This window comes from Branchiostoma belcheri, unplaced genomic scaffold, assembly GCF_001625305.1.
Source record: "Branchiostoma belcheri isolate BF01 breed outbred unplaced genomic scaffold, Haploidv18h27 scaffold7, whole genome shotgun sequence".
In the NCBI taxonomy this organism is placed as follows: Eukaryota; Metazoa; Chordata; class Leptocardii; order Amphioxiformes; family Branchiostomatidae; genus Branchiostoma; species Branchiostoma belcheri.
This window is the reverse complement of record NW_017804353.1, coordinates 4,447,772-4,575,959: the sequence shown is the minus strand read 5'-3', so window position 1 is coordinate 4,575,959 and position 128,188 is coordinate 4,447,772. Positions and strand designations below refer to the sequence as shown.

Below are 128,188 nucleotides of genomic sequence, written 5' to 3'. Positions count from 1 at the left end.
CGCTTTGTTTGAAAAGGCACGTATTGAATTTCTAGGACTGCCGATAAAACATTACATGAAAGTTTTACTTTACTAGAATTAATTGGTCTCCGCGATCAAAGATTGTGTGCTTTCATAATTATCCATAAACCCTGTGACCCAACCGTGCTATTGTCGGAATGTACCATTGATTGCGGGAGAGATATATCGTTACAGAAAGATTCCCTAGCCACGATTGTTGAACCAGCAACTCCGTAAAAACGAGATCAAGCGCCCTCCTTTTGCCCCCTAGCGATTTGGAGAACGCTTATCAATGAGATATCTTCATCGAGATGGGGAGATTACAAGCTCGGTTGGGAAGCAGCCAAAGGAACGGTGCAGAGACGTTTACAAGTTGGATGTTCCACGAAGGAATGACAAGGCCCTTGGCATATCAAGACCCAACAAGATCTGGCACACTTCAAAGACTTGTTATCTCACCCAAGATAACCTTACTTCCAATGCCAAGGTTTCTTTACATCATCAGTACATATCTCAAGGATCCAGTCGGTCAACAGCGATTTTTGTTGAAACAGCCCAGCCCAAGGACGGAGTCCCTATACACAGACGTCGGCAGAGCTAGAACAGACCAAAAGGACAGTTGACTATCTTGAGAGGGGTTACTAGCTTTCTATAGCTTCCTATTAAAAGCAAAGTATTACAAAAGAGTTGGTCAGCTTGAAATTGAATCAACTGGTCTCATTGACATGAAGCTGTAGGATATTGGTGCTTCAACCATCAAGCAAAATGCATGACGCAAACTGAAGGGCGACTCAGACATCAGACATGTCGTTGCCCTAGTCTGAGGTGCTAACATCAAATTGACCGTAATCCAAAGCAGAAATTATAATTAGGTGGTACATTTGACCTTGTAGCCCGCCCATACTTAATGACAGGGTTATAATCACTCCAGCAGCGATAATGCCTTTCCTTCCAGGGAAGTTTACATCTGTTGTGACTCAAGATTCCGCCCGTCTTTGGGCGCGACATATCCATTATGTTCCACGGCAAGGTCCCTTACAGGGTGGTGGACTACAAAACTGACTAGGGTGTCCTCATAAAATCAGCAATCACGAATCTACACTACAGAGTATGGGCCACCGAGGGCCAGGTTCTAACAAGACAACGGAGTCTGACATTCACCAAACGCCGTCTCTCTGGTGAACGGCTGGACATTCCTACGATTCCAGCCAGTCTGTTTTAGAGCAGACTACAAGTCATTACGGTCTTGTTGTGCTGAGATTCTAGCCTTGCGTGACCCAGAAGTGACAGCATACATTACTCTCTGAACACGAGAGAGCCTGTCCATGTTTACTACAGTTGGACCGCTTTCTATCGTGTAAAATGATAAACAATTCCTTTCAACGTTTCATTACAACGTTGCTTATATAAACTACCAAAAGATCTGGCCAACATTATCTATCTAATTAGAAACGCCTACCTATAATATCGATGATGCATTTCATTTCAATGTAATGCAGTATCCACACACTGATACAGGAATTGTATTGGGACATAACTTTATACGCCCTTTCCTTAATTATTTCGAATCCATAGCCCAGCTTCTTCCCATAGGTTTCATGCAATGCTTAATCATTGCCAAGAGCAGATGCCTTGCATTCATGCATTACTAGTATTCCACGGCGCCTGCGACGCCTGAAATATTGACTTTACCCGGTAACCACAACTTTCTCCTGAACTTAGATTGCTTATCACGGATACAAAGCTCCGTAAAATCACTCCGTGGTGCACTAAGAGGTTTTCCTTGCAATCCAAGACGGTGAAAGCATCACGACCTGAGCTCCCCCTGGTTGGATCGGCGGGACTTTACTTTGCCACATTGTGCTCGATCATGACCCTGAACGCGGAAGGTGCCAGTCAAAGGGAAACGCGGTTATGGTTGCGGTAATACCGACCTCGTCAGTCAAAGAGTCAAGTACTTTTGGAACAAAAATGAGTCAGGTTTGCCAGGCTTTGTATATTGTGTTGCTCTAATGCTTCACAAGCGGAAACAGGTTCTTGATTTTGAAACAACAGGACCTCTCAGTTCCACACGCCTCCGATTTTTCGTGTCAAGGTCTCAGTGAAAAAAATTATCATTCACTGTTCTCTAAAACCTTGGATGGTAAATGGCCATGAACTTTATCTGGACTCGTTTGATCAAGAAACGAAGCAGCTGGTCTTGTTTTACCGACGTAGCAATAATTACAACCATCGAAGGTACGCTGGAGACGATTTCATCGCTCATTATAAAGCACAGTCATCAGAGGTTGACATCGACAACTTCGTGCATGCTGGAATAAGCTTGGATACAACAACGGGACTTCTTGGCGGCTGGTAATGTAGCCACTGGCAGCAGGGTCAGGATGATTTAGGAACGTGTACACAACATTTACTGCTGTTCTAGATAAAACTAATGACGCGTACCGCCTGGAGAGGGCTTGAGTCGAGGGGCTTGAGTGTCTTTATCCTCGCTAAGGGGACTCGGGACATCTACTTACATGTACTATTTTTAGTTAGAGAAGTGTAAGGTAGGATTGTAGTTTGAATGAATAGAAAATCATCTGTCGTAACTGTCGTCTCTCTGGCATTATATGCCAAACCGATTCAGCAACTTGGTCATTAAAAAGCTTAAAGATACGGTACATAACTATTCGAGCACACTTCACTTTGTGGAGTGTAGTTCGCTATTGACAGTTACATAACTTTGAATGGCATAATGAATGTGTGATTGTACAGTCTATTTTAATGCGATGGCATGAAGCATAATTACTAGGAAACCTATAGAAAACAGTTGGCATTGAAAAGAAGCATGATATCCTATTGGTGTTGCTGTGAGGAGCAAGTGGTTTTGGGAACTTTACAATCGGGAATAAGTCATGGAAACCTTCCGAGCGAACTCAACGGAGTAAGTCAGTAAAATACGAGAAAGGGGACAAAGGAACATACTGTCTAACTATCCAAACAGACATCGGAAATAAAAGTTTACTGCATCTAAGGTTCAGATCTGTTATTATAGTAGCCGTATCAGGCTAGATCGCGTTACTTCCAGCCAATAAAACTAGCAATGCATGTAACGTTAGTGAGGACATACCCCATCACACAGCAGTGGTTACAACTCTTTTCTACTTCCGTATTTCCCAGCGGCGGCAGGCCAATGTTAGATCGGCTTTCTGAGGAAATGCGAACAAGCTGGAGCTGGAGCCTCGGGTACAACAGGAATTACCGATGTCTTGGCGACGGAACCAGTTTTGGTCTGCTCCGCAAAAAACTGTCTGCTTCCCTTCGAACTTCAGCCCTGTACGCTTCGCCGGATGATCCGTACTTTATACACTTACCTCCTTAGGACAGCCAAGACGTAGCTTATTTACTTAAAGACATCTTTCCAAAGCCGGAAAATCTTAAGATGCCAGATATTCTCCTTGCCTTCACATTGCGGACCAAATTCACGGGGGCCAAATTTCCAAAACATGCCCTTTCCTTATCAACTGAGACATTCCGAAACTTTACTTCAGACCTATCGGCGAGAAAAGGCCTCCGGTACTATTCGCAAGGGAAGCTCCGAAAAACGTTACTACATGTAAGAATGCCAAACACTAACGTTCTTTTAGTAAAGCGTATACAGACTATACGTCTTACCGTGAATTTGGCGCAGGACTGTGGTCGATATGGAGCACATACATGTGGTTCCACGTTCAACAAGAATCCCCACTCTAAAACATCACTCCTCACCTCAACACACCTCGGTACGATAACGCTCCTCCGCACACACTCCCCGTCTGCTTAGAATTTAGCTCTTCGAAATTAGGGTCCCGTTCGCCAGGTTTTATCCTAGAGCCGCTCTTTTCGTCGTTTCCAACAGGTCTTACTCGGGAAAAGGTTTGCGTCCAGCGTGAAACACAGTCAGCGTGCGTCCAATGTTGACAGGGGGAGGGGGAACGCGCAGTTACGGGTGGCGTAATGTGTAGTGACATCTGACCTCCTCCTGCCGCATATAAATAATGCGGGGAAGGCTCTGATAGCGTAAAGTAGGGGGTAGGTAAGGCGGGATTACGGCTGCGGGGACCCGATTTCCTTTTATAGAGCAATAACTCTGGCGGAATCCGGCTTGGAGCTGAGATAAAGTACAGAGGTAATCTCTGTCTTGGGAATGGTTGTCTGGTCAGAAGACGTCGCTAACGTTGCCATCAGGTGATAATAAAGAGTTACCTTTGCTGAATTAGGTCGAGACTGTTACCCGACACTCTTAAAAGATTGAAGTCTGTGTCATCAAGATTGGCACTATTCACTAAGGTATCTTCACCAATCAAAATACTAGCTAATTACGATAAAAATAACTAGAAATTAAGCTTTGATGGCCCCTAGCATGAGGTTTCTGATCTAGTAATGCTACATGGAGAATGTAGCTGAGAGCTGAGAAATTGGCCTGGGCAGGCCCTGGAAACAGTCTGGCACCCAGGCTATTGTTGTAATAAACCTTCTGATTCAACTTATAAGAAAGATTCACACAAAGAAGCGACGTAAACATTCACTGATCAGAATGTCACTACATAGTGACATATCACTGATCTATGGCTGTTGTAGTCATTACAAAGATTTCTAGAAAGATGTCTGCCTTCGATTCACTTGCGTGCGTGTCGCGGAGTGATCTACAAGTTATCCTTTCAATCGACTCCGCCGACTCCGACTGTTAGCATCACTGCTGATAACAGTAAGCTGCGGCGAAAGACGGCAGTGACAATACGAGGCCTAAAGCTGTCGAAAGCTCTTTCCCATCTTCTGACTATCTAGGTCATCTCTTACTGATAATCTCTGAGGTCATCTCTCAACGATAGTCGAACCGAGAAGTGTCTAGATTCACAGCTTCTCATATTGTAATTCATTAGGAATGTACATGTATGAGCAAAAGTTAGTGTATTGACTGTACAGTAATGAAAATACAGCCTTGCAGTTAAGTTTACTGACGTTGATTTTACGACGACACACAGAGAAGAGACTGCTCCGCGGACGGTTGTCGCTAGAAGGCTGAAATTCCCCCACTTAAATGCCAATATTCCATATGGCACCGATTCAAAGTAAAGTAAAGCAGTCATCCTCAACTGAGCGCCTGAAGCTTCGGGGCCACCAGCTTTGCGTCACCATCCGAATACAACCCCTCACACCATGCCCGAGCGGGGCTCGAACCTAACCTCCGCCCTTTTGATCTACGGAATCACCATCAACTATGCAGCTCTACATGCATTCGTGACATCCAGCCTTAAGAAAAAGAATGAACATTCCCTATGTCTTAGAAGTACAATAACAACAGCCTGGTTCCATCAGAAGACGGCGAACGGTTGACACCTACCGTGGTTCTGACACTAGAAGCATGCAGGGGATGTACCGAACTGAAGACCTCGGCCTGACCCTTGCCTCTGTTACACAATCTCTCGCTGTCAGGGGCTATATGGGCCCCGGTCTCCGAGGACCAGTTAGTCGGACGGGCCGCTAGGAGCGCGATTTTAGTTGGGATTGATGTTGCCCTAGGTAGAACACACAGTGAGTAGAACGGGACAAACGACGATCGAAACGTTCTATGGTCAGATAGACTAAGAGTCGCCTTGGTCACATTGCAAGTTCATTGAGGGAACAGTCGTAATAACAACGGTTACTGTTATCTTTTTAATAATCTACAAGTGTAAACTGTCGATTACAGATATTAAGCTCAGCGGTTTTAGTTGTCTCAGCTGCTCAGAGGGTTAAAACTCTTTTTGCGGGACTTCGCTTCTTTTGTCGGTAGGCGGCGCACCTGTATAGGTCTGTGTACCGAATGCCACCTGTTACTATCTAATCATACCTCCTGCTTGCAGAGAATAATATGTCAGTAAGCTATCTGGAACAGGCCGAATTCCATTGAATGACAGGTGCTTCTATTACTTCATCACGGAGAGCTATAAACGTCAGAAAACGATTATTTAGGTCGGGCGAGCGGAAATTAACTAAAAATCATAACCTTCTAAGCCCCACCCACGGAATTTTTGGGATAGGCCGATATAGCGGTCTCCGGCCATAAGAAGAAACAAGAACATCTGTCTGACCTTGACCATGACGGAACACTTCCCGTAGGTTCAGGGGCTATATTTGTATGATTTGTTTGTCTAATTAATACAGGGTTCAGGAGGGTGCAAACGCGATCCCCGGAATGTAAAAACACCGTGAACCTCCGGGCTGCTGGTTTATATTGGGTGGACCGATTAGTTGGTACGAAGGCCAGAACATTATCCATATGGTAGCCTGGTTACCATACTCAATGGGTAGATAGTGATGCGAATTACGTACTGGTTTTTGCTTGTAGGTTCATGCTATTGTGATAGGGGAAAGAGTGCGAATTCAATCCTGGAGAATGTGGATAAAATAATTCGAACAGAAAGTCGGCATTCCGTAAATAACGTTAAGTCACTAATCGCTTAATTCCAAATTCAGTACCTGATGATGCCATCATTTTACATGGAATATTCATAAATCATCTGTATCTTGAGAGGTCAACGTGTCATTCTACTAAACGCGAAAGGCCAAAACAGTACAACTAACTAAAATAAGCAAAGGCAAACAAGATTTCACACAGATCAAAGAAAAGTTCAACAAACATTTTCACACCCCTCACTCGCCCTTGACACATCGCCACCCTGTAACGCAGTGTGACGCTCGGTAACCGGAGTCGGGACAAGGTCAATGTCAGTGTTCTTGAACATGACCTACAGCTTCTCAGAGTAAGACTGGGGCCTTCTTATCCCTCTTATCATATTATCTCATACGTCGACTCAATTATCTCCTTGTTATCCCCCTTATCGTCTAAGAAATCGTAATAACCGTTATCAACGTCGTCTTAATTATCTCCTTGTTATCCCCCTTATCGTCTAAGAAATCGTAATAACCGTTATCAACGTCGTCTTAATTATCTCCTTGTTATCCCCCTTATCGTCTAAGAAATCGTAATAACCGTTATCAACGTCGTCTTAATTAGGCTTTGATCATAAGGCTTTAAGCCAGCGGGGAAGACTAAATTTCAGTCTAAGTCGGAAGCAGGGAGATTATGATGTCGGGTTGCCACTCTGGATTTAGTAGCAAGGCTATTTATGGGTGCAGGAGTTAAGGATGGTGTTACGACATTGTTAGGTAATAACCTGTCAGTTTCTATTTCGATCCCTACGTATACCAAGTCAGTAAACACTACAATCACCACCAATACGTTTAATAATGTATTACACTGAGGTGGTTGACATGCATAACCAAAAATAACAATTAAACATGTATTTTGTAATATCCTTGTACCATCATGCTCACACTGAACATAACCTCTTACTAGTAAGAAATGATACTGTTACATAATCGGACATTGGACCATTGGCATAACGTAAAGACGTTCTCGGGGGGGGGGGCTGTATGGCACCATGAAGACACCTGTTCAATTAACGAACAATCCCCTTTTTTGGCAGACTTAGTCACCACCACCCCCTAGTTCGTGCTAAGAGTACCGGCGCGACAAAGGACCGATCTGAGACAAAAGTTATGTAAGAAATGTCGTCATTAGTATGCATCCATCTGCTGTGTCTTATCAAACTCACACCACAGAGAGCTGGAACCGTAACTGTAGACTGACCTTTCTTATAACAAGGTAAAATACTCGTACAAAACGCAAGCTAAGGCAATACTATCCTCCAAGCGAGTGTTAGTCCGATTCAGCAAATATTTCATCCTTATGTTGATTTGGTAAAACGACACTGAGGTATCTGATTTCAGTACCAGTACACAAAGCATCTCATTTCTTACCCTACATGTATCAAAGATCGTTTTTAAAATGTTCTGACAGCTTAGACTCACCAGTAGAGAGACATGTCAGCACCAGACAATGGTAGCCGTATCTTAATCCACAAGGAGAACAGAACATAAGAAGGAATATTCCTCTGTTTGGACGACCGGAGTTAGGCCCGCGAGCGACGTGCGGCGTTCTGTTCTCGACTCGCTGTCAGCAAGCTTCTCTCAGCGCGCGCGGCGAGGGCGGACTCGGTCAAATCAGTCAGTGCAGTTATGAGGACTGCTGGAGAGGAGCAGACTGTTGATAAATACATACAGGAGTTTGTATTCATTCATCATCAACACTGTTTGAGCAGACCAGACGACATAAGGCGCGTTACAGCTACTGATGTAGTTCAAGAGGTTGGAAAAAGAAAGTGATTATGTATGTAGTCATGTGAGCAGAGCCTAGAAATCGGCAAAATCAGTCGATGGTTCAAAGAAATGGATGGAATGTGGCGCAGCTTGAGACAGAAGAAATTTGACCATTCCAAGTCGTCAATACACGCACTACCCAAATCACAAATGTACTCTATATGCCCAGTAGGATTAACTAAAAGCATGCAATTTCTTAAAAATGTAAGGCGCTTTAAAAAGTGGAAAAACGAAACACGTCAACCTGTCTTATTAGGGTATATTAGTTGTTGAGTGTTTCTAATAGGCCGCACAGCTAACAATAACTTCAATTGATAAGACGGAAATACAACAATCAATCACTCAATGTAACACTTGTGGTTTTGAACAATTACCAAAAGAAGTGGATACTGTATCTAAAAAGCATTTGTGAAGGAAGCCACACTTTCATCAGAGCCGTGAAAAATGTCGGCACAAAGAAGACCCGACAGCCCAGAACACCCACAACTGCCGCAAACTGTCATAAAAAGCGTCGTGATTGATGGCGGTTTGTTGCCGCAAACCCAACAAGCCGTAAACCCCGCTCCCCCGCGTCTGGTGAGGGAATTGTGGGGTCAGGTGCACCCGGGGTTAGGGCAGGTCCCAGGCACGGGCGGACTGACAGCGGACATGGAGGACCGACATGAAGGCATACCGCAGGACTGTGCGGACCGGTTAGGCTTTTAGCCTTGGAAAAGGAGTGGGACTGACTGCGGTAGGGGAAATTAATTGCCCATTCTGTGGTCTGCTGAGGTAAACATCAGTTGACGCCACGCCAAGGAAGTACATAGAACGAGTCCACCCGAAAAAATGGCAAACGTGTTTATCTCAACATGCAACTGCGTCACACCACTCAATCCACTCTACGCCAAAGAAGTGTATGAGGCAGTCACGACTAGGACATTCCTGACACTTACAGCCCTTTACATTTAACAAAGCCATAAAACCCAAACTACACCTGCGGACTGATCGAAGTTTTTCACGACGTACTAGGTGTAACCTTGTCACAATGACAGGCCCGCCATTACAATTGGATGCATGCCTCCTGTAACACGATCTAACGTCTCTTGTCAGATGTCTGGCCCCGACTAAAAGCCATTGATACTGAAGTGACCTCCTAAGATTCCAAAAGCTCATCCTCATCTTCGATGCCTTGAAATAAAGCCACCTGCCGCGTTCCTGAGATATTTTCAGCGTGCTCAGGCAGCGTTCATCGGTCATTGACCTAGGTGACAACTGGCTATCGTCAGTGTCCAATAGCTCAACAACGCCGCTGCATCTGTCTAACCTGCACTCATCTCGGGTCAATGTCGGAATGATGGCAATTCATCAAGTACGATCATCTTTCCCAGTCTTCATTTTGTTTTTCTATTCCGTTGTTGAATCTGTCGTCTGCCCTTGTACTTCTCTTCTTGATGCAGCAATGATGGTCAGTTTCTAAACAGCCTGGCACGGAAGGTGTTGGCATCAGATCTGAGGGTGATCCAAACAGAATTCGTCTCAGCGATACAATGGTGCTTCCAAATCATCGAAAGATGCAGGCAAAATGTTTGAAGAAAAAACATCGGACTGTGATTGTAAGCTTGGTGAGATGTCATTTGCACCGGATTACATGCCAGGGATACGTACATGTTAAGGCAAACGCGAAATGTCTTTCTGCAGCACAAAGAGTATAAACTGTTGTGGAAGTTGAAGATCCTGAACTGATGTGAAACAGAGATCAACACGGGAAGACTGGGTCTGGACCTGCAGTCTGGCCTCCTTGTCACCTATTGTATTCCCTTCTATTGCTCACGCACATTCTCACGGTCAACGACTCGATGGCTAGATCCAAACAAAACGGCTTGTCCCTGAAACTTTAACAACACGTAGCCTCCTTCTTCGTATGGCTTAACTAAACGTAAAAAATGATAGGAAAACAAAAATGCGTCATTCTTATGTCTTATCTTGTGATTTGTCAACTTAGTCGTAACAGGAGCCATGTCAGAGAATCGCTGCAGTCTGCATGTTGACATGTGGCACGTGGCTATTGATAATTTATAATATTGTTCATCTTTCAGAACTGACAGTGGTTCGTCATGACTACGGTTACTAATGACGAAGGAAACCAGACGTCGATCTGTGAAAACAACAGAAATCAAGACAACGTTCATGTGTACATCTACATATCGACGACAGAAGTTGATCTCTAACGTAAACATTAATTGTTAAGACGAAGGATTACAGAAATAAACATAGCCGATGCTGAGTAGACACTTTTTGGCTCTCCAAAGATAGCACGGTGCTGGTGGGGCTGTCAGGGGAGACGTATTTACGGGATTAGGAAGATAGAGTGATGATGGAAGGTTGAACAATCATGGTGCCTGTAACTCACTAGCTGGATTTTGAGTCTGTCGCAGGATCGAGAGGGTGTCCATGGTCTATGATCTACCACCTCAAGCCATCTCAATGTCACATAATAAGCGGCGAGGTGGCTTATTAGCCAGGTGCATCGAGCTCCCTGATGCTGAAAGCTATCGGGCTATCGAGTTTGCACCGTGACTATAGTATTACGTCATCTTGCAGATTCTGTAACTCGACCCACGTGGTGTATCAGGCGCCAGTATAAGATATATTGCATGATGACTTACCTGTCTTGTATTAAGAGAACTCTCAGTTGAATAATTTCCCATTCTTACCCTTCTACTAAGACTTTAAGTTCCAGTAGCTTTAGGTTGTTGTCAGTCTGGGAAGAATCTGTCAAACTCCGGTTTAATTCAGCCATCTTCGGCATCCTAAACAAACCCTGACCCAGCCAAGAGCCACAAAAGAACCACTATACGGACCACCAGAGGAGACGTATAAAACGCGGTGAAGACTTTCTCCTCTCTGATGTCCTGGGAACAACCGGCTCTTTCATAGTCATGTTCATCACCAACCAGGGTTGACTGCGAAAGTTTGTCATTGATACGAACGCAAAGGAAAAACGTGCACTGAACACCCATTCCAATCCTCGTGGTACGGTTTGACAATGACTTAGCTCCCACAGACTTTGTCATGTTGATCTTTTAATGAAATGTAGCACACAAGACCTAAGTAGCACTGGAGTGCTTTGGAATGACGCAGAAGCAAGCTATGTTGTTATGACATCATGCCTGGAGGCGCGGACCAGTGTATATCCGAACTGGCACGGACCCTCGTCTGCTCATTACGCCATTAATAGCGGCAGACAAAACTTCCGACCTCAAAAGTTTATCTGGCTCACAACAAATGTCAAATGCCATGGACAACCGACTACAAGAATGTAGCTTGACAAACAATTTGGAAGGACTCGAACACATCATCATATCCACTCACCTTTCAAAGAGCGTTATTCCGGTAAGGTAACTCCCACAGCTCTTCATGTTGAAGAAGTAAAGACTTGAGAGCATCCAGGGACGTGTTTGTTCTGGGATATGTCATATCAGGAAAAGGAGACGTAGATCCTTGACCGGACAACAACAAGCAAGGCTGAGAGAAGGAACTGTCGCGTCTGCCTCTTCCGGCTGCCGCGCTTTTCAACCACCAACGTGTCCCAGGTATGACAGAACCACTGCTGCGGGGATGGATGTCTGACCCAGGTAGCTACCAGCACACAGGCAGCAGTTTACTCTTACAGATACTGCTGACATCAGTAAATAAGCACCGGTGATGAAAGTAAATCTAATGAGTCAGTAAAGACCGCGTGTTCCCTGAGTGAAGCTTAGGTGTTTGGGGACTGTGGAAAACTTTGCTCCAAGGTATAATCCTGAGTGATAGTAGGGTCCTAACATTGATACAGTCGTGAAAATGAAGGGATAACCCATTACAATACTTGGTGTATACATGGCAGGTATGAGTAAACGAAGACTAGTAGGCAGAATACATGGATCTGGAGCTCCAATGTTTTATACCAGCCTAACGAGAATCTAAAATGGGTCTAAAATGGAAACCTAGCGATCGCGATTGCCGGATGAGGATGGTGAGACGCCAGCTCCTCAGACACACCATGTCCTCAGCGCCAGCCCGGGTTAGGTGATGGATGGATGCCTCTTATCCTTATCTGGAACACTCCTGGTGACAGGAAGCCCTTACACAGGTCCTGTCCCCGGTCAAGGGTAGCGTTAATTGGGACCAAATGTACCGTGACAACTCACATAGCTACGTTATATAACAGGCTTGAACCTGAAGCGGTATCTTGCAATCCAGTTGTTACACAAGCAAGTGAAATGCCAATCTATGAACGGATTGCAGCGTTACATTACGACATGAGTCTTGGGCACGCTGGCTAACGTTAACTCTGGGCCTAGCGTGTTTATATGGTATGGGTCTGTGATCCAGGCTAATGCCCTACTAATAAAGGCGTAGACAAGTATGGGTACGAAATTTTAAGCATTTAATCAGCGTCGTGAAGTCGTGTCTTTGCCTTCGTATGACAATAACGCAAGGGAAGAGCCTAACATCACATATCAACATCAAACACGACTACAATCCCTCAGTCAGAGTTCTACCTGCCTCACGTACCTTCCAGTCATCCAGAATCTTTTCCTTAGCTCACGATTTTACGACCAGGGCAACTCCTGGAGTCGGTCTGAGCATCTTCAGCCAACACGATTATGGAGACATTAGGCCGGACAGTCGGCGTCGTATGAACAACCGCAAGGAAAGGAAACCGTGATAAGATGATAGGAACCTGGTGAGCTGCGATGTTCAAGGCGCCTTCTGCAGGACGTGCAGGTGGTATGGGCCGGTTTTGTGGCTGTCGGGGGACTCGTGAAAGGCCTGGCGATCTCCAGACCACAGACACGCTACATTTGGTAGGGCTGCTGATGCTAATCTATGAGGTCACCAAGTATAATGATCTGACCGCCAGAAGCTAATAAAACTTAGAGCACATCATCAGAAATAAACAACACACAACGCACCGACGACTCAGCAGATAGACGTCACGACATTGCTCTCTACATGTATAAACATGATGTAAAGAAACTTGGTACCTGAAAGACCCAATGTATTAAAAATCCCAGAGAAATCTTACTAGACTTCCACGTCAAAGTTTGTTTCATACCATTGCGAATCGAAGGCACTGAATTTCATCGTTCGCCGGCAATTTTGTTTGACGTGGTCCAGACGTGAGCTTGAAAATAAACTTCAACATGTTGACTTTGGATGGGTGGCGTGCTCTCGTGATGCCCATGATTGAGTAAGATAATGATGCGAAGGATCCCCGAGATGATAAGGATGATAATGAGGAAGAGAGACATCATGTTGACAAGTCAAGTGCCGTAAGCGAGTGTTTAGGACGAGCTTCCAGAATCACCGAAGAGTTCTGTTTGCCTGACCACCTGGAGAAGAGTGAAACTAGTGGTACAGTGGCCAAAATCTTTAAAGCCTGGATGCCAGACCCCGGCTCGACACAATACTCTCTTCGGCTGGGGGAAGTCGTAAGCCCCGATCCCAGAGTTAGCACCAGGGGTTCTTCTGTATCTCTCGAGCCAGCCTATACTATCTGAGGGGGTGTCTATGGTAAAATTTTCTGAGCCGAGGAGCTAGCCTGTATACTGCCCCTGGCAACAGTCTGGCACCCAGGCTAACGACTTTAGGAAGAGATGGATATCGCGTCGCGTACCGCTGCAAAAAATGTATGACAGATGAGAAGGTCTAACCCCCGGGTCAGGTGAGGCAGAGGCGGATGTTTCGCCCCCGGCGAGACATGACCATGTACGCGACGTGACGCCAATCTCTGAATTTACGAAGTTCGAGCCGTGACCGGGGGAGGGAATATTTGTAAGAGATGCCACTGACATCTCCCAATCAGAACCAGCCTGGACCGATCCCCCCTTCTGACGAGAGGACTAACCTGTAACCTCGATGTCTAAACTTTCCATGCATCACGCCGACGGAAAAAAACACGCGCGCCACGATCCTGACAGTTTTGACATATTCATATTGTAGTGAGCAGGTCGCCTGGTTTGCGGTGTGCTTTCTTGACCCTCATGTGTTTGCGGTTCATCTCACGAGCACCGCAGTTCGGCATGTCCTTGGATATAGGCATATAGGGCAGAGTTCTTGTCCTCACGCAAGGCGTGTGTGTCTCCACCCTAAAACAGTGTCCGATCCATTCGGCAGGGGTCGGGAGGACAACCGGAGTTACGCGAAGATCACCCCGCGGCCAGTCAGGTCCTGCCACCGATTCCCTACGGCATGCCACGCATTGGGATGACACTTTGCTGTTCTAATCGTTCTGTCAGGTACCGAAGCGGTATTACACTTGAATGATGGACGCGGAAGGACCTGGAGCAGAGGCCACCGTGCTAACCAGCTGCTGGCGGGTTCAGAAACAGACAGAGTTTATGACCACGACTAATCAGAGGGAAAGGAGTTGATAGTTCAATGTCAATGTCAGCGCAGCGGCCACCCGAGTTTCAGTCGATACTATTGCTTTTGTAATACCTAGATCTGTTGCTACCCAACATCCTTATCTATATGAAGAGTAATCTCCAAGCAGATTCGGTGGGGCAGGGGGACTTTATATTGGCCAGTCCTGTATCCATTGGCCGCCTGTATCCAACGTTCGCCCCACGTTGGATACAGGCGGCCAATGGATACAGGACTGGCCAATATAAAGTCCCCCTGCCCCACCGAATCTGCTTGGAGATTATATGAAGAGTACTTGTGTGGATAATTTTGAGCTCAGTGTGCTGTGGTCCTTGCACCAAGGCTACGTACATGATTCAGTGTACTGGTGAAACTCAGGTTTACAGGTTTATGACGCCTTCTCTCTCATTACTCGATGACCAATGGCCAATGTCATTGCAGAAGTATATATGTACGACTGACCGGGATGGTACCCAGGCTAATTATATACGGTATCATACTTTGTTTAATAAGATCGCAAATAATTATGTCCAGCAAAGTAACGTAATCAGCAATGTCCAGAGATGGTTGGTGGGTGGTTGAGCCAGAATAGCATCTCGTTCCAATGTCGTTCCCTTCGTAACGTTACTTTCACCGTCAAGTAACTGTGAGGTCTGTGCGCTACTAGTACTAGTTTAATAAAGATGTTTGTTTGAAATCTTCGTCCAAGTTCCCTGTGGTTTACAGGTGAGTGCTTGAACCGGAACCAATCAGTGCCACGATGTGACCCAAACGGAAGTTATCATGCAGTTGAAACTGTTCCATTCTGGTAACATGTAGCAGAAATTAATAGAAAACTGGCGACGATATAGGGTTTAGGACCGGTGTCGACCCCAGGGTGAGTCACTTGTCTCACGTTTTCCGACATTGTCTTTTCCGTGCCCTTTCGACGACCTCAGTCCCCCATCCGGGTGTCATCGCATGATCGTACCCCACCTCGGGTTTAGAACGAATTGATAAGATGTGGCAGGGATTAGATAGGACCGTCATACAAGGCTGGAGATGGCAGAGCATATGGCACACTAACAAGTCAATGGTAGGCTGGGAAAAGGTGGAAATGATGACGTCTTTCGAATTCCCTTCCTTCTTCCCGATATAAAAAGCACCAAGTTGGACTTATAAGTGCCGATTTGTAAAAGAAGATGATTTGACAATAGAGCACGGAAACGTCGATTGGTTGTGCACACAAAAGCGTCGTTAGACGGTTATTAGTTAGGCAAACTAGATCAAACTAACCAAGGAAAGTGCAGAATGGATGAAGAAAGCAAACATATCGTGTCAGGAGGATAAATACCTACATTATCACGGCGGGACTCCGGAAGACGGATAGGGAGAAAGTTGAACCATTTTTCATCCACGCACAAATGAACACCACATGGTGTTTTGGATGTGAACCCTCCAAATACAGCAATGATTTGTAGCCCCGATTGATGACAGATCGTCCCAAAAAAGCTTTTTAGAAAGCTTGCAAAACTTTGCACTTTCAGTAAGTGAATGTGTAACTTAGTAGATCCACAGTTCAACTTGTTCCGTTCGTTTCTCAATCTCAGTCAATGCTCAATTTCCAGTTGAGAAATTATATATATCTGCACATGCCATATCATACATTGCATCATATTTATGACAAGACCAGTTTGTATCGTCCTGTTACACATCAAACGTCCTTGAATATAGAAAGGTTATCCTGTGGAAAATCATGTTTTAATTTCCCATAGCCCAGTGGTGCACCGGGGTCCGTGTGAATCATCTTTCATGGGATTACCGGTGGGAAGTTTTCCATGAAGATGAGGGGAGATCCGTTACTGATACCTGATACATACACAGCAAACTTTTCTCCACGTCAGTCTACCGGTCGTGTGTGCAGTTGCAATGTATCACCGACTTGTATTATTCAGAACGGCCACGAGCTCATCCCAAGACGTTTAGCAAGAGTACACAATTGCAATACCGACATATATAAAGGCCTGCAAGGGGGGCAGTGATTACAAATTACGCAAAATTTTCACGCCTATTACGAATTACGTTAAAGTCTCACAGCTGATTACGACTTTACGATTTGCGGCTAATACGTTGATTTTTGTGGAGGCTGCCTACGAATTACGAAGTCTAAAACGGCCTGATTACGCCTTACGAAAAAGGGCTTGCAGGCCCTCATATATGGCATATATGACAATTATTCTGACGGTCTCGATCACAATGCCGACAGACCCACCGTACCGTCGCATCAAGTTAAATTTTCACACAGCGTTAAAACCAAATGATTCTTGCAACTTTGTTATCAGTGTACCTTCTGAATCTACATGTACCTCTGTCCCGTGACCCATTTTTTCTGGGGTCAAGGGGTCGACAAAAAGTACTAAACCCAACAACGAGCCAACACCACCAATGCAGGAGGTTACTTGTCAAATACTGGAGAGGTTTGCGATTTTTTATTAGTCCCCTAGCCATACATGCAGGTGATAACTATTAGTTGTAAACGTTAGAGTTCCACAAAGGGGGTAAGGTAGTAATAAACGACCGGGCCAGCTACATATGCAAGATCATGCAAGTCAGTGCCATGCAAACCTTGCTGACTCGGAAAGTGATTAAAAACCATGACATGTTTGCCTCTTACCTCACTGTCAGTCAGCCTGAAGGTATCTCACACCTCACCACAGCATCTCTACGTGTCTTTGTAGAAACAAAACGTCTGGCGCAAGTTCTAGATCCACTTCCAAGACTGTACACCTCAGGCCAGGGTACACCTAAAGGTTTACTTTTACAAGAGTTGCTGGGAATGGAGGCGGGACCACATCCTCTGGGGACTTGGGCTGAAATAACAGCGTAGTTGGTTCCCGTCAATCCAGTAGAAAGATGGAAGAACATCAAGACAGGGGATAGGGGGTGCGCTCATCATGTCAACAAATCACCTCCTCATCTTTTTTCGATCCTTCTTCTTCTTTCTTTTTCACGTCTCTTCGATCCCTCTTCATTTCTTTTCTTTCATTCCTTCATCATTTGTCTTTGTTGTTTTCTGTCAAGATATGCGAACACACTTTTCAGGCCCATACAAAACTTAAAGAGCGGCCCTTCAGAGTTACCGTTATATCTCAGGCCAAGTATGGCAACTGAATCGTTCAGCCGAGTCGGTTCCAGGGTGGCAATGGCCGCACAGGCGATTTACGGTGCATAACAAGGTTTGGTGCCTGGTTTGGTACAGCTTGTATGCAACTAAGAGATGCCCATCCCTCTTCCTAAGTTCCGTCGGGTAGATCGTCTTAGATCTACCTACCGAGGTCTTCCGGCAACATAGAACTCAGACACGCGCTGCGGCCGGATGTTTACCGTCCGTTTTTAGACGCCAGACAGACACAGTTCTTTTTCCTCCACCACCCCCTTCAACTTTTCCAAAAGGTCAGTGGTTGACTAAACCTCACCCTCGCCTCAAACCTGACCTCTCATGACCCCGGGTGGTCCCTTGTCGTCTAGTGAGCCCGTAGAAAAACATTCCCTCCAACAAGGAGGACATAAATTCTGACGCTGAGACGCTGAGGTGGAAAGATTTAAGAACAGCGACATAAATTCAGCTTTCCCCGGGAGCTTCATTTAGGATTAGAAATTCGCGCACGCACCCAGCGGGGCACTCGCACACAGCAACAACAACAAACTCCGAGATAAGCTAAGGTCCCAATTGGGAAAAGGGGCCCTGGCGGGTAGTTCCCGGGCTGTTTTTTACCACTTTCGGGCGGGACCCCGACGTGGCCCCGCGGGGCACCCTGCGGCTAACGGGCTATTTTTAGGCCCGTCGGGGCCCCGATAAGAATTTAATTCTGAGTTAAATTCTACCCGGGCCCCGCTGACAAAAAGACGCCGTGACCTCATCGTGAGAACACCGAGAGGTATCCCTCCGGTTGCCGGCATTCCACCGGGACACATTTCTTACGTCACAGACCAGATGAACAGAATAAAGGTGTGTACGTCGTAAACCCGGGTAAAATGTGTGACCTCACAGATCAAATGATCACAACAAATACGTGAATTCTGCATTACGTATAGGTCAATACAAGACGTCGTCAGAGAATCTGCTGGGTACCTGCCGGGTGCCTGCCGGAGACCGACCAAATTTTTAACAAAATGCTACTGAAGGAAACTTTTAATTGTGACCACGACAGCCGATGCCCGCTCGACTCCTGAACCCGACCGGGGCCAGCCGGGGCTACATCCCCGACGGGCACCGGCGTAATTGGGACCTTAGCTATATACGGGCGACTACGCTAGATATCACGGAGAATCCTCTCCTTGTCTTCTAAAACTGCCATAGGGTGGGTATGTTTTGTGCCCAACCCTCCATGCTGCTGGGAAAATGCAGGACAATTTTGCAGAAAAATTGTTACGATAGTTGGTAATCTGGTATAGACAAAATAAGACAGCCGACAGCGTGCTTCTCCACGCCTTTTTTGCGATTCTTTGATGACCCAGTATGATTGATTTTTACTTCGCTTAAAATACTTGTTTAATACTTGAAATACCCATCACAGCAGCCTGGTCTCGCCATATCTTAATATTTCCTTTTAGGGCGTCTTTACTTTCCTGCAGAATTCCCTGTGGTCGTCTCAAGTCAGAGACACCAGGTACTGATTATGAACTGGAGACTTGTGTCCTAGTTCCAGGACTCTTGCAGGAAACGTGCTGCTTCCCTAGTCTTCATGATATATTTGCCAGTTTTGGCCATACAATCAAGAGAGAGTAAAAGAACACAAGACAGACGTAGACAGGTAGGACCGGAGGAAAATACACCGCACGTCTGCTTGGAGGAACCGTCCGTCCTGTCTCCGGTCGGTCGGTCGTTGAGAAGGATGGATGAGATGACGTCACATTGTCCTGAGTTGTTTTCCTTTCGTAATTACCCAGAGCCCGCCCCTCTATCTAACCCCGGAGATAGCACAAACACATGTCCATCACACGCTAGAGAATACGTAATTTTCACCATAGGAGCGGCGTTTACGAAAGCGTTTATAATAACGGTTTGTACCTATATCACCCCGCCCCTCACCCGACATACGTGAGTTTAGTTCATAAAAGGACGCCGATAACCGAATTTACAGGATTGGATAGTTAAATCACATTATCGAGTAGTGCTTGACGTTGTATATAGATATGTCATGTAGAGACTCTCAAAATATTTGTCCCGGACGCTGTGCCTACTTAGTATGAATGTATTCCTTCCTCCCAAAGACGTCCACAGCAGGACACACCTACCCATATCGCCTCGGCCTCCACAGGGCACTTTGATCCAGTTCTCCAGACGGTAAAACAGCCATATATCTTTCTCAAGTTCAGCGTTAACAGAGATATATCTCACAGATAACGGACAATGTAGATCAATGGCTGGATTATACACATCAAGTCTCATTACTGTCAAACGTCTTCTGTGACATCTCTCTTTGTTCGTCTTTCTAATGTGAGGAGGGGGATACAGATTCTGGTCTGAATATATACAGCGTCTTGCCTAATGCGAAATTTCAAGGTGGTATGTCGGAGTGGTTTCTTTGTATTGTATTGTTGTGATTTTTCCTACCCTACCAAAACTGTGGTCGCGCTTTTCATACAGCCTCCTTGACGAAACAATTGACTTGTGAGCTATGCTACTCTGGGTGAAATACATCCAGTCCTCGTCTATGAAAACAAAGGCCATTCAAAAAACCACCCTTTCATCTTCGACATTTCCAATTGAGTTTTCATATGAAATATTTCCCGCAGACACCCCCTGCCTCTTCCATTAAGGACGGGATCTGTTGTATTTGGGGACATTTAGACCTTCTTTACCGCCACCTCCCTCGCCCCGTGCCCCCGATGTTAGGGTAGGTCGCCAAGGGTCACCCTTCCGCGGCCATCACACACATGCACCCGATAAAACCCGCTGACAGGACCGGGTCTGCCGCTCTGGCCTCGTACGTGGCACGAAAGTGGACTCGGGGGGATACTTTTACTTCTAGGACAGAGGTAATGTCTTGGCGATTTTTCTGCATGGATGTCCAAGAATGAATTAATTTGAAAATCTACGGTTGACCACGATTTTTGGGAAGAAATACTCCTGAAGTGGCTTCTCTCACGACCTGTGCGACCTATTGGTGACCTTTCTACGTCTTATAAACCACAAAAAGTCATATGATAATACTAATAGTAGCCAATATAAAGACAAGCAGCACAATGCACCTTATAAGCAACTTTCAATGAACGAACTGACGAACCAACATACGTACATCAAGTCATATTATACAATACCAACCCGTCGTTTTATGTATGTGACCTATCGGTTGCTCGGTGCATAACGGATAATGAGTTCAATCTGTGGTTGAAAACATTATCGGCAAGTGAAAGCTAACAATCACAGATCACAACTAAATCACACATAACATTGACTACCGTGAGCCGGTCTAGTACGTTACATGTTAACAGTGCTTTGAGTCCCTCCTCCACAATTCTATACAATCTATCCAATCTACTCTCCCCGCCCTCTTCCACTACACAGGACCGAGCGACGAAAGCGCCCTCGTTTCAATTTGTAAACATCAATTTTCCTCGGCCATTATGATGTCGGAGTTGACACAGTTTATTGGTGTGTCAATGAAAACCAGGGGTTGTACACACACGGACCCTGGGATGTACAAACTGTTCTGACGAGATGGGCAGTTGTCAGTGGATATAAATCACTTCACCATTTGATATGACGGTGACCTGCCGGCTGTCGGAGTACTGATGTGGTCAGCCGCATAGGGTCTAGATTATTTTAACCTCTCAAACACAAAGGCGAGATTCTCGAACCCACTACAGAAGCACCAGACTACATTTTCTCAGAGATCCATGGCCAATACTATCGTACATCGCCAGTTACACCACTGTACGATCCCACATCCCACATCATGCGTCCATGAATCCAAGCCTGAGAAGAAGTGTGAAGTTTATGCCTCTTCTCAATCGTTGCCCGTCTTTGAGGGTCTCTGTCATTCTAACAGTCATGAACTACGTATGTATACCTCAGTCGCAGATCAGATGAATAGTCGTAACCTTCAGACTGGTATAAACGTTGGAATGAGTTGTAACCGTACCTTTCATGCCCCGGACTCCCAGATAATCCACCACGTCCAGAGGAAGGTCCGAACTGACCAGTGGCACGGTGCCTTATGGCCTAGTTTGGCCCGGCAGGGTCTTTTGGACCTGTCGTGTCTAATTAGTGTTCCCTGTGTAATAGTGGCATTCTCGGTGTCCTGCCATGTGCCTGGTGTGCCGACAGCCACGGTAGTCCTGGAGGACATGTGTTCTCAGGGACGTAACGACTTTTAATACTGATTTGAAACAACTTCTCAACTTTGGCACCAGAGGCCACTTTATCATTGGTGCCCTACTTAGTAACAACGTCAAATATTCCCTGGAAGTTTTGTACTGTAACTATTAATTAATGTTCAGACTCAGAGGAATGTAGTCACCAGGCCGAAATGTCTTGGGTATGGTTTGCCTGAGAGAATACGCTACAGGATCAGAAAAAAAACGCCCTAGACGAACTTTTTATATATATTTATATTTATGGAATCATATTGCGTTAACGTTCAGACTAAACCGACGTACAAGATGTCATCTGGTAGTCTAACTACAAACTTCGACAATAATCTGGTAAAAGATGCAGAGGGCCCGGAGAAAAACTGATAGCCCGTACAGATGCCGTTATAGGCCTAGATCTGGTATAGTTTTAGGTCATTCATGCCTGCTGGGGAGGGCTGGTCCGTGTATGTGCATTCCACTCACAGTATCAACCTAAAACCGAGTCGGGGAGGAAATCTATTACAGGTCATTAAGGAAATAACAAATCAAGTCGGCACACAGGAAAGGTCTCCATGTCAGGCGACCAATCATCATGTGTCCAATTATACATCTGCCGGTCTGGTTTGGAGACGAAGTAACCAACAACAAACAAACAATTAACGACCGCGAGGCTCTGGGAAAGTGAAAAGATTTGCTTGCCCGACCAGGCGAGCAGACGGTTAAAACAACTTTTACTCTTTAAAACATCTAGGGAGAGATTATCAGATGAGATAGCAACATTTCACTCTTTGGCGTCAAACGAATACAAGAACTCCACAGATTCCTGGGTGTGGCTGCGTGTAGGATTAGAGAGGACTGGGTGACTGGCGAAGTCCTTAGGAAAACCTAACTCAGAAGAATGGTATCCACCCCTATTTTGACCACAGAATGGAGCTGAAATCGGGGTGGCTGCAAGGCCATGGACTTTCAGACTTTGTGCTGCAATTCCCAAATGTTCCTCTATGAGCGCTGTTATATCTCCATAATTTTACAACAGATCTGTATCCGGATCCAAAGGATTACATTCTACTTCTCGTCACTCTTTGTCAACAAAAGATGTGCCCCAGAATGTCAACAGTGTTGAGCTTGCATGGACACATTTGGACTGTGACGCGGTTCCTTCAACTGAAAAGTCCACTTGGAAAAAAATCTTCAAACATCTGAATCATGTCATGGTCGGCATTTGGCGGAGCTCCATGACGTTGGTAAAAGTTATAGAATCTTCTGAAGGGCGACGTACTCGTGCCCTTGTCACTATTTACAGTCTACACACGTCAACGGCATAGTTTACACTGATAAGAAACCAAGATTCAAACGTCAGTCGGTTGTAGCAACTAACTTAACGTCAGAACTTATCACGGATATCGGTTTGATACGGATAGACACTCCATAGTTACATTTTTTATGTACATTACATAGTATTTTTTTGTTTATCTATTTATTTCTTTCATGCACTCATTAACCCATAGTCAAACAGTACAGGAACATAACTTAAATACATACAAAACACACAAAAATCAAATCTTAAATATACAGACGTTTCCAGAGGTTTGTGAAGTGTCAGTTGCGATAGAACGGAGTACAGTCACCTAGCGAAGATCGGAAGAAGTACAACTCTGGAGACGTTGTGGGCTACAGCCCTTTTCTGTTCGTCTGAGCTCGATGTAACAGTATAGCCAAACTAATTTCACAGGTGGTTGCTCAATTATCCCATTCTCTTGCACGTAGATTTCCCCATTAGGGCCTTTAAAAATCCACATTGCAACGTTCCTTCCAAGATGACCCAGTTCACCGAAACACTCTTTGTGATCGTTTTCATTAGATTAAGGATATCACTTATAAATGATAAGGTTGTCAGTGAATAGGTCCTTTCCTACACAATATGCCTCTTGATTTACTCAATACTGTCCCGAGTGCGCCGTCATCCACGCGCATTGGGATGTCAGGACTGTTTATTACATACTTTTCTTTCAGTTTGTATTGACATAACCCCCACGTACACTAAAGACAAAAGGTGCAGACCTCCACCGATGGCTTAATTGACCGGCCGTCTATACGCTTCAATTGTCTTTGCCACAGAGAAGGCTAGAAAACATGTAACTTTTTTTGAGCGGAGAAAAATGAGCCATTCAGAACGCAGCACACCATATACTGACTCTGTCTGTGCGGGGATAATATGCCCCGGGGCAGGTATGGGGTTACCTGTACCCATATTACCTGTCGGCCAACTGCAATCCATCCCTTCGCCGTAACACGGCGTCCACGGCAACCGTTGCTATGCGATAATCAACCCCCCTTTCATGCCCCTGCCAATTTACAATGGTATGACCTGGGCCCGCCAGCTACGGTGAACAGTGCTCAGCGCTCGGGTACACTTCTAAGCCAGTCTCCAAAGTATTCCGCTAATTCTACTCCTTGTTCTACTTCTGGGACGAAACCAGGGGTGTCTGTTGTACGGTGTTTGTGTACAGATCGCCGGGACTTTGGCCTGGACTTGGCACGCTTGTGTGTACAGTTGCGGAAGTTGTGCCGAGAGAAACACTCGAACACCTACACCTGACTCGCCGCCTTCTCACATACAGGTGAGTTTTAATGGACACACACTAACTTCTCTTCTTATGTTTTACCACGATTTTGAGTGGTATATAATCATGTTATTACGGTATTACTTTGTAAAACTTGTGAGAGCCCAGAAGTATGGGCAAGGCTCAGTCATGTAGTTCGGGCGATGCTCACCTGTGCTGTACAATGGGCGCCTTGTTTTTAGTCGACTAGTCATGCCCAACAGGGTTACATGTATGAATGGATCGGACGTCCTAGCAACAACGTGGCACAAGTCAGCGTTGAACCAACTCTTAAGCTTCTTCCTTAAGTTTCACACTTCATTTCCAAAAAGTCGTAACGGTGTGTGAATGACGGTTTTGTCTTCTGATTAATGACGATAATGCTTTTGACACTTGAACAGGAATTCACGATTCATTATATTGGATAATTAGGGTGTAATTATCTCCGAAAATAATCCCACCCCGTGGCAGACAACAGGTTAGCAGATCCAGCACCATGTGTATTGAGTTGTCCTAGCCCCTGCCAGGCTTCGGGAGGCGACTGGAAAGAGTAGAAATCGGCCAGATAGAAAGATAACATGCCAGGGGAGTTGGTCGGGTGTGGCAAACAGTAGTTTTCTCTACCGGACCAACTCCCCTGGCATGTTATCTCTCTATTTGGCCGATTTCTACTGTTTCCAGTCGCCTCCCGAAGCCTGGTAGAGGCTAGAGTTGTCCCACAACATGACAGCGTAAACGTCTGTCCCCAGCCCCTAGCCGTAGTCAGACGTGCTGTCGACCTGTTTACTGTGTCTGGTTTGCCGTGTTTACGGTTCTTGTGTTGGAGTTTACCTCACAAACATGACACTTGTTCCATTGTGCGGACTCCCGGAGGAGGTAAACCTACTTTCTCATGATGAAAACACGTTATCTCTAGTCTAACAGTCCCACACTCTTTGCTATGGATTATTACCTTACGCTCTTTTCCCACTAACCCAGCAACGGGCACAAAAGCCACATGTCGGGTTTTGTGAACCAGGTATATGGGGGATTTGAGTCATAAGCAAGAGTATTCATTCATGTTAGTAATTTAAGTCCGTCGTTTAAAATTAGTTACATCTTGTTTATTCTGTGTGCCGGGGGTGATTTTTACCAACAGGGGAAACTGAAGTGAAGAGAGGAATGTTAACGTCGTGTAGTCACACAACAAAGTCCATCAATATGCCCGAGGAATCGAATTTACTAGGCCAAAGTGGCCGATCGATGCAAGAGACCAACACTGAGTACCATAGTCAGCAAAACTAGGTTTACTGAGATCACCAGTACACAGAACAGGATTAGCTTGACCAAAAGTAAGTCTAAAGTCTTGTTTGTCGATTAAGTTGTGCGCATTAGCGAATGTTTTCAGCAACAGATTCTGTGTTCTACTAGAGCCTGGCGACTCACAAGCGTTTGTTTGGTGTTATCAGCCGATCCCTCAAGTGGACGTTACACGCTTTGTAGTCGGCTGTGGAAACATAAACAGAGCAGTAGAAACCGCCACAATGTTTTCATCGGATATCGTTTTAATCCACTGCAATCCGCTCAGGGAAATCGTTTCAAACTTGCTCTCAGTTCACAATTTTTTTACACTTCTTTCTGTAGTTCAAAAGTCCACTTGATGTTTCTTTTTCGTACACCCACTTGTCCCACGCAATGTGTAAGGCATCAAAAACACTTCGAGCCTCTAAGAGATCCTTACGTGTCCGAGTAAGGGCAGGAGTGTGTTAAGTTCTCACCTGAGGCGTTCAAGAAGCTCACTTAAGTGCCTAACCACGCGTGAAGACGTCTGTGACGTCATGGCCCGATTTTTAAAGTTGACCATCGAGATTTCTAATCATCATTCTAATTACTCTGTCTTTGTCTTCCCATCGAAAAATTATCATGAAAAAGATGAGAAGGGATGGTTTTCTCGGAACACATGTGGGCTACGCATGGTTGCCAGGCTGTACGTACGCTTAGGGTTTTCTTTCCAAAACCGAACATACTTAAAATGTCCTAAAAATTGTACTGTATAAACATAGCATTTTACTTGGCCTATTTGCAACCCCGTAGCACAATATTGCCATAGCAATGATATCCGCTTCAGCGTTATAAGAGTGTGATATTGTTGCCTGCTGAGACAACACCGTTTGGCGTGGAGGGATGCCAGGTGGTTGTTTTGGTTCTTGTCATGTTTGTTTACTTGTCAACCCCTGTCTGTATCCGTACTGCACGTCTAGTTCGTGTCGCGTAACAGTGGGGACACTTTGGAAGGGCGGAAACCTTTGATATTCGAGTCTTCAGTATTTCCAACTCTTCATTAAACTGTGAATTTAGCAACAAAAAAAAAGAGTGTAGAAAGACGAAGGTTGATGGCATGAAAGGATACGGGAACATTGTTTACATGGGGAAAAGTGATATGTTTATGTAGATTATCCTCGAAAAACAAGACGATCTAGTTTAATTACTGAAATACCGAAAGACTGAGAATTTCTTCCACCGTATCAGGAGACATGTGACGTGTATGTCCCCTCTTTCATCTCGACTGGAATCCAACAGGTGTTTTCGCCGTGATGCCGTGTTGCCCCGTGAGCCGAGGCCCCTACACGCCTGGTTGCAGAAACACAAACACTAGTCTTGGGTAGCCAAACAACAAAGTCAAGGGCGAGGTCACAGGCTCGGCCTCAACCACACAAACAGTTCGTACACAACTCTGTTCTTAAAAAACCGGTACTTCAACTGGGAAAAAAAATACGAGGGTAACAACAACAAAACTTAGTTTTTCCTTCTCTGTTCTAAAACAACTTATCCTAAAGACGATGGTCAAAAGCATGCTTTGAGAAAGACAAACAAAACAGGAGACTCAACAACAGAATTATAACAATAGCAGGAGAAAGAACAAAATGCCATGCATGCCTAGAATGCAAGTCTACTGTGACGTTTGTTATAAGATCTCTTTTCGCTCAGCGAAGGCCTTTTGTTACCTTTGTGGGAGTAGATTATGATCTTTACAAATCCACCTAACAAAGTTGTAGGTAATTTACGGATTGCTCTTTTGCGTTTCAAAACAAGTCTTAAAAGCCATCATTAGCTTGTATGTAGTGAGATTCACTTTTGTTACTCAGGCCTACATAGTAACTAGCTAAACAGGGACGCATATACACAGACTTATATACACCAATATATCTATTACACCTGTGCACCTGTCCAATCACATCGTTGTCTGACATAGCGGTAACCTCAACAAGTGGGGTCAAACTAACAGCCATAAATCATTCAGAATCAACAATAAGATTTCCCCGTCAGTCCCAAGTACTAGTAACACATCCCTGTCTTTATTTAAAGACACCCATTGCAAAACTGGAAGTATTCTGAATAAGGCAATCTATGACACATACAGCACCACATTAGCACATTTCATTTGGATCAGTATTTCATACCTGGGACTTGCAGAAACAAGCCCAAGATGAGTCCTTATTCAACCAGGGATCCTTCCAGTAACCATTTTTATTGGTCAAAATTATGGGCCTTTTTGCTCCAAGAATGTCGATATACATTAGGGTAGTGTTGTCTGAGCTTGGATGTGGACAAGTGACAATATTGACTTTGAAAAATCTGGTTTGCAAGCCCTAAAAACTGCATTGGATGCCTTTAACGAACCCCCCGCAGCTACATGAACGTTCGTCTGTGAATTTGCTTGGAGATTATAGTGAGCGTTCCTGTGTGAGACAGAGTCCACCTGTACGCCGTGATTCCATGCCTGAGTCGACAGACACACCTGACCGACAAACACTCGACGTGGGAAAGGTTTTAGCTGCCGCCTTCTGTCAACAATAAACCGCAATTAACCCATATTTCAAAACCGTTCACGGGATTTAAACATACACGTTACGGCCTTCGCGTACCTAGACTGGCTGGTATTTCTTATGGCCGATCTATGGTTACGTCCGTAAGACCTTACTATGGCTCTGTTTGGTTTTAGAGAGAGCGAGGAGCAAGGTTGCCAAAATGCACTCTCGCTGACAGCATAAGTATGCCTTATGAAGGTTCGGGTGTTCGCTGACTTATAGTTTCCAATGCGTAAGCAATAGTGTGTGTCCATTCTAGAAGATTAACCTCCAGCTCTTTGGTCCACTTGACTTAATATTAGGTGTCAATTAAACAATGTCAGGATAAACTACCTTTCTCGACATGGCATAACTCTATCAACAGAAGAGTAGGGGGTCCTTTAAAATCCAGTCAGACGACCGCACACTGCGGTAATCATGCCGGGTATGAGGTAGAAGTCCTGTGCAAACGTTTGGTCTGTGTGTTTGCTGTCGTTTTACCTGGATACGGAACGTAGGCGACCTCGGGTCAGGACCATATGTCACCGCCAAGGAACCCTGTGTACGAGATCGATCCGTAACCATGGATACAATCTCCAGCGTCTGTAGCTGAGGCATTGGTTGGTTTCGAAGGGCCGTCACGTCCTGTGCGACGTTCTAATAGCCTCTACCAGGCTTCGGAAAGCGACTGAAATGAGTAGAAATATGACAAATAGACAGATAATAGACGGGAGTTCGTCCGCGCTAAAAGAACAGTTTACCGCTCCCAAACTGTTCTCTTTGGGCGGACAAACTCCCCTGGCATATCATCTGTCTTTGGCCTATTTCTATTCTTTCCAGCCGCTTCCCGAAGCCTGGTAGGGGCTAACGTTTTATGACGGTCGACGGACTTCGCCAAACAAACGTCCACAGTATTTTCTCCCTTCCAGGAGCTCCTGTTGAAGCCTATCGACCATGGACGACCTTGAGCGGCAGTTGAAGCGGTTCCAGCAGCGGTACAAGGTGTTCAGTCAGCAGCAGCAGACGTTCACACAGGCGTTAGACAGGGCCAGGTGAGGGAGACTATTTACACCTTATTATTTAGCACAATTATATAGTTAGTATCCGTAGTTATAAAAGATGCCAAAAGACGAAGTAAGACAAAAGGTTGTGCAGTAATTTTTCATACTATAAACTTAATTATTTATCATATACTTGTGTAAAAAATGAGTTATTATCCCTCTAACTCATTTTTCACCAGCAAGAGATTCAATAAATGAAATCTATGGTTTTAGGGCTGTTAGCGATTATGCCAATCCGGATAAAGGTAGATAAAGGATGAGATAAATAGCTAGAGTTGACAATTTTAACCTAGCCTGTTCAACATTACACTGCAATACATTCCCTTCTACGTCCAAAATCGATTTGTTTGTCATGATCAATACATAAAAAAAAACCGTCCCTCCAACAGAACCGACGCCTTCCAGAAGACGGCCGTTGTCCGCTCCATTAACCAGATCCTGGGCTGGCTGGATCACGCCGTCCACAGCGCCACGGACCGCAGGATCCTCATGCTGTTCGTGGATATGTGCCGGGATCTGGACAGATTCAGGCAACAGGTAAAGAAAGAGACTCTCTTCCGCGAAAAAGAACACTGCGCATGGTTTGGAAGATGCATTGTAACCTCCAGCGGCGCCTTGTTTCATAGCGAAACGGGGTAACTTAAGACGTTAAAACTATCACTGAAGGAACAGTCCAGGGAAGAAGAGGGTAAAGGAAAAGATGGGGGGTGGGGGTGGGTGGTAAGTTACACTGAGGTACACAACGTTAGATCTTCTGTGATGACCTAACGGCCAAATGGTTAAACTAAAGGATAGATGAGATTAGAATCCTTCAGATGGAAAAGATATAAAGCAACTGAGTCCTATGCCCTGTGTTTTGGTACGTGTTTCCGTGCCATTATAGAGAAAAGGGTGCACATGTATGTGGCAAATATGAAACTTGTAAGTTGAAAATTAAACAGACGACGTCCTTTCGTCATCTCTCCCACAGGTAGAGGGTCACAACATGGTCCGAGAGCAGCTGGACAGGAACCAGGGTCTGCGGAACTCCCTGGCCAAGTGGCGCACGCTCTGTAACATCCACAACGACTGCGCCAACGTCAGGGTCACCTTCCCGCACGGAGAGGTCAACCACCTCAGCTGTGACGAGGCCAGGAACTACTTCGGCGGTGTGGGTAGGTCATAGACTCGGTTAGGATTGGATGAACTGCTAGAAAAAGAACTTGCCCTGATGTTCAAAGTAGCCGTTTGAATGGGAAATGTTAAAATGGGAAAAGTAGTCAGCGCTGAACGTTCGATTATCGTCGACGATGCGAAATGTTTGTAATCAGTTTTTCAAAGTTAAATCATCGGCGTGTCAAATCAAACTAATTATAATTACATTAATTGAATTTTGAAATACTAACTTTATACCAGCTACAGTGTGTACTCTCCAAGCAGAGGCTTTGATTTTGGCGTATTTTAGGCTTTTTTTTATCGTGCTTTCCTTTTTTGCACTGGAATCTTTTAACGCGAAAACAGTGCAAAAAAGACATCCCGATAAAAATAGCCTAAGCACACGCCAAAAATAAGCCAGAATCCAAACCTGCTGCTTGGAGAGTACTACAAAGATCCCTTGCTGAGAAAAGGGTAATGAAGATGAGATGGATGAGTATGTCCCTGTTACATCTGTCTTCTACAGTTAGCCTCATTCCTGTGATACTGGACACAATCAACGAAGTCATGGAGCACCTGTCGTCCCCCCGCCTGTCCTCCACGCAGAAGTCCAACACGTCCCAGCGGCTCTCCTCCCGGCAACACTCGGGACGACCGGCCCCGCTCGGCCACCCCAACGGCACCGTGGAGGAGCGCCACACGCGGTTCGCGCCGGAAGTGCAGCAGATCCCGATACTTGAAGGGAAGGCGCCGCAGCAGAGCCAGTATCACGGCACTGAGGTGGAGGATTTATTGAAGGACATGCAGCAGATGAAATGGGCAGCATCTAGGAAACCATGGAAACCATAGGGCTTGGAAACGGGGCAACCGCACAACCACGAAACTCACCACTTGCATTGTAAGATATAACCTTTGAAAAATAGTGTCCGTGGATACCGAGACAACAAAAGACCCAACTCAGACAGTATATCTTATTATATGTTTACCAAATACCAATGTCAGGGAAGCTATTGTTTCCCCAGGCGTGTTAGGAGACCATTAATAAACAAGTTGTGTAGATTCTGGACGTGTGCCAGACGACTCTGTACCACCTGGCTGTTTATATAGCAAACGTTACTTTACGACGTAACTTATCTTATAAACACCTTGTACATGTAAGTACGTTCAAACAAATATTCGGCATGTTGCTTGTACGGTCAATTATTGAAAGTAGGACTGAAAAACAAACCCTTGACCAAGAAATGAGTCTAGATCTGTGCAAGTTCTGTCAGACAGAGAAACTAAAACTAAGTTACTAGGCGAACATACATGTATAATATGTTTACTCTCTGAGTTGGTATGTGTAGGAAACGGAGTTTGCTATGCTGTACATTAGCTTTTGCAAAGTAGATCATCATTTGCCAAAGTGAACTTTTTTTCTAACCAATCAATCAATCAATCAATCAATCATTCAATCAATCAATCAATTAACCAATCAATCAATCAGTCAATCAGTCAATCAATCAACCCACTGTTTAATTGCCTGTAAAATATTTGATGTGATAATGCACATAGATGCTGACATTTTGTAAGATCTTTATGTCAAATGGTATGACAACTTTGATATTATATTGATGGACGTGTGATTTTCTTGTCACACCCTACAACTCACCACACCATGTACCAGCACAATGTGACAACTTGTATATCACTGATTTGTAATATAGTTTGTAATGATTTAATATCTTTTTATCTTAGTGAATTTATAGGTCAGAATTGCTTTTTGTAAGTGATCACGAAAGCTGCACAATTTTGTAATCTTTATGATGTAGACATGTAGTAAGTAGATATGCAATAAAAAGAACGTACACTTTGTAGCCATTTTTCATTTGGATCAATTTAATTAGACAAATGATTACATTATTCAACACTACAGTACACAGAGGATTGTCGCCTATGGCTTCTTGTTGAATTTAAACGAGCGAGGGCATCATCGTCTGTCAGCCCCAGCTCTGTTCCTTCGGTACCGCACCGTGAGTACCGTAAGTTCTCCGGTCCTTTCCAGTCCTTCCTTGCTGATATACTTCTTCTTCCCCACGGTCCTTCCAGTCCAGTCCATCTAAATATCCTTCCATCGCCAGCATTGAGTTCAGGTAATGCCTGGCTCAGGGCTCTCAGGGCTCACTTTTTTCAAAGCGCGGGATGATCATAGTGCAATTTTTCCACCATAGCCTGTAGTCAAGTAACTTGTAAGATTCCTACATTTTCAAATTTTGACATTATAAACCTTGTTAACCAAGAAATGATGAACCTGTTTAATGCCAACTACATGTATTACAACATGTTACATCCATTTCTCACTAAAACAACTTTGAAAAATAAAGGTTTTCAATCATCTTACAAATCATTCAGTGAGCACATCACATATAGTATGATATACAGAGCCTCCATCACATATAAAAGGAATAAAATACATCACTGCTGCGCATGAAAGTAAAAAAAAAAAAAATCTGAGCCTTGTCTCCTCTGTTCATATCCATCTGCCATCCACGTTACGGCATAGCAACTACGAAGCAGGAACACTGTCAAAAATACAATATATATGTATTAAATAAATGTTTAAGAAGAGCCATATTTGCCCATTTCGGCATGTTGACTATCTCCAAGCAGAGGTTGGTGGCGAAGTGGACCCACTCTGGCCAATGGATCCCGCCTGGCCAATTTGATACTGTCTTTTTGACACCATATGATATCTGCTTGGAGATTAATGTTGACCACTATCAGAGGGCAATAAAATTTATTTTTTCCCCCCAAATTAGGCGAAAATTAGTGCGCGCGCTGATGTTATCCATCCGATTGGCAAAAATGTCACGTCAAAGGCTGTATTTCGCTGCCTTGTGGTTCCTTCTTTACTCTCCGAGCAGAGGTTTGGGTTATTTTCTCTTGTGTTTGCACAAAAGAAACCCCGGTAAAAGAAGCCTAAAAACACGCCAAAAATACCCCCAAACCCCAAACCTCTGCTTGGAGAGTACGGTCTTACGTCACTTCCGGTTCCGGGATAGGAAACACATGTACATGTACACGAGTACGCAAGAGCTAGAGTAACAACACTGAAAAGCTACCCTTCTGTGGGCAACTTGACGATCAGACAGATCTTACGCGTCAGTCAGCGGTGTGTCAGTGATGTCTGGATCCGGAATCCAGCGATCAGCCTTCGCTAGCGAGGCGGACTTCTGTCCGGACTGCGGCTCTATCCTGCCCCTCCCAGGCAGAGAGGATGTGGTCACCTGTCAGCTGTGTGCGTACCAGGTGGATGTGAGAGGTATATAAAAACTACACTAATATACACTGTATGGGCCTTTCCCCACGAGGATAGAGTTGTCCGGATCGAGCCGAATGGATTGGCTTTGATCCGGATCGAAGCATGAAGTACATGTCCATACCTGTGCTAAGACACGTGCACAGTGGGAGGGGGGCCTTAAAAATTACATGCATTAATAAGACAAATGTTCTTTTTCAAAAGTAGTTAGAAGTGAATGCAAAGTTGTGAATTTAAGTAGTTATGAATCATAAATTGTATTTTTTTAAATCATAATATGTACGATGTATAATATAGATTTTATATAAGAGGAAGATTTGTGATGATTTATTGTTTAACAAACAAAAATCCCGGCCGTAATCCTCATTAGTCTTATTATGGCTTCTTGTCTTACAAGCTGATCTTGTTTTCCTTTTAGAGTTTGATGGAGTTGAAATCAAGTCCCGCATTGTTTTCAACAAAAGAGAGACAGCCAAGAAGGAAGACAGACCAACAGAGGACACATCAGGACCACTGGTAATTCACAGACACATCTGCATTGTCAAGGTTTAAAATCAAAGATTTTAAACGTCCTTGCACTGTTCAATATTTTTTTGTAGCATAATGGAAACTACACAATTGCTTTCATATGGGGCTACAAATAAACATGACAAAAAAGCTTAGATTTGGAACTGCAGTGGTATTTCTAAGATTCAATACTGTCACATACATTTGTACTTCCCACTTATGACCCAGAGAAGTTATCATCCTGTTCTACCAATGCACTAACTCCCTGCTGGTGTAGTGCTTGCACAACTGTCTTGTCCCAAGAGCTGTAGTCAGTCTACACTGAAAGTTGTGGGAAGGATCTTAACTATTCTAACTCTCTTCTTATCATATAGGTGGACCGAAAGTGTCCCAAATGTGGCCATGAAGGGATGACCTACACCACCAGACAGACACGCTCGGCTGACGAGGGACAAACTGTCTTCTACGGCTGTCCTCGCTGCAGGTGGGTGGGGCACATGGTTGTCATTGATACAGCCATACCCTATACTAGTTTACACTCACTCACACTCACTATCCGTATGAGAGTACAACTGAATATAGGAGTACTAAAGCTAGCATCTGTTGTCCCTCGTCTTCGGAGGGTTAGACATGCTTGCACAACAATGCTGAAGCTGATGGCAGTCTGCCATAACCAAAACCAAAGCATTTCTTCATTTGAGCTTTGTCCTTTGTCATCTGTTTTCTTGATTCTAATCTGCCACTTGTTCACCATTTTACAGATTTAACGAGACAGAATACTCCTGATCACCTCAGCTGCAGGAAAGACTGATTTCATGTCATGTTGCATCAAGACTGGACACAACTCAGCAATGTTCACAAAGTCATGGATACAACATTTGAGATATTATTATGTGCATGTTGGGCCTGATGATCAGTCATAGTCTTTGTGTCATCCAGCTTCTTTCTGTATATTATGTTGTCAAGACACACCAATGTACAAACATTGTCCAACTCAGATGGCTTGCACTACTGTATGTGCTAGTAGGAGTACATAAATTAAAAATGATGCAGAGAGATAAAACAGGTTTATTATGAACTTATGCAATGGGCCTTGTACATAAAATCTCCTAAAGTGGGCCTTCTACATACCGGTAATCCACACACAGTCTTCCACCATAGTGTAATGGCCAAATGACATGTATAGTCTATTTTTGTTGGATATGATGAGGCTTAACAAGAAAATTTGACACAAAAAAGATACAAATACAGGAGATGCAACTTAATAAAACTATACTATTTTTATCATTCTTTGTCTTGTGTGTCAATGATGCATCAACACTTAGCATGTGACTGTCACTTAGATATATACGTTCTTTTCAACATTACATACAAGTTCATTTGAGCATCACAAAATCTTGCAATCCAATCAACTTCTATTCACAATGTGTACCTCATAATAAATACATGTACACTGTACCAAACTTTTACTGCTGGTTGAATCACAATCTTTAGTACAGAATATAGGAGTTTACTTGACTTCTGCACAATCTACATGTGTTTTAGCTTGGTTCCACACCGGAAGGCCCTGGTTCTGATCCTGTGGTTGAGAGATAAACATGAGAATATGATTATTGTGGTACCAGTTTGACAAGATAGGAGTGTTTGGTATTCACACAAGTAAAATTATATACATGTATATGATTTGGACAAAATAGACACAAAATGTTCCATAGTTTTTGTCCTACCATCTGCGGGATCCTTGTTCTCCTGATCGTGATGATGATGATGGTGTTTTCTCCTGCTGCGGTGGCCGTGGTGGTGGAACAGACAATCATCATCATCACCTTCACTTTCTGACGAACTCTCACCAAACTTGCGGGGTTTGTGGTAGATACAGCAACCTGATCAAGTAGGGGTAACGATCTAATCAATATTTTGATACAACATCACAATCCTTAGCTTGAGTCCCATCTGATTTGTAACATTTTTTCAGGTTTGCTGTTACAAATCAGATGGCACCCAGGCTACACAATCCTTACAACTGAATTCCAAACAATGGTGTAAATCTTTTACCTAAGTTGTTGAAACAACTCCATACACTGTAAAATAAACCTCCTTGGTCTAAGATACAAACTCACACTTGGATTTCTTCTTATCCATATGCTCGTTGTCCACTGTGCCTTCTTCCCACTTCACCTTCTTATCAGTGTGTGGTTTCTTCAGTCTTAGTCTGACCTGGTCTTCATGCTACAGGAGGAAAGACATATTTTTCAAATCAGTAAGCATATAACGTTAGATACTGTTTTAAACGTTGTACATGTAGGTAAGGTAGTTTGCCTGGCCCGGTAGTTTGCCTGGCCCGGTAGTTATGGCTCCCACCGTTGAGTCCTTCCGGGCCAGGCTGGAGGCCTGCCCGCCTTAGACCAAGGCCTCCCCCCTAAGGTGCCCCATCAGGGGCTATATGGGGGTGTAGCCGGGGCTCACATAACATCTTTGAGCCCCGGCAAAGATGAAGATGAAGGTAAGGTAAGTGTATATCTTGTACACTGTATATAACGTCACCTTGGCATGTACATGTATATGGTTATACATGTACATAAACACTAATTAAGTATACATTGGGTAGTGACTTTGGTTACAAATAAGCGATAGACCTTGAATATTTTACATTTTTCCGGAAAAAAATTATTACATGAAGCTGTATTAAACGTTTGTTGGATTCTAGATTCTCGACTTACTCTTTCTCCTTCCACCTCTACCTCGGTAGTTGTAGACGCTGCCGACGCTTCTGCCATGTCTGATAGATCTTGAAGTTGTCTTCTACTTGCTTCACTGCGTCTTGAGAACTCTGGTTTTAAGGAACAAAGATGTTACGTGTTACTTGTAACGTTTCATGTCGAAAATTTGTGTAGGAACGTCAAATCGGGGTCAGGGGGTTATCAGGCATGCGCAGATTGTTCCCACACGTCATAACCTTAGGTAACCTCATCACAAACTAACGTAACAAATAATATTTAGCAAACTAGAAATACGTCTTTAATGTCCTTGAATATCAAGTAAGATCATTGTTCCGAATCATTTAATTTTTACATGATAAAAATAACATATTTTCAATACATGATTATTCAATACATTTTAATATGTCTTTTGGATCTTCTAATAAGGTTGGTTGGATGCGGTTTTCGCACCCGGTTGAGCAAAATGGCGAATCTTCGAATCTTAGTGGGAGTGAAGAGAGTGATCGACTACGCGGTGAAAATCCGCGTCAAACCCGACAACTCCGGGGTCGTTACCGATGGCGTCAAACACTCGATGAACCCGTTCTGTGAAATTGCCATGGAGGAGGCCGTCAGGTGAGGACACGGCGCCTGGAAGGCTCACCTGGGCGGAGTGACCTTGCGGTGGCACTGGGTGAAAATCGTACGCGAGAGGGAGGGGGGCGGTTTCATGGCTTACAAAAATCATACACAAATTTAAGTGGTTAACAGATTATTTCAGTCAATGATTACGAAATTTATTTCTTGCTTACACCCATGATTTTCTTATCTTATTGGGTTCTCTGTAGCGACAGGCTGTCTCGTACAATGTAGTTGGCAGGATGATCCAAATTATAAACCAGTTCAAACCGGTATAACCCTGGACTTTTGCTCACCTGTGTTTTGTATCACGATGGCAGCTACTGTGTAGATGACTGTTTTTTGTACAATCCTCCCCCTCACAGGTTAAAGGAGAAGAAGTTGGCTAAGGAGATCATTGCCGTGAGCTGTGGCCCTACCCAGGCCCAGGAGACCATCAGGACAGCCCTGGCCATGGGTGCTGACAGGGGCATCCATGTAGAGGTGTCAGGAAAGGTAAGAACAAGCTATGAAGACTTAACGTCTATAATTTGACATCATACCTGCGATTGCTGTTTTTGTCAGCAGGCATAAGCAAGTTGAAATTATTGGATGGCAATGACAACCTGCTTTATGCCTACCCTTCACTGGCTGTGATGTCGGATGTTATGGTGATCAGTGATGACACATACAATTTGAATCCCCTGATGACCGTATTTGACTTTTTTGGTATCCTGTAGCTGTTAAGTAGCAAAACTTTGTAAAGAAAAAAAATTTCATCAAACAAAGTGTATCCATGCAGCTATCTTAACTTGCATGGAACAAGTTGTTCACATGACAAACTTATAACAATCGCGATCAGGTTGACGTTGTTACTGTTGTCATTTTTTCAGGACTATGAGAACATGACACCGCTTCATGTCTCCAAGATTCTTGCCAAGCTGGCTCAGGAGCAGGAAGCCAACCTCGTTATTCTTGGAAAACAGGTACAGTACAGTACATGTATTGCCAAAAATTCTGTTGATCTATCATAGAATATGGATGTGTGAATTGTGTGAAATCTTAATTAAGAGCTAAATCACACTGGCACAGCTATTGTGGAATGCTCTCTCAAGAAAAGTGCAACTTGAATTTACAGAACTTATGTAAGATTGAAAATTGCCCCATCTCCTGTTGTTGAACGATGATGGTTTTTCCTCACAGTCCATTGATGGAGACAACAACCAGACAGGACAGATGACAGCAGCTCTACTAGACTGGCCACAGGCAACCTTTGCTTCAGAGGTCACAAAGGAAAATGAACATCTGAAGGTATGACCTCTTTGTCATGTTCAATTAGAGTAGGCTGTACCTAAATCCTTTGTTATCTAAAATAACTTTACATTTACATTGTTACTCTGTGACAATGGCCAATTAGGTACTAGTATTTCACTGCATCATTCACAACCCTATCGTAGTCAAGTCGTGAATCTTAGATATGGTTTCTTTACTCATTTTTTTTATCAATCACAGGTTGTCAGGGAAATTGACGGTGGTCTGGAGACAGTTACGGTCACCCTTCCGGCAGTCATCACAGCAGACCTGCGACTGAACGAGCCCCGCTACGCCACCCTCCCCAACATCATGAAGGCCAAGAAGAAGAAGATCGCCAAGCACAAGGCGTCAGACTTCGGGGTGGACCTGGGTTCCAGCGTGGAGGTGGTGAGTGTGGAGGACCCTCCTGTCAGACAGGCAGGGCAGAAGGTGGAGTCCACAGAGGAGCTGGTGGCCAAGCTGAAGGAGTCTGGAGTTATTTAACATACAGTCCTCAACTCACACACCCACAATTTGCAGAAGATACTACTTGAAGACTTGATGCTCAAATAACAATGCTGTATAGGCTATATATCTTCACATATTGCATTTCAGTATGATTTCAAGATCCTTATGTGGTGATTTACAGCTGTGAATTTATGGTAGGAAATCGTGAAAATATTTGAGGCATGTTGCATACTTTCAGTTTAATAACAGTATTCTGCTACTTCCAAACCTCAATGAAACGTCAATGAGATGTGTGACACTACCAGTCAAACCATAGAAACTGATAATGTATTATGCTGCTTCCATCATTTCTGTAAATAAAAGAGTTGTGCCTCAAGCATTGTCAGTCTCTTTGTTGATATAGGAAGAAAAACACAGCTTGTGAAGCTATGTATGAAAAAGGTAACTAAACACTACAATTCTACGCCACACAATACAAAATGAAATTCTTTATTGAAGGAAATGCCAAAGGTACATGTATCCTAATATCATTTTCCTAATATCATCAGACAGGACTGAAGTGTCTACAATAGTGGACTAATGAAACCATATCATCATGCATCTAGACTAAAGCATGTCTGCAGCATAGGAAAGGTTGCATCTGATCTAATACATAAGTTTACTGTCCTCTCCATTTTGTAAATTTCACCCTTTACCTCAAATAAGTTATTGTGCCATTCTAAGAACATTCCTATGTCAACAGCTACATGTACCATAAACTAGAACAGCCAAAATGACTTTTCAGTAGGAAAAATAATTGTGATGTCCACAGCTCAACATGAATGCGTAAAATGTGTTATGATATGCCATTATTTACATGTAATATCATGTGTGATGTTTTTAATAAGCACTGGTCAGACTTGCCCTTCACACCAATAAAAGTAATCTAAGGCTGATAGGAAAGCATTGGGAGTTCCCTCCTAAATTTCTAATATTTTAGCTGTGGCTTCAACATGTATCTGCTGAGAAAACAGGTAATACAAAAGGCAGAGAACTGAACAGTACTGATATAAGTGGCCTGGTCTACTACACCCACCCTTCCCCACAAGCCCAGGTTACATGATCAATCTGCACTAGAAATGATGAGAAATGAAAAAGCGCCCTCTGTCTCTCCACTACTGGTAGTACAGCTCCAGGTTCATTCCATCATGGATCTCATCTGAGAAGAGGGTCAAGGAGGCAAACAACAAATACAAATATTGATGGAAGAAAAAAAGACATCAACATTTACAATAGACATAAGCTTAGCAGTGGTGGATGCTGTGGATTGAGTTGAGTTGGACTTCCAATTAGACCTAATTTGAACCCAAGTCATTTTCCTTAGTCATAATATCATCAGAGGACCATTTGATAGCTACACTATGACACTTGATGAAATACATGTAGCAGGAAAGGATACAATCTCCCAATGTGATGTGGTCCTTAAAGATTGTGTACCTGAAACACAAAGAAACAGGTCAGGTCTAGTATAGGGAAAAAGAATCAGAAAAAAATACAAAAGGTGACAGTAGCCAGCGATTTATGATATATTCTCACCATTTCTTGAGCACTATTTTCTCCCATCTTGTTCCTGTCTGAGCTGCTACCAATTTCTTCAAGTCACCCACAGTATCATCAGTGCTGAAGGCTGGTTAAGGAACTTCATGTGGACATGTGCAAGGCCATAAAATGCACTTGAAGGGGCATTCTATATTCATGAAAAATTTTACAACAAAGTGAAGAGAAAGTATTTGAGAAATATTTGAAGAGCAGAAATTTTAAAAAGATCTGTTTACTTCAGTACTGGACATAAGTAGGCAAGTTCTCATATCGTCTTAAGACTATTTTGATGTTCTTTCAGTTGCATGTACAATGTATTGGACATGTAATCAATCGCCCAGCAGCCCAACTGAAGAAAATATAATGAATGCAACATCAATTCCTTTACAGGCAAAAGGATACTTGCACTTGACCCTGACTTTCTTCCCCAGTCGATCATTACACGTCACTTCAATCATGGTGAAACTTCAGGTGAAGAGCTGTGGTGACAACAAAACATAACTTTGAATTCAAACATTGATTGAGATGTAATAAAATTCCTCACATATGCAATCAACGCAACCGCTACGCCGAAATAAATGCACTCAATGTCTTTTTCCCGCTCTCAGAAATAATAAATAGATAGATATGGGAAAATGCAGCTGGTCTAAAAATCATATAGGTGAAGTGTTTCTAAAACGTGCAAAAAATTGCCCCCCTCCCCATATTTGTAATGCGCGAAAACTCTACGAACAACTGTTGAAACTGTGAAATACAAAACGAGAAAACGTTTTTGGTTTCTTGCACTAACCCTTTACAGTTCCAGGTTAGTTCTGTTGATCACAGATGTAGAAGAAGCCCTACCTGGCACAGAAAAGACGAAAACGTCAACAAGTAGTATTTCTGGAACCTGAGGGAAAAGTAGGCTAAAGCATAACCGTGAATTCACCATCTACGATTCGAGCAGCCGATATTTTCTTACTGTCCATTATTATGTAACAAATGACATTACAAAAGAAATTAACAACCATAACAATTAAATATAAGATATATAATTCATACAGGCAAAAAGATGTCATGAGTATGATGAGTATGAACATTTATATCCAAACCTGCAATGATGTTTGCAAATAAGCTGCTATTTTTAGATTATACCATTATTTTTAAAGGGGATATCCTAATAATATTTAGAAAAGTAATCTGTACATGTATCCATAACCTACATCGACAGTTTGACTTTTTGATAAAATATAGATTAGATATGACTTGCATTTAGGTTGATTTTACGTCGGGTATTGTTACGATCCAGTATTTATTCTGCACCTCCTCCCCCATTACAGAATCGGATCACCCAAGCTATCAGCTGTGAATGAAAGTGTGGCATAGTGTCACACAGCCACCGGAAATGTGTCTTTTTATCTCGTAAATTGCCGTTATGATTTGAGTCCTGGTCTGCCGAAATATCTTTGTGTTAGAGGAACATCCTTACACCGACGCTAGGTCATTGGGTCGTAAGCAAGAGCTAGGTTGATCGATGTTCTTCTAGTATACAGGTATGCTGCATGCATGTGCACCACTGCAACTTTGTGTTGACTTCTGTCTCATAACATGTGATGACTTACTATTTCAGACTAAGAGTAGCTGTATCATCTCATTTTTCCTTAAAATTGCAGTACATATTTTGATTTAGCAATAATATCATTATCATTATATTTATCTTTCAAAATATAAACATCAGATGTCTATAATAATTTCAGCTGTCTTTTTGCATACAACTTACAAAACAAGTGTGAATTTGGTATGCCAATGTCATTTTTGGCAATTTTTTTTTCGTTGTATGTCCTGTTGTGTGTTGAAACAACACAAGTAGCTGCACCATGGTAGAGAGAGAGGGAGACATCCCAACGCCCAAGAAGAGGAAGTACCACCACAATGTGTCACTGTTCCCCGTTTCTGGGGAGGCCCTGCGACGGGAGCGGCTGTCCCTGCCCATCTACCCCGCACGCAGGAAGATCATCCAACAGGTACAGCGACTGGACACCGTCATTCTCATCGGTGAGGACCCCTTGTAGAATAGTTCTATCCATGATCGATATCAGTCACTCAATATCCAAGCTTAGATTATACTGCTGTTAGGGTCCCTGTAGTCATAAGTTGGCTAGACTTCACAAAGCACCTCCAGGTGGCTCTGTCAAGTGTTTCAATGCCTATCAGACACCTTCCTCAGAGCTTCTGATGAGTGCTGCTTTTTGCCACTATATGTAGCCCGATGTAGGTGGTGCTTTTGCGGCAAGAACAAAATCCTATTTACTACATACTGAGATTCTGACTTTCAGTAAATGTCAAGACTTTTTTTCATCACGTTAAGAAAATTGTTACATCCAGGCTAACATAGGGTTGTACATACTCTCAAATGTGAATAAAAGTCTCATGTTTATATAATGTTTGCTTCCTTTAGGTGAGACAGGAAGTGGAAAGACAACTCAGATTCCTCAGTACCTCATGGAAGCTGGTTTTGGCAAGGTAAGAAGAAATTTTGACAGTAACAAGGGACTCAAGTATCAACCTTATTTAACCAGGGGTTTAGCATACCAACTAAAGCTTTTGGTTGGCTTACTGTTTGGGGCACCTTCCAGTCAGCTACAACAGACAAAGATATGTGTATTGTTTTTCCTTAACAGACAAAGAGATCATATCTTATTCTTGTCCTGCTTTGTCAGTGAGCTTCTATGCCAGATGTGATGTCTAACTCTCCCCCTGCAGATAGGAACTGTTGCCTGTACCCAGCCCAGGAGGGTGGCGGCTGTAACCGTGGCAACCAGGGTGGCTAAGGAGAGAGGATGTGAGTTAGGAGCACAGGTGGGTCCAAGGACTTTATGTTCCTAGTCTTTCTTGTGAGTGACATGTTCCAATTTGATACTGAGCATAACACTGGTAGCCTCTACCAGGCTCTGGGAGGCGAGTGGAAAGAGTAGAAACTGGCCAAGTAGAGAGAGTTGGTCCACTAGAGAGTACAGTTTGCCACACCTGAACTGTACTCTGTACTAATTTCTACTCTTTCCAGCTACCTTCCGAAGCCTAGTAGAGGCTATAACACTGGATGCAGGTAGTATGTGTTGATGTCTCCTTGCTGTGCCCACAGGTTGGCTACTGTGTCCGTTTTGATGACATGACCAGTGAGAACACCAGGATTAAGTACATGACAGACGGCATGCTGCTGAGGGAAGCTATAGGTGATCCCTTGCTGAAGAGGTATTGATATTAGTACTTTTTTTTATCCCTAGCAAATAGAAAATTTCAGCTGTCTCACAAAGTGCACTTTACTCTGTAATCAAAGTGTTTGGTCACGTCTGTTTTTAGAATAATCATGATTTACATTGACAGGAAAATGGCACTGTGATGAAGATTACTGGCTCCACCACATACAATACATACTTATCATTCAATTTTTCTTGCTCTTTCAGTATGTCCAGTCATTTGTAGCAGTGCTACACTTACACAAAATGTAGGTAGTTTCTTATCAACACTGTTCACTCAGAGTCTGTTGTTCCTCCTCAGGTACAGTGTGATCATCCTGGACGAGGCCCATGAGAGAACCATCCAAACCGACATCCTGTTTGGTGTTGTTAAAGCAGCGCAGAAGAGACGGAAAGAGTCCAACCACCGACCTCTGAAGGTCATCGTCATGTCTGCCACTATGGACGTGGATCACTTCTCTCAGTACTTCAACAGGTAATGCTGACATGTTGCTTTTTGTTTCATGGTTGTTTGTTTGTTACTTGTTTTATCTATCCAGAATGGCTAATCTCAGTGTCATAGCACTACTTAACAAAATGATATAGACATATAGATTGTGTACATACTTATTATTTAACATACAACAACTATGTATTGCATCAAAACCATTTGGGACTTACAACTATGGTATTACTGCAAAGTACATGTAATACCATACATGTAAATACCAATGTCTTTATGGGTACCAAAATACTATTAGTAGTAAATCTGTACTGGCATGATCCTGGCTGATTCAAGACAATAAATTATTATGATTACTGCAAAAATGGTTGATCATGGTTGGCTTTATTACAAAGTTGCATAAACTCCTTCCTAATTCTGCCAATGTGCCTGTTTGACCTTTGCCCTCAGGGCCCCAGTGCTGTACCTGGAGGGCAGACAGCACCCAGTCAAGGTCATGTACACCAGGGAGCCGCAGGAGGATTACATCTACGCTGCACTGGTCACAGGTCAGTCACCTGGCTGTATTTATACATTTCAATAATCTCCAAGCAGATCATACGGTGGCAAGACAGTATCCATAATGGCCAGAGTGTCCATTAGCCACCTAGCCACAGTATCTATTGGCCAGAGGAGTGTAATAGACACTCCTCTGGCCAATTGATACTGTCTTGCCACCGTATGATGATCTGCTTGGAGATTACTTTTCAAACCCTCTGAATTTGTGAAAGGTCATCTTAAACTCATTTTCAGAAACACTTTTTTCTTCAGTAAAGCTGGTAAAATATTTGTCCACGAGCAAACAGATGGATGGGTCCTTGAGACAGTCCGGATGCGTTGTTAAGCTTTATTTGTTGCATCAGTTCAGCTGATATCTAAAAAGACAATCCTTATGTACCGACCCTAGTTTTTTTTCAGGACTGAAACAGGAAACACAATATTAATTTTCCTATGCCATGCCTTGTAGTTTTAAATTGATGTTCATTTGTCATTATACTAGGATATTTATTATTACAACCCTGCTGATATTCAGCTTGTACTGTATGTCAGACTGACGGACAAACACCATGCAATTGGAATTTACCTAACTACACAGAGGGTACAGTTAGGCTGTGTAAGTTAGGCAAATCACCACTTTCACCATTGGCTTGTTCTCACCTCAGGATCCCTTGCTTAGTCTGAATCAAGATATTATGGATGTTTATTAGGAACGCACTCAAATCAAATGTTATGCCATTAATTCTCACTACAAATAAAGGATTTAAAGGTTAAGTTCTGATTTTCATTACAAACATGATCATACTTACAAAATTTGTATGTTGTATACATCCACCAAAACTCAAACTAACAAGAATAGCCTGATTTAAAACAGCAAAAGTTGTACAACTTCACTTGACTCAATTAGGTAAAAATGTGAGGATACATGCAGACATCTAATTGATAGAGTTTAATAGCCCAGTAGGCAGTGGACTTTTTGAGTATTTAGTGTCCAGTATTCAAGCCACATGTTCTATAGTCTGCTCCCTAACTCAATAGAATGTAACACAGACTGACTGATAGGGTGTCACAGTGAGTGATGCTGCTAAAAAAAAGCAAAATGAGGATCACAACAACAGGAATAATTGCTTATTTTTGCACAGTCTGCATATGAGGCATATGAACCCTGCTTGAGTTTTCCCTGTTTTACATATTTGAAATTAAAATTCAGATTTATATAGGGAGCGTCCTTTTCATTATTACAAGTAGCCATACTGTGTAGCTTGCACTTAGTCATAGCAACTTGCTAATTTAGCTAGTTTGATTCGACATACATGTGTATGTGTTACCAAAGAATGAAGAGGTTAGATTTGTTTGACATGTCCAAATTACAGCCAGACCCAGACCCTGATAAGGTCTCCCACGAGAGTAAGATTTTCCTGAGGACAGGGGTCTATAGAGGTCCTGTCCTTCTGTCTGTCAGTCTGGAGGAAGTCTCTAAGTTGAAACAGTTGGGTGAGACCTGGGGTTAATCAACATTCCTGTTTACCTGTGCAAGAATCCTGCAGAATGGGAACATTTAATACCAGACAGACAGGGCTTCAAGTACCGATATAGGACATGCATGGTTCAAGTATATGAGAAGTCAAAGGAATACAATGGTTGTAGCTTTCACTTTGTCTATAATGATAATGTTAATATTTTAATCAAAGATGACATTGCCTATGCCATGCTGTGGTCCAGATAGTACTCTTGCTCCTGGACCTGGAGGTTAGGAGTTCAAACCCCAGACTGGCCAGTGTTCTGAACCCAATTTGCACAGGTAGAGGATGCAATCCTTCAAAGTGGATGTTTAGCCCAGCTGTTAGCATGTTATAGAGCCCATAAGAATTGGGGTATGTCAGGACCTGTAATAACTTGACACTACCACATAATGGCAGTATTAGTAATACGTAATAAGTTTTTGCATAACAATCGTAGCGGATGCAATGTATGACAACTGCCAACATATACATATTATATCGTTGGTATTGCTAACAGTCTAATGTTAACAGTGCCAACAGTCTTAGAGGTAATAGTTCTTACAGTTGATATCGGGTCTTGCCTGAAACTCTAACACCGCGGTGTTGTCCTGCACTAGTGTTCCAGATCCACCAGGAGGTGCCCCCACAGGAGGACGTGCTGGTGTTCCTGACCGGACAGGAGGAGATCGAGACTCTGGCTCGCACCATGAGGGACATCGCGCACCACTGTCCGTCTGACGCGCCCGGTATGGCAGTACGCCCCCTGTACGCTGCACTCCCGCCTGCAGCACAGCTCAAGGCCTTTGAAGCGGCACCTAGCGGGACCAGGAAGGTACTGCATCTACATGTACCTTAAAAATGTGGTGGAACTGAATCTTGTCAGTTGTACATAGGGCTCACTCTTTATAAGGATGAAGAACTTTCATGTCTTTATGAACTCTTTTCTCTTGCTTTTTAATAAAGCCATTTTTTGTGTCATCATCATCTCATTTTTATCATCATCATGAGTTACTTTTCTGAAGGGCATCATGATCAGCCCACTTGAAATACAAGAGCTATTTGTCAATCAATCATCAAAAGGCTAGAAAAGTAGGAGAGTTACTGTTGATTGAGTGAATGAGTTCACTCATGCCAATCCTTCATCATCAGAATTTCATCAGTCAGATTTTCTTTTCCAGGTTATTCTTGCCACCAACATAGCAGAAACATCAGTGACAATCAAAGGCATCAAACACGTGGTGGACACAGCCATGGTGAAGCAGAGGCTGTTCCGACCCACCAGTGGGCTGGACAGTCTGGTGGTGAAGAAGGTGTCTAAAGCTCAGGCCTGGCAGAGAACAGGAAGGGCAGGTAGGGTCATAGGTCACAGTTCACCATCTCAAGCAGGGCTGATCAGGGTCAGAGGTCACTCTTCCTTTCTTTATTCAAATTACTACAATTGCAATACATGTAGAGCACTAGGCAGCAATTTCAGCTGATGCTGTGCTCCACACATAACAAAACATTACATTCAACAGTAAGATCTTTGTAGGAATCATCACAGTAGGCTGGCATATTTAAGTCATAGGTCATCTAGTGCAAAGGTCATCATTACAAAGGGCTGTAGGTCATCAGTAGGTTCCTTTTTTTGCATTAGTGGTTAGTGAAGTGCTTTTTTGTTAACAATTTTTTTGTCACATTTTTTTACTTGCTGTTTTATGATAGCAGATTTAAACGAAAGTCAATTCATTCTCCATCCCTCCCCCAGGTCGAGAGAGTTCCGGGACGTGCTACCGGCTGCTGACAGAGGAAGAGTTTGATGAGCTGGCCCAGACGACCACCCCGGAGATCCAGAGAGTGAACCTGGCCAGCGTGGTGCTGCACCTGCTGGCTCTCAGGATACACGACATCATGGAGTTCGACTTCATGGACAAACCAACCAGAGAGGTAGGACTGCTAAACACTGTTAGTGGTGACTTCATGCATGGGAAGGTTGACAAGGGCAGGAGGTGAAGACATGGGTGGTAGCATGCCTGTAACATAGGTATTACATACTTTTTCACTCAGGAGCCACCATCTAACAAGACCTGAAGGCCACTTCAAGGTTACAGGTTACATGAGTAGGATTAAAATACCATCTCTTCTTTGTAAGTTGAAAACATCATCCCAAGACAAGGTCAAATCACTGAGATGTGAGGACTAACTTAAATAGGGGAAGCAGGGGTTACCCCTTCCTACAGTAGAAAGCAGTCCTACTTATAATTTTATCAATCAACATCATTCTGGCTCAGAGATTTTCAGAACTGGCTTGTTGGGGGCTGATATTTCTCTAGGTACTACAAGATTTGAAGCAAACCCTGTGTTTTTTCCCCAGTCCCTTCTGACAGCGATGCAGCAGCTCCATCTACTGGGTGCTGTGGAAAAGCAGCAGCAGGTCCAGCTGACCCCCCTGGGCAGACTCATGGCAGCATTTCCACTGGACCCCAGGTTTGCCAAGGTCATCCTGGCTGCCAAGGTCAGTGTCTACTTCTGTCATCAGGTCTTACTCAATATGAACTCAGCCTTAGGTTTTAGTCAAGAGAAACTCTTTAGAGACCTAAGAGTTCCACCTCATAATTGTCATAATTGTTTGTAAATGTATGTTGATGTATTCCAATGTCCTGTGTACTCTGCCCTCTCCTAAAAGAAAAGCTGTCCCTCCTGGGTAGATGGCTGAAGGAGAGTTGATCCACAATAAACCTGACTTTGCATTTGTACTGTAGTTATGCAAATGACCATTTCTGTACACTGTAGATACTTTGTTTCATATGTATATTTTTCTGTCTTCTGTCACTCCCCAGGAACAACACTGCACAGAGGAGATCCTGACCATCGTGGCCATGTTGTCTGTGGACTCTGTCCTCTTCACTCCGGCCAGTAAGCGAGAGATGGCCGCAGCTGTCAGGAGAAAGTTCATGTCAGAGGAAGGGGACCACATCATGCTGCTCAACATCTACAGGGCCTTCAAGGTCAGATTTGAAGTTCTTCAAAACTATTATAAGATTATTCACTCAATAGAGTATAGGCCTTCAGTTCATATTACTGAATAGAAATCATTCAAGTACACTCTTATCATGTACATGTAGTAATGGTTCATGAGTTCATCACAACAGTTGCAGCCTGAATTGATGAAGTGACAGTACAGTATTGGACTGCCAGCAATAAAAATTAGTCATATTTCAAATGTATAGGCCAAATACTGATGTGCATGTAGAAATTTAAAACTTCAATTTTCTTTAAAATTTCTTGATCCCAGGAGTACTTAACATTTGTCTGTACACCACATGGAGCAGAGAGTGCCCAACATTATTTTGAGAAGTGCAGCCATGTCACTCACACAGTTAATATACATGTAAGCACCTCTCCTCCCTCTTACAGGCTGTGAAAGGGAACCGGCAGTGGTGCCAGGAAAACTTCATCAACTCCAGGAACGTCAGTAACGCCATGGACATCCGCGGTCAGCTGCGGGACCTGTGTCAGAGACTGCAGATCCCGCTGGAGTCCGCGGGGCAGGACACGGCGGTCGTCAGGACGTGCCTGGCCAAGGGACTGTTCATGAACGCCGCCGAGCTGCAGCGCGGAGGGGAGTACATCACGGTGGAGACGCGACAGCCCGTGGCCATCCACCCGTCGTCGTGTCTGTTCCAGTGTAAGCCTGCGTACGTCATTTTCAGCGAGCTGGTCCAGACCACCAAGTGTTACATGAGAGACTTGAGCGTGGTGGACCAGAGATGGTTACAGGAGGCAGCACCAAACTACTTCAAACAGGACAGGACTTGATTCTCAGGCTGATCACTCATTAGTCAATATGGTGGGAGTGTTCTTTTCTCGTCTCTAAGACCAACTAATTATGAACCATCCAAGAGCAAGTACTGGAATACTGTAAGAACAGGTAGGAGTCTACTCCCCAAACTACCTCAGTTCATGGTTAGTTGTATGTTTCCATTTACATTTCACGTTAATGTACAAAATGTAATTGGTTGGTTTCTATTTATGGTTTCATACTTAAAACTAACAGTATGCAATGTAAGAAACATCAAGGCACATTAAAATTCAAGGCTACTTTATCTAAGATACATGTATGTAGGGGTGACAAGGTCCTTAGTACCATCCAACAAGTATATTACAGAGTTGAATACATAGCTTACGTGTACAATATATGAATCACTCTGATATCTTGTTAGTCAGTTATACAATGTATGAGTATATATTTACATTGTACACTATAATCTAACAAATTGGGAATTGAGACACAACAGACAACAGAATGCATGGCGATGCACCTTTTATTGGGTGGACAATTGTTAGCCTACATTTCAAGATACACAGAAGTAACTTCCCAAAAGGATAATTTTCTTAGAGTATACATGACAAGTATCCAAACTTTATAAAAATAGACAATTTCTTTGTCTCTTATGACTGACACTGAAGAGGTTGTGATATACTGAAGTGCATCAGCACATTGTAGGTAGTGACAGTATTGGTATTATTCTCACACAGTGTACAGGTATAGGTAAGGGATCGGAGGGGTAGGGAAGACATCTGAGGCTGCCTATGTATGGTACATAAGTTGTCCGGACGTAAAGAGTCAGAGATTTGGGATGAGGAAGGGGGCATGCAGTGGGATAAGAGCAGAGTCCAATCCCGGACCAGACTGTACACCGTGTGAGAGATCAGAGGATGGATGCTAAAAACAGGCAAGAGGGCTGTGATGGACAGCAGCCAATCAACTTTCAGACCAACGGTGTTCGGTTGTTCTTCCTAGGAGTTTGAAAAGAGCAGCGACGCAGAGACATTTCATGTTACTGGTGTTTTTACTGCCCTCTCCACTGGCCAGTGGATTGTTTAGTTAAAGTTCTCCCTGAAAATGAGAGAATGTTGGCCATCACAGCCGGCTCTTACACCTGCTTATTTACAAAGCCAAGCAAAGTTTTTACAACAGACACTTGGAATTTATCAACAGTGATTGTCCCTGTAGTTAACACGCTGTGGTGGAACTCTCACTCCTTGTCATATTAGTTGTTGGAATCATTCTGTTAGAAGTTCGTTATCCATTATTTCTGGCAGTTCCACATATTCCTTGCCTCCTACATACGATTATTACTTTCATTTACTGGCAATGTGTTCCTATATAAAAGAGAAACTTGTAGAGATTTAGTAGAATACAGCTATCTAGATACAACGCAGCTGTCTGTTTATTTGTGAGTCAGTCTAACGTCTAAGTAGCACCCTGTAGCAGACAAGCACACCACCCTCCATATCACACTCTCAAACTGAGGACCAGATGGAAGTGAAAAGACGATAGTGCACACATCGTTTCTCCCACAGTTCACTTGGATTGGCTGTGACCTTTGACCTCAGCTGGAAGCGGCACAGATTCACTTGTCCCATGACGGCTGCCATGTTGGTTGGCAAGGTCGTTTTAGAGCCAAGGACAGCCCGTCAGGAAGAAACGAATCTGAGGCACCTGTTCACAAATGTTCCCATTCACCTGCACGTACACTGTCACAAAGCTGATAACGCCAGGTGAGACTGAACAGCGTTCCCGAGAATGGGAAACAGTATCATGTAGCAGGTGACGCCATTGGGTCAAAGTGAATGGGTACACACATCCAGAGGGTCAAACGTAACCTTTTGCAACAAAGGGAAGGGTGGGGTAAGATGTGGATATGAGCTGAACTAATACCAACTAGCTGTATAGATCATGTCACAAATTCACCTTAGCCAGCTACTAGAATACAAAAACTTAGCAACTAGTATATATAGATTTATATATAGACTTGAAGTAGCCAAACATTGCTTACAAAAACTTTTCAGTGCCACATTTTTAATATGTTGTTCCAGTTAGCCAGTTTTACACATCTATTAAACAAAAAGCCTCTCTAACACCTAAATCTATGGGCATTATGTCCTTACTTACAGTAGGAAAGTACAAAATTTAAAAATTTTCAAAATGTTCTCAACTTGGGTAAAAATGCTTACAAAATAATAACTTGAAGAGATAGCACCTGTGTGAAAGATAACATGTTACCTGGTAATAAAATGCTTACTCAAAATGCCAAAAAAATAATATTTGCATACACAAGCCAGTAACATGCAAATTTTCTCCATAATGGCCAAGTACATACAGTTTCATAGCACCTTTGGAAATTTGTCTTAAAGCCAAGCACTGAAGTACTTCTCATTTTTGGCTAGTGACAACTTTAAGGAAAACAGCCTAAGAACAGGCCTGTCGAGGGTTTTGCTTGGGTTTATACTTCATAGCCTTGAGCAAGGCCTGTCAAAGGCTACAGGTAGAATGTTTGACATAGCACCAAGGGTTTCTGGCCCTGAACACAGCAACAGATTCCAGTCTTGATATGGAGCTGTTTACGTTGTGACAAGTAATGGCCACTGTAACAATGAAACCCATTGCTGTGCTTAGGGTCATACTAATGTAATTGCAATATTTGACACCAAAAATGGTGTAACAGTATGGCTGTAGATTTTGTTCTCAGGGCAGCCAAGATTTCTACAAGTCCCTGAAAACTTCCTGGGTAGTTGTTTATGGGAAACTAGACGGTGGCCATCCTGGCTTAAATGCTCTCCTTTCGTCACCCTGTTTCCTTCTCACTAGGGCATGTTATCATGACATCTCAAAAATAAAAGGCTCGTATCAAAAAGTTCACAAAATTTTTTTCTTTCGTTTAGCCTTTTGTTAGATCATCAATATTTCTGAAAATTTGCATGTTCCTGGGTTAGGTGGTCCTCCTCCCCCTTAGCTGAAACATATGGCTCCCACTTCAAAGCCGAACCTCTGGTCATCCTTTCCGATGTCCGTAACCTTTAAGTCCGTGATCGGCAGGTCGAACATTTTTGTTGTTGTGATTTCGAAAACTGTCTTGTCGTATTTCCCATCCTGCAGAGAGAAAACAACAAATTACCACCTGTTCCACAAAATAAAATGGAATAAAGTTAAAACCATCAAAATTTGTTAAGATTTAGAACACAGTTAATGAAACTGGACACACAGATTATCATGGCTTGATACTCCTTAAAACAGTGAACCAAATTGACTTCATCTTAGCATGGAAGGTCATCATGTGATGGTACACTCCATAATACTTATCAGGCAACTACGACTCATTACTCATGTCACATGTCCCTAAGGTCACCTGCTCTCAGAGTAATCGAATCACTTCACTATTGAAGAAGGTCGATGGATGTGCAACAGAAAATTCGAGGTGAGCAACAGTCTATTGTGTTGAACCAAAGTACTTACTTTGCAGCCATCATAAATAACTTCTGGCCTGGTTTTGCTGTCCCACGTGTATTCATTATCATTGTTGCCCTGCAGCGTGATGGCCTTGCTGTAGCGGCCAGTCTTGGAGTCGTACCACGCGACGGAGTTGGAACAGAAGTAGGTGAAGTTTTGTGTTGCCTTGGCGTGCAGAAGCCTCAAGAAGGTCAACTGTACAACACCCACCCTTGTGTAGGAGATCTAGAAGACATGGAAATATATAAAAATTTAATCAAAGGTTGATATTAAGACTTCTACAATGTATCTGCAGTTCGTAATGCCAGATGTTGTTATGCAATGGCAGCTTTGATTACTACTATCTTTATGTATGTATGTATGTATGTATGGCCTTAACATATGACATGAATTACTCACGGGGAACCCTCTTATGTAGTCGCTGAACCAATCCTTTGGATTTTCCTCTCTCCACGATGCCATTCGATGCTGTGTACAATAGAAGAAAGACGATTATTTATTACATATAACACATATTGTACTGTATATATAATAGCATATATATTCAAAGGAGTGGGACATATACATGTGTATACAAAATCTAGCCTAGAGTAGATGTACATTTGTATATATGGTTTATCTGACAGGTACTTCAATGTTTGCACTGCCCAACATGTATTCCTGCACGAAAATCAAAAGACAAGAAAGAGAAGAGCAAGGCGAACCGATTTGCGCATCTCGTCCGGCTCGACGCAGGTCTCTCCTCCGGCAGTGAGGTTACAGAACACCTGGATGGCGTCCTTAGAGCAGCCCTGGTTAGGATCAATCCAGTACATGCCTGGGGAGAAACGTATGTAAACACATGCATGAATGAACAATCCCACTACATGCAGGCACAGACTGTCCTAGCAATATGGTGGCTGGTTCTTTGGGTCCGAAGATCTGGGAAGGTGGCCCCCCTCTGCATGCCCTTGTGACTGTGCAACGCAATCCTTGATACTGGTATATACCACTATATACATGTGCCAAAAAACAACTATACTGCAACATACCACTGAGCAAAATCATTTCAAGATGAAACTGTACAACTCAACAAATCATGTTCACAGCATGATGACAATACATGAAAGTTTCCAATGAAAACTGGCAACTTCTCTAAACTGACCGTCTGGGAAGGTCTTGTGACACATGTACAAGTCTTTGCATGTTCTGGCTGGGTTGTCCCGTGTGCCTAGTGGTGCCTTCATCTGCTCGATCTCGATCTTGAGGGAGTTGAGCGAACCGAAGATCTCCTCCATTCCGGCCTCATAGTCCAGGAAGCTGATGCCGTCTCCCTCCACGGCCTGGTAGCCTTCAAAGTCATCCGACACGTCTCTCTTGGTCTTCTTCTGGATGTTCAGAGGTAGTGGCTGCAGAGAGGAGTGGGAATATATTGTTTATTTCAGGTTGAACACAAGCAGTCCCTAATTACAAAAAATGTACATCATGCCAAATTCTTTAGCTTACTATCCAAGAATTCTTCTACTACATTTGTACATGTAATTGCAATAAAATGTCAGCAAAATACAAAATTTTCTACTCACTGTTCTCTCTCCTCCTGGTGGGCCCTGAAACAGAGGAGCAGCAAACAAACATGTTAGAATCAAGGGTTGATAAGACGAAAATAGACTGTCCTTGGTGCTGAACCATTGGTCCACAACTTGGACAAACCAAGACTATTTTTAACAATGCTCTGTACTGGCATCAGGACATGATGTAATTGTCTGACTGGTAAAGATTTAAAATCTGATTGCTTTCTGACTCTTAACATCATATTATACACCTTTAATATGATTATTACATACAATGTACAAGTAATGCCATCCATAGCCAGGTAAGGTTTACTATTAACTTGAAATAATAACTTACAGGAGGTCCAGGTGGTCCTGGTGCTCCAACTTCTCCCTTAGGTCCTGCTGGTCCCTACATGAGGTAAATGTTGTCGTTAACACTCATAAAATGCACAACAAAAGTTATGTGTGAAGAAAAAGTGCTAAGGAAACAGTGTGTGAAGAAGTCATTAGTTTTTATCAATAAAACTCTCTATTTGTATCAATCATATTTCAATGTCTCTATTTATATAAATTAATATTTATGTACATTATTTAGTGGTTTGGCTGTAAACAGTTGTATCATTAACCAGTCCTATCAAAAGTGATGCTTTAATATTTTCTTACTGTCAATGCATTTTCTTACAGCACAGAAGTCAGTTTTGTCCCATAGACTATCCTTATTTGTGCCATGCAATTAAAGATTGTTCAATGTAGTCATCCTCTTGCAGTTTGACATCATAAATTGATGCAAAAACGTCGATGAAAAAGAGAGAGAGGTTCATTATACAGAAAGTCATCAGTACATGAATGGTGTATAAAGACAACTGGTCATGTGGCAATGCCTGGTCACAGTCAGAAGTGGTTTGGTTTGTTGTGCTCCAGTTTTTATCAAATTGTAAAAGGTTTGGCAGGAACAGAAAGTACCACATACCAGCGATCCCTTCTCGCCCTTTGGTCCACCAGGTCCCTACATACAACAAAGAATCAACAACTCATCCATGCGTGTGTGTACAAACATACCATATATCCCTTTGATCCCTTGACTCCGCGACCTCCCTGATGGTTAATAACAAACATGTTAAGACACTGAAAAGCAGGCTACCATCCCTTGTGTTTACAGCTTGGCTGATTCTGTGTGGCTGTTGCACAAACATTGTATTTACGAATTTCTAATATCATTTCTTGCCAAAAAAAATGTTTGTTTGTTTATTTTTAAAATGAAAATCGAGGAAGAGGGGAAAAATACAAGGTTTGATGTGCAACGGGTCATGGGCAGAATATACATTGTGTACATATTAAACTTTTCCAACAAGCATGAGATGGTAGCTCCCTGAAGAGTGCCCTGCCAATAGGCACATTTTCGCATCATACTTTTCTTGGGTGCTTGTTTCCAAGAAGCAATATCATTTTTGATGTGTGGCCTCAGTTAGATGACAAATTAAACGGATTTCTTATTTGTACAATGTAAGTTACATTTTGTACAATTTAGATTTTTTAGTTGATATGGGGGCTTTAGTAAGCACAAGGGGTGGACCATAGACAGTTTGTCAAAGAGAATTGTCAACAAGGATAGGTACATGTAAGTATAATTATAGAGAGATCAACTGAGTAGTACAGTTTTAGAATGTTGAACAGGTATTCAAGCATTTGTTACAACAAAATATTCCTACATTATAGATGGGTTAGGGAAGGTTCTAGACAGTACTACTATCTCCTATTTAGCTCAAAGAGGTGTAAGTCTAATGTTAGATGTTAACATCAAAAACAGTCATCATTAAACACTATAGACAGAAAAACATTTCAACAGATGCAGTCAAAGTCAGATTCCAAGGTCAGTCTGGTAGAACACACAGAGGTAAATGTACAGTATAACTACAGTTATTGTCCTGTTGTTGTCTAATTTTAGAGAAAGAAATCACACAGATCATGTCAGAATAGGAAATGTATAAACATGAAGGGGAATACATGTAGTAACTACAGGTGAGATGCACATATACTAAATCCTAAGAACTACAACAGACGTCAGGCCACACTCCATCTTAATATACTCACATGTTAACCACACTAAGAGATATGACACTATTGAATTCTACATACATGACTATATTGCACTATAGTTACATCTAACTGACGTTATCCTACAAAGCTACCTGGGAAACCTTTATTACGTTTCTGAATTTACACAAAACAACTATGCAGCACTCCTCATCTTTTTTATCCATGCCTGCAAAATTCAACAATTTATTGTCACCAACATTATTTCCATTGTTTTCATGCATGTACTGTTGATGCTTTGATGGCCAAGCCAAAATAAGACCGGAAGCATAAGACATGCCTGTCCCAAAACTAACAAGAATGTGCCTATGTCTCCGTCTGGACAATTTTAATGAGATCCCGATGATTTAAATATTGCTCCCTTTCAGCTTCTAAAGAACTTTTTAATCATACATAATCTTGACTAAGATCTCAAATCTGAAGTCTCAAGATTTCCTTTCCATGAGCAGCTTCTTGGATTTCCATCCCAAACTACAAACCGTCCCCAGCAGACTGATTGAGATTGTTTTCCGTTACTTACAGGCAGGCCGGTCGTTCCCTGTTCTCCTGGCCCTCCACGAGGGCCGTCGTTTCCCTGTATGGAACGGGAGGAAATAAAGACCAGAAGCATTAAACACGGGCGGGCATACTCACGGGTTGACCTGGGAGTCCAAAGTCTCCAGGAGAGCCGACGGGACCAGTCCTTCCCTAAAGTGTGGAGAAGTAAAGGTTGAGGAGGACAGGAACAAAGGTACAGACGAAGGTTTAGTAGCCTGGTTACCAAACCTGTTTTAGCTCCCGAATCTTTATCCTCTCACCAAGTAGTGGAGAGGATAAAGTTTCAGGAGCTAAAATAGGTTTGGAGTCTAGACACAAGGCTAAAGGTTTAGTGTCTGAGTAGTTTTTACGTTTCTATGACCAATAGGTAGTCAGACTTAAAAGCTTCAGTAGCAAAGCAATTTACAGAAGCAGCAATGAACACTTTTGTGGGAATGGTGGTGTTTTTACAAATAGGGTCATTTTGTAGAGTTTTCAGTAGAGATTACAAATGATCACACATGTATCTTGTCAATTATTTAAAGCAAATGAAGGCCTACAGGTAATAGACCATGTAGTTGGACATTAAAGAGGGAAACTTCCAAAATTTGATAGCTAGCATTACTCAGATTTAGGGACAAGAATTTTCAGTCCAATATACTCAAAGAAGTCCATGAGAGAAATGAAGAGGAAATAAAAGTTGAGGGAACCATGTTTGAAGGATGTGATGTGCCATTTGTGTAAAATGTGGAACTCAAGCATGACGTTAGGCAGGTAATCAGCTGAACAAAGCTGCATCAGTTTCTGCTGGCCTCAGCTGGTAAAATCAAACATAAGGCATGTGATCATAATGCACTGTGTGTTACGTCACAATTAACATAAGCCATAACATTAACTCAAACAAGCTTCATAAATTACTGTCTTTACTGTGACAAAGTTGCCAACCATTGCCAGAAAGCTGCTGGCCACACAATCTCAACAATACACATTAATGTACGTACATTGAAAGCAGACAAGTTTCACTAGACATTAATGCAATTGAAAGGCTCCAAGTCATTGGTTGTACGTGCACAAAAGCAGTATGCCACAACACAACAAAAGTCCACAATGAGACACTCTGGGAACATTTTTTTACTCACGGAATCTCCCTTAGGTCCAATGGGTCCGTCCAGACCAGGCAGGCCTCTCTCTCCCTTCTCTCCTGGGGGTCCGATCGGACCGGTCAGACCGATCAGTCCAGGGTGGCCCTGTGAACATCAAGGTCTGAGTCAATAACATGTTCTACAGAACTGTACCCAATAACAGCTCTAATAAGACGTATTCCAACAGTCTCACAGAAGTCTGACCTTCTCTCCCTTAGGTCCAGGGTCTCCCTTCAGTCCAGAGATACCTCGTGATCCGGGGATGCCGGGAGGGCCAGGGTCGCCAGACGGTCCAGGGGGTCCTTGTTGGCCCTGGAACAGGACAAAAGAGAGGTTTCCATAACTGGGACACACTTTACACATCCACATGGCCACACAACACAATGCATCCAACAGATTACCAAGCTGACCTGAGTGGAGTATGTACATGTACATTATAGGTATAGTTGTGAATCATAGCATTGCATTTAAATTCAGGGGTAGCTTTATATACTACATGTATTTAGATATACTGCTATGCTAGTTGAATATACTTGTTGCATGTTGTGTCCTGTTGTTACGTACTAAATGTTTTTCCCAACATTTTAGGTTAAGCACTACCCCATAGTTTTAAAAAGTTTGAAGGATTATATTTACTTACAGGAGGTCCAGGGATGCCGCGGAGGCCTTCCGGTCCAGACTTACCAGGAGGACCCTGGGAGAAGAAGACAGAAATGTTAAACAAACAGGAGAAATCAATGTGGGGCTCGCGTGTAAACCAGTCCCAGAGTCAGACAAGAAACTGAGTGCAATGCTGGTACTATCAAGGTAATGAGGTCTTCATACATTTACATGTATAGGTAAAATCCTCACAGAAACAATTTGGTCACAGAAGCAAGAATAAACATTTTTCTTGTCCACATCAGGGAAATGTCTAGCATTTACATAATTCCTTACTAAGACACTGAAACATACATGTATTCTCTTTGTTGTCCATTCAATATTGAGCACACTACTACAGGTAGTACATATATCAATGGGAATATGCTTTAAAAAAAGCGTAGATGACCATCAGAATGACCTACCGGAGGCCCGACTGGTCCAGCCTGTCCTGGGGGTCCTGTCTCACCGCTGTCACCCTTGTCTCCAGATATCCCAGCAGGCCCCTCCAGACCAGGCAGACCGGGGACACCCTGCTTCCCGGGGGGACCGGGCGGACCCTGTTCTCCAGACGGACCAGGACGGCCCTGCTGTCCACGCTCTCCCCGCTCACCCTTCACTCCAGACTCTCCGTCTTGACCCTGAAAGGGACACAGGAATTTCTCAAAGCCCAATTCTTTATGATGACAGGAAATGATAGTATCAAGGTAAACATCAATTAGTATCAAGGCAACCTTTAACATTTCACACCTTAAGATTGTTGCACTGACAGTGTCAGTAACAATATGTGCTCTTTGAACCATATTCTGCTCCCTTTATATTCTTTGCATCCTTTACAGTGCTTGGCCTGCTTCATACAACATAGCAAATGATACTGCATCACTCAAGTATATGTAACTTAAAACATTAAGGCCAGTGAGATGTACATGTACATGTTGTAGCTTCTCTGTGTAGAAGAATGAATTAATAGTCCAGTCTGTACTTACAGGGGGTCCGGGGATTCCAACAGGACCAGGGTCACCAGGTGCACCAATAGGACCCTAGGGAACAAAGAAACATAATGTTACAATAATGTTGTGACTGTGAGGGAAAAAATCATAACATAATTTGAAAATCGATCACTAAAGCTATCTTACATAATGCTACGAGCCATCTCTGCCCAAGGCTATTACTAGGCCACTGTGCTATGGCACGATGCTAGCCAAAAATATTAAGAGCTTCTCAAAAACTGAGCAAGGACACCTGAGCATGAGCTATTTTTCAACCAGAATCTTATAGAATGTATATGAAGATTTAGAAAAAATCCATTTGAAAACAAAAAATATTTGATAGACAAGCAGAAGTTTTGCTTACAGGATCTCCCTTGGGGCCGTCCTCTCCTCTGGGTCCAGGTTTGCCGGGAGGACCAGGCATGCCAGACGAACCATCCTCACCCTTAGGGCCAGGGTCTCCCTTGGCTCCCTGTACAGGAAAACACGAAAGCTCAGAAAAGATCTCTCCAGGAAGGTATGAACTTATCCTATAGTAGTAGTAGTAGTACTGTATAGGCATCCTTCCATCTTGAAGGATGTTGGTAGCACTGTGCAGCATCTATCCCATAGACCCGCATCATATTCAGATCATGTACATGTACATTGTACATGTTGTAAAATTGGTTAGTACTGTCTTTGCAGACTCAAACAATCATCTTTTTTGTACTTTCTTTATCAGAATATGGTTGTAAAGTAGTCTTAACTCACAGGACCACCAGCATCACCAGGCAGACCAGGCTGGCCGGGGTCACCAGGTTCTCCCTTCTCTCCAGGTCGGCCGGGTTGTCCACGCTTTCCAGGCGGGCCTTGGGGACCCTGGGAAGTCAGGAGAAGACAGGAAAAATTTAGAATCTCATTGTCACAATCACTATTTCTTAATAGTCTACTCATATTAGTAACTGTCGTACATATACAAAATGACAGAGAAAATTTACAGGAAGTTTGACTGTTTTTTAAGTTGGATTACTTCTATTTCTGACAAGAATCATGTACCTATAGGAATGGCTTGAAACACATAGGTGTTCTGTGTTGATAATGATTAAATGAAGACAAGCATTTGCACACTTACATCAGCACCAGATGGGCCTGGGTTTCCTCTTGGACCTTCTGGACCAGGCGGGCCCTGTTGGGAGTTTAAAGAACAAGATTGTCAGATGTTTAAGAATGAGAAAGACACATTGTGTAAGACCTCTATCAGAATATTCATGCTCTGAAACAATACAAGTCTCCTTACATAAATGAAAGCATGACACTTAACAACATTGTATACATCTACTAATTGATAACTGTAAAATTTGAAAAGATACCATTTTTCCCTATGTACAGTATGAAGACTACAGATGTGAACATCAAATGACAGAAGAGGATGAGACCCACCAGAGGACCGGGATCTCCTTGGTCGCCCTTGATACCCGGGGGACCAGGCATGCCCTGCAGACCGATGGGACCGGGTGGTCCGGGGAAACCACGAGGACCGTCGTCACCCTTCTGTCCAAAGTTACCTTGGATGCCTCTGGGTCCGGGCTCTCCATCGTTACCCTGGTGAGATGAACACAATCACAATTACAGCATATGTTACAGTATGGAGTATGTGAACAGCTCTCCTTATACTAGTCGTACAATGATATTTAGACTTCTATGTACATTGTTGTAAGCAATTGTTGTAGCTGCATTGATCAATCATCTTCTGAATAGGAAAACAACCATTTGCTGCTTCTTGGGATACTTTACAAAAATTGCATTTTTTCAATTACAAAGTTAAAGAAGTTTAAGTTTGTTGTGTCTTTATCATAGATTGTTTGCTTTTCCTTTCATATTGTATCTGAAATTACAGATATGACCAAGAGAGTATAATCTTCATACAGACTATAAGGAACACTGACAAACTAGTTGTAGCTGCAGTATATATCCTGGAATGACTGGACAGGGTATTGAGATAACTTACTGCAGGTCCTGGTCTGCCGATGGGTCCAGGGGGGCCGGGCGGGCCGCTGGGACCTGGGTCACCTCGGGCTCCCTTGTTTCCTCTTCCACCTTGGATACCCATGTCACCCTGTCAACAGTCAAAATTATGTGTGAGACAATTCTCAAGGCCAGATAACGTTACCTATCTTTCAACAATTTCCACACAATTTGGGTGTAGAAGAGACTATAGACAAAAAATAGACCCCTAGATTATCATCTTCATTCTTACCTATGGCAGAAACTGCAACACCACTTAATAACCCCTTCACAACAGTATGCTGCACTGAAAAACTCATTGGCTATCCTGCCAGCTCATCCTCAATCAAAAGGCTTCTTGAGCCATGTGCAATGTATCTGATGCTCGATAATTATTCATGGTTGAAAAATTATGTGGTCACTTTGAGAAACTTTGCCAAACATGTCTCCCATGCTGAGGCACCCACCTTGTCCCCAGGCTCTCCGGGGGGTCCAGCTGGTCCAGGTCCTCCAGGCAGACCCTGTGAGCCGGGCAGTCCATCTCTCCCAGGTCCTCCCATGATGCCCTCCTCTCCCTGCTCTCCCTTCTCACCGGCGGGGCCGGGGGGTCCGGGCTGACCGGGACGGCCGGGCACACCGATGGGGCCAACTGGGCCAGGTTCTCCTCTTGGGCCGGGCGAGCCCTGCAAAAGAAATGGGTTTGGTGATTTCAAGCATCAGGACATACACACTATAATATAACTGTCTTCTTCTTCTTCACTGCATATCAGTGCTTAGCACTGAGGAGGGCTGTCATTTTCTTCCACAGTTTTTGGTTTGTTGCGCCCCCTCCCATCCGCAAACAAGGTCCAGATCGACTGTTCTCCTCCAGGTTATTGCTTGGCCTCGTCTCATTCTTTTCCCCACATATACATATTTGACAGTCAATGTATGCTGGTAATATCATAGATTCCAAATTTTACACTAAAGACAAGACCAGTTGGCATGAGGTTCACCAAAGAACATTGCAAGCTTAACAGCCACAAGTGTGACTGTCTTATATGTTAATGTTCACAAAAGTGATTTTTAATAAGAGCTATTCTGAAAATGCTACTTACATCAGGTCCACCCTCTCCTCTGGGTCCAGGATCACCCTTAGTACCAGGGGTTCCCTACAGACAGAGCAAGAATATACATGTAAGTGGTGTATTCACTTCTATCTCATTTTGCAATGCGAAACGTTTACAATGCATTTGAACGACTTAAAGATTTTGATTGAGCATTTTATGCATACCTTTGCCATTTTACACACAAAGCCTACATAACTTTGGTGTTTGTTCCTTATAAGAATACAGTACCTTATCCAAAATGTATTTAGCATGCCTAATTAATAATAATAATGCATTGAAACCAATGTATCATATATATAAGTACTAAAGCCATACTTACAGGTGGTCCTCTCAATCCACGTGGTCCAGGGAAGCCAGCCAGTCCAGGTGGGCCCACCTTACCAGACTCTCCAGGCAGACCAGGGGGTCCCTGTGGTCACATCAAGTTAGCACAGCTACTGGGTCAGTTCTCAGCAGCCATAATGGGCCACCATCAAACATACAATTTGTTTCTGTTTGCTTAATGAAAATTTTGATGAACTAATACAATTTTGTAACAGCCAAATCATACAAATTTAATCATAAAAGCATCCTGAACATGACTGAGACAAACTAGTAACACACATAACTATTTTGTAAAAATCAATCAAACTTTTTGGCACTAATTACAATGTGCATGGGATTTTGTAAGCTTGGACAACTACATAAATTCAGTCTGTGAACCAAAATATATTGTTTATTTCTGTTCTATATAATTTTTAACATTGTTGTTAGCTGTCATACGCATATCATCAAATATGTTTAGCAACCTGCCTTTTGATTATCCTCTATTTTGAGGGCTGTAGCCAATTTTACATCCCCTCTTTGTGACATCAAACAACTAACATTACATGTACTAACAGCATTAACTGACATGTTGTTAATTTTCGTAACACAGACACTGACAACACTGATGTACAAACAGTTTCACTCATCCCTGTTAAACATACAGCGCCGTCAGCAAAGTCAATGTTAGGATTCCTGTTAAACCTTTAACCCCAAATAAGGAACTAATCATTTCCCTGAGCAAGACAGACATCAAATTTTACCAGCCTCAGTGACAAATCCTGAAGAGAGTCATTCATAAAGAAAAGACAAAACTCACTAGCTTTTGGACGAATTACAATAAAATGTGATTCTAATTTATCTTATCGAGTCCAAATCCACCACACTAAATACCACAGAAACTAGGTGGACTGGAGATGTGTGTGGCTACACAATACAGTCTGTATGTACTATGTAGTTAACATTTTGGGCACCTATAAGCTCCATCAAACATACCCTTTCTCCGTCCTTGCCCTCAGCTCCAGGTAATCCCTGTTCACCTGGTCTACCCTGAGGTCCAGGGAAACCACGGTTTCCTGCCGCTCCAACGTCACCTTGACCGCCCTGTGAGGTACCCACAACATGTATCTTATTACCTGAGCACCTGACACTCTCTTACACCCCCGTCCTGGCGGTCTGCGGCCTTCCGTCGTACCTGTTTGTTAAGCCAAGCGTTATCAGTCATTCCTGTTGCACCCACACACGGTCGATTGTTACCTTGCCGCCATCCTTCCCACTCGGTCCAGGCAGACCGGGCTCTCCCGGCCGTCCCTGGGGACCAGGAAAGCCTCTCTCACCAGCAGCACCCGTATCTCCTGTGCCACCCTACGGGACACACACAGTGACACAAGAGTTCAACCAATCAAGCACTACTACGTCCACGTCTAGACGTTGGTACTGTCCTGTCCTGTCCTTGGTAGTACATGACTGTCATAAGTCCATTGGATAGTTGTCTTTTTCAATACTAAACAGTGGTTGTTGTTGGTTACGTTACGTGCAGTGACATTTATTTGGGATAAAGGGGAAAGCAGTCTAAGGTTTGTGGCATGTGGTATACTGTAGTGAGCATTGTCAGATCAGCCATGTTATAGTCAGCGAATCGCAAGGCCAGCTTTTTGGTCCTGTCAATAAAACATAACTGTGCAGTGCATGCTTTGCAAACTACAGGCTATGAACCATAAGTTTCGATCCTACTTTGTTGAGCTTTTGTGCAAGTATAAAGAATGGTGTACCGATACAAATTTTGCAAGATCTCTAGACTACAGCAATAGCAGCTTGTGAAATAAGTTGCAACATAGAACAGAGTTGGGGTTCTTCAGGGATACATGCATTAGACCCTGATTAGCAAACTTCTGTGTCACCGTAAGGGAATGCAAAACTGAAGGGTTACTGTCTGGAGGTTATCTGCAAGATCAACAGAAGCTCTTGTGTTAGCATTCAGAATTGAAAGCAACTACATGATATATACAGCCAATATCAAAATGATACACATACAGTGATACATTGCTGTTACAATAGAATATATATATAACAAGTAATAACCATTTTAAACATCACTTCATCAACAATTTGCCGAATAAAACAGTCTGGTACATCGCTAATTTATTTGCTCAAAACACAAAGAAATAAAATCATTGGCAAGAATATCTTTCCATTGTCTTCAAGCACAACAATTCTTTAATGACTATGTAGCATAGACATTTGCTTGTGCTGATCATATATTACCATAACCTTAGTTCAATCCTCAACACTTTCTCATACTTACAGGCGGCCCAATCACACCAGCAGGGCCAGGAGGACCAGTCTTTCCTTGGAAGCCCTACAGAGAAAGGAGAAAGGTACACAAACATTTTACATATATACTGGAGCAAGGACACACTAACAGCAGCTGTTTCAGTACCACGGACATCTTCTTGTTTGATTTCTTGCACACACCAATTATATTCACATAATGCTTCTGACTTTTTGTTTTTTAACACTTTGAAACAGCAAGTGTAAAAGCAATAATTATTGTTACCCTATTCATAACATCACATTTATGTATATTTCATACAGAAATTGGCAATTGGTACTAAAAGTATTTATACGGGGTTTGAAAAGGAAAACTGGAAGTCTTACAGATTCTCCCCGTGGTCCTGGATGCCCTGGGATTCCGTCCTTTCCTGATGGTCCCTAAGACAAATTAGAAGTTTGAGTTAACACCAAAGGACTGTAGGTAGTATTCAGTGACAATCAGAACATAACTGTACTGAATTAAACATACATTACAACAGAATAGTAACATTTTACGAACAGTAAAGTATCCTAAGATAACTGGCTGAGATGAAGACCATAATTTTCCACAGGGTGATCCAAAGCTATAGCTAAACTTCTGTTCTGTGTTAAACTTACAAGTGGTCCCTTTGGTCCTGGGAATCCAGGGGGTCCCTGAGGTCCTGGTGGTCCCTGTGTGCAGGAAAAAAAGGATCAGTGTTCAAAACTGCAGTGTCACCTATCAAGTATCTGACAGTCTAGACCAAATATATATTAAGTTGATAAAGGTACTTTGACAGCAGCCTCATTACATTTTCTTATCCTGTATCAGCAATGAATTTCATAGTTCACTATACATATAAAAGATCCTTCAACATCAAGCTTCACTATAACCTAATCAGGAGTGTGTTACATGTATGGACCCTTACCCTCTCTCCTGGTCCACCAGCTGGTCCGTTCTCACCAGGATCACCCTACATAGAAGGGGTAAATGAAGTATATACATGTATTACATCTATATAACTCTCAAGATGACCACACCAATAGTGCTTGAGTTACAGTGTACATTCTATACATAAATAAGTATATTATGTTATGTTTCTGTATTATGTTTTTGCAGGCAAGACAGGACACATCTTTGCAGAAGGAGCATCTCAACAGCATCCAAGAAGCAGGACTGTTGCTTGCCTGTGACTCTGAAAAAGGAAAGGTGTGACAGTCTCCTTCACAAATACAAGTCAGATGAGGATACACTTTTGTTACACCCATGCTTCTTTCTGCAATATGCATTTTTTTTTACGTCAGGATAGCATTATCCTTTGTTGAAGCTTCTCATGCTTGAACAATCAAGTCATATGAGGTATAATTTTAAAGTGTAAGACACATGATTTGTATTTGGCAAGGAGAGTACATGTAACATTGGACAGACATATAAGTGAAAATCAAGTTACATTGACCATAAATTACCGTACAAAGTTAACATGTGTCCATATGGTCTACACTTGTTTCATTCTTATCCCAAGAATCAGCATTTACACATGCTTCATTTATACATTTATACAGTCATGTAACACGTAAATCCAGAGAAATCCAGTACTTTTCTCTTTTATCAGAGCATCACCAACAGGCCCCAGAACAAGCACAGTGACATCAGGACAGTCCTTTCATGTACCGGTAACATAGAATGCTTATTCTGGGGCCCATTCTACCTTAATTCCGGGACCTCCAGTTGGACCTGGTGCTCCCCTTGCACCTCTCTCTCCCTGGAAGAAAATGACATTTCAAACCAAACTGCCAACCCACACAGGACACACACGAAACTCTACCTTTATTCCAATTGGCCCAGATGGTCCTGGAGACCCACGACTTCCTGTCTCTCCCTATTAGGTGGGGGATAGGGACACAGAGGACAAGTGAGTCAACAGCAGACAAGGGAAGCAGTCAGGTCAAGCAGTACATGTACTAGATACTATCGTCTCTGGTATGTCATCTATGGCACAGGTAAGACTTTAAATTACCAGTACAAATGTCTTAAGTTTCTAAGGATATTTGAATAAATCTAAGCAAACTTTGCAGCTTTGCAGAAGTACATGTAAGTCAAATAAATTTGGTACACCTCAGATTCTAAAAGAATGGTGTCAGCTCAAGTCTCTTAGTGACCAAATATGAAGTAGAAAGATAATGTTTGATATGTGACAATCATAAACCAAGACTCAGATCAACCTTTTATCTGTGCTCTATCATAATATACCACTATTACTATACACAATTTCAGAGGTAACATGGTAAAAAAGTGTCTGTTTCTGTTTTTTGAAAAGCTGATAGTTTTGCACAGTAAATTCACAACTACGTCAAGCTACATTACATATACGTCACATCCTAGTATCCAACTACGGTGACGTTAGGCAGTAAGGCAGTTCCATGAATAAAAAGTACATGTCCAACATACAGTAAGTCGTCTAAAGTGACTTATCTATGGTGAGGGATTAGCATCTGAAAGCATACTGGTGGTGATGTGTGTAGGTGGGGTTGGGGGTAGGTAGGTGGATAGGAGCAAATAACGGGAAGCAGTGGGACTTACACCACGCAAACTGAGACCAATAGGTTATATTCATGTACCAATTCACCATAAAATTCAATCCAAGGAAAAAAGTATCACTAATTCAGACTTATCAAGATATAAGTGACATACATGTAAACAATGTTACTTTAAAGGAGTCTGAATACACAACAAGAAGGAGGTGAAGAAAAACCATTCTGTGTTTGTAAACAATGTACATGTATATCGTGAAGTTGTACATACTCGTTTGCCCCTCTGACCACGTCCTCCAGGCTTGCCTGTAGAACCCTGGAGTTATTCCACACAAAAACTCAGTAAATAGGAATCAGAAATGTCAGGAATTCCAGCATACATCAGATCCCTAAGTAAACTGGGGGAAGAAATAAGTGGTTGTACATGGAAACACATACACAAATGTAACAACAGTATCTTCACAGTCCTAAATATGATCATAGAAAATTATTCCAGTAGTCATTACTATATCAGCACCCCAGAGGTTCTACATGTTACAGCAACAGAGAGAGAGACATTTTTTCCCCAGCAAAGAAGCCTTTGCTACCCATTTTGTGACAATTTATTGCCTTGGGCCAATATTTATTTTTATGTTTTAGTTCCCCTTAAAGGAAACATATATGCGGTACCAAAATATTACAATGATGTTCCAAAAAGGCATACAGCAGGCTTCAATAGTATATCCCTACCAATGTAACATTTCATTTTGATGTAACCAAGGCATGAAAATGTCATCATTTTGATGTAAGCATGAAAATATCAATTTTTTTTTTGATAGAATAAGGATAAGGCTTGAAATATTCAATCAGGTCCACCCAATCCATACAGGTACACATGTACGAGTCTTTCTGTAACCAGGTTGGCCAATAGAGGCACTGAAACGGCACTGTTGTGCCGTGTGCCCCAGGAGTGGTCGTTTTTACGGAAGGGTTGCTGGTGATTATGGGACACTCATTAGCTCTACAGCCAGGAGCAGCAATACAACAGCAGCAAGAGGCCAGGCAACCAACATACAGCCAAGGGTCTATAGAATCATGTACATCTTATGGGAGCAGGGTTAGACAGCAGCCAAGGCAGTAGCAGTAGGAGCAGCAGCTTGGGAAGCGAGATTGATTTTTTTGAAATGGAAATATGTTGTTCTGGTCATTGTTTCTTTCATCGGCAAAACGTCCAAGAATCAACTTGGTTAAACACAGAATTTTTGTTTTGCCAGAGAGTAAATTTGTGTTTCGTCACACATTTCCATTTTTTTCTTGCAGTATACATGTAGATGTTGCATGACAGCAAGTTGAGAGATTGCAGCACATGCTCTAAGCGAGGTAGGGCCAGCACAGCTTTAAGACCTAAAGAGCTACCTTTCTATGCAGAGATGTACACATTACTGAGCTTACAACATGCAGACCTCACAGCATGCAGAATACACTACATCATGACTATGATTAAGCAGTAGCGCATACACTGCCATGAAGCCATATAAACATGTTATCTGTAAAACATTTCTGTACATTATAACAATTCCTTACAAATATGAAAAAAATAAACAAAGAAATAAAAAAAATTACATGCCACTTCATGCCATAATAAACCATGACAATGAGATGAAAAGAAAGGAAGATGTGAAGAGCGAATGAAATAAGAGCGAGTCATGCACACTGATAAAATTTCCTGGGAGCAGACATTACCTGCATCCCTACAGCTATCAACATCTCATAAAAAATTAAGAGTGCAAATATCAAGTGAATGGCAGAAAGGGAAGGAAGGAGTGCAGAATAAGGGACTGAAAGCAGCAAACCCATCGGTTCCACCATGGAATACAAACAGGAGTTGTACTCTGAATCAAAAAAAGATCATAGTATTCCTGTTTTCTTGCAGGGCTTGCAGCTTTCAGGAAGTGTGAGAGGAGAGAGAGGACCATGCAGCAGGAAGCAGAGGAGTGTGCATCAGCGAGAAGACAACGACACACTGCAGGCAACAATTACCCTCTTTCCCCTCGGGCCGGGTCGTCCGGGTCGCCCTGTGTATCCCCTAGAACCCTGATTGACAAAACAACACACAATTTGATCACAAATGCTCAAAGACCAGAGGACAAAGTGAGTGTTACCCTCTTTCCTGGTTCCCCAGGTCTGCCTTTGGGTCCCTCAAAACCACGGGATCCCTATAAGTGATTGGATAGAGCAAAAAAGGGGGGAACCTACCATTAGCTGCACACAATCATCAGCATGTGAGGCGAAATGGCACAAATTTCAACGAAATTTCATTCAAGAGCAAATTGCAGAAGGAGTGCACCATTGGTCTGAAATTAACAGCCTTTGTTGTCCAATCTGTAATAACCAGACAAGCAGGTTGTAACCTCAGAGTCAATGGACACATACTTCCATCAAGTGTTCATGCAGCCATTTTTTTAGAGCATGTAAGGTTTGTTCTTTGTCAAAGACAAAGCAAACAGCAGCTTTTCTCAAAGAAGTGTGAGGACCTTACAAAATAGGAAATTAGGAAATTTACCAAAGACCTAAACTGCATTTTTGTTTTTACAATCTTGTTTACAAAATGAAACAAAGATGGTCACTCACACTTCCTCTTCAAGCAGCTTGCTTTGTCATGAAATATTTTGTTAGCTAGGTTTTCAAAAGATAAATGTGCAGATAAAAAGGAAGGGTATATATGGGGTCTGAACTAAGTCATTGTCGTGTGGGGTGTGTCAATGAGCAAACTATGTTATGGTAATTACATGTACTCGATAATTCTTTGTCAGAACATTTCTAGCTACATAACTTAAAGGAAACATCTTAAAAGAAACTTGTCATTTGATGTCACATAACGAAGTTATTGAAACCCCAAAACCTTACAAGTCACAAAAATACAATCCCTAGACTTACATGTAACATTACAAAATTGCCCGGCAAATGTATACTGTACAGTCAATGTCTTTTATGATCTTATGTTAAACTTAACAATTTTTCCTAAGTGTACTGTAACGTCACTGTCTCTTACATAGCTTGAAGGTCATGGCATATTGAAAGTTGAGAGAAGAAATATTGTATGTTACATAACGAACTCAGAAAGTGTGAAAAAAATCAATATGCTTTTTTTCTACTGAAAAGCAGTTGACACTAGAGCCGTTAGAAATACCTTCGGTCCCATCCGTCCAGGGTACCCAGGGAGGCCAGGGATACCCATTTTACCCTGAAGAGAGACAAAGTATATTAAATGGTTACATGGAAGGAATAGTCTAGCATGAAACAAAAGCACAATATGCTCACAGCTAGCTGGAGGTTCTAGGGATATGGACACTTCTTGCTTGATCAAAGTTATCAGTGCATCTTTGCTCAAAGAACCTTAAAAGGAAGCATTAGACAGTAAAGCTGTCAGCAGCATTAAACATCAGATAACATGTCATTAAGTGTACACAGATAATCATTACACTTCATCAACTTAAAACTGTGTATATGTTACATGTGTAACAATTCAAGGTCACAGAACAGTCTTTAACATCAAAATCAAATGTTTTTTTCTTAGTATTCATGTTTATACAGATGCAGAAACCACAGATAGTGACTGTTTCTCACCTTTTCACCAGGTGAACCAGGAGGTCCAGGGTCACCAGGTGCTCCAGAACGGCCCTGAGGTGGAACAACAGCAAATAAGTCTTTCTACAACTCTGGGAACTACATCTTTTGACAACCTACAGGGATGGATGCTGCACTACAAACAATGTATGTGAAGTGCTCTACTTGTCTAATCTTTATAGAGAAATTAACTTAAGATTTACAACTGTACATCACCACTATTGTCACATACGCAGCTCTATAAAATAATGAATGAATGTTATCACAGGATTCAACCCTCTGTCACTAGAAATCAGCGGGAGTTTGCAGCTGCAATAATCAAGTCATTTCTATTGACCAAGCATCTATTCCAAAGCCAGTTTATATAATACATTATGTATCTTAGCATTGCTGTGTAACACATAGCTATGTACCTTCGGGCCTTCAGGTCCTTCTTGGCCACGTGGTCCAATTTCACCTCCAATGCCCTGCAGAAACAGGATATAACAATACCATCAAACCGTTCAGCACCATGGACAGAGACAACCAAGATAACTTCTTAACAAGTAAGTCTATTGTCTTTGTCTCAAGACATCCTTATTTCTTATTTCACAACCATTATGGTACATACATGTACATGTATACAATGTCATTTGCATGTTTGAACTTTTAAAATGATAAGGTTTGTGACAGATTACCCGGTCACCCTTGGGGCCCTGGTCACCCTTGAAACCTGGGAAGCCATCTTCACCCTGTAAACGATAGGAAAACAGCAGATAAGTACAACTGACCCACTAAATATAACAGCAGTATAGTAAGTAACAGCACATAGGCCTGAATTCTAGAACAGCCATTAATATCAATGTCATGTGCTGGCAAAAATGTTACATATATTCACTTGTATTACAAGCAGAGGATTAATTTAGATCCTTTGTTATTCCACTGTAATGAACCAGTAAATGTTCAATCCTATGCAGCTAAGAGAACAATCCAGGTTTAGCATACCTTGTCTCCCTTCTGGCCAGGGGGACCTCTTGTTCCTTGGGATCCCTGCAGTACAAAAAAAGATGTAAGCTTATATTGCCTAGACAGGAACTCCATATATAAAGAGTTTCAAAATATACATGTTAAGAAAAGTAACACTGCTGCACATAGTTACTCAATAAGAACAATGGTCATTGTCTCATGTAACATGCAAATTGTGGAGACATACATTTTGTGCAGCCAGGCACATCTGATTAAATGAGTGTACATGTACTTTGCACTGCATACCTTGATGCCTCTGCTCCCAGGATATCCGACAGGGCCCTGTGGTCCAGGTGGTCCGGTGGCACCCTTAGGTCCAGGTACTCCCTCCTTACCTGGATGACCCTGAAACAAAGTATCAACTCTGTACATGAACCTGTGAAACTAAGCTTGAAATCTTACCATTCTCTCCACAGATGAAGACCAAAAAGTATCAGACAAACCAATACATTTTCCTTCCTTAAAAAAACACGACTAATTTACACGATGATGGCGGAAGATATGCAAAATCTGAACTTACAGGCAGGCCGTCAACTCCGGGCAGACCAGGCAGTCCGGGCTTTCCTGATGGACCCTAAATGTGAAAATAAAAACAACATCATCACTGAACTGCAAGAGGGTTTAAAACAAAGAGATTGATACAAGTAGTTTTCACCAAGGAAAATTATTCTATTAGATAATTGTTATTCCATCATAAATCAGTAAAGTGTCAGTCTTATACAGTTATACAGAACATGTATAATCCTTTAGTGTGACAGGTATATATGGTTGCTTCACTACAGGTATAGTGATGATCAATATTTTGTACAAAGTCATGTACATGATGTAAAACAATTGCTGATTAGTGGTAAGATACAGTTTTTCAATACTATACATCAGTCTAGGGGTACTATGAAGATAAGATACTGATATAAATTAAGTATGCGTCCATGTGAATGTCCGTACCGTGAGACCAGGTGGTCCTACAGCTCCCTGAGGTCCGGGGGATCCGGGTGGTCCGATCAGACCCTGGGGACCAGGTGCACCTGGTTTACCTGGGGCTCCCTGAAACAACAAACAGTGCACTTGATATTGGGATTTTCTTAAGCACAACCAAGGATTCTTCCTACATTGTACCTTGCTTACATTTCAATGTCTATCAAAATCTCTAAGTATAGTATTGACAAATAGCCTCACAATGAAGAGATGCTACAGTGAACAACATTGAAATACATGTGTGTAAGTTAACCTACCGTTGCACCCTTCATCCCACCAGGTCCCATGTTACCGGGCATGCCAGGAGGACCCTGGACACCAGGGGGACCACGTGGACCCATCAGACCTCGCTGACCCTGCACAACAAAACACACCAGCAACTTGTTAGCATATACAAATGTGCAGTACATACAGCATGAACATTGTACATGATTATCAGTGTGAGAAGCACATCAGCATGGATCTTCGATCTGCTATGTTCCGGTCATGATTCCAGGTACGTATCGTTTTCAGATCTTACTTGCAGATTGAAATAGTGTGTAAATATGATTCCACTCTGTAATGATTTCATACAATTATTATTATGTGTTACCTAGTTCAACCCAGTGTTGATAGGGTTTGATAAAATGTCAAATGGTTGAGATGACAACGTTTATCTTCACCAGTTTCCATAAGCTAGCAGAGATAACACACTTTTTATAAAAAGCACTAAGATGCTGTAAATTTTAGGACATACGATTTGCAAGAAGCTAAAAATTCATTCATGTTTAACCAGTACATGTAATGAGGAATAAAAAGGTTGACTCACCGGCTCACCGGGCATTCCAGGCAGTCCACGCTCTCCATCGTCTCCCTAGCAGGAAGGATATTGAACATGTGTCATACAAACATACAACAAAAGTATATTTATCACATAACTGCAAATTGTGGTAGATGTATTGGCATTTAGATACAAAGCTGTCTATATTTGTTGTTACAATGCAAGTACATGTAGCACAGCATGAATATACAGCAGGAAACAACTTTTAAACATCTAATGTTACAAATATTGTCCTTTCTACATTCAATCAAGACATTCTGTCACCCAAATTGTTATCCTGAGAGGTAACAGATAAAGAAGAGAAGATAGTTGCCCACCTTGTCTCCACTGTCTCCAGGAGGACCAGAAGGGCCAGGTGAACCATGACCACCCTGTGGAGATAAGATTGTACATGTAAGTTTTCGTCTTTATACATATGGGTCCCACAGGAAAGGGGTTAATAAGGTTCGGTAGATGTGTCTAATAATACGCTATCCTGACAAGCATCTTCACAATGACTTTAACTCCAGGTAGAATATACAGTATATATTCAATGAAATACAACAAAAATGTTTTTTATAAAAAGACCGATGATCAAGACTTCATCAATAAAGGTTAGACATCCAGGTAATGAGAAACACAAAAGAAATTAGTGCTCAAGCAACTGTATAGATTTTGTAAACTGTCAAAACCTAACCAAATCAGTTTCCAAAACCTATCCAGTTGCTTGAGTAACAGTTTCCTTGTGACCAAGACTTGTAGTCCATGTACATACCCGGTTACCCTTTTGTCCAGGCAGACCCGGCAGACCATCGAAGCCCCTCTCACCCTTCAGACCATCCTGTCCAGGTGGGCCTCTTCCTCCATCTTTGCCGTGTCTTCCCTGCATATCATCAGAAAGTCAAGTAACGAGAAATGTCATCACTGAGAACTGCGCTAGGTCAACTGGTGGTCGGTCATTCCGTAAAACCCACTGCATACTCTTTCATGGATGTCAAAATTACAGGTACATGTTATTGACTTGTAGAACTCAAATGCTTTTCAGGCATGATACATGTGTACTTCATAGCTTTCATAGCTGTAGATTTTTTAAAATGAGTTATTGAGTCCCATATATTACTGTATTACTTTGTTGCAAGACTTTTTCAAAAACTGCCACTCAAAACTCCACTCACCCTTTTGCCATCCTTGCCAGGTGGTCCCATTGGTCCCCTAGGCCCTCTAGGACCCTGTAATTAAGAATCATGTTATGTTACACATCATGTATAGGTTATAACACAGAAAACAGAATCACAGACTAATAAGCTATTTCCATAATAGTAGCCTAGGCAGCAGGGAGAAAGTTAAGGAAGATTTTGCAGGGCTATATGGTTCTAAAGCATTTTAGATGATAATATGCTAACAAAATATGTACATGTCTGGGTAAGGGTAGAGATTTCTTGTTTTGCTGAATTTGTGTCAAGTACAAATGTGTCAAGACACTTAAGGACTTACCATTTGTCCCATCTCTCCAACATCACCCTTAGGCCCAAGGCCTCCTTGCATACCCTGTAAAAGATAAGACAAATCATGTTACATTGCGTCATCATCTTTTACTGAGAATATTTTGTCTATCCTTTTTGATTCTGACACTTCTTAATTCTGACAGCATTTGTTGGGGAAAACACACCACAAATAAAGAGAATTTCCTGTTAAGTTATTCTCTCTGTGCACTGTGTTGACAACTTGTGCAAAATTTCTACCAACATCTACATGTACATGTAGTTACAGGCCTGCCATGTCTGACCTTGACTCAACGACTTTCTCAATCTTATCTTCACGGATTGACAGCAGGGGTAAATGTTTGCCAGCCTGTTTGTGCCAAGCAGACAGATGGGAAGAGACTTCCAAGTTTTCAGCTGGAGCCAGGCCAGGTTGACACTGTTATCCTTTCCACACCAAGGAGAATTACAAGGTTAGTTGTGTAAGGGCTTGTTGACTGTACATAATCTGTAAGTACCAGGACAGGAGAGGGTGCGAGCGGAAGCAGCAGCTTACGTGCTGTCGTACATCACTCTGCTGTTTGTGATGCTGTAAAAGCTGTTAAATCTAGTCTGTCAAAGTAGGTCTTGGAACGTACTACCTCATAGTTATCAAAATTATCATTCCCACATGGCCAATGTATACTAAGTCTAGTTTGATAGGGGGAAGGGGTTGGGCATTGTTAAGTTCTGTAGCCCATGTGGGTACTGGATAAGAAGTTCAAGTTACAATTTATCCAGGAAGTCATAAAAAAATCATTAGTTTCAAGGTCAACTCCAGGAAGCAAATTTCCACCTCCTCAACAAGGTCAAATTCCAGAGGTAGGTTTGCCATTTACTTCAATTGAATCTTACATCCACACTCATGAGTCCAAGATGTCGGGCCAACCAAGGTCAAACTTTGTCTGAAGGTCAGCCGGTGTTCCTGTTTATGAAAAACGCCGATTGGTCCCCCAGTGGGAGTGACATTTCCTCCTAGTAAGATCAATAGCTTCATTGAGTAAACAACCTGTTCTTAAGTGGAAGCTGTAAATTGATGGTGCTTTAGGTGCACTAACTCTCCGGAGTAAATTCAGCTTTCCTTGGGAAGGTGCAGAGAATGTTTTGACAGGCAGGTCTTGCCTCGTAAACTTGAGGAAGTCACCTCCCCACCATGGCTATGAATTAAGCATTTTATGTATTGCTGGAGCCTGTATACTAGTATATGGTCCAACATCATTTCCACATTGTCGGCTTAAACAGACTGTGAGGTGATGAATATTCTTTTCTATAATGTTACTGAGAAGTAACATTATAGAAAACAGCTGTGAATTTATGGACTGTGCACGAATTAACTTACTTAGTAATGTTTTGGTGGAAGATATTGTTTAGCTTTCATTGAAGAATTACTGCATACTTTGCCCTCGTCTACATTTTGAACAAAGGAAAATTTAAAAATACTACTGAGGACAGTAGGAAACTTTGGTGGTATGACTGCATGCCTGAATCATGGCATTTTCAGTGCAGTATAGTCATCACATAACCTATAGGTCTGGTTGGTAAACAGTCTGAACTCAAGACACAGCACAAGCTAACAATGAGATGTGAGGGCATACGGAGTTGGAAAAAAGAGTGGCATTTTGTAAACATTTCAAGCTGTATAAACCAAGTGAAAGTTAAGAGAGCCATGCTCCTAAAGAGCTTACATTTTGATACTTCAGCTGTGATGTTTCCACTAAGGTTCAGCAAAATGAATGCGCTTTTTGGACAAAAAATATTTACTACATCTTACAGTTCTTGTGTATATGTACATGTATCCACCCTAGAACTCTTTTTCTCTAATTAGATTCTGCATGTGTGGTTTTGTTTTCTGTGTATCAGCTGCTAGGATTAGAATGCTTTACGTTTGCTGTCTCTCCGTGTCATTCCTCACAAAAGAAGACGTGACATGGTACACGAAAGGGCTCCTGGTTGGAGGTCCGGTCCTTATTCATTGTTTATGCAAAGCTGGTGGTCCCCCAAAAATGACAAAACAAATGTCTGCATATTTGGATGCAGTGCTTTGCCCAGAATAACGTTCCCTGGTAAAGAAAATAAATTCTTCCAAACATTTTTACACAAAAGAAATCCACGTATATCTGGAAGAGACCGCAAGTGACCCGACAGATAGACATACAAATACATGTAGTTCAAGCCAATAACTTAACATTTAAACATCATCTACTAAATTACAATTGTCTTGTATAGTTGATTCCTAGAGCAGTGCAAAAGCTGGCAACAATTTTTACCTCCCCATCAATGTAGATGATTCTTGGCTACAGCATCCAGCTTATATTTCCCAAACAAGCTGTCAACCAGCCAGAAAAGTAAGACGATACAGGTGTGTGGTTACACCTGTTTATTTGTTATTGGGCAGGTGTGCCCTCGTAATGGACCATACTCCCCACAGGTAAACTCTCCGGCTCACACCTGTGATGGACAGGACCTCCTGATTTCTTGGGACCTTCAGATCTTTTCCCATCTTCATACTTAACTGTGCTTTACTTCATTTGTTAAGTGATTTTCATTTTGGTACAATTAATGGACTGAAAAAATGATTGGACATTTTTGAGGGAGGGGGACCTTGGTGGTTACTGGAGTCATTACTCCTCTGATGATAGGAGAAGAAGGAGAGTGATTTGAAACACGAGACAATTACATTGCCCAATGTACTGCTATTCGTATAGAAATATTGTAGAGGAAAGGAATTTTCTTTCTATTTTGTCCTTCTGGTAAAGTTAAAATGTCACTTTTAATTCATTCCCCTTGCTTCTAACTGAAAGAAAACTCAGAAATGGCTGGTTAAACCTAAGAGACTGCAGGGTTCAGTGCACAGGTTAAGTACTGCAGCTATTTGTTTGATGTGGGTGGGAAGGGGGTTTGCATGGTCGACCACCTGTGTGTATCATATGGTTACAAAAGGATCAACATTGTGTACAGGTGATCAACTGCACCTTTGCATGAGCTTTAACGCTAGACCCCACTGTTTTCAAGGAGATGAATGTTATAAACCAATACTTACAGGAGGTCCGGGTCTTCCAGCAATGCCAACAGGACCAGACGGGCCAGGTGGTCCAATCTGCAACAAAAAGTCAAAAAAAGTTCTAGCTTATCTCTAGTAACAAATCAGCACCATAGACAGGGCAATGTTGCAATTACATAAAGTTTTTATTTGTCTTTGTTTACTGAATCAAAGACTCAATCTGAATCAATGGCTGTTGCAACCATATGCTCTAATGGCTTGAATATACAGGTTGTTGTGTATAAACTTTGAGACACATGCAGAATGCTTCACTTACTTACTTAAGTCAACCGAACCTACAGCAAAAATGTGTACAGAGTTGACTTCTTCTCCCTGCTCAGTATCAGACAAAATGTACATGTAGGAGCAGATGTGTTGAATCTAGTGTCAGGATAAGTCAAAAGTCAATACCATTCCTGCCATGATCTGCTCAGCCATGGCCGCCTCGTTACAGCCGCCGGGTCCTTTGCTGCAGTCAGCGCCCATTCCCAGACTCCCCAGCATAGACAGCTGTCAATCAAACCAAAATAAAATTCTCATCACTGTACATGTAATATCATTAGAAGGGCTAGTTTTCTGTGTCTCTCTGTGAGTGTAGTGGAGTTGTCTTGTTGGGGCTTGAGTAACAGTTGGTAGTTGTTCAGAAGGGACTAGTACATGTGTAAATGTATGTATTTGGAGATCTTCCCAACATCTTCATTTTCCATTGCCTCCACCACTAAAGGACTTGTTTGTCCCGCACCATACTACTCACCTCAATAGCAACCATCATGATCAATAGTCATATCGTTCAGACTGTCAAGGTCTTTCAAGAGCATACACACTTGTTTGTGTACTGTAAAAATTCCCCAGGTAGTGAAGTAGAATATAAATTATATTTGCAGCATGAAGTAAGACTGGCAAGCTTCTCACCACAGACCTCCATTAGTACAGTAGTATGGAGGAGGATTTCAGTATTTGCCCTCTATAAAGCCTATTGATATGATTAAAACTTAGGCAAACATCACTCACAGGGATGGAGATTCCAGGGCCGGGAGGTCCAGGCAGTCCGTCAGCACCGGGGAGACCCTCTCTGCCGCGGGGGCCCTACAGACGGGAGGAACCATTGAGCATTCACCCAAATGGACACAACTAATTGTACCCCTAGCAATGTAAGTGACACGCTTCTGATTTCTGGACATGAGAAACACAGAAGACATTTTTTCTGTGTGTAATCTTTCTGCATACACTGTGTGTTTGACCATATCTAATGTTTTTCACCTGAACAAAGTCTCAAAGGGATGCTAAAAACTACCCCATATCCTTCTTCATCATATGTGTTCCTTATAGGCACACTATGTATTACAAACCTCCTGTGGTGTTATACTAGTAATGCTCCTGGAGGAGATTTGTTTGGATGCTGCATGTACCATACACACATCTTCAGTAGGACATTTCTTTTACATACTAACATAGTACCAACAGCTACTGGCATGTCGCCTGTGAGGTCAACCAAAATACATCTTGCACTTAGCTGTTAAATCTAAAAGACAACTTAGTTCCAGGACACCCTGAAGGGCAGCCATTGGACACGGTTCAAGGTCACCAAAGGGCACTATGAATGGAACAATGATGGGTTTATTGGGATGCCTACCCTTGGGCCAGGAGCACCAGGGTCTCCAGATGGGCCAGGGTAACCTCTTGGTCCCGGGATACCCTGTGGAGAGGCAAAGCAAATAAGGTTGCAGCCAAAACTTCAGCTCTGTAGCAAGCAAACATTACATGGTAGTCAATCTTTCAAATGCACTTAAAAAAGGAACTACATGTATGGAAATGTGTTAACACTTTCCTAAGACAAATCATAAAGTTTCATATCAATATTTATTTCTGCAAGAAACTTTGTTAAGAATGTCTTTACAATGATTGGTTACCATTTGTATGTTGTTTATGGACTTTTACAATTACACATGCTTGGAACATGCTCATAATGTATTCCTCTAGCCTGACCTCTTGTCCTTAAGTCCTTAGTTTTCATGTTATTCAAATATGTGTATATACAAATGAAGACAGACTTTGCTGTAAACATTCCGATCACACAACACAGCTGACAGGAATCCTGTTCTGTACACTTTGATAAACTGATTTTTCGCCCTGGACATGAAAGAGGAGACCAAATTTGGAGGTGGCTGGAATCCGGCACCCCTGTCTTGTCCACACTAAGTTGTGTACCTCAGTCCTCTATTGCTTGCCCAGTAAACAAATGTCGCACATAGCAACTAGCCACAACCAACGCAGAATCTCAATTTGTCACTTGTGCTTCCACAAAGTCTTTTTTTTTTCTAAAAATTTCAATCTGTTTCATCCACACTAGAGTTTACTTACAGGAGGACCAGGGTACCCACGGCTTCCTGGGATGAACATGCCCTGAAAAACAACAAAACAAGTTAACATTTAATTTTTATTTTGCAATATTTTCTGAAAGACTCTAAACATTCAAATAGTTGTAATCAACACCCCAACACACTACCATGAATATTAAGCTGAACGTCAGGAATAGATGAAGAGGTAGGAGGATGCAACATGCTTACAGGTTCGATGACAGCAGGCTCACCCTTCTGCCCCTTAACCTGAAAACAGAAAAGCAGAGGTTTTAGTCTCTTTCACTTACCCAAATATTACATTAAGTTAGTACATGTATCTGTAGTGACTCCTAACTCTGACAACTAATGACAGTTCTCACAAAAGATGGTTGTTTGGTTAGAAATTTCCAGCTTTCCCATCATTGAACAGAAGTGATCTTGGTGTTCTCTATTGGTCTGTATGTACTATGTATGTTGGGACAATTAACTATAGAAGAGTTTTCTAAAATGGAATTGGCACGATAATAGATTGTGCAGCTAAAATGTGCCGTTTATGGGAAAAAGGGTCTGGTGCAGAGAATGGGTACAATGGAGAAATGACAGTACATGCACATCTCTCTGCATTGCAGTGATTAAACACTTAAAAATGAAAAAAAATATTGTTTCTAACACTTAAGACTGGAAACTGCATCAAATCAAAATATGATCAGGTTTTGGAGACAAGTCTAAATTAAAAGCCTGAATTCCAAAGCAGTGCTGCCTGTTTCTGGTATTGTTTTTGGCCACTAGTTAATGTATCCTAACCACAAACATGTGCAGCTTGCCCTTCTCAAACCACAGCACTTCTGCAGTTTTGGCTCCTCCCCAAGAGATGCTCCCTCTCTCTTCAAAACAATGCAGGATTTATCAATGCTCTGGTGCCAGCAAGGAAATTCACATCTATTTTGCTTCATGATTTTGTTTTCATTTCCCTGACAGTTGGTTTGGGGAAGCATTGTCTAATGTCTGATATCAGCAAATCAAACTTGCAGTATACTGACTAAACCTTAAGCAATGTTGAGGGAAGGTGAGACTTATGTCTATCGGTTGCTTTCAAGAAATTGCAACGATCAATTCTGGTTATCTTAAACATGACAACTTTTGTATGAGCACGTGGTTGACATTATGGATTGTGGCACTGCACTCAAGGGTCAGCAAAACACAGGACAAGAATGAGTTGCTGTCTTTAAACCCACCGAAAAGATCACCAGTGGGAGATGTATATATGGTCAAAGGTCAGTAAAGTGAGAATGGACAAAGTCTAGAGCAAACTTAAAGCTGGGAGTCTTGCCAATACAGCCAGGGGTTTGCATTCTGTGGCGTGTTTCTCATTACTTTCGCTTAAGGATGAGCAACTGGTCTTCTGAGAAATCTTTTAACAAAGACCACAGAAAGATGTTTTACCCAGGCCTTAGCAAGTATTTTACACACAAGAAAAGTAACTGCTGAAATACACAGGTGTTCTGCATTTCTTTTTTTTATTCCCTTGACACTGTCTCCCTGATGCTGACTCTTGTGAAACCAATAATTTTGGTGCAGATATGATCACACAGCAGGGAGATGGCTAGAGAGAAGCAGACTTTGGCATTTCTGTTTTGTTCCTCATCAAAAGACATGATTGACTAAACTATTCCAATTTCCTACATGTGGCACACATCTGTCCATTCCTTCTTTTTTGTAGCACAGATTAGCAACTGCAAGATCTTTGTCATACAAAATATTCTTTAAAAATTGATAAAACCAGTCATAAAGACTAACATGCAACTTGAAACTTTATCTCCATTATCAGTATGGCAGACTGAATATTGAAATTTGTTTTTCAACTATCTGCTTCTTCGTTTCAAACTCATTGTAGTCTATCAGCAAGCATTTTATACTGTTTTACTGCCGGAAATTGTATCATAATTTTTGCATGAACAATCCCTTTCTAAGGGAAATAAGCAACTGGTTCCTGCCCATCATCACCATCCCTGCAAGGCTCTTTTGAACAACTGGGTTGCACGCTATTCAACAATTATTCAGAACATTGCCTCTTTTGTCTGATAGCAGTCCTGGGCAAGACTGACCCTGGGCCAAACCCATTCACCATGAGAGTCCACATGTTGGGGGGAGGGGGGCAAGTCACTTGTCAATTTCAGCAGGAAGAATAAAGGTCAAATTACACCTTGTAGATGGACTGCTGGCTTTGGTGCAGCAAATGCCCTGAATGTGGGGGAAAGCTATTTCCACTTGAGGAGAAGCTATTTCCATTTCTGCTCTGTCCCATAAAAGCAAAATGTTTCCTGGCATCAGCTGCTACTGAAACTATGTTACTAGATTTCACTTCTGACTGATGGTGATCAAAAGAAATCTGAAGGATTGCCAATCATAAATATTTCAAGTTCTGGGTTCCCTGCCAGTTTTCAGGTCAGACATCTCTCGTCTAAACTTCTAGTCCGTTTAACAGATTGAGCAACCACCTGCAAGGGTGTTACCCTATAAAGCCCCATGCCAAAGATGTCAGTCCTAAATTTTCCAAAATTTCTGACAAAACCTGGGTACTTTGCCAATTTACAATTTGATCATCTTTCCTTTTAGGACTCTGATCTGCTGTGTAAAAAGGCCTGTGAGGGTGCTGTTCTTGAAACAAAAAACAATGACAGCAATTTACTTGATTGTCAGATTTGGGAGAAGAGGTTCTGTCACTTCAAAGTTGTTGGATACAAAATTGTAACAATCTGACAACATCTGATATCAAAATACTAAAGTTTGAAATGGATGTTGGATACATGCATTTAAGATTCTTGATTACCATCAGTTTTGTTATTGCAGTATCAAGCAAGAGAAACACAATCTTTCAATCTTACATTGGATTCGCCGAAAAGTCCGATTTCCCCCTCGCCAAAGTCCGTCTGGAAGACAAAACAGTCTGGTCAAGCAAAAGGTACAACCAGTCAAGTGATGCAACATCAATTCAGATCATCATACACTAGCTTAGATTCCAATACAATGTTAAGTTTTTAGTTTAGATACAAAGAAAAGAAAGAAAACTACATACTGTGACTCCTCTATTCAAGTCCGCGTCGAAGTCGATTTTGTCGAACAGGTCGAAGCCATTGCCGTTGCCGTCCAGTGTGCCAGTTGTTTGATTCTTGGGGCAGTCTGGGGTGTACTTGACGCACTGGTCGTAAGCAGCCAGGGGGTCTGGAATGATGAAGATGTCTTGTACCAAGCCCTGAAAAAGAGGAGCAATAACAGGATCAGTCAAGTAGTGTAACACATAACAACATTGGTTACATGTATGTTTCTGCTTTTTCAGAATCTGCACTTTAGTACCTGATACTGTAGTGGTTGGATTGTCAGCCCCATTCTCTACACAACAGGCATAGCATCTGCTGTAGGAGGTCCTCATCATGTCATGATGTAGATTTTGTTTTTTTATAGTCCAAGTAGTAGACATCAAATTGGTATATTTGGTGAGCTTTCCTTGGGACATCAAACAAAGTGTAATGTAACCCTTAAAAGTGGTTGCAAACTATTCCTTCTTCTGTTGATGAATCAAACACAGCAACATGGCTTGTTTAGTTCCATCAAAGGCGTTGGGTTTTGCATAGGACAAAGGCACCCGCAGGTGTGGTTATCTGGGCCTGTACCACACACAATGTTCCCATGTGACTTGACCCTGACAGTGCCCTCACACTCCTGTGAGGCTTCAATGGAACACTGGACATGCCACTGTCAACTCAGTTGCCTGTGTTGCCACTCCACCCTTGGTGGTCAGAAACTTTTGTCAAAACAGGAAATTAAAAATGTTTTCAAACAAAAGCAAACAGTAGACACAGAATTGCGCCTACAGAGTGCAAGTAATCACTTGAAAACAATAGTCATGCTTATATACTAATACAAAGAGTAACTCCTTAGCGCACATACCGATAGGCAATCTGAACAAACAAGACCAGTACCAGTACACCTACAGTGAATATGGTATGGACTGTAAATAGTCCTAGACTTTTTGCAACTCTGCAAAGTGAATGGTACACCTGTCCATGTTTTGTTAGCACACCATACAGCCATTCAGTGCGGCACTTTTTATTCTGTATGGAAGCGTTATGTAGTCTACACTCCAAGGTAACACAAGAGTAATGCCAGTACAGAGAATCCAAGTGCACTACAGGGACTGACAGTGACAGCATCCTTTCTGTGTCAAGGGAGCAAAGACTGGCGAAACAATGATCTCCATGTGTTGTCACAAAGCACAGATTAGCTTTACTTTTCTGCCTAATGCCTTTACACTCATTACCGGAACATCTGAGAATTTAACAGCTCTCCTGAACCGTCTTGGCAAGCCAAGCCTCGAGCAGCTTAACTTGGAAACAGCAGGACTGTAGTCAGATGTCTGCACCTGTTTGACAACTTAGTCCTTCATTGCCAAGTTTGACAAGAACCCCCTCATTTTCAAGATACTTGACATCCTGCCATGTACCAAAGGCTCAAAATTCAGCTGATGCCAATTTGTTCCTCCCTGTCTTCTACTAATTCTTTTGTTTGTTCAAGCTCACTGTGACAGCTTCTACCCAATAAACTCCTCTATAACACATTTCTTCAGCCTAGCAGATAGCATTATGTTATACTTAGGATTAGACAACATTCATAACAGCTTTCTGGAGCTGCTTATGACATGTGTTGCTTCATTCGAATCTATTATAATCAAAATCACATTAGTAGATTCACCATTTGGCATACTATGAATAACTTTGGTGTTTGCACTTCCTCAACAGTCAGGAGCAATGGCATCATCTTCCATCCATGAACAGTGGAGCTCATTTCAGGTTCAAGTACATGTATGACTGCAAGAAACAGGTAAAGTCCTAAAATCTTACTACATGCCTGCAATGTATTGAAACATTGTAAATTTGGCCCTATCCTGAGATGCTGTGAAACACAGTAGCAGGCAAGGTTGCCCAGGATGTCATCCTCAATTGACCCCCCTTCCCTGATGGGCCCACTGTAAGCTTGTCAAAACATCCTGGCAGATTAAAACTATTTATAAGGTCTGTTTGTCTGGAAATCTGTATATGGAAACACTGCTTATATACTATTAGCATATCATGAATATCCAATAGACCTAGACCGGGCGAAGCTTTGATTGGTAACTTCATGCTCCTCATCTGCAGCTTGAAGAGAAGAACAACTGATGGTGTAGAGTGTAGACTGGAACATTTGCTAGTGTGGAAAGTACATGTAGCTCAGGGTCCTGTAAGGACATGCTTCCAGAGAGACATACTATAACTGTATAGAACTTTGTTATGTATATTCAGAACAATTACAGGCTTTACAGCCAGGAGTTGGTCAAGTACTCCACTGTTGTAATCCTATCGGTACAACTGTTCAGGCAAAGACATTAATCTTTTCAACTCTAAACAAAAGATCTACTCTGGGTCATTTTCTTCAAAGCAAATTGATTTCCATTCTGTTGGAGCTTGTCCCAAGTTTTCCCCATCTGTTCTTGGTGTGAGTTGCCAGCTGGGAATGATACTTTGACCTTTGGTTTGATCACAAGAGTCAGTTGAGGAGACCCTTTCCAAACCGCAAGTTGGCCATGGTCCCGGCAACCAAATCCAGGAGAACCTCACGTCTGCTCATTTCCGGCTTTGTCTGGGCCTCAGGACTGGGGAGACAGCTTAGGTTTATCTATATGGTGCCATCTCCGAGATCAGAACACAAAAGGACTTTGTACATTGTATTTTGAGACATATGATTGTAACACCTCAATGTACAATGCTAACTTAACTGCATCAAGTACACCTTATCAGAACATCCTTCAATGTCTAGTTAGGCCATGTTGGGATTTGATTCTTGGACCCCTCCATGATCAGTTGAATAGTAGTATGTAGGAGAAAGAGGAAAAGTTCTTGAATACAAGGCATCTAATTTTTTCTGACAGTGGAATATTAACAAAATCCAAGATAGTGAGCGAGGAAACATGCACCTTGATTTCACCATCCAGTTTGACAATATACAAGGAAATTGATACAGCAGGGTGAAAACTCTTCATCATCCAAACTATTTCAAACTTCAAATTCTGGATGAGGCAGCCATCACCATTGATGCTGCCAAAGATGTACCATAATGGAATGCTGGCAGGGATGCAGTGCCAAGTAACAAGGAAAGCGGATGTTCCAGACAAACTGAAAGGCACATACTTCATAGCATTGCCAACAAAGCTTAATAGCAAATGATGCACATGGACCAGGCCATTCACAAATCTGTATCATAGGTCTTGGTACTGAATGGAAACTCTGTAGGATTGTCATGCACATGTATCCATTCAAGTTATGAAATCTCAGTGTTTCAAATCTCTGTATTGATGGAAAGAATTTCTTTCAATTATTTTAAAATTTGAACTCCAAAATCTTAATATGTAAGTCAAGTTTCATTCAAGCAAATTCCACAGAGGTTTGATGCCAAAGCTTGCCTGATCATTATAAGCTCTTCAGCTCAACTGAGTTGCTGGGCTATAATAATTCCTGCCTAAGCCTCTACAACCTAAACAAGCAACTCTGTTGACAGGGACTGCGAAGTAAGAAGGACAGCTTCAATCAACCTGATCTTCATGTTTACACAAGATCTCATCAAGGCTTATCCTATATTGCAAGACTGTAGCACAACAAACAGGAGTTGTGACTCCCATTGAGCCTTATGGCACAACAACTGGTGCAGACTGTATGAAGTTGCTTTGGGCTTCTGCCAGAAGTTCTGGTCATCTATAAGTTGTTAATCACGGGCTTGAAATCTGCAGTATGAAAGGAAGCTGCTAACCATTACAATTGTTAGTGTGATGAAAGTGAGTTAAACATTGCAACTGTTCGACATTGACAGAGGTTACCAACGTGTGAAAATTCTTCCAAATTTTGAAAAGCTCAATATCTACATGTAGTCTGGACCATAACCTGCCAGTATGCCTGTCTGTCAGATAAATGAAGTGGAGGAAGCTCAGCATGGAATTCATCTATATTTAGCTACTTTTTGAACAGGTAATGTCCTAGAGAGGGTCCTGAGGCGGTGCAAAGGCTGAGCATTTGCCTCAGAACCAAAAGAGGTCCTTTGTTGGAATCCTCCGATTTTGTGCCCTTGGTCAAGGCACTTTACAGGATTTTCCTCACTTCACTCAGGTGAAAATAACTATGCCAGAATGACCACAACAATGCATGATTGTGGGCATTAAAGGAAGAAGAAGAGGACAGATAGTAGTAGGCAGGACTACCAAAGAAAGAGAAGAAACAGGGATGGATCCCAGGCTCTGCAGAAGTATCCCACATTTGACCCCATTCCTGCAGCAGGGAGCCCAGATTGGTTCCAGACACTGGCCCAGGCTGACCCAGTTGGGGTAGGAAGGTTGACATTTTTGTGGCTGGAGGTGACATATTTGTGGGCGTCCCCTGGGCCATGGATCAGGGACACTCACAAACTACACACAGCTTTGCTAAACATTGCCATGGCAACCAGGCAACAATCTGGAGAAAAGATTCTCCATGTTTCACAGTCTTATGTTTCCCAACTATCACAACAATCAACAACAACACTAATAAACTACACATGCCTTCAGTAAACATTGCCATGGTAATCAGGAAACAATCTGGAGAAAAGCTGATCCATATTATGTTATACTTCCCAACTATTAAGATAATCTACATCAACAACAACAAGGCATCTATAAATAGTTTCATGAATGAAGTGAAAAGCACACAACTGTGCAATTAGTAGAACCTGGACCAGTCTACTGCAGAACTTAAGTAGGGGGTGTTCTTGAGAATTTTTATGTTGTCTAGACGAACGAATGGAAGAGGGTTGGAGATTTTTTTCCTTATAATTGTGTGGTAGATCTAGTAAGACTGTTTTAAGTTTGCAAGTGTTTTATGTTGCAAATGTTTTTTTTTTTGCAGTCTGCTGAAGAAACCACTGACTGAAAATTAAAGCTGTATTTGTCTGAAATTTTAAGGAACAAAAAAGAAATGAAAGTAAAGTTACTGTACTAAAGCAATGCCTATAATACAAGACTGTTGGTTTTGTGTTCTGTGGGTTCAGCAACTCCCACCCTCCTTTCTGAGGGCCTGCATGGGGGTTCAGACAACACTGTATGCTAAATGTTGCGAGCCGGCTTCATGTTACGCTGAATTCAGGAAGCCTTCCCATGACGTTTATGGTAAATTCCAGGTAGCTACAACACATTACATAGAATCAAATCAGCAAATTACACTCAATGCAAAATGCGCCAATCACGCTCTATGTTGAATTAGAGCAGCCCGTCTATGCTCTAAGTCGTATTAAAACAGCTGATAAGCTCTATGGAAAAGGGCATGTAGGCCCCCCTTTCTGAGATATGGCTTTTTCCCAGCCTCCCTGGCCTGCTCTCAGCAGAGCAGGGTCAGGTGATAGGTGACACATGTGGCTCAGCCATGGCCATGCTAGGTACATATTGTGTTGTGTCTAGACACTGAACCCATGCAGCTATGGTGAACTCCCTTTGCCATCTAGCGCCATTCCTGCCATACCATAAAATGACACTATCAAATCCTAGATAAGAAAGGACGTTGCAGAACTTAAGACAACAAACCAGTCTCTAAAATCGAAAGATAATTATGAATCAATCAACCACCTTACAAAGGAACAAAAATGGACAGAAACAGAAGAAAGAAACATGCACAAGCAGCACTAAGACTATGGTCATTTTAAACCCCATTTCCTGCTTAGGAACAGCTGAGTAACTCTCTGACATGTTGTTTGCTCCTGACCCTGACTTTTGACTCACCATCACTGACCTTGCAAGGTACAATTGTACATCTCAAACATGGACAAGTGGATGGCTTAACAATTCATTAAAGCAACCAATATGGTAAGAAGCATAATTTTCCTTATATGACCATTTATGAAGAAGGCAGCTTAATGTTACAGTAAAAATCTGTAGCTTGCAAAGATTTTTTCATGTGGGAGCTTAAATAATCTATCGTACAACTTCATTACTATACTTAGTTACTGTCAACAATTTATTTTATAGGAATACAGTCATGCTGTAAACTTGGACCATGTGGAACATGGTTTTGATTGACATTGAGGTCTCAGGTTACTTTAATTTCATCCAATTCCAATTAACCCCCATTACGGTCACCAGCCCTGGTCCCCGCGAAACTGTCAAACAGTGGAAGGGATCCCATTATTTACAGGCCGTTGCCATAGGAACGGGTAGATCTACATCAGACACGGAAGTTTGGCAGGAAAGAATCAGGATTCCATCTCCTGCCTGGGTTGCCATGGCAACAGATGAGAGGTACTTGAAGATGAGGCTGTGCAGTGGTGAGGAGGGGAAGGGATAGACAAGACCGCTTCTTGCACCTCTAAAGTGGTGAATAGTGAGTGGTGAAGGGACAGGAAGTCCTCAGAATGTCAGCAGCATTTCTTGTGTAATCCTATAGCATTCCGGCCATGCAGACAGGAACTAGACTTGGTAACCACCAGCTGATTGATTTCATGGCCCTCCTGTGGTAAATGCCTCAGATGAGGCAGCTGCACTTTATATACAGTCAACGAGACTCTCTAAACTGATGTATAGGTAGATACAATTGTAAATGTAAAGGTAAGTTGCTGGCAAGATTCATAATCAAGATTTGACTTGTGTGATATTTTCTGTGCTGAATCAGACAGGGAGTATATTCAAAAGAGATAAATACCCCATGGCCAAATAGTATTTTGGGTCAAGATTTTTTATTCTTAAGATTGTCTGATAGTTTCTGATGTGAAGTGAGTGATCTGCCATCTCTGACTGCCGTGTCACTACATAACTTACAAAGAAGTGAGGTTTGCAGATTCCAGGTAATTTTGACCTCATCATATCACCTGACATTCTTGCTCCTGTGCACATGATTGCAATGGAATGTGTTTGGTTGGGGGGGGGGGGATAGTGGAGGTGAAGGATTTCTTTGCCTCAATGAGTTTTCAACTGTATACCAAGACGACTGGAAGTCTTTCAAAGACCAACTGAATGAAACGCTCCATTTCAAAAAGTACTATTTGAAACTTCTATAAACAATGAAAAGAATATGCGTCATTGTGCAAACCACTTTGTACCCTTAGAAAATAATCAAATACCTTTCATACAAGTCATGTTTATCTGTTTGTTGTGACACAACTTAAAGGGCCTCATGCCTCTGTTGTCATCCACAGTGTTCTAACTAATGATTTGATACCATGCAAAACATGGTGATACAGCAAGGATCTTCAAAGTCGGCCATCTACAAATGTACACCTGTGTTGCAAACCCTGACTACATCGCTGCATGAGAAAAGGTACACGAGCCACCACAAACAAAATCCTAGACTAAACAGCCTCCACAGTCAGCAGTTGACAGCCTCTATTCAGGTGATACTCCTTTTGTATCTGGGATATAACATCCATCCACAAGGTGGGTCTGTCTGGCTAAAGAACAATGAACATGGCTCGACCTCAAATATGGAGGTCTGCAGAACAGTGTTTGCGTTCCTATCGTCTTTACCAAACACATCTAGCTCATTTTAATACTTTTGAAGAGGAAAGGGGGTCTTTTACAATACCTGTGTTCAAACCCAGACAGCATTCAGCACCGATACAACACTAATGTAAAGAAATGTTGAAACAGACATTTCGTCCACACAAGAGGTGGTTCATATGATACAAAGCGACACAAGGTACAGTGTTCTCCAATAGATTTAGTAGTATTCTGGTTTATTTGGACAGACTTTGGCAACCAAAGTTGAACAGACAATTGCTTGGAAAGTTTCCAAACCACAGAAAAGCTCTTGTGAGGAAGAAAAGGCTGACCCTAGGGTTGGAATACAATAGAATGTGATCCCCCAAATACCACAAGACAGGTGAACAGGACAGCAAGAGATGTGGGAAGGATTTTAACTTTTATGTGTCTTAATGAACTTGTGGTCTGGGATGAGTAGGAGGACTCCTGAAGGAATCCATGACATTATCATACATGAGATATTGATAAAAAGAGCTGACGCAGTATAAGCAGACCCCGCCAGATGTTTTTTTTTAACAACACACAAGCTTTCTGGTCGGACAGCAAATGGAACCCAGTAACTATAAGAAAGCTTTGAGTTCTTAAAAGTGAAAAACCCAAGGGGGGTTGGAATGGAGGCTAGTGCAGTGCAACGATCAAATGAAAGTAGAACAAACTAGACCTAATTTCTTAGTTGTCCTCTGAACTTGATAGGTTGCACTGCCCTGAAGTAAGTGCTTTCAAAGACACCTGGTGATTTCCTCCTGGACCTAATTGTTGAAATCTCAAAGCAGTTTAGGTTTCAAAGAACAGTAGGACAATAAGTAGCATGCAAAGAATTCCCTGACCACCCCACTGGAGACTTTGGTACACACCTAACTGTGCTATTAGTGAAGACGACTGAGTCTGGCTTTCACACTAACCAAGGATGGAGAGAGTCAAGGTGTGGGCACGTGTTTAACAGTTTGTCTCCCATCACTCGACACACCCTCCTACTGTACTCACCGCATCTACCTCAAGTTCAATGCTATTCACAAAGGCACAGACTAAATATTTACACCAGGGGTACCCCCATCCTTCTCAAACTATTCCTGAGAAAATTTCTGCTATGTTTGTAAAACACTAGTGTTTATGATTGTTTTTCCCAAGGAACAAGAGGTTGTGAATGCATGGTCGAAACCTCTAGCAAAAGGCCACTCTGTGGGGAAGTGGGTACAAATACATAAAGGAACCAGGGCCACAAAGGTGACTGGAAGAGGCTACTGTTCTCTGTTAACTGTCAACACCTCAAAGAAAAGGAAACTAGACCTGTAAGAATGTTCTCCTCCAAGCAATCTGGTCTGTTGCTCAAGGAGCTTTAGGAACAATCTACCACACACAGTGTTCAACCTTAGAAGAGGAAGTTTAGGTTGTAAGGAGCAATCTTGCAATGAGCCTGCATTTTGTCTCTACCCTGATGTTATTACACGTTTTAGGCACTGTAACATCATTGAAGGTTTCTGAAGCACGGAGGAACTGAGGTTTTGATTGTTCATGATCCAGAAAAGCATGATAAAGTATTCTTGTATCAAATCATTTAGGTTGATAAAAATGATACCACTGCCTGAGAAATTTGATGAGTGGCATGTCTTATACACACCTTACATTAAATAAGTTTATAGTCTACATAACTCTTCTAAAACTTTGGGTACCAGCAGCCCCACAAGCCAGCTTCCTCCCAACAACTACTAGTACCTGACCCCTTTAAAATCCATCCCACCACCAACTTCCAGCTCAACCCCCATATTTTCATTAAGTAACTTTTTTTCTGTCACACGAAGTTTCTCACACCATAAGGTGTGTGATACTGATTAAGATTCTACATGTATTAGCCACCATTTTGTATCGAACAGTCTACTCATCAGATCTACATGATTGTCTCCTTTCTTCTGGCTTACAGCTATCTGCCCACCCATGCAGAGCTGTGTCTTCATATCACCTTATGTGAAATTACAGACAAGCTCCTCACAGAAGCTGTTTATGTAGATGATCCCTCAACAAATCCTCAAAGTACAACCAAAGTCAGCTAATCTTCTCAATCCTTTAACTAATTACTAACACAGGAAACACTCATACTCCTTAATTAGTGGATTAATCAATCTGTTGACTAGCCAATTTCTGCACTATGCTGAGGAAGATAAAAAGCTACATGAGGTAAATCAACCACACCTAAAACAAAACCCAGCAAGGGACAACATTCTTTTAAACACTCTAAACATCTACATTATATTGAGGCCACTGTGACTGGCTGCATATACATGTACAGTACATGTACCTGTATATGTAATGTATAATGACACTATTTTATGCAATAAACAGGACTCCAGTCTGTTCCTTTTATTTGGGACAGGATTTAATCTAAGTCTTTGTTTTTCTTTATAGATTGTCTGGCAAGACCCTAATTTGCTTTAAATGCCCAGGAGGATAGGAGGATTCTGACAGTGGGGACCCAACTGTGCCTCTGGCCTTGGTGATTTATTACCATCCAACTGTGTCAGCTCCACAGGACATCTATGTGGTGCTCTGTGGTACATCAACCAAGAACTTGCCAGACTGAAAGGTGGGTGGCAGAAAATATTGAAATATGTGTGTCATTTTCAAGTTCACTATTTTAATGATGCCTGATAAGTGATACTGGAGCATTTCCTTCATGACTTGATGATAAATGAAGACAATCACTAAGTCTTGTATATCCTAAACTTGAGTTTGAAGAAACAAAAAAGTAAAATTAAGTAAAATCAGTCTCTGGACGAGATCAAGATTTTGCCTTCACAGCATGTGAAATGATAAAGTTCGGACATCTTGGAAAATTAAGGATGACAAGGAAGAAGAATTGATGGTAGGTATAGTGGTTGTGAGTTTTGAGTCAGACAGAGCCTTCTGACAAACCAACAAAGTCATCTGCATACTACACTGCCCTTGTACTGTACAAAGCATCTGGAATAGTGAACAGCCTTGAAGGGGGTCCCCCCAATCCTACACATGCCCTTCAGTGTTGTTTTTACAGGTCTTCAGTCACAGCAGCTTTTAGTCAGGGGCACAAATTGGTGTGGACTGATGAATGACCTTTGACCCTGACCTTCACCTGGCCTCATTCTTGCCTCAAGGTCAACAACCCTTGATACCCTTGTGCAGTGTAATGCTGGGAAGTATGAAGGAAAGGAATGTGAGTCAAGGGTGTCAGAAATAGAACCAGTGTCTAGAATGTTTTGACACGAATGCTGATTGGTCAGGCTCTGCACAGACATCAGCCAATCATAGGCAAGCTGTCCTGGCTGGGAGATGTCATTTCCCTGTCATTTCCCTTAGACTACAAATGTATCTGAAATTCTAGTTTTGTGAATTCAAATTCTACTAAAATGCAGCATTAGTAAATGAGCATATGCTAGGGTTTCAAATGAGGCATTTTCCGCATATCATGTACTGAAATCATTATTTACTTCATGGATAATTTCCAATGAATTTCTTGATTTGCAAGCTGGAGGCACAAATGACAGCTTAATCTTACAATTTGTACATTCAGATCAAATGACATACTTTTGACATGTAGCTCTACATGGATCTACAGTATACAACTTCAGTTAGAAGAGCAAGTAAATACATGTAATGTTATACGTTAGGGCTTCTAATCATCTTCCAATACTTCCTCTCTTTCCTGCCATTACATGCAAAATCAACTTTGACTGCCCATCCATCAGACATGCGGCTGGAAACCAGCAGACTTGATAAGAGAATCCAGAGGTTTGTGTTTGTGCAGAGGACAGGGAGATAATGATGAGGTGTAATCAGATCCTGGCAGCCCTTATAAAACCCACCCTCCAGGCACAACTGGTTTGCCCACTGGTTTAAATTAAGTACCCAATAAAGCAACATTCCTCCTGCTGGGACATTCCTGTCTGTTGTATTAAGTTCAGGGTCACAGAAACTAAGATTTGCCTGAGGGAAAGACTGAGAGAATCCTTCAACTCTGTATGCTCTGTAGATCTACAATGCCTCCAGGTATATAAAAACCTTAATTAGAAAGTTGGAAAAACTAATTCTACCAATAGATTTCAATATAGAACTTGCAGTATTTCCCTAATAACACACCTCGAAGGTGCAATAACGTTTTGATACAAGCATTTTCTTAGTCATTGCTGTTAGTTTTTTTCCCCATTTTTACACTGTGGTTAAACTGAATTTTTCAAGAGATCATTTGACATGGTACATCAACAGTGCATTGAGCATTTGCAGATGCCTTTTTTGTAAGGGTGTGATGGTTCTTATCAATGCAATTGCTTCTGACATCTTCTGAAAAAGGCAGCAAACCTTCAGCCTACACTAGAAGATATAACGACTGCTCAAGAGTTCACACTCAGGTATGTTGAGATAACCACTGGGTGAGCTGGGATGAAATCTCTTGACCCCTTAATCCAAAGGTGGAATTAGAAACCGTTTTTACTTTTTCATTTGCACCACTGCAGCAGGACGGACAGTGGAGACATCCCAATCAGCCTAAGGCTGTCACAGAGTGCCAGCGCCGGTGACAACAGCTTCGTAGAGTTAGATAAATAATCATTGAACTATAAATGGTTAAAACCACTTGACCATGGCAGAGATGGAAATATAAACAGGGGCCTTGATATAAAGAGGTCAGTTCTACCATATGCTCTCATATCTTCATTCTGAAACCAAAGATTGCAACATACTGAACAACACGAATCACTTCTTGAATTGAGAAGCATAGGAAAATCTAACAACATGACCATTAGACTAAGAGAGAAGTTATCTGAATGAAAATGGTGGATTATTTGCCATGGCTTAACACCAAGTTGCTGCTACTGCTGCTGTCGGTGGAGAGTAGAAATAATAATAATATTCAACACTGCAGTTGTTGATGCCAACAGCTTTTTTGCAGCATGGCAAACTTACACTTACGTTACAGAGACCAGATTGAGCCAAATTCTGAGTGCTAAATTGTCAATTGTAAACACTCACCTCATAAGCAACATTTTCCCGGAAGAAGTGTCTGCCGAAAGCGGTCATGCCGTCCGTCCTGATGGCACCCTCGGCGCCTGGGGAGCGGTCCAAGTCCATGGTCACCTCGTTTTTGATGTCACAGTCCATGATCATGCTGACCTTGTTCCTCTGTACACTGAAGGCTATTCTGTGCCACCTGAGATGATGAGAGACCAGAAAATACACCTCAGTAAAGTAATCTAAAATATAAACTTCTTCGGAAAATATTTGATGTCTTTATTTGTAACTTTTCCTTGTGCAACTTAAGAAATAAGATGGAAAAATCAATGTTGAATTGTGTTGTCATTTCATGATCAGGACCTGTTGAACTACAACTGCAACTGAGTTGTTCAGAATGGGAACGATTATCAAGTCAACTGGGAAGATTCCTGGAATTTTTTTTCAATATGTACATCGACAGTGAATTGTGGACTTCAATTTAATTGCAGCCTTTTCAACTGAAATTCAAATTGAAAGTAGGTTGGTCAACTTTCTAGTTCAGCAGCAGGATTGGTGGTTACCGATGGAAACCCACACCACTGTGGTTCATTAGGCCATGTGATGCATCCAAGTTCAGGGGCAAGACTTCTTGTGTCGGCAGGGCATTGTAGCCACAGCCCTCGCACAGAAGCGGCAATGTTTGGCATCTCCGGGGCAGAACAGGCCCACTTGGAGCATCTCCAAGACGTCTGGCAGTCAGACCAGGGAATCCCTACACTATCCCCGTCCCCGGCAAGTGACCAAATATTTCCAAGCAAACGAGTCTGGGCACCCACTGACCACAGTGGTATGTGCTCTCTGTCCGCAAGCTACTGCCTGTGGATTATTTGCCTCGGCTAAACATTAAGTTGCTGCTGCTGCTGTCAGTGAAGAGTAGAGATTCAACACTGCAGTTGTTGATGCCAACAACTTTTGCAGCATGGCAAACTTACAGAGACCAGATAGGGCCACATTCTGAGTGCTAAATTGTGATTTTCTAAAAGAAATAAGCCTGCAAAATGTTTACACTTTGAAGTAAAAGTAAGATGCCACAAAGCCATACAGAGCATCAAACCTGAGGTACAAAGTGGTCTAACAAGGAGGTTCTCCCTCCTTGGGTCTAGGTAGTTTTGTCATGTGTCATTATGTGTACATTATGAGTTTTCAGAAATTCCAATTCTTTGCCACAAGGTCGCCAGTACAAGTCTCAGCCTAGCTGTTGGTGTTCAGGTCTAGAACACCAATTTGCACATTTCTGTCAGGGAATGCCAGTTCTTCGGAGAGGGTGATATGCCATTTGTTCATTGTTTGAGGAAACAAGGCACACCTCAAGCCCATTACAGATCCCACCAGTTACTGAAGAGAGTGGGAGTATGCCCAGTTGTGGGAAGGCTCAGATTAATCAGTCCCTTGTGCAGCATGTACTTACCAAGTCTAAGAATAGACCCAGTGTGTTACACCATGTGTCAGTTTACAGTTTATCCACTACAGACATACTGTATAACGTTACAGGTAAAGTTAAAATTTCTGCTATTAACATCTATGTGTCCATCATCAAAGGTGGGATCACATAAAATAATTGGCTTCTGGTAGAATTTCAACAAATTTTAATGGCAGCTTTCTTTCTGAGGATGTATGAGATATAAACTGACAAAGTATATGCCAAATTCTCAAATGGTTCTGATTGGGAATTAGTGCCAGAGATCAATACATTTTTTGTTGCAATCATCTTCTGAATGACTTGTAAATATAATAAAGAAATGTAGGTATGAAAATCATAAGAGCAAATATAAAAAGTCTGTGACCTTGCTGAGGAGAAATGTTTACTTCTAAATCTTTGGCTGTATATTTCTGCAAAGTTTAGTTCTCAAATGTCACACACCATACTTCAGCTTACACATTGTTGGTTCATACAAACCAAGGAGGTTAAACTTTTTAACCTCCTTAATGCAAACCAAGTGAGTTGTCCAGCAAAACTGTTTGAGAAGTCTTCCATACAACAATACAGAAGTAAAGCATAGGCCTCCCATCCACGCAGCCCCAGTGTGTTGTTTTGGTGCAAAGCAAACAGAGGGAGTAGATCTATAGGTACTCAAGTGGCAAGGGTAAATATCACCCTCTTCTAATATTGACAGTAGGCCTGGCCAGGAATTCACTTTCACTGATCCGAAAGGAATTTACTTTGACCAACTGAAGTGTTCCGTATAAGCATTCTGGACAGGCCTGTATGCATATAGGGAACCGACACGTACAGGAGTCTCCATGTCCTCAGATGTACCTTCCTGTCCTTATGAGACACCTTATACTGTGTAATTATCAAGAGGCAATCTGACTCCTTTATGTCCTGTTAGGGTGGAGTTTACACCCTTGCAGAACCTTTAAATGGTAAAATTGCCACTGTCTTTTTCTGCAATAGGATTTTAACCTTGTCTCTTACTCACATCAATACAAATTTGGTACCAAAGGAGAAGGTTAACCTTCGGCACACTAAAGTAGCCATTTGGCTACCAATTCTCTATTCCATATGAGGTTTCAGGTTTAAAATGGTAGAGGGTTTTAAAAACACTCCAAGGTTGACTAATAAGATTCATTGAGGGTAAAAGTTCAACCTCTGCATTCATTGAAAGGACAGCAGAGGAAACAAATGGCAACCACATCTCAAAGAAAAGGTCACCACTGTTTGATGTCAAATGTCATCATCGTGTCAGATGTTAGGAAGGTTGAATTAACCTTTCGCAGGGCAATACACACGTAGTTAGAGCCGCTGTAAAGCGGAGACGTTTGCGGCGGTGTACGATTCATCAAGACACAACAGCTGTCCTCTAAGACATAACAGTCTGACCTTTCCTGTTTGGGTCAGATCTACCAGTTAGCATGTTTCAAAACTGCCCATCTCTGTTCCACCTCCAGTTTATCTCCTGCACTACTGATCATGCCAGGGACCACTCAATCCTGCCACTGAGTCAGTAATATTCATGAAAATTTACAGACATTGTTGTCCAACACATTTTCCTTATTAAGGCCTGATGTAGAGGGAACAAACTTATATCTCTAGATCTGTTGAATGAAAGTCGTTGTACCCTGGTGTGTATGGAACAATACTTGAACTCTGTACCGTGTTAACTGCCAATACAAACTTTCATTTCAATGAAAAAAGTTGCCTGGGTGCCTAAACAGTTTCAGTCGCTTCCAGGGCCAACATGCCCCCATGGAAATTATACCACAGCCCCCCTCAGTTAGTCCTTGATTCACGCTGGCTAACCCTGGGCCTAGCATGTTATAGGTCTGGCATCCAGGATATGAAAAAAGTTGCTGTAGTAATTTTCACTTACTGTCCGTCTGCTACATTGTGGTTAAATCGGGGTGATTCCTCGAAGCCTGGTCTGCCCTCGCCGTCCGCATACAGGAATACCCAGTCGACGTCAGCCAGTTGTACACCAAACTGTACATTATTTTCAACAATGACAGTGAAGAGGTAGGACCGTGATGCAAGCGAAGGCTTCACTGTTAATAACACCGAGAAGTCAACAGGGAAAGTCTTCTCTGCATCATCTGCAATCAGAAAGAAGGTTAGCATAACAGATAGGCTAAAGCCATACAATTTTGAGTTCCTTGTTTATGGATTCAAACTCATGTGTAAGATCAAGTTTGGTCTAAGCAGTTTTCTTTTGGTCATCTGTTTGTCAATTCTTACTCGTAAAGGTTGATTAGACAAACAAAGCAGAAGTTACTTACTTGGGAAGAGCTCTGTGGTTGGAACCACCAGCGTCGCATCTTTTGAAACTCTGTATGCCACATCAGGTCCATCCGGCCGGTTTTCACAGAAACCTATTGCTTTGTTGATCCCCTTTGGTAATCCCCTTAATTGAAAAATATCTATGAGGTCTGCAGACCCTGTAACAAGAACAAAGACAGAATTTTATTACAGAGTTGTTGTTTTTTTCAGACATAAGTAGCCTTATAATTAGGTACTGATAATTAGTCAATATCTTAAGGAGTGACAGTTATCAATCCATTTGGCATCTATAGTTCTATCCATTCCTTGATCCGTTTACCCATCCATCCATTTGTCCATCCATCCATTCACCCACCCATCCATCCATCCATCCATCCATTAGATGTTGCTTGTCTTCATCCATCCATCCATGTCACACATTGTCAGTGGCCAAATATCAAACTAGCAAACCAGCCATCCATCTACAGCATCACATAATCCATCAATGTAACAGACAATGTAACAGACAATGTAAACCTGTATTTATCTACACTTCAAAAGAACTCTTCTGCATCTCAAGGGATAAAGGCCCAGTGTTTCCTGCTCCTACTGCCCCTTGGAATGTCCAAAAGAATGACACTGACAGGATTTAAGCAAATAGTAAAGAGTGACTTTTTCAAGCCAAGAAATGATGGCAGGCTGGATGATAAAAATATTTATAGTATTTTGCTAAAATTTAGGGATGTTCAGTACCAGTTTCAACATTTTTTTTCTGTTAAAGGTCAAGATTTAAAAGGTACAACAACACAATCGCCACCTGCATGACTCTCACCTTATGAAAAGTTCACAAGACTTTGAAGTTAGATGCTTGGCAAGTGCCATTTTTGATGGTGCCAATTTACCCTAGTAGTAGTAGCAAAATGGCATCTGTAACCTTTGTACTAATTCCCAGTACAGCTTTTGAATCAACAAGGGGAATACTCCAGTGTTTTGGTAGAACAACTATTTTAAGTGCTTAAGCATTTTTTTCGCTGCTTCTTTTTGGCACAGTTTTGAAGTGCTTTGAAAATGTTACTGGGGTTGCTAAGAAGCATGCTGGATTAGAAGGCTCTGGGAATTCTCCTGCATAGTTACTGGGTTACAAAGAGTGGAACCAACGATTTGCTCAGATCTTCAAAAGGGGTATCAAGGGATGAATCAGGAAAGAATGTTTAGCCAAGGTGAAGTTTAGCCAAAATGAAAGAAAACCACAGTGACAGCTGCTGACTTGCTTGCTGTTACTGGGCACGATAGAATTCTTTCACAAAGCTAGTGATTGTGGATACAAGGGTATAACAATTTAAGTCCTAGCTTCTCAAAGATGGGCAAAATTATTTTCAAGTAAGCGTTAATACAGTACAATATATAAGATATTAAAGATAAGCAACAGTGCATCTACAGTCTAACAAAACCCTATAAGATATCACATACATCTGTACATGCATTGGTAAAGTAAAGATTTCCCACCAATGAGACACATACAGGTATGCCAATTGTCTCAACTCTTATGTACATGTGTAGTCTTAACCATTTGAATTTCAGAAAGGCTGACCACTATCTAAATGACCCCTATCTAAATAACCCCTGTGAGTTCATTGATCCCTCTATCCTCTCTTGTTCAAAAGCTGGGTGATAGACTAAACATAAGAAGAAAAGAAACTTGGTCAATAGCTGATGAAGGAATGCAAACATGGGATTCGGGAGCCTGGTTAAAAGCAAGACCAGAATGCACCCTGTCCCACCATCTGTTTGTAGGTCCCCTCCCCACCAGATGTAGCGCATAGTTGGGATAGCCACAGTCAAACCAAGTTATGAACTGTCTGTCTGTCTCCCCCTGTCCCCCACTCTTACTTTCTACAATCATAAGTCATTGACCCCTGCAGGAAGGGGCCAGAGAGATAACCTTTCATGGTGACGTAACCCAGTCTTCAACTGGGAGTGTTTATGACCTCGCAGTGAAGCATGAAATCAAAGGTTAGATGTAACTTTTATGGCGCAAAACAAAAACAGCATCCTGTGAAATCCCTGAAAGAGGCTTTGTAGACCTTTTCGGAGCTATAGAATGATGGCAGATGCCACTTGAAAGCTCCTCTACCAGTGAACTCTTTTAGTAAGTGCATAAGCAACCAATATCCTTGATTCAACTAGACCAGGCTCTTCTATCTACAAATCCTGTTTTTCTTCAAAGTTGATCTAAGGTAATACGACTTTTCAGTCTGGGTGCCTGCAAATTGATATACGCAGCCAATCCCTGCCCTGGATGGCAAAAGCATCAAATCCCATTTATTTTGCGGGCGCCTGCCTTTTTGGGAAGGGACCAGTCAGTGGACATGTAAATAGTTTCCACATGGCAATGGTTGGTCTTGGAAGGATAAATACCTTTTTCTGTCTCTATTAATTGATTCTTTTTTCGACCATTAAGCATCATTCTCCTCAATAATGCCATATATATTTGTACAAGTTATGAAGGGATATACTAGGAGCTGTTCAAGTGTGTAATGAAGGAGATATCATTTGGGATTTGTACACAAGGCAGGCTACCTCCTAGAGGAGCTGGAATTCTGACCTGCAAGGGCCTCCAGACAGGCAAGAAATCTCAGGCAAATGAAAAGCATGTGTCTGCCTTTGACGTGGACATACTGAACAGTACTCCAAACCACAGGAGAGAACACTCAGCAGCCAGAAGTTCAGAACCAATCTTCAGCAAACCTACTTTTCCCCTCATGATTCTCCCTAAATGCTACAACAGGTCAACTTCCAAGTTTGAGAAAATATCTCTCTCTGCGGGCATTCTTCAGAAGGGTCATCCAGTTTTCAGGACAAGGAGAGCCAGCAGACGTAAAAGGTTACCTCCAAACCAGGAAAATTAACCTACAACAGAGAAGAGAATATATTGCGTGCAAGGCCTGAAGTAGGCAACTCAAGAATAGAGTAGAACAGGGATGTAACCTGACAACATGATTATATAATATCTATGTCCAAAAGCTGTTAAAAGTAATGGAAAGATCAGAGAAGGGCAGGATAGACACAAGCTCCACATGAGTAAACAGAGTTTGGAGGAGGGGCAGGCAGCCTGTGGTTGTTGTGGGGAAGATGGAACTGATAACCCAGGTGACACTGGAAACCCAACTCCCTGTCTATCTGCCACAAATGGAGAGAGGACATAAATAGCACTGCACAACACTGGAGTCTAAACACTGGGGATGAGCCAACATGTCTACCAGGCAATTATCTTTTTCACTAGAGATAGATAGGGACAAAAATGGATAGATACATAAAGCATAGGGATGGAGCTAGAATAGGGGCAGACATTAGCCAACATGTGTATTCAATAATCTGAAAGGTGAGATTTCAAGGTGAGAAGGTGACTCAATGGTCAATAGTGTAAGTGAAGTAAAGACACAGCCAGTCTATCTTTCCTATTGAATAGCTCCTGACTTAACTCTTATATACAACAAACCAGCATACTTAAACACACACTTGCCTGGAAGATCCCAACTCAGTGAACAAACTATTAAGCTGCTTCAACACTATGCTTCAACTTCACCATGAGGAGTTACTGACTTATTTGTCTGGAAAATAGGTCAACAGCAATTAAATGTGCTCTTGAATGGATGGTTATTCTCTGAGATGTGCATGATAAAACTAATACTAAGCTTCATTGTTTCCATGACATCCTAGTTTTTATGTCCCTTTTCAACAGATGTCCATATTGATCTGGTTACTGACTAATAGCTGACAGAACAATTTTAAATCGGTTACAAAAACAATACAGTAAAGACTGAATCAAGCAACACTATTCAATGATCTATTTTACTAGAAGGACTGAGTGATCATTTTGTGATCCTGCAATGTATCATTCTGTGACTGAGTAATCTCAACTATTGCTGGTAGTAGATCCTGAATATTGCTGACTAGAGACACCCCACTGTGATGGCCTACTAACCTTTTCTTCATTTTCTTTTATCAACACAGCTAAAGGTGACAGATAGAAGGACAGTCTGTCCATCTAATAGGGATACCAGACACCAAGAAAACATCCTGATACTACATAAATGTGGAAATTCCAAGCCTGCAGATACTTTTCCACTTGAGTTCCCCTCCATCTGCAGAGTCTCCCAGCCTGGGTATGTGAGGGGAATGTCAGTCATTCTCAGCACCAGGAGGGAAGCTGCAGGTTACTAGCCAAGGTGCCATATACTACCTAGACTGGATGTCAGATCTACTATAGCCCACAAGACCTGCACACAAGACCCAAAGTCTAGCACACTGGATAATGTTTTAACCTATTCTGCTATGGGTCTTTCAATTTTTGCTCCATGTTACCTGTACTTAGTTTACTGGCCAGGGGCTCCCATACATGCTCCTTTTTAATAGAAACCTGGGTGCTATCCTAGTGAAGTTTATCGGTCTCCCATACTGTGATACAGTGTGGCTACAAACTTGGGGAGCTAGAATGGGAACCATAGCAGGCAGCATAGGGGAACTAAAATCACACCCAATTGACATGATCAGCAAATGGAGAAAGGAGAGGTTCCCTACGTATGGAGGACCTATAGATGTCTCGAGGCAGTGACTGAACCTCTAAAGTCTAACACCAGTCATACAATGATACATCTACGTTCATCAGTTGGATTGGATTGTACAATGCATACTGTTTCTGGCATATCAAATTTTCAAAAGCTTCCCCTTTGTCTGGTAAGGTTAATGGCAAAGGAAAAGTGCAGTAAATTCCAGCCAAAGCAAGTCCATACCCCCTACCACCACAGTCATGATTTATCCTCCAAGCGGCATCTGGAATGGTTGTTTGAAAAGGCTTGTGAAAGAAAACGATGAAGATATTATTTCTGCACCACCCAGTGGCAAGTTGGAACAGGTAGCTAAGCCTCATTGCCAACTTGAGGATAGAGCTTTACAAATGAACATTCAACAAAAGACCTCAGTAACTTTTCTTATCCTCAAGAATATAAGTAATGAATCAAGCCTGCTGTGACCTAAAAAAAGTTACCATAGTGATGAATTATGTGTCATTGACACACATGCCGTGACCTTAAGTCTATCCCATCAAGTGACCTTACTTTACCCACCTTGACATTCACTACGGTTTCTTTCTGGAAGATGTCCTAGATAACCACAGGAAGGCCAGCCCAAAACCATCCCAGGGGCTTAAGGTAATGAAGGTTTAAGACAAAAGCCCCTGGAACACTCCTCCCACCTGTGTTTTTGTTGGAAAGGATCATGATAGATCTAGTTCAGAGTCAAAGGGCTATGACACATCTGGTTAGACTTCACACATTGAGCAGTGCCAAACGACCATGTTCTCGATACATCATAGAACATGGGGACAACTGTTGCACCTCTACAGATCACTGTACCGTAGGTCCTCTATTGGAATTGGACAATATCCATCAGCTTGGATACAGAGATGGGGATGCTGCCAGGAAGCCTCTTGTGGTAAGGCCTGACCTGGAACAAAGGGTCTACCCTGGCAATCACCCAGAATGTAATAACAACAGAGCTATGGCCTGTGTCATCTCCACACAATCACAAGTAAAGGTTATTAAACCACTCTTAGCACTTTATCAAGTGGTTGGCACACAGTAGTATACATGTACATGTATGAACAATCGTTCACCAAAGGTTACCACAGGTGTGCATGTATCAGTATCAGACTGGCATATCTTTGATTTTCATATCATGAGTGGTCTAGAAGTTACCCTCCTGTAATTACACCAGTCTTTCATTTTGACTCCTTAATTTTGGATCCAGATTAACATTGAGGGCAAGACATATGGACGTATACGTAGCTCCTCACAGACAACATTAAATATGCTTTCATGTCACTTTTTATTGCGGTCTAGAACTAAAAGCCGACAACAAGTAGAACCATTCCTGTAGTTATAGCTCTTTATTCAGTTGCAACCACCACTGACTATCAGAGTACACATAAACCAACCAACATGGTGCCTGCCTGCAGTCTATTCTCACTTAGTGTCACTGAGTGTCAGCCTTTTTAGCTTTCATTTGGTAGCAGATCGTGGGGAGCGGATGAAAGCTAAAAAGGCTAATACTCACTAGCAGTGAACTCTTACTGAGTTGCATCTAATATTGGAGGACAGGATGTGGGACCAGAACTGGTTCATCCTCCAGTGTCACTGATCCTCCCCCATAAACCCATCTGCTTCACATTGGAACCCATCCAGCAGTGTGATGACCTGATTATAATTCAAACCCTAGGAGTGACGGACAGGTATGAAAAACCACCTCCTCAAAACTACGCCAAGATGTTGACATTCTCAAGACTATTCTGACTTCTGATTTTTCGCATGTGCAGGCGTATCAATCACTGAACGACCTTTTTGACCTTTTTCAACTCCAGACTTGGTTCAGACAGAACCTCCTACCCCTCTGTGACTTTGAGTTTGATACAATAAACAGTCGTGTGTGTCATTTCCATTCCAGAAGTGACGGCAGTCAGAGTTCCAAACTGTTGGGGTAAAATTTGAGACTAGACTGTGTGGGAAGGATGGAAAACCGCAAACAAGTTCAAGTATTAAAGGCCACCGTCACTAATACTTCCCACTTGGTCTCTTTGAACCTCCACAGAACAGAACAGACGTTCAGCTGCTTGTCGGTTTCCCCCCTCTGTCCACATGTTTGTCTCCTACTCTTATTAGTCTGTGAACAGTTTCATACCAGTAATCTTCACTTTCCTGACTTGCTTTGAGAAGAAGGGCGCCTTCCCTTCCTATTTTACACATACTTCTGTGTCTAGCACATAATCAACCACAGGTGCCGGTTGATCTGGATTCCAACACTGGGTTCTTGAGTGTGTTAGAAAAACAAAGGATAAGCAGATACTGTACAGCAGGAAGGTAAGAATGCGCAAAAGGAAAATATGACAAGAAGCATGAAAAATAAGTCTAACTGGACAAGGCAATACAATACAATAAAAAAAAAGTTATCCAATGATTCTTGCACAGGAAATTAAAAATCATTGTATTAAAAAGAAAGAACATTTGTAAAAACAGGACCCAGCTAATAGGCTTTCTTGGTTGCCACTCTTCTACTGCAATTTACTGTTGACTGACAAAATAATTAAGTTGAAATGTACATGGGCCTTTTAATCATCTGGATGTCTTGTTGACTGACCATCATATGACCTGGACAATTCTCTAATATTACCATATCAAAACTTTATTGCTTCATTGCACTTTGGCAAAGGAATTCCGGAAGAGTCAAAGTTTACCCAGTCAAAAATAGGCTTTATAAATCAAACATCAAATTAAGCAATGCCCTTATTTTCTCCTTTTCCTCATCTCAACCAGACGCACGGTGCAAAATTCTATCAAATTAAACATGTCTGTACTGTGGCATAGTAGTGCCATGGGGTTTTTCTATGCCACTGGGGCCAAGAAGAGTTTTTGTCATAAAGAACAGAAGAGGAATGCAGACCATGTGGATTATCCAGGATTTAGTAAAGCAGGACTAACCCTCACCCTGACCTCCCCTCCCCCCACAGTGGGTAGGCTCTTCTGGGACCCACGACTGTTGACATTGGTGCTATAAGTGACAACAAGTGAAACTGAATCTCTGGTCCCAAAGTAGTTACATAAAGAGTTATTTCCTGACCTGTGTACATCTTCCATCTGGGAGGTAGTATTTATAACTTGATATGATCTCGTGGATCAATTTACTATATGAAATATATCTCGAGATACAGAAATGATACTTGTGTTTGTTTTAATCTGGAAATACACAAATCACTTACATCTAAAACCAGACACACTTGTTACATTGTAGCATAGAGACATAACAATACCGATGAGAACACTGCATAATGTCATCATTCCAAGCCAAATTATACTCAAGTAGGCAAAAGATAAGCTAATCATTATGGTATGACATTAAGAACTTGACCTTGTAGAGTTGTAGACCCCTTTCTGACCTGTTCGTTTGAATGAGATACCCTTTATCTACAGTGACAATAAGTGCCTTGAACCTTGTTGAACTCCAAGTTGATAAACTTTTAAAATCTCTTCCATGTTGGAATGTATAGATTTACCTCTGAATTAATGTAGTTTAGCCTAAGGGAGTTCAAGTGCACTTACTAAATCATGATAAAATGTAGTGCGAATATGTGAGATGTAGAAAAACGGAGAACACTGTTAATCAGCTGACATACAAGTTTTGATAGCAATCATGAGTGCTTGAACACAAGTCCATTAAAACCAAAGTCATACAGGAAAGGCCAAAGGTCAAAGCATTCAATCAAAATTGTCAGGAGGGGATTAAAAAAGGGCCTGGAATGAAAGACAGTGATGGCCTGACAACCATATATTGACACATCAGGACCTACTTTACCCTGCTTCCTTCGCCATGTTTGCTTTCATTTCAAACAACATAACAGTTACATACATGTAGTATGTGCACAATAAACCGAAGGTATTCATACTCCCTGGTACTGTAACAGTTGTTGATAACCTATAAGAGATAAGGGAAACAGTAGACACACTTTATACTTATTTGAAGTAGAGCTATTCGTCACTGAAGTGTATGTTACAGAACAGTATGCATTTGATGACAAAATGGTGTACATAGATCTAGAAGAAAGGCAACAGTAACTGTAGCAGCTAATGGTGGGAATCCTGACTTTGGTTTGATCAATTTTTTTCTCTCTTCAGTGGGTACATTCATGCATCAAGTTTGGGAAATCATAAGTCAGCAACCACAATGATAAAATCAGATGTTGTTTAAGTAGAATGAAAAGTACACATCAGAGGTTTTGTACTACTACCTGATATATTTTCACCATTGAAGTGAAGTGAAACAATGCCAATAGAAGGCCAACAACAGGAAATGAGGCATACAATCTACCAGTAGGCATTCTGATATTCAATCCAATTTTGTTAAGGCTTTTGTAATCACTGTTTAATTCAAACCAAGCCCGAGTTGGGATAGAGCAATAAACACAGCAAGGTCAGCAGGGGGTCACCTGTCTGCCCTTGGCTGACAGTATGTCTGCCCTCTAGCCAGACAGTGTTGAGTAAGTGCGGTGTCAACCCATATCAATCATATAAAGTACAACAATGATTCACCATGGAAGTCTATAAACTAACCTGATACCCTTACTCATTATTCCACCCCTCGATTCAAGAATGTACATGACGTAGATTGGTTTGAATCCTTCAAGGTATCACTTCGAATTGATTTTAACATAGACATGGGCCTATGAATAAGGTAAAAATCTCACACTGTTATAAAATTGGTGGCAGGTAGCATCTACCAGGCTACAGGAAGCGGCTATTTATTTGGACAATTTCTACTGCTTCTCAAAGCCTGGTGGAGGTTAGGAGAGAGGCATGCACTCCTCGTCTGATGGGTAAATCAGGTGGAAGAGACATTGTCCTGGTTCCCTGGCATGAGGGACACAGCTCTAGGTTACTGGCACAGTTATGCCACTACATCCTGGCTCTATTGTTAGATCACAGCCTTGGCTTAGTATGCGAGACAGCTAGCCCTTACGGGTAACCTCAAAGCAGATGTACAGTTTCAGCTAATTTTGTGTGCCTTTTTTACACATTTTCTATGACTTCAAGATTTTGGTCTACAACTTTTCTTCCATAACAAGAACCTACCACTTTCTGCTTGTGATATAGGCGGAAGCATAATAGAACAAAGTCTGCAATACAAGAATCTGAAAGTATGTCAGGTACAAAACCTTGCTTTATGAGCTAGTATCCTTCTTTCTTTGAATATGAGAGATCTTAATTCAAAGTACAAAGGTTCTAGTGGACTGGCCCAAACAACCAGGACTTCCTTGGAATGGGAATCACAGGTCTATGATTTATAGCTGCTCTCACGAGAGCCAGAAGAGCCAGGCATTCCTTGACCCTGAGGTTGACATAGACAGCCAAGAAAATGGTAAATCTGTGTTCCTTGCAGTTTACACCCATTTGTGACTACACTTGTGCTGAGAGACTTTGTAGCCCTCAGGAGTTTTGCCACATGTCTTTTAGACATTTGAGCCACGGAAGTGAACTGCTTAGGGGTTCTAGGTTGGGAGGGAAGAGCTGATTATTTACTGCCACTCTTGGAAGCTGTTCAAGTCGTGACGTAGGCCTTGATGCTTTGACCTTGCCCCGATTGAACTTGACTGAACAATGAAATCTCCTCAGAAACCTCCCCTGTTTGGGTACAAATGCAAGAAATCTCAGCTTGAATTGTCAAGATTCAATCCCACTTTCTGACATAACATCCACATACAATGTACAACTAATATGTACATGTACCTTGGAACAATGCAACAGTCATGGTCAGAAACTAGCTAAAGGATTATGCATAAAACCAGAACCTTTTCTCAGACATGTCAAAACCTTGACCTTTGATGTCCACATGTGGGCAACCTTAATACAGGGTCAAGGTGTTCACATGCTGGTGGTCACCACAGACCAGAGTGCTGGGCAGTTAGCCAGGTGGTAATACTGTATACCAGTACAAATTGCTTCCGGTATAAACAAGGACATCTTGAAGCTAAGACACAGTTACAACACATTTATTCATACCCATGGTAATAGCTTAAAGGAGTATCTTTTTGAGGCTGGCAAAATATACAATTACCGATACTTGCTAGTTGCTATGTTGGAATCTTTACGAGCTAGCTTCTGTGTCAGTCTGTATGTCATGCAAAGTCTAGACACTTTCTTCTATCTAATAATGGCTCCTACTGTCGATCTGCTTTCGTTTTGTGACATTGTAGTGACACAAGGGACCCTTTGTGTGCATCTGCAGAGGTTAACTGTCGAGTCAGCGGAAACAGATGGGCAGAATCTACCCTCATGTCTGAAGTCAGACAAAACGTCTTACCCCGAATCCCCCCTCTTCCTCCTCCTCCTCCTTCTCATGTCTCTCACTGAGCCTCTAACCATGATTTTGTCACGCATCCTTGGGCCTGAATAGACAAGTCCCTGTTTGCTTTAACATGTGGTCAGAATCTACTGACTTCTTACATCAACTGTGTCCTTCAGGGTGATCTCTGCTGACCCTGGCATTATTCATCTTTGGTAGGGCTGGCCCCAGGCTCTCTATCAACTTTTATCATACTCAGGACATACTGACACCAATACCTAAGCAGGTTAATTGATTGTGCCCTGTTATTCATCCACATCTTATCTACTTCTTCTGGACTGGGGGTCGATCTGGACTACTTTAAGTAAGTTGTCACAAATCCAGTGCTTATTTGAAAGAGAATTTTGCAGTGGTGTGAGTAACAGGTTATCTATTTGATCTTGTAATCCTGAAGTGGGATTGGTTACCACAGAATCAGGGCACTGTCTGTCTCAGTGTCTGCCATTTTAGAGGTCTATCAACTCTCCTGAAATTATGTTGTGCTTTCAAATTATCTCTGTCAAGGCTTGCTAAACATCTTTAAGCCTTAGAATAATACATGTATGTAATTACATTTAAAGGTTTTTTCAGAGCCAAGAATGCCAGAAGTCTGCTCAAAACTAAAAGTCATATAATATGTGTTGAAACTTCAAAAAGCATTAGCAACTGACAACACAAGAGAGCCAAAGAACAGCTGCAAACTGTGTCTTGCACCAAAATATTTTGTCAACAATCTTATCTTCATGAACTCTTACTTCTGATACTTCGACCTTGCTGTTTCCTATTGACATGATCAAACAAACGGGTGAAAGAGAAGGCAAAGGAAGTGTAACACTACTACTTGCAATATGACTATGATACTGTTGGCAGCTAGATTGATACTTGTCCATAATCAAAACAGCTGGCAGCGGTTTTGCAGAGCAACCCTGATGCATTGGCCACACAAATTGAAGGACAGTTATTGACCATTGGAAGTGATACAGAAGTAGCTGTGTTTACATTAGCCTTGACCCCTGGGGTCACTCCAGATAGCCCAGGATTTCATGGAATGGGGATAGAGTGACAATCACAACCATAGTTGACCCAAGCGCTCCACATGTCCCACTATCAAAGTACCCAAAACCTCAACCTACCAGGAGGAAAGTAAATGATCAGGCTTTCCATGAAGAAAGCTCTATTCCCACCACTCTCTGAAGGCAATTTGAAGATGCTTTTGTTGTTAGAAATTTTATTCCCCATGTGGTTACGGTTTGGTTTGGGGGGCCCACCTGACCTTCACAAAGAGCCTTCAGCAAGAGCTGTCTGGGAAAGAGAGTTTACATCATCTAAAGATGAACTTCAACTAGTGCAGGTGCAACAACAGACTGGTCAGCTTGTATGGACAGGGAGATACCCATGACGTGATGTTTATTTTGTTGTCTCCAAGGTGTCTGTAGTGGAGGCAGGAGTACAAGGGAAGGGATCCAGCCCACTACATCTGAAAGGGGAGATGCTTGCTGTAGAGAAAACAACTTTGACACAGAGAGGAATGCCCGGGAACCATTACCGACTACTACTCCATCAGCAAGGATTTACTGATTACACTCTTTCATAACACTGGTATTCAAGAAGGGTGGGAGAAGCCTGTATGGTCATAAGAAGCAAGAGACGGTCACTTGAAATGTCACAATAAGAATTTTCTTGTTATGCTAAGTCCCAGATCTACCTTTGTAGTTGGAAGTCATCCCGAACTGGGTTCTCACTATTGTTGTGGACGTGTGTAATTTTACCCTACTTCAAACGCGCACAGTCCGGGTGGGAAGAATAGTGAGAATGCTACAATTGACATCTCAGACTATCCCAGAATGTCTGGGCTGAGACATGAGTATGCAATTTGTCAGCTGTCTCTCCAACCCGATTTGGGACACTTCACATTTTACCTCTGGGGTATTTTCTTGTCAAGACTGTAAGACTTTCAAGGTGTGTGAAGAAAAGGTGATACCGGTACTATGAATAGAAGAAATACTTTGAATGAAGATGCGAGAGTATGTGGCCATAGTTGACTCATATTAACAGTGACTTTGAGTGGACTTGTCAAAAACACCCAACTCTCGTCATCTATCAATCATTCACTGTGAGAGGTGATTTGTGGAATGACTAGCCAGATGTTCTGCTGTTTGTGCAGACTGCCCCTGGATTATCAGTTTCTGTGTTCCCTGCAATCAAACCAAATATGTACCTCACTCATGAACCCTCTGACGAAAGACATCCTTCAAGTCTGCAGTAAGTTTTGTCCCTTATTCTGTGTACAACAATCTAAAACTGAAATAGCACATATCAATGGTGAAAGTGACTACAGTATTTAGCTATGCCAAGGAAGTTGGTTATTATTTTGTCTCTCGGTGATATAAATGACTTTTGATTTTGAGTTTGAGGCCATGTTTATATGAAGACATTTTGGAATAGATCTGACTACAGATCCAAAAGCTGGAATTAAAATATCCAAAAGCAGGAGTTCAGACTCTCTCCCAAGCACCAGTTATGATGATTGGCTGGTTGGAGCTCTCTGTTTTCTCATCAGCTTTCTTGTTGGCATACATAACAGAATACATAACTCATTCAACAGCCTTGTTTAATCCATATGGTACAAATCTTAAGTAACTGAAGAACCAATAACTCTCCTTTCTAGACCTTTACCAAGACCAACAGCATAGGCAGGGTCTAAATCATTACTTTCAGCTGGTTTGCTTTATCCTAGAAACCTTTTCTATTGAAATAACAAGTCTGGAGGGATGTTTGGGATTCTACAGTTGGCCTTAATGCTCTACACAGAGACAGAAGTACACTTGAGGTCGAACAACACCACCTTTGTTTTTCAAGGGGCCCTAATTCCCTTTGTCTGGATGGGATGTTTACAATATGTCCTTCAACTGCCTACATAATCTCTCTTGCAGAATTCTGCACAATTAAGACCCATACTATAGTATAGTTTTCCTACATTCTGACTGTGACCTGTAAACTTTGTCAATTGATAACCTGTTATTTTCACTGGGGTTTTCTTGTCAATCACAGAAGTGTGAAACTGTGAATTATGTTTCAAGACAAAGCCAACCCCTGTCCCAATCCATCTTGCAAATTCCTTTATAAACGAACTGTGCAAACTTAATTAAGGGGTATCTCATGGCTTAGCATGTTGCATGCCTAGTACTATCAGTTCCATTTAAAACATAACATTACACAGGGTGGAGATTATCTAGTCAACATGAGAGGAAGTATAGGGATTAAAGAACACGGTTATCTAATTATGAGAAAGTAAAGGGTAGATGAGTGATGGGTTTCGTAATTTTCTTCCAATCAAATATTTTTCTCTAGCTGGTCGTCTGCATTTGCTCTTCTCAACTTTCTTTAATTCTCACCACCCAAACAATACAATTTTTTATTCTATGTTTCATATGTGACCTCTCAAAGACTCTTCCCACTGAATTCAGTCCATCCTTAAGTAGACTGCCTGGACAGGAGGCTAATGACTCAATTAAGACTGTGGACATACATGTACACAGGATCACTACACTTTCAAATCAAGTCTTTATATTTAAGGAGCAAGGAATCTACATGTTGGCCAATCCAATTGAGTTCCCTGACCCTCCTGACAATCACTGGTATTGTGTCTCCAAATTTGAATTGCCTTGAATTCTCTCTCCCCCTGTTTATGTTCTTGGGTTACAAAAGGCCCTGTCAATATTTAGCCCAGACTGTTGGCCAGGCTGGGAAAAGACAGTGAATGCTCTAACTGTGCTGCAGCTGAATAAATAGGACAGACAAGAATTCTTCTGTCTGTCCCTCACCACAAGTTAGCCTCCTGGTAATTGTGATTGCTTACCAGAAGGTAAAACTGGATAGAATTTCTCTTACACAAGAGGACAGAGCAATGGAGAATGCCTGTGTGTGTCTCTGCATAGAATGCAGTAGTTTGCTTGGATGGATGGATCTTTCCATTTACATCAGAAGATGGGATGTTACTCCTCTCAAGCTACATGTATAAAATGGTGCAGAAATGCAATGTATGTAATATTTTTGTAAATGAAGTATTAAAATCCATATTACCTTGGTATTGAGTAAAAAGAAACCTTGTGATGCAAACCAAAAAAAAAAAAGATCAACAGCAGCCATTAGCAAAAATAGTCTCTCATAATTAAAAATCTAACTGTGAGAATGATTTGTGACATGGCTATTTGGGAGCTGCCATTAGTTTGGGATGGATTGTTTTGGTGGGTGCCTGAAACAACACAACTCTGAAGGCTACGATAACAAAGTATCATCCTCTATGTTCCAGTCATAACTTAAATCATATTAATCTATATACATGTATTTATTTTTTACAAATAGCTGTTATTGCAAGCCAGAAAATAAATCACATTTTTATCTCTTAAAGCAAAAAGATTAGTGGTCTTTCCCCTTACTGTCATCTGCATGCCTATTCAACCATCCTCAGTCTCAAAAAGCACCCACTCCCTCTAAACATTAGGTTCAGTTCTTGGGTTAGTAGATCTTGTTCATTGTATCGTTGTAACAAAGGATCAGTGACCACCAAGGAAAACCCCATTGTAAATATGTAGGGTAACAAAAAGGACTAAAAAGTACAAACTGTGCCAAAAACTGCAGGAAAAGTATGCAAGGTCAAGGTAACTGGACTGGAAATTTAAGATCGGCCATGATTTCCCGTGGGTGAAGATAATTGGCAGAGTGAAGACTCCTTTTCTCACTGTTCCAAACTAAACAGAAGTCTAGTCTTGGGGAGGTCAATCCTAAAGCTGATCATGACCTTTAAAAAACTTCTCTATGGATGATAGCATATAATGTTACTGCTCCTTGATGACCTTGCCAAAATTGCATGGTTAACTAGCTCTCTGATTTCAGAGTTTTATGTGATGGATGTTGATGTTATTACGAGCAGGGATGTAAACTAAGAACTTGACGAAATACTTGACCCTAGCCTGGCTGGCATCCATCCCTATTTTCCCTCTGTTTAGAGGGCATGCTAGATAAGGGTATGGGTACTGGATAAGGCTACTACAGAATGACAACAAGGATAGATACCTTTTATATACATTTGTGCTATCATATCAGTGTTAACATTAACATATCAAGATTTTTTCTTGGGTAGAAACGAATGTTTGTTTATAGTACTTTGGTGGTACCGCAGCCATTAACAAGGATTGAACTTTGAAGTCATACAATTAACAATAGGCTGCATGTTTAGACAAGGTAAAGTCCTACTCTTGTTTGTTGTTGAATAGTTGTATAGGGTTTGTTTGGAAACTCGCTGCATTTAAAGTACAACTTCAGTCATGGTAGCCATTGGAAGAGCATGGGTCCAGTTTCAAGTGGGGTATTATAGGATTACGACAAGAGTGTTGCTTTTGCACGGACAAACAGAGGTCAGGCAAGCATGAACACCAGACTGTCTGTGGTGCAAAAGCTGGAAATTCCTCTCTCCAACTGGTCCACCTGATCTCAAGGAGCTAATGTCTCTGTTGAACTTTCAGCTTCAATGAAGCTCAAACCAAAAGCTCATGTACCATTAAAGGTGGACCCCAAAAGGTCTGATAGAGTCAGGCACAATTTGTCAATGTCTAAAATTCCTGAAGTTCAGGGGAGGAATTCAAAAGGCAGTTGTCTCAAATGTCTAGAGGTGTTGAGTGCCACTGGTGGTGCCTTTCTGCAAATACTAATGGAGATGTTTATTGGTACTGATGAGGTCACCTAAAGTCTACATATACATACAAAAAATTGTGGAACAAATATGTGTATCATTTGTATTATTTGATTGTTGTAATTGTTGTGATTTGTATTGATTATTATGTTATACCCTGCATCAATTCAGCCGTATAAAGGCTGCGACTGCACGGGTACTGTTTGGACAATAAAACCATTTATACATAGTTTAGGAAGAGCTCTTTCTTATGTTTAAACAACTGCATCAACTCTTATGATTAAGTACTAAATCTGGGTTACCAAGGCAACACATAAACAAGTACATTGAGCATAGCCTAAAGGCAGATCATAGATCTAGATGATATCTCTGTGGTATTCTGTCAGGGATCTATTTCTCCCTTGTACAGTAGGGGGTATAAGTCATACCCCCCACAGCACAAGGGAGAAATAGGTCCAGGGCAGAGGGACTTGGGGAATAATTGTCAATTTCTATTAGTTCCAACAAAGATTTGTGGGGAAACAGGTGGTGCAATCACGCACAGATAAACTGGAAGGGAAGTAACACTAACAGGACATTCATTTCTCACAAGTGTTATACAATATACAACAAGCTTCTTCCCTTCTGGCCTCCTACCAAGTTGAAGGGGAAAACACACCAACCAACCAGCCTGTAAACGGTATTAATTTGCGCCACTTTTAGGAACACCAGCCCTTTCCCGTCTGCTCTGGAGGCGAGAGGTGGCTCAGACTTTCCGGAAGTGGTGACCAGGCTAACCTTGGCAAGTTGCCCACGCGCGTCTGTGCACGCCCACATGGCCCGTCTGAATCCTGTCTGCTGCGGGTCGGTCCCCTCCCCACTGCCCTGCTTCGAACTGTTTACCACGAAGCTTTTCAACTTTATATCTAACATGAATCTTTGCACGTACCCCATATTCTTTGGTGCGCTTTCCTTCTCTCTTTACATTGCCCTGTTGGAGGAAACTTTGAAGAAAATTGACGTCAAATTTCGTAAAAGTAGATTGCGACCAAGACAGGATATTATGGCACAAATCACCATTGGTCCTGGGTCGACGTCACAGATAGATACACGATACTTTGGTGGGGTTCGAACTTCGTTACGTACGTTCTACAAGAAGTCTGCTTCACCTCTTCCTCTGTGTATTTATTCATCTGAACTATTTACATGGGCACATTCCATAAAATGCAGTTTTGCCGGCTTTTCCTTGGGGTTTCCAGTCGCTAATATATCTCCAAACTTTGTCAGAGTTTTGACAGGACGTTGACAGGATCGTAAATATGTCGCTTCAATCGGACGTTACGATGATAGGAACATGGGATTATTGGCATTCTTTTTTCGTCATAGCGTCGCCAGGAGACCGCTTAAAATTTGGCTTGGTTCATCTCAATACGTTTCGGACGTCATCACAAATTCTCGGGGACAGGGAATGCCTGCCTCGTCGCCATAGAAATCTGCATCAACAAACAGGGTATTCCTTTATCTTTCCTGATCGCACACGGGGAACCCACCCCCTTCTTCAGGAAGACCGAGAACGTAAACAAAGGAAAACACGCCTTTGAAACGGTAGTTCTCAGATGCCAGACGTCAACACAGGTGAGACTGGGCGGTTCGAGAAATGTCAGTAGGCCAAACATTTGGTCCTACCTCTCCGACTGGCCTGGACGTCTTGTTGAGATACGTCCCTTCAAGGTTGAATGAATAGCTAACAATGGCAGGGCTTTTAGATTAAAATGATTATCCGTGGGTAATCTAACAAGTGAATCAACGACTCAACACCTTCTTGGCAATTAAAAACAAAGATAGGCCACCCCAAATACGAGCGCGCGTGGGTGGGGAGTGTCCAGTGACGGACACGTCCCCCTGCACGCAGCGCTACGTGCCGCACACTGGCCGTGACTGGTGCCCCCGGCACAACCGGCGATATACGGCCATTTGGAACTCATTTGCCAAGTCAATAGAACAGGCGTCTGCTAGGCCATATATTGCCCTGGAAGAACACCGTGTGACGCAGAACAGATCGGCGACCACAAGATTTGAAGGGAGGCCGACATTGCGGGTCAAGTGGAGAGGACAATGACCATGGTCAACCCGTGAACTACAAATGTAGCTCCCACTTCTTCTACCACGACCTAGCTAAATGACAGTAGAAGTGTCGAACGACATAAAAGTTTTCCTAATCAAAAGAATTGTCCTACGTTGAAATGCCTCAACCCTACGTATCTCTGTTAGGATGTTTTGAAACTACTTAAACGTCGCAGTATTTCAAGCACTATAAATGGCTCTAAATTGATCGAGGATGTTGAAAAGAGACCTCTTGGTCCTTGCCTCTAATCCATTGTTGACAGTGACGCGTAGTCCCAGTTATTTCTGGTTGAAATACACGCGGCATCGAGTCATCTCAGGAATGGGACCGTGTATACAGTGACTCCATACCGCTGTTTCTCTTACTATGATTAGCGGAATAGTGGCGGTGATTCCTGGGACGTCAGGAGGCGACCGATCAAAGCGAGGGGCGAGAGGTTTTGTCAGAAATTTCGCAAGTAACGCCGAAAGTGTTGAGGGCCAGAGGGCTTCCCCTTTCGATCACCTTGACAGTCCCCATCCCCAGTCCAGGATACATTTTTTTATACTCCTCCTTCCTGTTTCGGGGACCCAAATTTCACGCATTTCTGACACATCGCCAGTCGCCCACTTCTGCCAGAAACAAAAGGTCGCGAGGCAGCCGCCCCGACACCGCATGATTTGTTACCAATTTCAGTCTGTATACACCAAAATCCATCATCAAATACACATTCACACCGGAGAAAATTAAGTGGCTTAACACCTCAATGATAATTTGACGGGAAGCCCCAACAATTCAACAATAGACGCCGAATCCTTTCTTTCGCTAACTGCGTTCCCGCCTCCGTAGGTTTTTGCGGGGATAATGGCATTGCATAAATCCCCGCACCAACAAGGGACCACATTATGAACCAATTGATTAGTCGCGCTTGTTTGCACAGCTCTCCCCGTTTTATGAACTGGAAGCGACCTACTAGCGACTTCCGCTCCGTCCGTACCCTGCCCTCCCCCTTTGCCTCCCAGCTAGCCGGGTATTTTCATTGGGACCCTCCGGGGCTGTGGGTATGACGTGTGACGTAGCGTCCTGCGGAGACGGGGTCTGTTTTCCCAGGGAGAGCGGCCATGATTTTGCTGGCGGGGTCCCACCGACTCGAACCTTTTAGGAGCCCATAATTTACCGCCTCAAACCTACGCAGCACTTTTAACCTTACAACACCAAGAGTCAAGGCTACGTCCCCTTTATCAGTACCACTGCAGCGAGCACACAAGAAAAGCCACGTCTCCTTCTGGCCTTCGAACTTTCAGGGGGAAGTGCCCTGCCCCGCCCCGACGTTGTTTTAATTAAAACCATCTTCAAAGCTTGAGCTGTGGCTCATCTGCACGGTACCGACGTTTCCCGTACAGCCCGAATGTGCAGCCATCCGTTATGTGGCCACTTCGCCATCATCAGACCTTATCACTCTACTCTACTCTCATCAGACTCTTCTCTACCCTTATCTTATCCCTTGGTACTAACTTCGTCAAAACACTACGTCCTTGCTTCGTCTGATAACACAGAACGTGAAGACAAGAAGAAATACAACACGTCATAAATAACGCCGGTGTTTCTTGTTACAGTGAAAATGTTCGGGGAACTACTGAGAGAAAACCCAGTCTGTACTCCAGACTGGCGGAAATACCAACATCTCAGCAACCAACATGTCCCAAGTACAGGACTGAAACTCGATCAACAACTGTTCTTCGTTTCCTACATTCCTTCTTTTGTGGTGTTGCATTATTCAACTCTCCTAGCCTCCAATGCGGGTATTTTTCTGTGCTAACTGATTCTCTGGACAGAGAAATTAGATGGACGACGTTAGCGCTTGTGATCAGGGCGAGCCGCTTCCCCGTCCCTGACGGCTGTCAGTGTCCATATGGTATCGCGTACTGGTGCGGCCCGAGCCGCGCACACATATGCCAACCAGACCTGCAACCCCACACAACTTCTCTAATAGCAAACGATGTGTGCTGCGGGTCAAGGCTTGGGGGAGACTCATTCTTCACGATTACAGATGGAGCGTTAGATAGGACCGACTAGGCTACGTGTACAGATAACGTACTGTCCCCACATAGCTCTACACTCGGGCAGAACGAACACTCCTAATGAGCTATGATGGGTCGTTTACTTCATACCCCGTGAGTTTGGAGTAAGATACGACTGAGGATAACCTCTGTTCTGAGCTGACGTTTATTCCAACTTCCCCCGTGTCCTAACGCTTGTCACAGCGACGCCTGTCTGAGAACGTCGCTCTTAGAGACCCGACGGCATCGCCGCCATCATCTTTAGCCACATCGAAGGAGGAAGAACCTCCTCTCAAGTCAAGACCTACGACCAAACAGTTGTGTGGCAGTGAGCCATTTATCTGTCTTGTCTCTCACTGAAATGAGCGAAGTTCTTGACACATTTTTCAATAGTTTACGCTTGGGTCAGGATATCGTTTTCACACGGAGATTGAGGTCTAGACGATACAGCTTTGAGGAGCTATCATTGGCCATGACTAAGAAAGGGGGACCGACCGACCGGGTCAGAGGCCTGCCCCTGGCCCGTCCACGGCGGCTAGGTGCCACCAAGCCCGTAACGTTGGCAGGACACCAGCGCCCCCTCCTCCCCCACCCACAGAACCGCCGGAAAACAAGACAGGGCAAGCGCTCCGGAGGTGGCAAGCGGTTATTAGTTCCCTAACAGATAACCATCTAGTAGGATAACTTCTCAAAGCCTGATCGTCATGAATATGGACGAGAACAGTCTCCTGGGTGCAATACCGGCGGACTTCACACCAAGCGCCAAGACGCGCATCTCTAAAACATATCACGAATTCGACCTACTTTAGCTCTACAATTAAGGGTAAAGAATCGTTTTTGTAATGCCTTAAATTATGGTCATCTGGTTCCAACACAAAGTATCAACACACTCGTCGCATCCCGTCGACAAAGATTTGTGCCGGGGACACACTCACAGCATCATCACACACATCTGCACATTTTCTTCAAATTAGTTCAAACAAGCATCACTGCACACAACTCTTTTACAATCAAACATTCTTATAAAACACAACCTATTTTGCAATGCGCCCGGCCTGTCCCCAAAAAAATGAGCGAAGGCTCGCGGGCGCTTGCAGTGCAGACACACCAACAACTTTTTCGTATCAACTGAATCACCACCTACCCTCGGGAAGCTCAATCTCAATTCCTGCTATTGTCGCCACATGGTGCGAAATAAGAACTGCTAGAAGCAGGGCTGATAACGTGGAGTCCGAACGCGTTCTCCCGTGGTAAATCCACCGAACTGCTACACTCTTTATATCCATGACGCCGGCTCTCTCGGCTCGGCGGCCTTGCGACAATCTTGCTTCAACTCGCGGGTCACAACTTGGTTCAGATTCGCTCTCGCTCGTCAGTCGGCCATATGGTCGTCCCTTATATGTTGCACATGTAGAGGTTCAGACCTTGACGAGAGAATCAGGACGCGAGCTGGGCTGGTCGGTCGCAACTGCACACTGGGCCTGGAGTAGCTTATAAACGGGGCAGGAGAGTCCTGTGGCCGTGCGTTCTTCTTGCAGCAGTCTAGGGAAGGCTCGACCCTACTGGGTGATTCCGTCCCACTGAAGGTCTCCCGCTGGATGGATGCGCAAGGCCTGGATGGCGAATCACACGCTGAAAAAAAGTCGGCAGGGAATTAAAATAGTTCTCGGGGCTGTCATTGGTTCTCCCCCGGCAGGCCTGCCAGGACGCAGACTTTGTTGTTGAAATTGGATAGTTTGGGTACGGTTTCAATATTTACACGCCGGCCAGCCAACCACATGGCCGGTCCGAACGCCCACCCTCCCCTCAACACTTGGCGGGAAAGCCATTCAAAATTTACTCCAGCCGGGGGGAAGGGGCACCCAGACACCGGGATTTATTCCTGTAATCCTCGGTCTAGGAGATAGAGCTGTTGCGGTTGTAATTCAGAACGTCTACTAGTCTTCCGTCTATAAACGCCCCTGTGCAACAGCTCCGTACCAAGGTCGAAGAGACGGTACGCGACGCATAATGAAAAGTTTTTCAGCAAAAGCAAAGAAATCATTGCGCACGAGGAATTTCTTACCAGCCAGACGGTGGCTTAGATTCAATTTAAGCAGTCTTAGGACCGTTAAGAGTAGATAAGTGAAAATGCCGTGCATAGCTTACAAATCGTTCAAACGCTCATTGCCCCCCTCCCATACACAAAACAGACCAACTGCTCGATTTGGAGGTATCCCAAGCAAGTAGGACATAGTTTTTCTTTTGCGAAACATCCCTTGGTAATTGTGACATAAGGGATCCTTCTGTCCACGCCTAGCTGGTCTGAAACAGCGAAGAGGCCTAAAGGAAAAGTTTATTCCGTGTAGCGTTGAAGTCGGGTAGGACAGCTATCAATTTCTGCTCACATTACACAGCGGATCAAACGCTTTCGCCAAGTCGACGATGTGCGGCTTCGGTGCCCTCGGTTGCCCTGGTGAAGAGAAAAGAGTACGCGGGATGCCGCAGAGTGACCCCGCTCAGGATGAAGTTTGTTTGCCCGAGTGAAGAAGGTCTCTACGTTTTGGGTCAGACAGTGAACGGGCTGGAGAATTCACAGGAAGTCAAGAGAGATGTTCCGGAAGGAGAACTTACGCCAACACAATCTATGTTTAAGCTGGCTATTTATTGAAGCTGGCGATATATTTAGCTACCCTGTCTACGCACTTTGGCAAATTTAAATTGAAAGTTATATGGGGGCTGATTTTAAACTATTGCCCCCTGGAAAAAAATCAAGACTTGTACCTTGTATTCCTTCAGAGTCTGTGTAGCCTACGAGCAGCCAGCTTTCCTTAGGTCAGTGCCAGCCGATGTGAGGAGGGCTCGGGAGAACGTCTGCTTCCTGGCTACTCTGGGGACCAGTATTTCTTTTCAGACGACACCACAAACAGACGACAGGACCGGGGACAGACAGTGTATTTGTTCAGGAATATTGTCTGTAGAGGAAGAGTCTGCACCCTCAAGGAAGTCCACCGACCACGGTCGTCTCCCTCGGCGTGACGAGAGGGGGCGGACCGTTAACTTACCGCGGTGAGGCGCCCTGTGGGAAGGACACTTGGGCTAGAATGCTAATTTATAGATCTACTCCTTCTTTCAAATGTCTATAAACTTCAGCTTTAGACGCCATGGCATTTAAAAATATTACTGTTTAATCGCTGTTTAATCTAATTTCCTTGCAGCACAAAGAAACATTGCAATGTCTTACTTATTCTATGCCATCTCACACGTAAAATAAAGTTGACCTTTGTTACATAATAGAGAACTAAGTGAATGTTAGATTAATTCATTGAAGGATAGAATTGTCCAACGTGTCGGGCGGTTAGCATGATTGTGTTGCCCGTGTAAACACACTTGTCCACTGGGAGTTTGCCGGATTGTTTGATTATGCTGAAATTCAATAAACGAAAGTTTTATTTACTGATCACGTTTACTATATTTGGAGATAAATGCCCTGGCTCTTCGACGCTTTAGCGACTCAAATCAGACTGAATCGAACTGTCCCTCTTTACGTATAAGTCTTTCTGATTCTTTCTTATCATTGTATAGGTGAAATCACTCGAAAGGAATGAACCTACGCAGCTTTATTGTAAACAGTGTGAAAATGACCTCATCACACTATAAACATTTAAAGTGATCGTCATGCTTGACGAGAATTGTAAATTTGCGCTCCAAACTTAGCGTCCTGCGTCATGCATGTGGCCGCTGACCTGACAATAAGGACAGTCCGTGCATAATCAGAATAGAAGGAATGTTTACTAGATCATTATCCCGTCATGACTTTGGACCCGCAGCGCTTGTCCTTGTGCTGGAATTCCCTTCCGTAATCTCCAAGCAGATACAGGATGTGGGAACCGTGTCTGTCTCTGTGTTTTACGCATGTGAAGGCGAATAGTAAGAAATTTGCAACGAGGAAGACTCTCTAAATGCCGCAAAAACGCTGAGACTGGACAGAATCCTGTATCTTCTTGATGATCGATAATACAGACAGGGAATTCTTCTTCCAAGACTCCTGTCTGCAGCTAACAGGAGAGGGTTTTGAATAACGCCCACCTCAGGAATTCTATTGTCGCGTCATGGAACTCAATCGTCAGGGGTGACCCATTCTATGATATATTTGGCTGGCCGGTAGGGTACGGCTATATGATATTTCTACAAGACTGGCACAGCTATGTACACTTTTCCGGGAGAGGGAGGAATCTCCTAGAAAATCAAGCAGTATGGACAAACCATGGAGGTAGAAACAACAACAGCTTTCACTCTCTAGTATTTAAACACAAATTGACAAAGATAACATCATGTACATGGTGCTAACACTCCCATGACCGTGGTCTACAGGCCGCCCCTGTTGTGAAGACTACGTCATCGGCCCAACTAAACCACATTTAGGCCGGAATGCAGACGTCTAGTGGACACTGTGCCGAGAGACAGCAGATCTTAATCTTGAAGTTCAACCGACACCGACTGAATTCTTACCCCTCCCCCTCCCGCAAACTGTCTGAAAACTGACTTCGATCTCCAAGCAGATATAGGAGCAGACTCAGTGTCCGTTTTAATACGTCATAGGGCACCTTTTTCTATTTACATACTCTTACATCTGCTTGACTATTATGCAAATTTGTAGAATCATCGTCTCAGCCTTGGCCGCTGCCTCAACATAGCGTCATGTGTATGTAATCTGAAATATTTTCATGTACTTTTTCTTCCGCCACTCCCTAAACTTGAAGGATGCTTATGCGCTCTGGCCAAAACTAGCCAAGCTACAATCTTCTGTATTCATATCAAATACTTGTACTTGCTATACGTTAGTTGTATGCCCTTCCCTTCCACATAGATAATGTACAAATCATTAGCCTAGATGCCAGACCCATGGCACACTGGACCCTAAGTATCTCAGTACTTGGCCACGGTCCGGTCTAGCATCCAGGCTAACAAATTATCGACCCCACAATCCGAAATGGACGAGTTCTCTTTCTAATGATCCATACAATAATGAGGGCAGTCATGTAGACAATCGCCTCCCTATCTTCCTTATGAATGGATTCTGTGGAATGTCAAGGAAATCATCATTATCGGAAACATCTCCGAAGAAAGTTGGTTGATAGATGGAAGTGGAAGAATGCGTCCATCAGCTGGTCTCTATCAGACTAGGGCATCTCCGCGAGCACGCAGCGAAAGTCGGCAAATCTGGGATGAGTTAATGCCTCATGTCAAGTACTGACACTCAGACCAGGTTTTCCTGACTACGTATAGATCTAGCAGACGACGAATGCATATTTTTGATAAGCTACAGATATCTTCGTATCAATGATGATATGAATACAATGAAGACATATGGATATAACAGAAATGGTAATACGTGGGGGACGCTGGGAAAAGTTTCGACGAGAATCATCCTATGCAAGAATTTCTAGCTTTTGCACCGCGAGATCTTTACTTAGGCCACAGCAAGTAAATAAGTTGGATGACATCCTCTGCAGACATCAAATCTAAGGCGAGTGCGCGAAAATAAACAAAGCGGCCCAAATCAAACAAAATGCATAAATTTTCAAAATAGAGACCAAAAGTGTATTTTCTTGTCATGTTGAGCATTGCGGAAGAGGAACGACATATTTTCCCCCGAAACCAGGCAGAAATCAAGCGCGCGTGGACGTCATCCATAGAATTTACTTGCC

At 42.4% G+C, this 128,188-nt stretch overlaps 6 protein-coding genes and 1 long non-coding RNA gene across 11 annotated transcripts; 5 read left to right on the top strand and 2 right to left on the bottom strand.

The window, feature by feature from the left end:
* The first annotated feature begins 24,304 nt into the window (after positions 1 to 24,304).
* Positions 24,305 to 31,580, top strand: LOC109484753 (sperm acrosome-associated protein 9-like). The gene is made up of 5 exons (XM_019788122.1): positions 24,305 to 24,578; positions 29,317 to 29,439; positions 29,838 to 29,985; positions 30,419 to 30,602; positions 31,109 to 31,580. The coding sequence occupies exons 2-5, from the start codon at positions 29,342 to 29,344 to the stop codon at positions 31,429 to 31,431; spliced, it is 753 nt and encodes a 250-aa protein (XP_019643681.1). The 5' UTR covers positions 24,305 to 24,578; positions 29,317 to 29,341; the 3' UTR covers positions 31,432 to 31,580.
* A 2,019-nt stretch (positions 31,581 to 33,599) lies between these two features.
* On the top strand, positions 33,600 to 35,268 carry LOC109484716 (DNA-directed RNA polymerase I subunit RPA12-like). Its single transcript, XM_019788074.1, has 4 exons — positions 33,600 to 33,883; positions 34,299 to 34,396; positions 34,762 to 34,871; positions 35,149 to 35,268. Exons 1-4 carry the CDS (start codon positions 33,745 to 33,747, stop codon positions 35,171 to 35,173), a joined length of 372 nt encoding a protein of 123 aa, XP_019643633.1. The 5' UTR covers positions 33,600 to 33,744; the 3' UTR covers positions 35,174 to 35,268.
* A 169-nt stretch (positions 35,269 to 35,437) lies between these two features.
* Positions 35,438 to 37,310, bottom strand: LOC109484717 (protein phosphatase 1 regulatory subunit 11-like). The gene is made up of 4 exons (XM_019788075.1): positions 37,108 to 37,310; positions 36,508 to 36,616; positions 36,115 to 36,270; positions 35,438 to 35,966 (listed from the first exon to the last, which is right to left on the bottom strand). Exons 1-4 carry the CDS (start codon positions 37,162 to 37,164, stop codon positions 35,929 to 35,931), a joined length of 360 nt encoding a protein of 119 aa, XP_019643634.1. The 5' UTR covers positions 37,165 to 37,310; the 3' UTR covers positions 35,438 to 35,928.
* A 239-nt stretch (positions 37,311 to 37,549) lies between these two features.
* On the top strand, positions 37,550 to 39,844 carry LOC109484715 (electron transfer flavoprotein subunit beta-like). Its single transcript, XM_019788073.1, has 5 exons — positions 37,550 to 37,722; positions 38,091 to 38,220; positions 38,598 to 38,690; positions 38,908 to 39,015; positions 39,217 to 39,844. The coding sequence occupies exons 1-5, from the start codon at positions 37,571 to 37,573 to the stop codon at positions 39,499 to 39,501; spliced, it is 768 nt and encodes a 255-aa protein (XP_019643632.1). The 5' UTR covers positions 37,550 to 37,570; the 3' UTR covers positions 39,502 to 39,844.
* Positions 39,845 to 42,375: 2,531 nt separating this feature from the next.
* On the top strand, positions 42,376 to 51,964 carry LOC109484490 (putative ATP-dependent RNA helicase DHX33). Of its 2 annotated transcripts, none has more exons than XM_019787769.1 (13): positions 42,376 to 42,575; positions 42,893 to 43,077; positions 43,481 to 43,545; positions 43,786 to 43,881; positions 44,165 to 44,274; positions 44,581 to 44,754; positions 45,172 to 45,269; positions 47,378 to 47,592; positions 47,939 to 48,110; positions 48,508 to 48,686; positions 49,114 to 49,254; positions 49,580 to 49,747; positions 50,157 to 51,964. In XM_019787769.1, the coding sequence occupies exons 2-13, from the start codon at positions 42,900 to 42,902 to the stop codon at positions 50,556 to 50,558; spliced, it is 1,998 nt and encodes a 665-aa protein (XP_019643328.1). In that variant the 5' UTR covers positions 42,376 to 42,575; positions 42,893 to 42,899; the 3' UTR covers positions 50,559 to 51,964. The 2 variants fall into 2 exon arrangements, with proteins under 2 accessions (XP_019643328.1, XP_019643329.1); XM_019787770.1 differs by having other exon boundaries at positions 42,890 to 43,077.
* LOC109484488 (collagen alpha-1(XI) chain-like) lies at positions 51,047 to 125,405 on the bottom strand. 4 transcript variants are annotated; one of them, XM_019787767.1, is made up of 57 exons: positions 125,262 to 125,405; positions 123,643 to 124,130; positions 101,758 to 101,916; positions 101,355 to 101,574; positions 98,023 to 98,200; positions 85,525 to 85,701; positions 85,334 to 85,378; positions 82,677 to 82,715; positions 82,471 to 82,512; positions 81,743 to 81,805; positions 81,121 to 81,195; positions 80,521 to 80,619; positions 80,110 to 80,166; positions 77,044 to 77,097; positions 76,725 to 76,778; positions 76,325 to 76,432; positions 75,888 to 75,941; positions 75,559 to 75,603; positions 75,008 to 75,106; positions 74,721 to 74,819; positions 74,296 to 74,349; positions 74,022 to 74,120; positions 73,755 to 73,799; positions 73,448 to 73,501; positions 73,184 to 73,237; positions 72,771 to 72,824; positions 72,334 to 72,387; positions 71,184 to 71,237; positions 69,436 to 69,480; positions 68,459 to 68,512; positions 67,562 to 67,606; positions 67,272 to 67,325; positions 66,999 to 67,052; positions 66,646 to 66,699; positions 65,337 to 65,444; positions 64,357 to 64,446; positions 64,026 to 64,079; positions 63,396 to 63,611; positions 62,933 to 63,040; positions 62,365 to 62,526; positions 62,057 to 62,110; positions 61,696 to 61,803; positions 61,310 to 61,417; positions 60,943 to 60,996; positions 60,382 to 60,597; positions 59,958 to 60,011; positions 59,522 to 59,629; positions 59,315 to 59,422; positions 58,180 to 58,233; positions 56,625 to 56,660; positions 55,921 to 55,974; positions 55,596 to 55,619; positions 55,178 to 55,421; positions 54,738 to 54,850; positions 54,433 to 54,501; positions 54,040 to 54,258; positions 51,047 to 53,676 (listed from the first exon to the last, which is right to left on the bottom strand). In XM_019787767.1, the coding sequence occupies exons 2-57, from the start codon at positions 123,782 to 123,784 to the stop codon at positions 53,536 to 53,538; spliced, it is 5,085 nt and encodes a 1,694-aa protein (XP_019643326.1). In that variant the 5' UTR covers positions 123,785 to 124,130; positions 125,262 to 125,405; the 3' UTR covers positions 51,047 to 53,535. The 4 variants fall into 4 exon arrangements, with proteins under 4 accessions (XP_019643326.1, XP_019643324.1, XP_019643325.1 ...); XM_019787765.1 differs by lacking the exon at positions 71,184 to 71,237 and adding an exon at positions 71,306 to 71,359 and having other exon boundaries at positions 125,262 to 125,404; XM_019787766.1 differs by lacking the exons at positions 56,625 to 56,660; positions 71,184 to 71,237 and adding exons at positions 56,536 to 56,571; positions 71,306 to 71,359 and having other exon boundaries at positions 125,262 to 125,404.
* On the top strand, positions 66,646 to 71,176 carry LOC109484491. Its single transcript, XR_002141074.1, has 5 exons — positions 66,646 to 66,718; positions 67,753 to 67,842; positions 68,520 to 68,633; positions 70,464 to 70,523; positions 71,077 to 71,176. It is a non-coding gene; the product is annotated as an uncharacterized LOC109484491 (long non-coding RNA).
* Positions 125,406 to 128,188: the final 2,783 nt, after the last annotated feature.

What these genes read in the sequence shown, in the direction of transcription:
- LOC109484717 (XM_019788075.1), bottom strand. Translation starts at nt 37,164, where the DNA reads ATGGCAGAAGCGTCGGCAGCGTCTACAACTACCGAGGTAGAGGTGGAA. An exon ending in TAGAGGTGGAAGGAGAAAGA is followed by an intron (nt 36,617 to 37,107) that starts GTAAGTCGAGAA and finishes TTCCTCCTGTAG; the next exon opens with CATGAAGACCAGGTCAGACT. An exon ending in GGATAAGAAGAAATCCAAGT is followed by an intron (nt 36,271 to 36,507) that starts GTGAGTTTGTAT and finishes CTACTTGATCAG; the next exon opens with GTTGCTGTATCTACCACAAA.
- LOC109484490 (XM_019787769.1), top strand. Translation starts at nt 42,900, where the DNA reads ATGGTAGAGAGAGAGGGAGACATCCCAACGCCCAAGAAGAGGAAGTAC. An exon ending in GGACACCGTCATTCTCATCG is followed by an intron (nt 43,078 to 43,480) that starts GTGAGGACCCCT and finishes TGCTTCCTTTAG; the next exon opens with GTGAGACAGGAAGTGGAAAG. An exon ending in TTCTCTCAGTACTTCAACAG is followed by an intron (nt 44,755 to 45,171) that starts GTAATGCTGACA and finishes CTTTGCCCTCAG; the next exon opens with GGCCCCAGTGCTGTACCTGG.
- LOC109484715 (XM_019788073.1), top strand. Translation starts at nt 37,571, where the DNA reads ATGGCGAATCTTCGAATCTTAGTGGGAGTGAAGAGAGTGATCGACTAC. An exon ending in GCCATGGAGGAGGCCGTCAG is followed by an intron (nt 37,723 to 38,090) that starts GTGAGGACACGG and finishes TCCCCCTCACAG; the next exon opens with GTTAAAGGAGAAGAAGTTGG. An exon ending in AGGAAAATGAACATCTGAAG is followed by an intron (nt 39,016 to 39,216) that starts GTATGACCTCTT and finishes TATCAATCACAG; the next exon opens with GTTGTCAGGGAAATTGACGG.
- LOC109484716 (XM_019788074.1), top strand. Translation starts at nt 33,745, where the DNA reads ATGTCTGGATCCGGAATCCAGCGATCAGCCTTCGCTAGCGAGGCGGAC. An exon ending in AGGACACATCAGGACCACTG is followed by an intron (nt 34,397 to 34,761) that starts GTAATTCACAGA and finishes CTTATCATATAG; the next exon opens with GTGGACCGAAAGTGTCCCAA. An exon ending in TACGGCTGTCCTCGCTGCAG is followed by an intron (nt 34,872 to 35,148) that starts GTGGGTGGGGCA and finishes ACCATTTTACAG; the next exon opens with ATTTAACGAGACAGAATACT.
- LOC109484753 (XM_019788122.1), top strand. Translation starts at nt 29,342, where the DNA reads ATGGACGACCTTGAGCGGCAGTTGAAGCGGTTCCAGCAGCGGTACAAG. An exon ending in CAGGCGTTAGACAGGGCCAG is followed by an intron (nt 29,440 to 29,837) that starts GTGAGGGAGACT and finishes TCCCTCCAACAG; the next exon opens with AACCGACGCCTTCCAGAAGA. An exon ending in TGGACAGATTCAGGCAACAG is followed by an intron (nt 29,986 to 30,418) that starts GTAAAGAAAGAG and finishes TCTCTCCCACAG; the next exon opens with GTAGAGGGTCACAACATGGT.
- LOC109484488 (XM_019787767.1), bottom strand. Translation starts at nt 123,784, where the DNA reads ATGGATATAAAGAGTGTAGCAGTTCGGTGGATTTACCACGGGAGAACG. An exon ending in CTGGAAGACCCGGACCTCCT is followed by an intron (nt 77,098 to 80,109) that starts GTAAGTATTGGT and finishes TATCTTTTACAG; the next exon opens with GGTATGCAAGGAGGCCTTGG. An exon ending in CCGGAGAGCCTGGGGACAAG is followed by an intron (nt 63,041 to 63,395) that starts GTGGGTGCCTCA and finishes GACTGTTGACAG; the next exon opens with GGTGACATGGGTATCCAAGG.